This window comes from Acomys minous (genome assembly GCF_964271855.1).
Source record: "Acomys minous genome assembly, chromosome: 7".
Taxonomy (NCBI): domain Eukaryota; kingdom Metazoa; phylum Chordata; class Mammalia; order Rodentia; family Muridae; genus Acomys; species Acomys minous.
Genome location: NC_140488.1, coordinates 23,148,925 through 23,293,103, shown reverse-complemented (window position 1 = coordinate 23,293,103; position 144,179 = coordinate 23,148,925). Strand labels below are relative to the sequence as shown.

At 38.9% G+C, this 144,179-nt stretch overlaps 1 protein-coding gene across 19 annotated transcripts; it reads right to left on the bottom strand.

Annotated features, from left to right (window-relative positions):
- Window positions 1-43,391: 43,391 nt before the first annotated feature.
- Window positions 43,392-143,274, bottom strand: MBNL3 (muscleblind like splicing regulator 3). 19 transcript variants are annotated; one of them, XM_084790108.1, is made up of 11 exons: window positions 142,254-142,413; window positions 141,442-141,637; window positions 104,414-105,296; window positions 71,879-72,043; window positions 62,392-62,583; window positions 61,128-61,364; window positions 57,596-57,746; window positions 55,685-55,720; window positions 53,385-53,479; window positions 52,385-52,458; window positions 43,392-50,606 (listed from the first exon to the last, which is right to left on the bottom strand). In XM_084790108.1, the coding sequence occupies exons 3-10, from the start codon at window positions 104,588-104,590 to the stop codon at window positions 52,402-52,404; spliced, it is 1,110 nt and encodes a 369-aa protein (XP_084646234.1). In that variant the 5' UTR covers window positions 104,591-105,296; window positions 141,442-141,637; window positions 142,254-142,413; the 3' UTR covers window positions 43,392-50,606; window positions 52,385-52,401. The 19 variants fall into 19 exon arrangements, with proteins under 19 accessions (XP_084646234.1, XP_084646252.1, XP_084646247.1 ...); XM_084790126.1 differs by having other exon boundaries at window positions 104,414-104,583; XM_084790121.1 differs by lacking the exons at window positions 141,442-141,637; window positions 142,254-142,413 and adding an exon at window positions 142,540-142,669.
- Between the last annotated feature and the right edge of the window lie 905 nt (window positions 143,275-144,179).

Below are 144,179 nucleotides of genomic sequence, written 5' to 3'. Positions count from 1 at the left end.
TAAGGGCCTCCCAGAAGGTTTGGAGAGCTCTTGTGAGCTGAGAAACAGCCATAGGAAGTGAGTGCAACTTCATGCTGATGGAAGAGGCCTCCAGATAAAGAGGCTCTTTAAAAGCAGCCTGAGCAGGGGAGCAATGCAAGGGCCCTTCAACTTCTTAAAAGCATATCAGTACCCAAGCAGCGTGGCCAGCCACATTCAAGGCCAAGCAAACCCGCTCCTTCCTCACTTCTCATGCCGCAGACACATGTTCTCAGCGCTTTGACCTGTTGTGAGTCTTTGTGGTAACCAGCGTTTGTTATAGAAAGAAACTTCTCTGCCCAAGAACTGCATTAGCCTCTGAGTGTAGACATACAACTGTATTATGATTCACCTATAGGGCTCAGGAGCTCCAACAATATCCATATCACTGGCATTCCGAGCACCATTAGATCTGCTGGATCATAAGGCCCAAGGCGTATAGTAGCTTGCAGAATGGTGCGGGTGTTTTGTAGTTTCTTCCATTATTCGGGGCCCCCTAGTCAAAACTAGTACCTTCTTGGGTCACTCAGTAATGGCCCAGACAGTAAATATGAGCCATCAAAGTAAGAAATGTAGTGAACTTCCTAGAAGCTTCACCAGGTGTTGTGCTTTCTTTTTTGGCAACGAATGGGGCCAGAAGCAGCAGTTTATCACTCACTTTAGCAGAGAATTCTTGGCATACTCCATACCATGAAACGCCGTCTGTTTGATTGGCTGTCTCTGGAACTCACAAACCCTCCTGATCCAGCCTTCTGGGTCCTGGGATGACAGGCTTGCGTTACCACATCTGACATCTGGCTCCTGAATTTTTGTTGGGGTAATTTCCCAAATGCTGACCAACTATCTTTTTATTTGTATTCTCCTTTTATATATTTAGGCTGGATGTCTCAGCTGGTCTTCAGTAGATGCTGGAGTCCTAAAGAAGTAAGTCCCAGTGCCAGTGAAGGAATAGATGTGCTAGCTATAGAGAGCAAGCAGACAATGAGCAAGAGCTTCCTTCATCCCGGTCCATATAGAGCCTGTCAGCAGATGGCGTGGCCAGATTACAATGTGTCTTCTCACCTCAAGATTCACAGTAGAAGTGGATCATCTTACTTCAAATTATGCAAAACTCCCCTCACTGGTGGGCCCTCCATTATGTATTTTAGTTCATATCAAATGTGGTCACGCTCACAACCAAGAATAGCCCTCCCAGTTAGTGAACTGGAGGATTCTTTTCAGAGTCTGTCTCTGTCTCTTTTGTAACTCCGTTTTTTTGAACTTTGTCTTCATAACTGATTTTGGTCACTCAACTAACTATCTGACTTTGCTTCTCAAAATGTATAACTTTCCCACTATCCTAGCCTGCATCAGCCTTCACTCAGTGCTTCTGTAAACACCAGCCCCAGTTCTTGCTAAATACTGGCCAAATCACTAATCTGAATTATCTAGGTAGGTAGGACCAATGCAATCTAACATGCTTGTCTTAAACATTGCTCTTCTTTAAAAAAAATATGTGTACGTATGTTTTGCCTGCATGTGTATTTCTGCACTACCTTCATGCTTGGTGTTTGAGGAGGCAAGAAGTGTGGGTACTGGTAATTGAACCTGGATCCTCTGAAAGAGAAGGCAGTGCTCTTAGCTAGGCCACCTCTCTAGCCCCAATATGCTCTTATATTTTCTTTTTAAACTTTCTCTCCCTTTCTCTCCCTCCCTCCCTCCCTCTCTCTCTCTCTCTCTCTCTCTCTCTCTCTCTCTCTCTCTCTCTCTCTCTTCTCTCTCTCTCTCGTGTGTGTGTGTGTGTGTGTGTGTGTGTGTGTGTGTGTGTGTGTGTAAGTTCATGAGAGAGCACACATGTGGCAGTCAGAGGACACATGCTGGAATAAATTCTTATCTTCTACTATGTGGGTTCCAAGGACTTTTACCCAAGAAGCCATCACATGAGCTTAAGCATCGTTCTCGGTATTAGGCATTATTTTGCTGTGTGATTTTGAACAGTCCTTTTCTAATTCCCGAGTTTCAATTTCCCTTCTCTAAAATGATGAAATGGTCTTCAGATGTCAAATTGACAAAACTCAGCATTATCTCAGTCTCAGTTGGCAATTGGCCTGTGGGGCATTTTCTTTGTTAATTGAAGTAGTGGGTCCTGTGCCACTATGAGCAGTACCATCCCTAGGTTGAGGATCCTGAGATGGATAAGAAAACTAATTAAACAAAGCTTCTGTTTTCCAGGTCCTGTGTAATTTCCTGTTCTGACTTCCCTAGGTGATGGATTGTGAGTTGAATGTGTACGCCAAATAAACCCTTTCCTATCCAATTTGCTATTGGCCAGTGTTTTTAATCACAGCAACAGAAAGGAAACTAGGATAAATGATAGGCTTCATTAGTACGGGTCTTCAAAGATGTGGTATTCAAGTTTGGGGTTATCCATCCAGCTATGGATAACATATCATACGATACCACCTTCTCCAGTGCCAATAATCCTGTCTCTAATGATCAGCATTTTCCAAATCTAGTTAGAGTAATAAAATTTACAAACTGGCCCTTTTTGATAGAGCTTCCTTGGGCAGAGCATCTTGGACAGCATAGTTTTAAAGATGCTAAATGCTGTCTTGGACAGCATAGTTTTAAAGATGCTAAATGCTGTCTCCTTATGTGTTGATGATTGGGGCCTTTTCCAGGCAAGCTCTTGCTAGGTAACCCAGTATGACCTTAAATTCACCACCCTCCTGCAATTCACATCTATCTGGCACTGCCCATGCAGCACAGAGTGACAACTGATTTATGCCTGGGAGTAGAAAAGATGCCACCGTATAAATTTATCAGGGCACATTGAGACTATAGATGCAAACGGGAATATTTAGGTTTTGTCAGGAAAACCAAGCCCAAGAACTTACTGGCCACACCTCCCTCACTTGGACACTGGAAAGAGGTAGCCCTCTAACACAATGGTAACAATAGCCTCTTCAGCCTATCATCTAGGCACCTGGAGTGTATGCGTAATGGACTGATAGGGAGAGAAGGCTGGATTGTCCCCGGGGCTTCAATTCAGCTGGGTTGCCATTACTGACGTGGCCTATAATCATCTGTGGCCTGCCAGTTAATGTGTGTTTACCCCTCAGGAGCTGCTGACCACCTGTCTGCCCGTTCCTTTGTTTGGACCTGGCCCTGCTCTTTCGTCTCTTTGCAACCAAACCAATGATACAGCTGCCGCAGCTTCATCAACTTCTTCCCGGAATCCTATCTCATTAAAAGAGACTCTTATCGCAGCCAGGTGCCCTGGCCCTGGTGACTCAGGCCTCTTTGAGGCAACAGGCAGGCCTGCAGGCAGATAGATGAGTTCACTGTGTGTTGTGCAATGCAGGATCTAGAAGTTAATACTTTTAAGTAAAATGTGCTGCCATTGAGACTGCCATATTTTTAAGTATATTGTTATTCAATAAATTCTGACATTAAGGAAAGCTATAATATTTATATTTTTCTTTGAGAAACACACACACACACACACACACACACACACACACACACACACACACACACACTGGTTAAAAGGACATTTGAGGAAATGCATTCTGGGGAAAGGAGGTAACAAATGTAAAGGTCCAGAGGTAGAAATAAGTCTGCTTAGAAAACAAAAAGAAGTCCGAGTGACTGCAGAGCCATGAGCGAATATGACTCAACAGCCAAAACAGAGAAATTAAGCATGAACTAGGATAGCACCTTGGAGGCCAGGGCATCTGGATTTTTGTCTGTCATGAACATGCTATGTCAGAAACATAGATGAATGCACCAATCTCTCTAAAAATGTAGAATTTATTGAATTACAACTTGCCAGTTTGACTAGCGACACTTTTTAAAGCAATCCTGATTTCACTTGGCAGGTAACCACTGACCACCAGGTTCTTTCATTTCAATCTTCCCCAACAGGTCACCCTTCTCAAGTGTGTGTGTGTGTGTGTGTGTGTGTGTGTGTGTGTGTGTGTGTGTGTGTGCCTTCTTGCACGTGCACTCATGCATACCCGCAGAATGCCTAGGAAAATGTTGAAAAGGCTGCAGAGTTCAGAGGGGCTTGAAGTAGGGGGCAGAGATCTGACCCAGATGTGAGGAAACCGCCTCAGTAGATGAGTTAAGAAGCCTTATGAACTGTAAGCTGACACCTATTGAGACCCACATTGTTTAGTGTAGATCGGAAAAAATATTATGGCCTCCCTTAATGGCAGGCTACCCTGAGTATCACAGACAGAAAAAGCTGTACTCAAGCTAGAACCTAGAACAGACGCAGAAGTCCTTCACAGTAAGCATTTTCCTGGATAAGGCTCATGTCATGTCAAGTGACGAGTCAGTTTGTTCCTTCTGTTAAAGTCCCACTTTAAAGTAACGCTAAGTTGTACTTAGTGTTAATGATGAAGTCTTGTGTCTGGTGTTTCGGATGGGACTTAATGTATCGACAAGCAATGCTATGTATTGGCGCACAGTAAATGATTCGGCTTTGTCTGCTGGAGTGCTGGTAGGTGGGAGTTGTTTGCTTGTGTATCCAAGATGTAGCATTATTTCTTTGTGTTAAATTCCCTAAAAAAGGAACAGCTCAGGTTAAGGCAGTTGTTTCCAGAATGAATCATTTCATGGCTAAGTAAGCCTGAAAGCTGCTACTTCATACACTATAGTGTAACCTAGAGTGGGCCCCGACTTGTCTCTTCATACAGGCAAAAGTCAGAAATAACCCAAATGTCCAGTCACTTCTGAATGGATAGAGGAAAATATGCTTTATACATAGACTTGAGGCTATACAGCTGTAGAGAGGAATTCAGTATCAATAAGTGCCCCAACATGGCTGAACCTTTCAGTGTACTAAGTGAAAAAAAATTCCAAGCATGTCCCAGGAGGCTCATTTTCTTTTTTTAAAATTTTATTTTATTAATTTATTCTTGTTACATCTCAATGGTTATCCCATCCCTTGTACCCTCCCATTCCTCCCTCCCTCCCATTTTCCCCTTACTCCCCTCCCCTATGACTGTGACTGTGGGGGATTTCTTCCCCCTGTACATGCTCATAGGGTATCAAGTCTCTTCTTCGTAAGGCTCATTTTCTTAAATGTACAGTTTAATGGCTCTCATTTTTCATTTTTGTTTTCCTGAGGCAAGGTCTAAAAAAAGTAGCTCAGGGCAGTTTTAATTTTGCTACATAGTTGAGGCTGGCCTTCAACTCCTGATCTTTCTCCTCCTCCCTAGTACTGGGCAACTTGTGCTATACTATATTCACACAATTTTAAATCATCACCACAGTCAAGTTAGAACATTTTTATCACCTCAGAAAGAAATCCTGTGTATGGTATGTTTGATAGAAAAATTGTTACAATATGAACTGGGCTTAGTACGTATTTTACGTCTGAAGGTCAAATAGAAAGTTGGAGGAGGCAAATCAGAAAATTAAGAGGAGAGATCCAAGCTGGGTAAATAAATATTAGGAGTTTTTCTGGTGGCGGGGATTGTTACAAGTTTGCTTTTTCATTTGATTTCTAATGAGGAGTCATGTTTTACGGAATGCTGCATTAAAGACTTGTTTAAAAGGATTTAATAGTGCCAGGAAAAATGCCACCCATGTGGACTCCAAAGCCACTTTGGGGTAAGAAAGTCACTCTAACTCTACAAGCCTAATGACCCTTCATCCCTGACCTGTAGTGTTTGATTCTTAAGGCTCTGCTCATATATTCCACTCAAGTCCGTTGATGCCCATTGAATTTTCATCTTAGGGTTGCACTATGGTTTACTGTATGCACCTTTATCTTAGTTTATTTTCCTTTCACATAATACTTTGATTCACATACAAGAGCCTTCAACTATATGCGCATTTTCTCTCTTACCATGTACAGCATTATCAGCATAGACTTTACATTTGCATTTTATAAACTGCATAGTACATGGTTCCTATTTTGTATTAATGTTAATTGTCTTTTTTTAAAAAAAATTTTTTTAAATGAGCAAAACAGACTGGAGAGATGGCTCAGAGGTTAAGAGCACTGCCTGCTCTGCCAGAAGTCCTGAGTTCAATTCCCAGCAACCACATGGTGACTCACAACCATCTATAATGAGTTCAGGTGCCTTCTTCTGGCCTGCAGGTATATATGCAGGCAGAGCACTGTATACTTAATAAATAAATATATCTTTTAAAAAATGAGCAAACTTTAAATTTCTGCTCAAATATTTACCATTTATGGTTCTATTTCATTCTCTTGTTGGAGTTCCATTTCTATGTTACAGCCCTTCTTTAGGTGGAAGGGTTTCCTTTAATATATCTTTTATTTTGAGTCCTTCCATAAGAAAGAACCTCTTTAGAAATTATCATGAGTGAGTTCACCCAGAAGCAAAAAGAGACAAACGGTATATACTCACTTATATCAAGGCACTAGTCCAAGGGACACGTACCATGAAAAACTTTACTTACCAGGAAAGTGGGTCGGAGGAGAGGACATCCTATTGAAACTTTAGGTGAGAGTAGCATGGAAGAATGGGGAAATAGAAGGATCCACAGGGTCCTGGAAACCTATAAGAAGAACTTTATGACAGGCGGGTCTGGGTCCTAGGGTCCTTCTCAAACTAAGGCACCAGCCAAGGAGAATATAGGCAGTAAACTTCGAACCCCTACCAAGACCTAGCTGACGAACAGGATATTCTCCACCGGTGAGTGGAGAGTGAGATCTGACTCTCACACAAACTCTGGTGCTCCTTTTCTGACCACGTCCCCTGGATGGGGAGGCCTGACGGCACTCAGAGGAGGGACAGCAGGCTACCAAGAAGAGACTCGATACTCTAAGAGCACATATAGGGGGAGGATGTCTCCCTCAATCACAGACATAGGGGAGGGGAGAAGGGGGGAAGTGGGAGGGAGGGAGGGAGAAATAGGAGGAAACAAGGAAAGGGCTAACAATCAAGATGTAATATGAATAGATTAATAAAAATAAAAAATGAAAAAAAAAAGAACCCCTTATCTTTTGTTATGAAATAGTCTTCACTTTGCATTTCTTCTTGAAGCGTATATTCTTGAAGTATATTTTCAAATTTAAAGCTACTTTCCCCTCTGGCTTGTATTGTTTCTGTTGTGAAGTTTGTAGTCATTCTTATCTTTGATATTCTAGGTAATGTGTGTTCCACCCTTTATTCTGTCCCGAGATAATACTGAGATTTCCCCCTTCGTAACAGGCCCCTAGACCTAGACTGTTGCCACATTAGAGGCACCATTTGGACCTTAAAACCCAGCATGTAGGCCCCAATACCTGCCAAAATAGTTAGGAACTGACATGTGAATCCTAGCAACTGAACCCAGGTCATTTGCAAGAGCAGCAAGTGTTGACCCATCTCGCTGGACCTTATTTTACAGATCTTGAAGTTGCATTTTTAAAATTCTGTTTTCCATTTCTCCCTTCATTATGTTTATATAGTTTCTGAGTATATATAAAGTACCAATTCACTGTCTATTAACACATTTTTCCCCAGTTTTTCGATACAGGGTCTCTCTGTGTAGCCTTGGCTGTCCTGGACTTGCTTTGTAGAGCAGGCTGTCCTTGAACTCACAGCAATCTGCCTGCCTCTGCCTCCCAAGTGCTGAGATTAAAGACATGCACCACTACGCCCAACACACATTTCTTGTTCTATTTTCTTTTTCTGTTTGTTTGGGTTTTTTTTTTTTTTCAAGACAGAAGTGTGTTAACTACTGTAATTCCAGACCAGGTTGGCCTCAAACTCACAGAGATTCACTTGCCTCTGCCTCCCACATTCTGGGATTAAAGAAGTGTGCCGCCACCACCACCTGACTTTGTTCTGTTTTTATTGACTGACTTTTCTCTTAATTGTGAGACCCATCTTCCTATTGCTTTCCATGTTTAATCATTTTAAACTAGTTCATTCTTCCTTCAACAACACCAGGCTTTAACATGTAGGAGTTATAAGCTAGCTGCTCATTACAATCCATTGTCTGGCTTTTATGTTTTGTTAAAGCATACCTATTATAAAATTTCCCCCAGAGCTTCTTTTGCCACAATGCTATCCTCTTTCTTAGGTCTTTGTTGATTTTCCTTCAACAAATTCTGCCTCCTTTGTGTGAATGGGTTTCTTTTATTGCGATGTGACTTTTGGGGGGGGGTTCTGTTCACAGAACTCTTGTAGTTTCCTGTATCTGACCACATGGAATTTCCCCATATACATGTATATGTATGTCTTAGTATACAGAAAGAGATGAATGATGCCCTCACGTGCATTTTAAAATACATTTTTTCCACTTATTTGTTGTGTGTATATGCATACATGTGGGCACATCATAGTGTGTGTGTGTGTGTGTGTGTGTGTGTGTGTGTGTGTGTGTGTGTGTGGTGTTTGGGGTCGGGGGTCAGAAGACAACTTTCAAGACTTGATTCTGTCCTTCTACCACGTGTTTCTCAGAGACCAAACTCAGCTTGTCAGGCCTGATGTCATGTGTCTTTGCCCTCTGAGCCTTCTTACTTGCCTTAAATATCCTTTCTTACACCTTTCCCTCCTTTTTATGCTCTCCCCAATAGTTTACACTTAGCTTAGCCTCCCAGGCACAGTATTCTATATTCATTATGTTTACTATGTTTTGTTTAAAAGAGTTTTTTCTCTTTACTCAGAGGGAAGGAAGTAGGGTCCACTTCTCTCTCTCTCTCTCTCTCTCTCTCTCTCTCTCTCTCTCTCTCTCTCTCTCTCTCTCTCCCCCCTTCATTCAGGCAAAGTTGTACTACTTAATTCTAGCTGACCTAGAATCTGCTACGTAGGCCAATCTGGACTTTTAATCACAAAGATCTGTCTGCCTCGGTTTCCTGAGTGCTGGCACTAGACGTGTGCACAGCCACACCCCAGACAGGACCGACAATCAATGCTTTGGTTTCACATGCATCAAAAAACCTACGCTTCAAAGATATTTTTAAAGACATGTTTTATCCTAGTTTCTAAATGTGTATGAGGGGTCAACAAACTTATAATTACTCCATGACAGAAGCAGTAGCTCTTTCAAAGTATAGTTTTCAAGGTATTTTTGTTTGTTTGTTTGCTTGCAGTACTGGTAGTCATCCACAAGACCTCACATATCTGGTACTTTACCACTTAGGTGTGTCTCTACCCTCAAAGTGTCATTTTTTGAAAGCACATACTGACCATCATTTTCCTGGTTTCTGTGCCATTGCTGACGTCCAAATCACATCTATTTTTAAAGACTCGTTATGGGCTTTCAGTGCTGGATTCTTCTATTTATGATCTCCATGTCCCCTTGAAGCTGTGATCCTCCTGCTTGCACCTTCTGAGTCCTGAAACTCGAAGTGTGCACCACTGTACCTACCTACAATTCAGTCCATGCTGTCTCCCAGATGTGGGCTTTCGCAGAGCCCTCAGTTAGAGACAAACTGCCTTTCCTTTGTTCTCATGATATGACTGTGCTCTAAGCAGTCATATCATCAACAGTCTGTAGGTCCCAGGCATTGCAGTAGGCTTTGAAGACACAGCAAGAAGACATTTCTCCTTTTTAAAAATAAATGTTTTCTTGTGATGGAGACTAAATGCTATGATTATGCCTGCCAGGAGCATGTCAAGCAGGTCGTGTGAGCACAGTAGAGGGACGACACATAATGTTCGAGGGAATCTCAGTAAGGAATGTTCCCAGAAGATATGGTTATAGCTGGGAGATATGAGAAGAATAAGATGCATTCTTAGCACTTTCTACTTCATACCCCAAGTGGCCCCCACTGACTTGTATAAACTCCTGGAGCCTAGGGATTATGGTTTGTTTATACCCCCATTACTCTCAATATAAACTCTCCTGATCACAGGGTCTGGCACATAGTCACACTTAGCAAATATGTGAGGGCATAAAAAAGGGAATATCTTATCTTTTTCAGATGGATGTATCATCTAAAAAATAACTTAGAACTACCAAGTCGTCTCACCACTAAGGTTCAAAGCAAGCCTTTATGTGTTACTAAGCCTTGCTGATCTCTGACATTGAGTGCATCTGCTTTTTGAGCTTTATAGAAAACGTCTCCTATGCATCACAAGCAATACTATGCACATCGGGCTACAATAGACGGTTGCAGAACTTTCTACTGACATCTGCAAATCTCGTCTACAGGGAAAGTCTCAAGTTTATAAGGACAGTAATGCTAGCAAGAAGGGTAGAGCCAATCCCTTCCTAGGGGCCCTCACCATACAGTGCTGCCACATTGCAGATTAGCTTTCACCATGAATTTGGGAGGGACACAAACTTTCAAACCACAGAAGAAGCTTAATTTCCCCAATTGAAGCATGACCTTTGACCTGGGTCGGAGCTTCAATATTGATGTCAGCATTTTCGCCTGCAGATCATTACAAGGCAGAGAAGTTAAAATACATAGGACTTGGAGCTGGAGAGGTTCTTAGTGTTTTAGAGGACCTCAGTTCAATTCCCAGCACTTTTCGTGCCCTTCGTTTAGATGTGATAGAAGCAGTTGAGCGGACAACTGAGGAAACTGCAAAGTCAATACTGAGCCACTAAATAGAGGAAAAGATGCTGCGCCCAGTAGCCTGAATTTACTACTTCCTTATAAGCCAGGAGGAGATGATTTTGTCAAGTGGAAGGCTTTAGATTCAAAGAAACATGTCTCTAATTACAATTCTCTCACTTCCTCATTGAATCTCAGTTTTCCCAACTGTGTATATGTATATTTTATTTTTTATTTTATTTATTTATTTTGTTGGTTTTTGTTTTTGTTTTTGTTTTTTTGTTTGTTTGTTTGTTTTTCGAGACAGGGTTTCTCTGTTTAGCCCTGGCTGTCCTTCACTAACTTTGTAGACCAGGCTGGCCTCGAACTCACAGTGATCCGCCTGCCTCTGCTTCCCGAGTGCTGGGATTAAAGGTGTGCACCACCACCGCCCGGCTTTACTTTTTATTTTTTGAGACAGGAGTTTACTATTGTAACCCAGGCTGACCTGTCTTTGCTTCGGGAGTGTTGGGATTATAGCGCCATGTCTAGTTTAATTTTCGCATCTGTCTTGACAACTTCCTTCTAAAGAGGGTTCATCTTCTAAAATGGAATATTGGTTCATCTGCTAGAATATTGGAGGAGCTGGCTCAGCCAGTGAGGAGCTCAGACAGAGTTGAAAGAAAAGAGACAAGGAGAGTTTGGCGTTCCTAATGGCTCTGTACACGAAAAAGAAGCTAATAAAGGAAGGGGGAGAAAGACGCCAGTAAAGGGGTATATATGTCATATAGTCTAATCCCTACAACTACTAGGGTTACATTAAAGTGTGTGTGTGTGTGTGTGTGTGTGTGTGTGTGTATGTGCACACGCGCGCACGTGCGCGTGCGTGTGTGGTGTTAGCCGAACACAAGGATATGAGGAGCCCAAGAAGTAGAAGAATCACCCAGAATCACAGAAAATGCAGGTTGAACTTTCAAAGTCCTCTCTAGTGGGTTTTGCAGTGAATTTGATTTGGAGTCAGTCGATTTGGGGAAGCGGAGAGTGACATAGGGAGCAGACACGTTTAAATGGGCATGGAAACCCCTCCTCAGACTATGAGAAGATAAAACGATATAGATAAGGCAGATAGTTCTGAAGCTTACTTAGAACAGATGTAATTAAATTAAATAGTTGTGCTCAGTGCAGTAGTACATGTCTTTTAGTCTCAGCACTCAGGAGGTAGCTGCAAGTGGATGTCTGTGAGTTCAAAGCCAGCTTAGTTTATATAGCAATTTCCCAGGCCAGTCAAGGCTAAATTGTGAAACTGTCTCAAAAAAACATTTTGGGGAAAAAAAATGTTCAGTGAAGATCTCATCAGCCTCCCTGTGACTGGAGACATCCTGCAGACCCAGACTTTGCTCTCAATCCTGATCCTTTTGGCTCCCATGGCTTTTCCTTGATGTGCTTCTTCCTGTTTACTGTGTCTGTCAGGGATTATCACTTATGTCTTTGACCCTTTCCCAAGCACGCAGATTCCTAAAACTTAGTGGATGATCATCCGCTAAAGTCCGAATCCTTTGATCTGGCCTTTGAGCAGTTGATTAGATCTCATTTCTTGAAACTGCTGCCAACTGCATTTTGATTAACTTTTTCCCAGAGTTTTAGTCACAGCACTAAGATACCCCTAAAATTGTTTTAAAAAAATCTATTATCGATGTGTTTCGTACAGTTACCATAGAGGTAAAATTTGCTCTCAATAGCATTATTACAATTTTCCTGTACTTGGAGAATGTACTTGATTCATGTTTTAAGGCCAAACAAGGGGAGAAAGTAAATAAAATTACTGCCATCAACTCAACTTCAATTTTTTTTTCTCTCCTTAAAGCTCAGCTCCCAGCGACACACATTGCAGCAGATTGCTTGTAAACACATTAAATCTCTCCTCAGAAAAGGTGGGTCTTTTGTCTCCATCATAGTGAAATCTGGTCCTTTGAGAGGATGAATGATAGAGAAGCTCGGGAAAGGCAAGAAGTTCTTTCTGCACTCTAGCCCAGCACCCTATGGACTCATTTAGAATAAACGGTGGCCCGACTCATCTTGGCATCCCAGGAACAAATGACCCAGGTTATAATTTACAACCGATGGATGGAGCATGAGTGAGTGGATAAAGACTTTCCTTCCTCCGAATCTAGCACCATTGCATAAAGTGATCCTTGAGGCTGGAAGTTTAATGGAATGATGGAGAAACCCTATTGTCTTCATAGCATGTGTATTCTCTTGCTTGTGAATGGGAATCAGAAGAATCTAAGCTAGAAATGGGGAGAATGACATTAATGACAACGGAAGAGTCAAGAAGACCACAGACAAAATGAAAATTTCTATTTCTCCAAGATATAAAATAAGTAGCATATGGGTTTAGGTGTAGCTCCTCGGTAAAGAATTTGATTAGCCTGCATAGAACCCTGGGTCCAATTCCTAGTACTGGCAAAACAAAAACAAAAACAGAAAACCAGAATCAGATTGAGAGCCACAGCCACTGAGTGGATCATCATCAATGGTTCCTGTTGACTCTTTGCTCATATTCTCCCAGGCAGGTTAATGCATTGCAGATGGTTCTTAAGTCTCTAAATGTCTACAGCCTCAATTGCATGTACTTAGTTTAACACTAAGATTTTTTTTCCAGGAGCTTAAAAAGGGAGCTTGTTGCAAATCGAATCCTTCTTATTGCTTTCTTCCAGTACACTGTTCTAAAAGCCCCTGGTTCCTCTACTTCTCTTCAATATCACTCCAGCTCCAGTGGTCAAGGATAACTTTTGTTCTGTGAGACTCTGTTAGACTTAAGCACTTAAGACATTAAAGCAATTCTATTCATATTTTCTCCCAGCAAAAGTGGATCAAATACTCTGAGCATTCATAAAGCAAGGGAGACGGAAACCCTGCTTCCTTTCAGTCTCATTGCCATAGGGCTACTATATACTTTACTCTAAAGGAGCTTCTCATTAACATGACTCAGAAGTACTGCAACCCAAAGGAGATGGATACAATGATAAACAATTCCCAAGTGTCACAGACCAAATCCCCCCAAATCTACAGATGCATCTGAATGGGTTCTTTGATTTCTCATAACAAGAAAAAATAAATACAAGTAAATGGCCTGTAAAAATAGACTAAGGACAATTTACTTAGAGCTTGTAAGTAAAATATGTTTCCTCATTCATACCCTTTGAATATTCCTACTATCACCGAGTTTCTAAAATGGGTTTTCAAATTAGGTTCCTCAAATACTTTAATATGATTTTTCTCTCTTATGTTTTTATACTCCCCGTGAAGCTGTGCTATTATCCCAAGACTTCCTCTTGTTCTTAAAAAACCTTAAGTATTTTTACTTATTCTCTGTCTCTCTGTCTGTCTCTGTCTGTCTGTCTGTCTGTCTGTCTTTCTCTTCCCCCCTCTCTCTGTCTCTCTGTCTCTGTCTCTGTGTCTCTGTGTCTCTGTCTCTGTCTCTGTCTCTGCTTCTCTCTCTCTCTCTCTTTCTCTCTCTCTCTCTCTCTCTCTCTCTCTCTCTCTCTCTCCATGTGTGCCAGAGCACACATGTGGAAGTCAGAAGATAACTTTGTAGAGTCAGTTCTCTCTTTCTACCTTTAAGAGTGCTCTGTGAATCAAGTTTACTTCACCAGAAATGTGAAGTATGCCATCTTCCTGGCCCATGATTCTTATTTTTATATTTATTAATTTTATCTTATTGGTATTACATATTTTGCCTGCTTGTATGAAGTGTGTCACATTCATGCAGTACACATGGGGTCCAGAAGAGGGCAATGAACCACCTGGAAATAAAGTTACCAAAGGTTGAACCACCAGGTCAACCCAAGGAACCAATGGCAGGAAGTGCTCTTCACCACCAAGGCCTCTTTCCAGTCCCCATGTTCTTTTCTTTTAAACGATAATTCTGGGAACATTCCTCTAACCACAGTAGCTCCTCTTAATAGACCCCTGGATAGAGAGGATGATCTGATTACATGTGTGAGGAGTTTCACTGATGCAAGTCCCAGGAAACCCTCAATCAGTCGCAAGGTGATCTTAATGACCACAGACAGGAAGATGCAAAGAATCACCTAATAGTAACAGAGCATAATTTCTATATTCTAGATGAAAAAATGTTGAGGTTGTACATCAACCACTTATGATGAGTGTTTCTGGAGGGTCTGGCCTCCTTGTCTAATCACCATGGCAGCATTTCCCCTCACATTAAATTTCACAGGAATTATATTATTATAACTGCCTTCTGTGTCTATCTAGCATGTCATACCAATTTTAGAAAGCAAACTTTAGATTTTATGCATTTTGTGCTCCTTTTAAATGTCTTGTCTAACTTCTGGTTCTGTCACTCACGTGGCGGAGAGCTGCAAATGTGCTGATTATGGTTCTTTGTGGTTTTAGGCAAACTCTGATATCCTCACCTGGAATCTAGTCCTTCTGTCAAAGAATGAGAAGAGGACACTGATGGTTAGGACTACATAGGATGGGACCATGTAATTCATGTCCAATGCTTCATATTTTCTCTAGGAACTTTGGAGCCATATTGAATCCACTTAGGGATCATTGTTGATGTACACTTTTCAACTGTGTGTCAGCCTTCTGTCACCTCGGGAACTTTTCCCTTCCCTTCTTTTGACTGGAGATAGTCTATGTTAGGTGAGCCATCTAATGATGGTAGGGTGTTTGTGTGTGTGTGTGTGTGTGTGTGTGTGTGTGTGTGTGTGTGTGTGTGTGTGTGTGTGTTTGCTTTTTAAAGCTGAGGGCAAAACCAGAGGAAGGGGCCAAATATGAGAGCTGGTGTCTTGATCTGAATTTATAGCATGAGCCTCCTGATTCACTTAGCTTCTTCTTCTGCATGTATTGATTATTTGATGCTGGCCATTGAGAATAGGGAGTATGCAACATAGGCATAAAGGTTAGCTTTTTGTTTGTTTTTGAGACTATACTTTAGTTACAGCATCTTTCCCTTTCCTCCCTTCAAACCCTCCCATATACCTCACCCCTCTCCCTCAAATTTCAGTAACTTATTATATGCATGTATATTTCCATATACATATATTCCTAAATATAACCGGTTGACTCCATATAATGTTACTTGTACACATGTTTTTAGAGTAGACTGTTTGGCACTGGACAACTAATTGGTGAACACATGTTCTGTTCCCAACTTCCTTCAGTTGCTATTGGTGTAATGTTGAGGCTTTGGGAGTTTTCCTCAGTCTGGTTCTTCATGCTCACTGGTGTCATCCTTGTTCAGGTCACACGTGGGTGGCCATGTTGGTGATGTTACCAGGAGACACAATCCCTAGCAAAATAGTTTATCCTAAGGTTAAATTTTACCCAAAGAGAAGAATGTGAAGGCAGTAACTGTGATTCAGTGTGATCTTGATAGTAGCATGGATTTCAACAGCAAGGGTACATGACTTGTTTAGGGATGCCTAACCCACTTTGGAAGATCAACAGAGGACCTCCTAGGAAAGCAAAATTTACAACAGCATATAAACACTGAGCAAGCAAGAATGGATAAAGAAACTATGGTACATTCACACTATGGAATACTATTCAGCTATTAAAAACAAGGAATTCCCGAAATTTGTGGACAAATGGATTGAACTAGAAATGATCATAATGAGTGAGTTAACCCAGAAGCAGGAAGAGTCAAATGGTATATACTCACTTATATCTGGACACTAGCCCAAGGATATTTCCCATGAACGTCTTCACTTACCAGGAAAGTGGGACAGAGGGGAGGACATCCTTGGGAATCTAGGTGAGAGAAGCATGGGAGGATGGGGAAATAGAAAGATCCAGAGGGTCCTAGAAACCTACAAGAAGAACATTATGATGGGCAGATCTGGGCCCAGGGATCCTGCTCAAACTATGGCACCAGCCAAGGACAATACATGCAGTAAACTTAGAACCCCTACCCAGATCTACCCAATGGACAGGACATTCTCCACAGTTGGGTGGGAAGTGAGGTTTGACTTTCACACGAACTCTGTTGCCCCATTTTTGACCACATCCCCTGGATGGGGAGGCCTGGTGGCACTCAGAAGAAGGATAGCAGGCTACCAAGAAGAGACTTGATACCCTATGAGCATATACAGGGGAAAGAGGTCCCCCTCAGTCACAGTCATAGGGGAGGGGAGTAAGGGGAAAATGGGAGGGAGGGAGGAATGGGAGGATACAAGGGATGGGATAACCATTGAGATGTAATATGAATAAATTTAAAAAATATATTTAGAAAACACTGAGCAAGCCCAAGCTAAGCCTGAGAGAGATAAGGTAAGAAAACTATGGAACCCTTTAGGCATAACTTTCAGAAGAGTGCTGATTTCTAGAAGGTAAGGGAATCCCAGATAGTTCCAATGAAATTTGAATATAGACTAAGAACCAAAGTTGGAACTTGATTGTAACTGCTTGAACTAGAGCAGCTGTTCTTAACCTGTAGGTCATGACCCCTTTGTGGTATGAAACAACCATAGCAGATGTGGTGCCTTACATTATAATTCATAACAGTAGGCAAAACTAGTTATGAAATAGCATTGAAGACAATTTTATGGTCGGGGGTCACCATAGCATGAGGAGCTGTTTTAAGGGGTCACAGCATCAGGAAGGTTGAGCCACTGAAATAGAGTAAGGCTTACTGTAAATATAAGAGTTGGATATGGATGTATCAATGAAGAAATGAAGAAAGAGAAGGCTTCAGGTGTTCTGAATAAGCCAGTGGATTGGTGTTAATCATTTATTGAGACAGCAAAGATTAGGACAGAAGCATGCCTAGTGGGGAAGATCCAAATTCTGATAGAAACATCAAATTGCAAATGCTTGAGAGACATCCAAGTGGATCATAAAGTCTGAAGCGCTGACATGAACTGTCCGTGGACACTGTCCACAGAAATGGATAAAATCACTTTGGAGTAGAAGGCAAAGTACAGCCATCAATAAATAGAATAATAATTATAACAAATTAGCCTTAATCGAGCTTTAAAGATCCTCATTTTCTCTTTCAGCAGAGGAAAAAAAATCATTAAAGAAAGGAAAATAAATGCTATCATGAAAGCCAAATGAAAACTTTACTTATTTATGTTAATCAACATTTAACGCATTGATTTTTTTCACGTTTTGGAGTCTATATGTTTCTAACTGGCATAGTCACATAAACACCAGGACCATCATTAACTAGAAGAAGAGCTTCAGTCCATCCCAGACCCAGACCCTTTTTACTCAATCCCTCATTCAATCCCTGACTACTTCTGATCCTCCATAGTGGTTTGCTTTTCCAGGATGATATATTAAGAATCATGGGTATCCTTTTAAGTATGGCTTCTCTCAGTGAAAAAAAAATGCACCTGAGACTCATCCGTGTTTGCTAGGTCATCAATAATGTATTCCTGATCATTGATGGATGATACCATGCTTCATCCACTCTCCAACTGGGGGACTTTTGGGTAGTTTTCATTTTGTAGAGATTATCAACAATAGCACTACATATTCACATACAGAATTTGTTTAGACACAACCTTTAATTTCTCATTCCCAGGAGTGGAATGAGTAGATAGTAGTGTTATAAGGACCAGGCATAAACCTATTCAAAATGGCTATCTCTTTTTACATTCACACTACAATTTTATTAGACATTTATTTTTTTTCTTCCTTCCTTTCTTTCTCCTCTACTTTCTTATTTTACGTCCTCCTTTTCCTCTTCTCCACCTCCACCACCACTTCCTCCTTCTTCTTTTGAGACGAGATCATATTATGTAGCTCTGGCTGGTCTAGGACTCACTGTGTAGACCATTCTGGCCTTGAATTCCCAAAGCTCCATCTGCCTCTGCCTTGGGTTGGGATTAAAGGTGCGTGCCACCATGGCCAGCTATTATGTTTTCTTTAAGGCACTGTGATAAGTACCAATATTACCATAGCCAATTGGCTTGAAATACTGCTCTAAGGGTACTCTGTATCTGAAGGGAACAAGGACACCTACCCATATAAAGAAAGGACATGAAAGCAGCTTCTGTCCTTGTGCTGGCTCATTAGGAGACCCTGATCTTCAAGGTTCCATAAACGTAGAAAACTGGAGGTGCCACTGAGATTCTGAACATTCCTTCCCACATGATGTTGAACAATTTCTGCCCTTTGAATCCTTTGCTAAGTTGAGCAACCACTCACTGGAACACTCGTGCAGAAAAAATGACATGCTCCACAGAGGGGCAGTAGATCACCAAAGTTTAGATGCTAGCCTTGGAGCCAAATCATATGTTTGCATCCTGCCTTTGTCCCTGGTGGCCATGAGACCTTATGCCAGTGGCATAATATCTCCGTATCTGTTTCTCCATCTCTAAAAGAGACAATAATGATACCAGATGATGCCAGTGAGAAGCTGAAGGGAGTTAATACAGATCAGTGCTGTTAGAGCAGTGTCTGGCACATAACACTCCCCGAGAATGAAAAGCCCTTGATACTATCTCATCACGGAAGCAAGGGCAATTTGGGGGAGATACTGTGGTTGTTCTCCCTCTTCACTTTCCTGTATTCCATGAGTATTTCAGATTCTTTGTGCTGTGGGGGGTCGGAGAGTGAGTGGGACGTATTGCAGGGAACACATTCTATCTTCCCAGCATGTGACTTCCTGGAATCCTATAGAAGGGAAGAGAAGGGGTGTGTGGAGGATGTGGGGAGGGAGAGAGGAGGGGAAAGGAAGGGAAGGGAAGCAGGGGGAAGGGAAAGGAATGGGAATAGTTGCCTTTAGAGCACACAGAGGACCAGAGCTATTGAAAGCCTTAAGAAGGCTGCCAGATTGGGAAGAGAAAAATACTGGGGTAATCATTTGAGGGCAACCTTAGAAGGCTAGCTAGTTACTAGGCACTATGTCTGCCATCTAAAGGTGAGGAGAAGTTTAAAAGGAAGGTGTTTATTTAGTTCAAGAGCATAGCATGAATATTTTCTTGGCTTCTGGTGGGGTTCTCATCATTGTAAATGTCAGAGAAGTGGAAGAGGAAACAGGACCATGCAGATAGCTCAAAATGGCACATCCTTTTAAGAAAACAACCTCAGAATGTATTCATTCTCAGAGAATCGCTGCCTCTTAAATAGTTGCATTTAAAGACCTGCCACCCATTGTAAATTTTCATAGGGACAAACCCTATGCAAACAATACCACAATAGGTCACAAAATTTTATGGGTATGACTGTCAACCCAGAGTGAAAGCTATTATTGGGAAAGACTAACATCCTGCTTTTCCTTTGGCATTAAAGGGCAAAGAGCTGTGCATCAATGTTGGTTCCCAGAAGTGATAAATTATAGCTGTCCATGTCAGTTGGCTCCTTCCCAGTCCTATAGAACTGCATTCACTGACTCTTCATTCACTCACTGGTTGGAGTGTCTGAGAAATATATTTTTAAAATTAAAGTATTTTTTCCATAGCAGTTGTTTTAAATATTTATTTTACTATTATTTTATTATTGTATATGCATCAGTGTTTTGCTTACATCTATGTCTGCCCCCATGCATGCTTGGTGCCTAAGGAGGCCAGAAAAGGCATCAGGTCCTCTAGATATGAAGTTAAAGGTGCCTGTGACCCACCATGTGGATGCTGGGACTAGGACCCCAGTCCTCTGGAAGAGCACCAAGTACTTTTAATAGTTGATTCATATCATCAGTCCCTTGAGTTTTGATAGCGTCTCATGACATATCCCAGACTGAACTGAATTCATGATTTTCCAGCATCAACTTCCCAAATGTAGAGTACTGGGATTAAAGATATATACCCCCAAATTTTTCTGGAGGTTTTTTTTTTGTTTCTTTAAGTTGTGGTCCCACATAGCTGTGGGCTAGCCTCAAACTTACTAATTTGCCAAGGATGACTTTAAACATCTGATTCTCCTGTTGCTGCTTCCCAAGTATTAGGAGTACAAACATGCACCACCATGCCTGGGTTATGTGGTGCTGAGGGTGGAACTCGTGGCTTCATATAAGGTGTGGAAATGCTCTGCTAAGTGAGCTTCCCTAACCTGATTATTTTCATCATTGGCTTGCCATTCCCTCAATCTCTGCTCCATATTTATCCCTACATTTCTTGCAAGCAAGACAAATTTTGGGTTGAAGGCTTTATGGGTGGGTTGGTGTCCCCCTCCCTTCACTGAGATTCTACAGGAGGTGGTGAGTTCAGCCTCCTTAAACCCCTCTGCTAGAAGTCTCAGCTAAGGCCATCCCCATAGACCCTTGAGAGCCTCCCCCATCCCAGAGTTGGCCCCCAGTCCTTCACACCTCCTATCCCCATTCTCCCCACACCTTTTACATTTCCTTCTCTCTCCCCCACCAAGTTCCATGTACTTCAGATGTATATTTTATTTCCTCTTCCGAGTAAGACTCCCTTGGGTCCTCCTTGGTTTCTTTGGGTTTGTGGTTTGCAAGATGGTTATCCTGTACTTTATGGCCGATATCCACTTATGAGTACATACCAAGTATGTCTTTCTGGGTTTGAGTTACCTCACTCAGAATGAAATTTTCTGATTCCATCCATTTGAAATCCACCCCATAGGAGACAGCCAATACCTGACACTATTAATGATACTCTACTATGCTTGCACACAGGAGCCTAGCATAACTGTCTTCTGAAATGCTTCATCCAGTAGCTAATGGAAACATGTGCCAAACAATAGGCCCAGCTCAGGGATTTCTGTAGAAGAATGGGAGGAAGGATAGAGGGGGTTGGAGGGGTCAAGGACACCCCAAGAATATATACAGAGCCAACTAACTTGGGCCCACGTAAGCTCACAGAGACTGACCTACCAACTAAAAAGCATGCATGAGCAGGACCTGGATCCCCTACACATATGTACAGATGTGCAGTGTAGCCGTTATGTCGGTTCCCCAACAATGGGAGTAGTCTCTGGCTCTGTTGCTTGCTTTTGGGTCCCATTCCCCTAGCTGGACTTCCTTGTCAGGCCTCAGTGGGAAGGGATGCACTTAGTCTTGCCGCATCTTGAGGTGTCAGGGTGGGTTGATACTCCTTGGGTGCTTCCCCTTCTCTGAGAAGGAGAGAGGGGAATGGAGGGAGGAGGTGTGAGGGTGGGACTGGGAGGAAAGGAGGGAAGTTAGAATCAGGATGGGTGTAAAGTGATGAAAGAAAGAGAGAGAGAAAAATACAGAAAGGAACAAAGAACGAAATAAAGAATGAAGGAAAAGAACGAAGGAGAGTAAGAAAGCAGAGGTTGGTTTACTTTATTTTGTGTGTGTATGAGTGTTTCTGCCCGCATGTATGTATCTGCACAACATTTGTACCCAGTGCCTAAGGGAATCAGAGGGGTTGTCAGATCTGGAACACAGGACAATGTGAAGCATGTCTACCACACGCTTCTGGAAACTGAACCCAGGTCTTTTGCAAAAGCAGCATGTGCTCTTAACTATGGGGCCATTTCTCTAGCCCTGAGATTTTTGAAAGTGCCCATTGCAGCTGACTTATCTTGGAATCCTTTTCTTGCTTCATTCTTTCTGCCCAGGACATGCTCAGAATACCCAAAGGTACAGCTTGTGACTGTAAATGGAAGGACGAAGATCTAGCATGTCAAGACTAGCAGAGTTTTAGTTTACTTTAGGACAGGTAGGCCTGTTGTTATTCATTCCTTGCAGCTTTTATTAATCATGTACCACAACGGGGGTAGGGGGGAGCTATGGATGAAATGAGCAGATCTGAAAGCCAGGGGTAAGAAAATACACTTGGACTGAGTGACCTCTTATGCCTGCTATCAGCAATTTCAAATGAGTTAGAAGCATATTAGGAAGTTAACAGGGGAAGAAAATTTAATGGGGTTGAACATTTGCTTAGCATGCTTTAGGCCCTGGAACTAACTAACTAACTAACTAACTAACTAACTAACTAACTAACTATAAAGTAACATAATGGTTAATGAGAGTGTGGTGGTGAATGCCTGTAATCTCAGCATTCAAAAGGTTGAGTTGGAAGAACCCTGGGTTTAATGACTGTCTAGGCTACATCATAGGAAGACCTAGTGTTAACAACAAAAGAAAGCCTAAATGACTCGATACCAAAGAAGGGCCAATACTTCACACCATCTGTGTTTCCCTGCCAAAATGGAAGTTCATAATGACCAATATACAACAGCCAACAGAGTCATATAAATGAGAAACTAGGGTGTCTTTTCTAAGGCATGTTGCTTTTACATTAGGTGATGATCTAAGGATGTGACTTGACAGCACTTCCTTTGACTCTCACCCAAGAGAGTGGGGTATGAATCCATTGTGTATGTGTGTGTGTGTGTGTGTGTGTGTGTGTGTGTGTGAGAGAGAGAGAGAGAGAGAGAGAGAGAGAGAGAGAGAGAGAGAGAGGCGAGAGAGAAGTTATAGTTGCTTTTCCCATTAACTATGTTCACTTTTTTTGACTAACAGAAACCAGAATAGTGTTTACTCACGTCATTTGGAAGAAAAAAACTACACCACACCACCTTAAACTTGTTTAGTTTGAATCATGCTGACGCCTCTGTGTTCTGCTCCATAAAACATACGCAATAGTATTTGACAGAGCTTCTGTGAAATGTCCTTACAGGGAAGAAATATGCCTTTCCCCCTTTCCCCATTCTTCTGCCTGGAATGTAGACGTGATAGCTGGGTTTTTATCAACCATCTCAAGTCAGGAGGATAATGGTTATACCCTAGGGTTACCAGATCAGGGAGCAAGAAGGAAGCTGCTTTTTTAAAGTAGCTCTTTATGATACACGTATACATACTTTTATAAAAAGAAACTTTGGTGTCAGGAAAGCCGTTGTTCATATATTGTTTCTAAAGAACTAAAGTGAATGCTAAGACGTTACCTACAGAATGGAAGTTAACAAATTTGTACCGCATAAGGAACTCTGAGCATGGTTCCAGAGAAATGCCTGGTTTTTTCCAACCCTTAGGACAGTCCCCAAGCAACTAAGCTCATATCTGCAGGAAGGGAGTGGCTGAAATAGTGGTGTCCCAGAGGGGCAAACGTCTGCAACAATCCTTTTAGAAAAGGACACATAGGAAAATCTGTGGTGAGATACTCTCAGAGAGCAGACTACGAAATGAACAACTAATGGCGCAAGACTCCACCCCATCACTAGGTCAGAGTTCTTCCTAGTCACACATAATATATATGCATTGCTATGATAGTCGTTGCTAGGTTTTGCATGTTGACTCCATCTCTTGCACTTCCAAATGGATTTATTTCATCAATTTGCTTTTCTCACTGATCTTTAACACAAGACACTAGATGCTTTAAGTGGAGACTAAAAAAAAAATAAAATGTCATTCACCCATAGATGTGAGAACATGGACAGCTACCTCAAGACCTGTGTAAGATAACAGAAACACATGGGAAGATTTTGCTCTTAGAGTTAGATCCACTTGGGATACATGAAGGTGGGTACAGGAATATTTGCATCTCTATCAGACATGCATGGCTGTATAGTAGGCAAAACCCTCTTGTAAGTCAGCCAGACTATCACTTAGATGGCGCTCTTGTCTGCCCAAGATTTGTTGCCAGTTGTGGAACAGCACAGTGGGTTTTCCTTTGAGGAGCAAGTTCTGCGATGTCCTCCTCTTTCTCCTCTTCTTTTTCTCTTCCTTTCACTTGTCCACCCATCTGGTTCTTGATCCATTCAGGAAGTTTGAGGGGGAGAGGTCTCTGGTTCAAAGTCTCCAAATAAAAGTGAACTTAGCTAATTTAGATGTTCCATCTTAAAGCTTCACGTATGAGCATATGGTCCAAACAAGGCCAAAAAGGAAATCAGCCTTAGAAATTACACTGGAATTATTAGGAACAACGTGCTGTCTTTTAGATGGTTGATCAGCTAGGTGCAAAGATGGGCCTTCTTGAAGTTAAAGTTGAAAAAAATGAGTGGCAGATTCCTAACCTTGTTATAGTCTGACCAACAGCATACAGCTGAGCCTGAAGGCAAAACACCCATGGGTATTTCAACTCACTCACCTAACAGATGTGCTTTATATTTAGTGCTGGGCATACCACCAAGGGCATCCTACTTGCTAAGGAAGTGCCCTACCATGGAGTTACACCCTAATCTCTGCCTGCCATCCTTCTTTTCTTCCTTCCCTTCCTCCTCCTCTCCCTCCTCCTCCTCCTCTTCTTCTTTGTTTATCCACTTTACATCCTGGTCATAGCCCCATCCCTCCTCTCCCAGTTCCACCCTCCTTCTTTCTACCTCCTTCCTCCCTCCCCTATTCCTCAGAAAGGGGGAGACCCCTTCCCATTTTTGCCACTTATAACCACAACACTAACAAACACTCTGCTGTATTCTTTCAATGTGTCACATCATCCGACCCATTTTGCTCTTATCAGTCATTTACTGACAGTGTCTGTGTTCTGTTCCTCAGTGATGTAGGTATTCTTCTCCCTTCATGCCATGCAAATAAGCCAAGACTTTTCTCCTTTGTTTTTAATTATTTTATTCCAGACACAAGAAGCCAACTACCATGTGTGCTTTCCTGCTCTTGTTTGTGTTTGATTGGTTGCTTTTTCAAATATTGCTTTATTTAGGGAATTAATCTGGATAGTCCAAGAGTAGGAGGAAATAGAAGTGAAGGTTTGAGAAACACACACACAGAGGAAACAAATAAAAATATGGGAGGGTTTTGGAAAACCCCTTGAACAAGCAAGGAGATAAAACAGAAGGAAGAGTGCTCAGTTATTATGAAAGCCTATTGCTTCTATGTGAAATGTCATGTGTCTTTGATTTGCTCCAGGTGATATAGCTAAATCTCCAAAGGAGGGAGAAGAACTGTACCTCCTCTCCTTGAAAACGAGACTCTAATGTCCAAGTTTAGCATGTGTAGTTAACTGCTTTTATTCATCAGTCTTGGAAAGGAATACACATCACCTCTAACATTTCAAGCAGACACACAGGTGATATTGATCCATGTATCGTTCAGCCATTGCCTCCATCCACCTCTGTAGCTCTAGTCATTTTGCAAGGTTGAGACCCTGGCACAATCAAACACTTACTCCTAGTCCTCCTCTGCCAGGTCCTAGAACAATCATTCTACTTTCTGTCTCACTGAATTAGAATATTCCTGGCACCTCTCATAAATAGAAGCATACAGCAGTCTGTACTGTGACTTACAAGTGTCCTCAAGATTTACAATTATTATTGAGTGTTGTAGGAGTCCCCTCTCTTTATAGGTTAACAAATATTTATGCATATATAATGTTTAGATGTATTTCATCATGCAGTGCCTAATTTACTCATCAATAAATGGACACTTAGATCTCTGTCATACTTAGGCTGTGATGAATAATGCTAACATGGATGAAGATGTACACATGTATTTTTGAGACTCTACTTTTCAATCTTTTGTGTATTTAACCTAGAACTGGGCTTGGTGATTCTTATAGCAATCGTGTTTACTTTTCCCCATGACTATATATTATTTTAATTCTCCTCAGCAAAGTGCATGGATTTCTACATTTCCACCAAAGCTTTTATTTTCATTTGTTCCACTCTAGCCATCGTTGTGAGTTTCTAGGAATTTTGTTTTTGCGGCCTTTATTTCCCCACTGTCTAATGATTTTTCACTATTTTTTAACTGCCTATTGGCTGTTTATATCTTCTTTGAGAAAGCACTTGTTCAACTCTTTGTCCATTTTCTACTTGGTTTTGCCTTTGGTTATTATTGGTTAACTGCATGATCTCACCCTTAAATATTTTTATAGCCATTTTATCACCCTTAATATTTTATAACAATTTTAAAATTGTAATAAAATAAATCAATTTTGTATGTGTGTATGTGTGTGGGCACATGCGCAACATTCAGAGGACAACTTGTGAGAGTTGCTTCCCAGGGATCTGACTCACTCATGTCACCAGGCTTGCCAACAGGCAACCTTACCCACTGAGACTTAGTGAGTAAGCCATCTTTATGGCACCTGGCATTACTTTATAATCACTACTTTATATGATGGAAATATAGTTATGGACAAGCTAGAGATCATGCCTGCAAGAATCTCAGAGGTCAAAGGGAGAAATAAAAATAATTTAATATAGCATGGCAAGTCCAGTGGTAATTATACTTATAGTATTAAAAATTTCAAAGAAAATTGAACTGTTGGTGGTGGGGAGCAAATGAGGATCTATCCTGAGATTATAATATTTAAGCCAAGTCTCAAAGAATGCTATCTAGGTAAAAATGGCATCTAAGGAAGAAAGGAAACCTTGAGCAATTCTTGCTACGTATGAAGCAGCAGGGTGAACGCAGGAAAAATGCAAGCTTTGGCCTGCTGTTGAAGTAAGTCCACATCAGGCAATAACAAGTCCTATCAGCCATCACGGGCTAGTTTCAGAACAAGATTTTTTTCTTTCTTATTTTAAAATATATTTTATTAATTTATTCATATTACATCTCAATGGTTATCCCATCCCTTGTATCCTCCCATTCTTCCCTCCCTCCCATTTTCCCCTTACTCCCCCCCCCCATGACTGTGACTGAGGGAGACCTCCTCCCCCTGTATATGCTCATAGGGTATCAGGTCTCTTCTTGGTAGCCTGCTATCCTTCCTCTGAGTGCCACCAGGTCTCCCCATCCAGGGCATGTGGTCAAATACGGGGCACCAGAGTTCCTGTGAAAGTCAGACCCGACTCTCCACTCAACTGTGGAGAGTGTTCTGTCCATTGGCTAGATCTGGGTAGGGGTTTAAGGTTTACCGCCTGTATTGTCCTTGGCTGGTGCCTTAGTTTGAGCGGGACCCCTGGGCCCAAATCTGCCTATCATATTCTTCTTCTTCTTTTTTTTTTTTTTTTTGGATTTTTAAAATTAATTTATTCTTGTTACATCTCAATGGTTATCCCATCCCTTGTATCCTCCCCTTCTTCCCTCCCTCCCATTTTCCCCTTACTCCCCTCCCCTATGACTGTTCCTGAGGGGGATTACCTCCCCCTGTATATGCTCATAGGGTATCAAGTCTCTTCCTCTGAGTGCCACCAGGTCTCCCCCTCCAGGGGACATGGTCAAAGGTGAGGCACCAGAGTATGTGAGAAAGTCATATCCCACTCTCCACTCTACTGTGGAGAGTGTTCTGTCCATTGTCTAGATCTGGGTAGGGGTTTAAGGTTTACGGCCTGTATTGTCCTTGGCTGGTGCCTTAGTTTGAGTGTGACCCCTGGGCCCAAATCTGCCTACCATAATGTTCTACTTGTAGGTTTCTAGGACCCTCTTGTAGGTTTCTAGGACACTCTGGATTCTTCTATTTCCCCATTCTCCCATGCTTCTTTCACCTAGATTCCCAATAGAATGTCCTCCCCTCTGTCCCACTTTCCTGGTAAGTGAAGACGTTCATGGGAAATATCCTTGGGCTAGTGTCCAGATATAAGTGAGTATATGCCATTTGACTCTTCCTGCTTCTGGGTTAACTCACTCATTATGATCATTTCTAGTTCAATTCATTTGTCCACAAATTTTGAGAATTCTTTGTTTTTAATAGCTGAGTAGTATTCCATAGTGTGAATGTACCACAGTTCCTTTATCCATTCTTCTACTGAGGGACACTTAGGCTGTTTCCAGGTTCTGGCTATTATGAATAAGGCTGATATGAACGTGGTTGAGCAAATTTTCTTGTTGTGTGCTGGAGCATCTTCTGGGTATATTCCAAGGAGTGGAATAGCTGGGTGTTGAGGAAGTGCTTTTCCCAGTTTTCTGAGATAGCGCCAGATAGATTTCCAAAGTGGCTGTACTAGTTTGCCTTCCCACCAGCAATAAAGGAGTGTAGAACAAGATTTTTAAAAATTGAGACAGCATCTCCTGTTTCCAAGGCTGGTCTTGAATAGAAGACAACCTTGAATGCCTGACTGGCCTGTCTGTAGTACTTCTAGGTAAATAATCTACCAAGCAAGCTACATTCCCATCCCTCGATAAGTGAGTGTGTGTGTGTGTGTGTGTGTGTGTGTGTGTGTGTGTGTGTGTGTCACTATTACAGAAATAGACTTGGAGGTGCATTCTGCTGAAGGAGATGAACCCACATTTCCACTGCCCCAGGTGCAACACAGTGGACCGAGGAAACAAAGACTAGGAGGCTGTGTCAGGTTGAACAGATTGAAGGCAAATAGCACTCCTCAGGTGTCAGGTTAAACTAGCAAGCTAGAAAGACCAACCAACAGGATGACATAAACCGGCTGTAGGCAGTGGAAGAGGAGAAGCCTACATAGCGTCTGGCTTGGACAATTTGAGGAGGGGGGCACCATGAGTAGAAGGAGGAAGAATATGAATTTAGACATAGATATAAAACTTCAATTCACTTTAAGATTACTGGCTAGAGGTGCCTAATAAGTATATAGTTATTATATTCTCACAACTTGTATTGGTTATGAAGAGCTAAATCACGAAGACCAAGGATCTAATTCAGTGTGGAGGATTTTCACATCTTTAACAGAAGCCACAGTGGACATGGAGCTTCATATCCATAAACCCAATGCAGAGGCAGAAGAATCAGGAGTTTAAGGCCAGCTTCAGAGTCCAACCCTGGTCTGGGTCTGCATGAGATCCTGTCTCAAATGAAAGCAAACAAACAAATCAGCCAAGGCAGTAGCTGTCATAATGATCCACCTTCTTTAAAATGTTTCTCACATCACAGCCTCAAAGAAGCAACAGGTCCTATAAAACCGGCCGATTCCGTTCCCATGGGCATAACTGAATACAACAAGGATAAACATCTGCGTCAGATAGGTTTAACTGGATTCTTTCTCACGAGAATGGAGCAGTGGAGGCCAGGGACTACGTCAGTTTTCAATAGCATATCAAGCTTGAAAAGAGGTAAAGGCGGGCAGGGGGTGGGGGTTGAGGTGGGGGGTGGAGCACGGGCAGGAGAAAGAAGCTGCCTGATGGTCTTCTAGTATTTGGGGCTTAGTTGTTGTCGCTCTAAATAGAATCTGGGAAGGTTTCTTCTATCATTACACAAACTCATATTTTGTTTGTTTCTTTATATGCTAGGCTGGCCTCAAACTTGTTCTATAAATGAGAAAGACCTTGAACTTCTGACCTCCTACGTCGACTGACTTCCTGTGTACACTATCGTGCCTGGTTTGTGCAGTGTGCTAGGCATTGGAGCCAGGGCTTCCTGTATGCTTGGGAAGCACTGTTCCAACTGAGGTAGCTTCTCAAGCCCCAGATATTGTTGATTTTATTTGTAGGCAAGGTCTTACTGTATACCTCAGGCTGCTATCAAATGTGTGCTCTTGCAGCCTCAGCTTCCTCATTTGATGGGATTAAAAGCATGAGCCATTATTCCTGGCCTTAAAAGTATCTCTCTTTGTTTTGGATGGGTAGTTTCTTTTTTTCACAATAAAATATCTGAACTGGTTAGTCCTTTCTGCTACCATTTTCTGTTATGTGTTTATTGTGTGGCTACTACTCTAGATCTCATTAAGTTCAGCCAGACTTGTTTCTTGTCTGAGTAGCTATGGTTAATGACAGAGGAATTTAGAAAATGTTAGAGCCATTGTGCAGGGCACTGGTATTGACTTGGAGGTCACCTACCAGGCAGTAAGGAAATGTTAGTGGCACTTGCATGGTAGGTAAGATTTGTCTTTGTATGGTCTAGTTTTATCAGGAATCTAATCTTGCTAATTGCTTTAGCTAGGGTTCTCCCCTACTTCCCAGTTTCTCCTTAAATAGCTCTTCCTTCACCATCCCCCAGGAGGTGCTGATCCCTGGCCTGGCTTTAGCAAGAATCCTGTTAGGCCAGTTCAGTCAGAATGCTCCCTCATCCCTGAAGTTCCCTCTTAACAACTCGCAAAACTGTTTTAGAATCCTGCTTCTGGGCTATAAATCACCAACTTTCAAAAAAAAAAAGAACAAAACAACAACAACAACAAAATAAAAACAAAACCAAAAACAAACAAACAAACAAACAAAAACCAAACAATAATCCCACATTTCCATATAACATCTAGGATTTAGCCCATCTTACTGCCATGATTACTTTTCCAAAAGCTTTGCTTTCTTTGTCAGACTATAGTAGGTGAAAAAGAATGATGAAACCTAAGAAAAGCCTGAGGGCCAGCATGAAAGAATATGGTGTTACAGATGTTCTTGCTTCTGTAGTTAGTAGTCTACTCTTAAAGTGGTATAGTAGTTTGTGCCTGCATCCTGAGCATATGGGTTTAGATACTGAAGTACATTCCTACTCCAGTGGGGAGAAATTAAATCTCAATCCTATTATAGTCTAGTCTCACTTCAACATTGCAAATATCACGATGGAAAGAATATGACTGATAAAAACCCAATCAGTGAAGCACAAGTCCTGGCACACACATAAGAAATATGAAAAAACAAGGTATCAAGACTTCTTCAAAATGGATTCCAGTGACAGTGATGACATAGATGATGAACTTCCTGATAAATAATCAAAAGAATAATTATAAGGAAATCGAAATGAGTACAAATAAATTGAATGACTTCAAAGAGAAGTCAAACAGTTAAAATTAGGAAACCAATGATGATATGGAAGAGGAAGTAAGTAGAATTATTGAAAAAGTAATTTTGAAACTCGGCAAATGAAAGCCTCCGTAATCTGCTAGGCTCCTGTCTGCAAGCATAGCAGAGTACTGTTAATAGTTTCAGGGGTTGGCTCTCTCCCATAGGATGGTTCATGGGTTGGGCCAGTCATTGGTTGTATATTCTCTCAATCTCTGCTCTATCTGCTCTATCTTTATCCCTGCACATGTTGTAGGCAGGGTGAGTTTTGGGTTGAAGTTTTTGTGAGTGGGTTGGTGTTCCCCTCCCTCTACTAGGAAACATGTCTAGTTACAAGGTGTCCTCTTCAGCACTTTGAAACACACGCTGAGACTCACAGCCAAAATATTAGAAGATGTGTAGGGAGTCTTGTGAAAAAGTGGGGGTAAGGAGAAAAGGACCTGGAGGTGACAGGAACGTCACAAGAATCAAAACAGAGCCAACTAACCATGGCCAGAGGGGCTTGCTGAGACTGAAGCCCCAACCAAGGACCATGCATGGACTGGACCTAGGCCCCCTACAAAGATGTTGCCAATGGGCAGGCAGCTCAGGTTTCGTGTGTGCTCTATAGTAAGGGGAGAGGAGGCTGTCTCTGATATAGACTCTGTTGCCAGCTTTTTGATCACTTCTCCTTGGTGGGACTGCCTTGACAAGCCGCAGGGGAAAAGGACCTGCTCAGTCCTGATGTGACTTGATGAGCTGGAGAAGATTGAAAGTGGGGCTCCCCTTTTCTGAGGAATAGAGGAGGAGGATGGGGAGAAGGAGGAAGGGTGAGGAGGGATAGGGATATGACTGGGTTGTAAAGTGAATAAATACGTGAATTAATTTTTTAAAAGAAAGTAGGAAGTTAAAAAAAACACCCTTAATAATCAAATAAAAGTCACCAAGAGAATGGGTCAAATGCAGTTACAATACCAGGGTATGGAGACAGGGTAAACACATTAGACTATATCCAAGAAAACAATAAGATAGAATGATTAAAAAACCATGCACTGAAACCGTGAGATCCACTGGACACCATTTAAAGAATGAAGTTATGAATTGTAAGCATAGGAAAAAGGAAATCAGAGGGTTAAAAGCATATTTAATAGAATCCCAGCATGGATTCTCCAAATGTAAGCTGCAGCTACAAGAAGCAGTGAATATGGCAAACAGGCACAACTCGGAAAAAAAACCCTTTCCATATATATCATAGTACAGGAAAAACGTAAGTACACAGAACAAAGACTGTTGAAGCTGCAGCACACAATCAGCAAGAGACATATAAAAACAAACGCAGGAAGAAAGCAGACTCCTCAGGAAAAATAGTAAAAACCAGGGTGGGACGGAACAATGCCTTTCAAGCTCTGAAAAGCAATGACTGCTAATCTAGTTTACTGCATTCTACAAAACTCTCCTTCATACTGAAAGAGGAGGAACACTTTTCATGATAAACACAAGCTAACAGAATTCAAGACCACTAAGCCAGCAATACAAAAGGGATCCTATGTATGAAAGAGAAAGGTAAATATATTCAAGAAGCCACAGGATGAGCAAAACACAGTGGTGCCAGAGCTAAGAAGGTGAGGAATAGTAAAACAGCACAAAAGCAATAACATGACAGAAACTCATTTATACATTTCAATAACTGAATATTAGTGGCTTCTATTCTCTAATCAAAAGACATAGACCAGGAATTGTATTAAAAACCAAGATCCATCTATTTATTGCTTGCAAAGTAAGTACCTCCCTGGCAACGCCAAACACAACCTTGTGTGTATGGATGGAAACAGGTATTCTGAGTAAACGGAACTCGAAAGCAAAAGGATGTAGGCATATCCTAGTATCTAAAAATCTAGTCTTCAAGCCAAAATTGCTTAGAAGAGCTAAAAGGCCACTTCATATTGATTAAGGGAGCAATTTACCAAGATGATATAAAAGTTCTAAACACATATGCACCAATCACTGGCACACCTAATTTCATAAAAGAAACACTGCTAGATATAAGGGCATAAATTGACCTCCACACAATAGCTATGGGGGACTTAAATACTTTGTTCTTATCAATAGACAATCTGTTCAAAAACCTTTAACAAAGAAACAGAGTTAAAAGACAATATAGATCAAATGATTTTAACAGACATCTATAGAATATTCCCCCCAAGCAGTGGAGAAGACACAGTGTTCTCAGCAGCCTGCAGGCCTCTCTCCAAAGTAGACCATACTTTTGGAAACAAAGCACATTTTGTAAATGTTTTAAATTTTTAATTTTTTTTACATATATACTTATATTATTACACACATATAAAATGAACTACATACAGCAAGAAGAACCCTAGTGTTTTGGCTATTTGTATTTGGCAGCCTTGAAGAAAACATCTTTCCTATCTTGGTGCGTCTAAAATTCTGAATGTAAATCAGTATCTATCATGTCTCATCTCTATCAATGTAAAACATCTATTTAGACCTAAAACCATCTTAACCCCTAAGGAACTAAGCTTAATTGTAAAACTAAACTATCTAGTTTTAAAAAGCAAGTTTTAAAAAGACTTTGCCTATTGTTTGGCTGTGGGTCTCTGCATCTGTTTCCATCACTTGCTGGATGAAGCATCTCAGAAGACAGTTGTGCTAGGCTCCTGTCTGCAACCACAGCAGAGTATCATGAATAGTGACAGGGGTTGGCTCTCTCCCATGGAGTAGGTCTGAAGTTGGACCAGTCATTGGCTTGTCATTCCCTCAATCTCTGCTCCATATTTATCCCTACACTTCTTGTAGGCAAAGACAAATTTAAGATTAAAGGTTTTATGGGTAGGATGGTGTCCCTCTCCCTCCACTGGAAGTCCCACCTGGTTCCTTAATCCCCACTGCTAGAAGTCTCAGTTAGGGTCACTCCCATAAACTCCAAGGAGTGTCCCCTGTCCCTGAGATGACCATTCTCTCTCCCAGTTCTCCCTCCCACTCCTACCTCTACTGTCCCCCCACCACCACCTCTTTCCTACACAGCTCCCTCCCTTTATCAACTTCAGATGTCTTTTATTTCCTCTTCTGCCTGAGATTCAAGCATCCTTTCTTAGGCCTTCCTTGGCTTTTTTGGGTCTGTGGATTGTAGCATGGTTATCCTGTACTTTATGGCAAGCTCAGGGAGTCTTGTGGAAGAGTGGGCAAAAGGATAGAGGGAGTTGGAGGGGTCAAGGATGCCACAGGGAGACCTACAGAACAAACTAACCTGGACACATGGGGCTCACAGAGACTGACCCACCAACCAAAGAGCATGCACAGGCTAGACCTAGGCCCCCTACACATATGTAGCAAATATGCAGCTTGGTCATCATAGGGGTCCCCTAACAATGGGAGTAGGGGCTGTCTCTGACCCTGTTACCTGCCTTTGGATCCCTTTCCCTCTAGCTGGGATGCCCTGTCAAGCCCCAGTGAGCTTAGACCTGCTGTGGCTTGAGATGCCAGGTGGATTGGTACCCCTTGGGGGCCTCCCCTTCTTTTAAAAGAAGGAGAAGGGAAGAATGCAGAGAGGGAGCTTGAGAGTGCAGCTGGGAGGAGAAGAGGGAACGGGGAGAATCAGGCTGTAAAATGATTAAATAAATAAGTAAATGAATAAATAAAGGAAAAATACTTTACATTTGGAGGAGGGCACATACATGCAACTAACATATGAACTGAGCAGGTTATATTTAGGAATATATGTATACACATATATGGATGAAATAACAATTCATAGAAAGAGGACACTGACTTAAAGACAGCAAAGAGATGTATATGAGAGAGTTGGGAGGGAGGAAAGGGAAGGGAGAAATGTAATTATATTATAATCTCAAAACTGAAAATAGTAAAAACTTGTTGATTTCTACCTGACCACAATGGACTCAAACTAGAAATCCATAGCAAGAGATTACACAATGATTACACAAACTTATGGAGATTGACAGGGTCATTGAATAAATCAGAAGGGAAATAAAACTTCCTGAAATCACATGAGAGAGAGAGAGCGAGAGAGAGAGCGAGAGCGAGAGCGAGAGAGAGAGAGAGAGAGAGAGAGAGAGAGAGAGAGAGAGAGAGAGAGAGAGAGACTGACTTTGTGATATCAAAAGAGAAAAAAAATACCAGAGCTTTTGAGAGTCAAAGAAAGTATTGTTTTTATCCTTATTAAAAATAAATTCTTTTCTCGTACAATGTAATCTGAATACAGTTTCCCTTCCCCTACTCTTTTCAGTTCCTTCCCACCTCCTCTCCCCTTTGAATCTACTCCCATTCTGTCTCTTATTGGAAAAGAACAGACTTCAAGGAGATGACAGCAAAACAAAACAAAATATGATAAGATAAAAAGGACAACCATCATGGCGAGCTTGGACAAGCCAAGCCAACAGAAAAACAAAAGAGCCACAAGAGAAGGTACAAGTGTTAGAGACGCATTCACTCTCACACTTAGGAGTCCCAGAAAAACTACTAAACTATAACATATATGCAGGGGACCTCGTGCAGACCCGTGTCGGCCCTGTGCTTGCTGCTTCAGTCTCTGTGAGTTCATATGAGCCTTGCTCAGTTTATCTAGAGGGCCTTGTTCTAAATATAGGTGCCTATATTTTAAAGATGCAGTCACAAATAAACAACCTAGTGGTGTACTTCAAGGCCTTAAGGAAACAACATGAGAAATCCAAAGCAGTAGGCAGAAACAATGATAAAGGTCAGGGAACAAATTAGTTAAATAAAAACAGAAAGAACAATACAAACTGTTAGCGGGGGTGGGGGGTGGGGGGGTGGGGGTGGGGGTGGGGTGGGAGGGTGGGGGTGGGTAGAAAATAGCTGGTGTGTTTTAAAAAGATAAAGACTGAAAAACTCTTAGTCAAACTAACAAAACTAAACTAAAAACAGGGAGCCCACCCTTCCCATCCACCTAGCTCATCAAGTCACACCAGGACTGAGTGTGTCCTCTTCCCCTGTGGCCTGGCAAGGCAGTCCTGCCAGGGGGAAGTGATCAAAAAGCAGGCAACAAGAGGGTGGGTGGGATGGTGCTATGACCAGGAGGTAGACTGAATAAATAAATAAATAAATAAATAAATAAATAAATAAATAAATAAAATCTAATTAAATTAAAAACATGTTAAGGCATTATGTTTAAAAATTAATATACATGTGATTCATATATTCATACCTAGATATTTTCCAAAGAGACCTTAATACATCTCTCAAAACAAAACAAAACAACTCCCCCCAAACCAAACTAACTAACCAAAGGAAAGGGAAGACTCAAGGTTCTGATAAGAGATAAAAAGCAAATGCTGCTAGGGATGCTTTCTACTTATGAAAAAGAGGACAGGTCCAGATCTTGTACTGTTTTTATTAAGCTTTTATGGAAAAATATTATAAAAATGTTTATGCTAAAAAAAGAGAGATAAAAAGGGCAATATTACAAAAAAATACCAATTAAGTTCAGTGGATCATTAGGTCATGTGTTGAACACATGTATGACAAATAATTTGGACTATCTAAAATAAATGAATAGGGTCATCAAGATGGCTCAGCGGAGAAGGGCGCTGGCAGCCAAGCCTGAAAACCTGAATTCAGTCCCGGAAACCTACATGGTATAAAGTGAGAACCAACTTCTGTCAGGCTGTCCTCTGAATCCCACACACGCCATGGCACATATGATTGTGTACACACACACACACACACACACACACACCATATCACACCACAGAGTAAAATAGTAAAATGAAAAAATGTTAAATGGAAACTTTCTAGACACGTAAGAATCTATAAGTATTAGACCATGATGGGAAACAAATATAAAGCACAGCCAGGTGGTGGTGGTGCACGCCTTTAAGCCCAGCACTCAGGGAGGCAGAGGCAGGCGGATCTCTGTGAGTTCGAGGCCAGCCTGGTCTACAAAGTGAGTCCAGGATAGCCAGGGCTACACAGAGAGACCCTTTCTCAAATTCCAACATATCTGTACTGAGGTTGAAGGTAGGGAATGAGCAACTATACACAGCTAGCAGGATGGTAAATTAAATCGGTAAATGTACAGGCTACTAAAATAAATACAAATAGAACTAGCATATCATGCTGCTACACTACTCCTAAGAATATACCTAAACTACTCTAAGTCAACATTCAACAGAGATACTTGCATCTGCATTTATTGTTGCACTATTCACAATAGCCATATTATGAAATCAGCCTAGGTGTCCATCCACAGGTGACTGGTTAAAGAAAATGTAGTATAATAAATAATGGCCACTCAGATCTAGCAAAGGGACAGGACGTTATCCACAGTCATGTGGAAGGCAGGGACTGACTCTGACATGAACTCTCGTGTCCCTTATTTGACCACTTCCCCTTGGTGGGGAGGCCTGGTGGCACTCAGAGGAAGGATAAGCAGGCTACCAAGATGAGACTTGAGAGGCTGTGATCATACGGTGGGGGAGGAGGTCCCCTTCTGTCACAGACCTAGGGGAGGGGAATAGGGTGAAAGAGGGAGGGAGGGAGGAACAGGAGAATACAAGGGATGGGATAACAATTGAGTTGTCATCTGAATGAATTATTAAAATAAATAAATAAATAAATAAATAAATAAATAAATAAATTAATAAATGCCACAAGAAGAATAAAATTCTGTCTTTTGCAGGAAAATACAAAAAGAAGCTATACTTAGAAAAACACATATTTAAATTTCTCTCTTATGTGAGATTTTATACAGATACATAAAATAATTTACATACATAGCATATGAAAATAGAAGGGTGACTGAGTGATGGAAGGGAGCTATCATGAAAAGATGAGAGAAAGGAGAGGGTATGGGGACTTACTACGGTCAAGATAACTTATGCTTGAAAGATGTTGTCTTTATGAAACCCGTCACAATTTATAATGAATGCATGCCAATTTTAAAAGTTAAAATCATTATTCAACAGAAAGTTGCAATGTTAGGATGTATACTTTACTCCATAGGAATTGAGACTGTGGAACATTTTTTAAAGAAAACTTTATTTTGATGTATCACATTATTATTACCATCACAATTGTGATTTAATATTTAAAAACATAGTAGTAAATCCATTATGGTCATAATCCTCCAAATAAACTTACATTGCTCTATATTTTGTTATATTTAACATATATCCACACTTGAAAATGTAAATATTTTAATGAAAAACAATGTATTGTGTACACATGTATGTACATGCGCATGTTGTTTGTGTATCTACATGTGTGATTATGTATTTGTATGTTGTTTTTTCCTTTTATTTGATATAGATTATCATATAATATAGTGAAGGAAATAAATAAAAGTTTTTGACTTGGAAAAATGACTCTCACAGTTACATTAACAGCTTAGAAGACAGAATGGCTAGACAGGAGAGAAGCGCAGTGACATAGCACTAAGCCACACAATAATAATATAAAAATACAGCTGATGGAGTTTTAACCCATTATTACCCAAAAAGATTTTTACTATGCTTTGTCAACCATTCTCATAATATCCAGAGTGGTACATTAATTTTTAAAATTTGAACATTTTATTGAGGTGAAAGGAAGAGAGAAAGGACAGACAGGAGGATAGAGATTAGAAGCAAAATGGCAGCATCAAGGGCCAGAGAAGAGAAAGGATGGTGGAGAGGAGGAGGGAGAGAGGGAGGAACGGGGTGGGAGAGAGAGAGAGAGAGAGAGAGAGAGAGAGAGAGAGAGAGAGAGAGAGAGAGAGAGAGAGACAGACAGACAGACAGACAGACAGACAGACAGACAGACAGACTGACTATGAATGCATGCCATAGAGTGCATGTGGGCATCAGAGGACAACGTGCAGAAGCCATTTCAGTGCTACCACAATGCGAATCCTGAGGCTCAAACTGAAGTTATCAAGCTTGGTGGCCCTTACCACCTTGTTGTCCCCAAAATGGTGCATTTAAAAACCATAATGACAAAAAAAACCCCATAATGACATTTTCTCATGATTAGAAACACAAAAGAGAATAACGAGTGTCACTATATGTTGACCATGTTCTTTGGCCATTTTTCCTTAATGGTTTTGATGATTTTCTGAGCTCACACTCATATCCCGTGGGTTTTGACATGCCATGCATCATTAAGTTCTAGAATACTTCTTATTGTGTCCACGTGTTTATGGGGTCTGTATACTTGGCTACTGGCTCGGATCACAGTAAACACTGGCTTGATATTGCCATTGAAGGCTTCTGTATAAATTTCAAAAGTGAATAAACGTGCTTATTTACACAAATGCCTCACTTGCTGGCAGCGCCTAACTAGAGCTCAGGTCTTAACTGTTAATCACTAGGATTCATATGAGTTCAGGCTCTCCTGTTAAACAGTCCCCAAATGTATTTTAGTGTATACTTTATCAATAGGAATTTGAAAGAATCACAACACCATAAATGAAACACACACACACACACACACACACACACACACACACACACACACACATACACACACGCATACACACACACACAGAGTTTATTAGTTAACAAAGGTGCATCAATAACCAATTGCAATATACTTGTATAGTTAACATAATTACAGTTTTTAACTGCCAAGTTTTCTAATACAGAAATTTCAACATTTTAGGTCGTGACAGGTAAAGGTGAACTCTCCATCCCAGTTCCATTCTTGACCATCCCCTGCCTGAGAACTACACTGATCCTCATTGGGTGAGTTAGTATTTCCCATGGCCAGTCTCTGCACATACACTGAAGACCTTCTTCAGCTTCGCTGTGTTCTCTAGGTCCAGCTGCTCAGTAACAGCCCATCTACTTTAACAGGCTTTTGTTATTTATCTGCTGTTTCCCATTGTGTTTACCAAACTCCTGCTGCACTCGTCTAAGAAGCCAGTGCCTTACATCATATACAGGGAAACATAGCCATCTTATCACTTTTTCATGTGTGTCTGCTGTGCTTTGCACTGAGCACTCTGCCCTGCGCTGTTTCTATGCATAACACAAAACCCTGGGGTACTCTCGCCGGAATGTCATTTTTATACTGACTTCTGCATCTCCTTTACAATTCTGCTTTTTTGAGTGACAACCATTATTTGTATAGTTCTAACCCTGCTGGCTTCTATCAAAAGTATTCTTGGCTTCATTCCCCCACCATACTGCCTTCCTGCCTATGGTTAAATTGTGAGCTGGGTACACAAAAGGAAAAAAAAATCTCCAATGAGTCAGTTAAAGAAAGATTTCAAGTACAAAAAGAGCCCAGCTTTTGTATGAAGGTGCCACGGTATCAGATCATGGAGTTACAGACAGTTGTGAGCTGCCATATAGATGCTGGGAATTGAACCCAAGTCCATCTGGAAGAGTAGTCAGTACTTTCAACTGCTGAGCACTCTCCAGGCCACAAATATGTACCCTAGACTGGCCTCATGGTCATGATCCTCCTGCCTTTGCCTCCTCCAGCAAATCCTATTGGCATGTGCCACCACAACCCGCACGTTTTTCTTAAAAAGTGTAAGTATGTTTGCTCATCCTTTCAACATTAATTAACAAGTATAGGCATTAGATTATGATTGAATATAATCCTGTAAGAGGCTGATCAGTGGGTATACTCTTAAGATGCTAGTCTCATGAATAGGTTCTGCACTCTGGCATCTTCAAGTTTTCATTATCTAGTTATGATTTTAGGTTCATCATTACTTGAGAAGCTTGCAGACAATTACAAATATATAAGCATTTTCATCTTTTGGCACTCTTGAGGTAGCAAATGACTAACCCCAGGAGAGGCAGCACAATAAATATTTCCATTCTTTAGATTATGATTTCCCTCCTAAATTTCAGCTGTGAACAGCTTTTTGAAGCCTGGGGCCCCAACAGTAAGGTTCTATTAGAGAAGGTTCCAGATGTGCCTGAGGATGTAGACCTGGTAAGTTGCTGCTGTGGGCTTTTTAGAATGCTAGAAGCTATGAGGGATTAGTAAGGTGGGCCTCAGAAGGATGTTGTGGAATAAAGTGCAAAGTTCCCTAGACAACCTTGGTTGATATCTGGCTTTGGCTATGGGTCAACTTCTGACCAATAGAAATGCCAAGTCTCCATTTTGACAATAGTTGAGAATGTTTGCCATGAAGTTTTAGCTATAATCTGGCAGTTCTAAAGAGAAAGACACGGAATGAATTCAGAAGAGGCCTCAAATCTCTAAAAAAAAAAAGTCTATATACTGAACCAGTTTTAGTGTTGTGTGTGTCGCTCATAGAAACACGTGACACATTTAAGCGTTTAAAGATGGCTTATTATGAAATGCCAAAGTGAGGATCACATTACAAATAGTTAAAATAGAGCACAAAGGGTGATGGAATATGTTAATAGTTTATACCAAAAGATACTTAACTTCCTCTCTGGCTCTGGTCATTGTGATAGAACCGTGAACAATGCCTTACACTACTCCAGCTTTTCTTTGAATGGTGACAAATGCAGAGGCCTCCTGGACTAGATTTTTAGAGATCTGGCAGAATAAATTATTGCCATGTTACACTTTTTTCTTAAGGAAAATAATGAATATCCTTTCATTTCTCTGACATATGTTGGAGACGAATAATTTAAAATACTAGAAAACATTTTTTAAAGATTTATTTATTATTTAGACAGCATTCTGTCCCAGTGTGTGTCTGCCTACCAGAAGAAAGCACCAGATCTCATTAGATGGTTGGGAGTTACCATGTGGTTGCTGGGAATCGAACTCAGGGCCTTTGGAAGAACAGACAGTGCTCTTAACCCCTGAGCCATCTCTCTAGCCCCCTAGAAAATATTTTAATGGAATAAATTCATGCAACTCATTGTCATGAAGCCATTGATGCCCATCTTGAGAAGAATGAACTGAACACATTGGTTTCATATGTTATGCTGAAAGTGTGGCATAAAAATAGATAACTGCCATAGTCTTTATGTCTCTGAGGCTTTTGAAGATCTTTACCTTTATCTTTACCTTATCTTTCCATAGAATCATATCGACCTGTTGCACCTAAGATGTATATTGTTGTGATAAAATTAGACTAGTAATTGACATGACCATGATTTGATCAACTACCAATTAACTTGTATAACTTATTTATCCTAAACAGCCTGTAATAGGACTTTCAAGTTATTGGAAGTAAACCTTGTATTATAATTGAGTTATATGGGGTACAATAGCTCATATTAGTGTGTGTGTGTGTGTGTGTGTGTGTGTGTGTGTGTGTGTGTGTGTGTGTGTGTTTGTGAAGAATAGTCTTACATTTGAATTCTAAACCACTGTATCTAAAAGTAAACTTATTTTGCATCTATATACAAAATTCTATACCAGTGAATTAAAAATAACCTTGTGAGTGACAATTATTGCATTAAATTGAGTAGATTCACTAATCTACTTTTTTTTTCTACTTTTCATTCTATTTTAACTCCTGGCAGCACCCAGCCTACCTCAAAGAGGATGATGAGCATCAAAGAACCTTCTTATGGAGATGGGTTCAAATGTGGCAAACAAGCCACTGGGCAAAATGTCATTTCTACCACAGACAGAATTCTGCCTAAAAATGGGCAAGCTTGGAAGCAGGCAGAGTCAAAGGCCAAACTCTGCAAGTCCTCAATAGTTTGTGCTTCACAAATATGTCTGTCAGCTATATTGGACTAGAAGGCTGAAGATGATGCTCCAACATTATAGTGAGTTTTGGGTGACTGCTCAGATAGCAAACAGTCTCTGTAAACTTCAGATTTGGGAAGTACTAACCTGCACCCCCTGTATACTCAGGTAATTAATTTTATTCCTTCTCAAGTCTCTGATGAGGTTGAAGACCGGATAGTTTAGTTTTACAATTAAGCTTAGTTGTTTAGGGGTTAAGATGTTTTTAGGTCTAGATAGATGTTTTAAGTTGATAATGATGAGATATGATAGATATGGATTTACATTCAGAATTTTAGATGCACCAAGATAGGAAAGGTGTTTTCTTCAAAGCTGCCAAATACAAATAGCCAAAACACTATGATTCCTGATTGTTTCATGGTTCTTCTTTCTGGAGGTAGTTTATTGTACATACATGTACTAATATAAATGTATATGTAAAAATATTTAATAAAAAAGTTAAAAAAAAATAAGTGGTACACACAAATTTCTCATGAATTGTGGAATGTGCCGCAGGATTTCTGAAGGACAAAGAAACCCTGCTGTTAATTTTGTTGTTTTCTTTTACTAAAATGTAACTTTTTCTGTTACTAACTACAATCTTATGGGAAGATACATAAAAGTAAATGAACATATCATCTACCTATTCAAAATACTTAAGGCATTGGGAAATAAACTTATTGTGTGTATGGAATATAACACTGAGCCAAATCATAAAGAAATTTTATAGTAGAGTTATTAATGTCAAGTTTGGTATACTAGAACCTGAATAACCTTGACCAAATGTCCACGTAAACGTTGATTCATAAAAGAAGACATAACCAAGAAATTTGAAAACTTTATTAAATGAATAAAAAAACATAAAAGTAGCATACGAAAATGAGCTATATAATGCACAGTTCTAAAGACAAACAGGCAATACAACACTGTAACTTGAAAAAGTCCAAACATCTGCAGTTGAGGGATTGAATTACTACATTTGGGGACAAAATATTATGTGAACAGTTTTTATTTGTAAAATATTTTGGTCATTACTTCAGTTTTTAATTGTTGCACAGGGCTAAGACATTTCTTATTATAGCATTCTTAAATTTCCATTTTCTAGCCAAGACAAATACTTCCACTTTCTACAATCTAGATCATTGTTAGCTAAAACTATAAAATATCTATAGCTCATCATGTTAAAGCAAAATAATCCACCAAGGTGGCTGAGATGGGAGAATCAAATCATTTGAGGCCATGGAATTTGAACTAGTTTACACAATACAGTGCCTCACCTTTTTAATAACGGACTTCATTTTAAGTATTCTAATTTGGGAGCAAATGGCTCGTTTTCTAACTAAAGAAACAGGTATAATAATAAAAAGAAACTTATTTTGGAAAGGTTTTCCCCAGAATCCAATGAAATGATGGGCATATTATCATCCACTCAACTGCTATACACAGAAGACACAGCAACAATTTGGTTTCCATCATTAACAGATAGCATCTGTATACAGAAATAAAGCTTTGAAACCATGCAGTTCTATGACAGATAGTCTTAAGGTTGTGTGTGTTGGGTGGGTAGGGTGAGGGGAGAAAAAGGTCATTCAATTCTTCTAGGTCTTTCTACAGAGGTATTAAAAACATGATGTAAAAGAGGAATAGTGAGGATTCTTGCAGTATCTATAAAGAGTGGCAACTTATTTCAGACCAAAGAACTTTTCATTTTTTGGTACACTATAATTGAGGAAGGGTTCTATACAACATTTCTCAGGGATAATCCAGATTTTTAATGCCAGTGAGTAATTCACTTACAGTGAATTCTACAGGGGGTAGAAATTATGAATTAGTCAAACTTAATCTTGACTTGTCTTTTGGCTTGAGCTACATGCATTTGTTATGCTCAATTCTCTAGTTTGTTTTACTGATTTAAAAACCGCCACTATGTTTAATCTTCAGCACATGACCAAGTGGCTGTGGGCATGCACATGTTATAAATTCATTGGCTATCTTTTGTGATGCTTCAAGTCTCATCCCTACTAATTTATAGTTGATAGTTCTGGACTTAAAATCTTATCGTTGGCTAGACACACTGTTAGATTACATGTGTAGCACACAAAGCCCTAGGCTTTCATCTTTCTATTGTCCTTATGAAAAAATATTTTTATGATTTAGAGATTCACAGGGAAATGTCCATGTGAAGATACTGGTTAAATAGTGAAATTATGAGGGTAATAAGGCTGAAGTGGGTGTTCTTAACTATTAAATGAATGTATGCTTACATTTTCCATCAGCCAAAAAAACGGCTGCTCAGATTGTCAGGGGGTTTGTTGCATTGCTGACTCTCAAGCGATCAGGAGCTGAGAGGAAAATAAAAATAATTTCTAGCCAACTGGCCTTGAGCTATGGGATACATGTAAGGCGTGGGTTGCTTCTGGCTTTGGTGTGTTTTCCATCTTTCTCTCACTCTCTTCCCTTTTTTCCTTTTGCAGTGCTGGGGATGGAACCCAGGGCCTCATTCATCCAAGCAAGTGCTGTACCACTGAGTTATGATTGCAACTCTAGTTTTCTGTCTCTAAGAGAGTTAGCAGTATCAGGATAGTAACATTTCACCACAACTACCTTGAGCCTAAGATGAGGTCCTTCTCCAGTGTGAAAGACACCCGCCTGGGGATGGGAAGGACTCCAACTGCCAGAGAGGACCCATCTCTTAACCTTTCAAACTTCCAGCTTTGCTAAGCCTCAGTGGTTTCGGTGGGGGGTGGGGGTACAAGAATGTTCCTTGGCTATCAGCAAGTGTGGAGTGCAAACTGGTAAAGTGGGTTAAATTGACACCTTCCAACGTCCATATTGTGTGAAATTTGGTCGGGTTCTCTTCAGGTAAGTTAAAATGTGCACGGGCATGTGCGTGTGTGTTTACGGTGGGAATTACTACAAAAAGTAAATAATCTTTGCTGGTAGCCTTACTCAATGGAGTGCTTTGTACTCTCACTCAGTGCTGTTAGGGGGATCTGGCATCTGTTAGCAGTCTGAGCCTCTGGTGAGCTTTAGCAAGCTAGCAAGCCTCCACAACAGCATCTCAACACTAGACTTCTGCTAATTTTTAGGCCCTTAGAAACCAATCTCACTAACTCTCTGCTATTACCACAGACTTCTTATACCGTAAAAACTCCAAGGATTGCTTTCATGGACTATGTACATAAGTGCAAAAAAAAAAAAAGGTGTGTCTCACACATTCGCACCCTAACTGAGACAGTCAGGTCATTGCAGCATATGTCTCTTAAACACTGTTCAGGGGTCATTCTATATTTCTGTGTGGCTTCACAAACGTGAGTTAATTTCAAAATGTTTAGTTATGCTTTAATCCTCACACACACTTTTGTATACAATTCAAGGAAATAGAATATTTTTATAGCTACCAATACTACATGAGTAATTTTGAATAAAATTGTAAAAAAAAAAAAGGGCCAGGTAATATCTATGCCGTGCTTCTTCTGGTGTCAAAATACTGTAGAATAACTCTATCAACACAACCAATTCTATCAACTATAAAGCCTGACTCTAGAATCCATGTGTTATAAGCTTTTTCTGACAAAAAAGCTACATGAGGAAACAAATTTAGCTTTCACATGGAACAGAGGGCTTCAAAAACATCATCAGTTTTCTGGATTTTGAGGTGTATTTTCTATATGTTTGCACTGTCATGAACCACATATAGCTTACAAATAAAAGTTTTGCATGCATATATGTCTAAAGGTAGCCATGTTGTAGGTTTGTTGCCAAAGCAACAACTAAATATATTTACCTGACAGCTATTATTTGTGTACAAAGCCAAATTTGTTCGTAAACTGTGAATTGTAGAGTGTAATTATGGACTGTAATCTATACCGTGTTATGTTACTTTGTCAGTTTAGAGCCTACAGAGATGGTCTGAATATATGTAGTAAAACTTTAAACTTTATCTAACTCTCCTTCAAAATTTAATTCATTACTTACTTAGATATAAACATGTAGTACAATAAAAACCTTAAAAACTAACAATAAGAAAAATGAAAGCATGGCACCAATTAGTGACTTGGTACTCAGAGCCTGTATCTGTAATTATTGTACACTTTGATTAGACTGTCTACTAAACTTGCCAAAAAAGAGTAAAACTCTCTAACCTGCTATTTTATTCTACTACCTCTGACAGGCATGGGTAAAATTAGGCCTCTAGCTTATTAAATCTACAAATCAAAACTGGGAATCAAATCCATCATGTGTATCAAATCAAATCAGACACACACACCCAGTTTTAACTTATTTCCATTTCAGTGTAGGTGAAATGTAGAAGAGCTTTTTTAAAAGGGGGAAAGAGAACCACAGTTACTAATCACTCTGCATACTACAGCCTATCCCACAGACTGACGGATCTCAGCAGATGTGGGCTGCTCTCACCTAAGGGCATCCTCACCTATACTCACCAACCACAAGGAAAAAAACCAACTGGCATCCCAAGCATCACATGGGCTGCCTCACTCATTTCCTACAATGTAGTGTAGATGCTCTGCCTTCTTCACACATTGCTATCTCACTGGTCATGCTGTTCAAAGCTAATTCAAGTAGCAAACACTACTTCATTTTGTTCCTGCCAAGAGCCGAGAGCAGGTAACTGGTTTTTTTTTCCTGGACTGGAGATCAGGGGAGTTGAGGGCTCCCATTAGTGGAGCAAGCCTAGTGGGATAGGACCACACTTCTGGCAAGATTGAAGTGCTTTAGCATGCTCAGATATTGGATGAGCAAGGCTGATGGAGTAGGAAGAAGATTGCTTTCATAACTAGATGGAAATTAAAGACTAATCTAGAAAAGTGAAATCAAAAGCAACAGCTGGGTGTGGATTCATGCTCCAATTTCAAAAGTAAATACTGTATTTATGCAGCAACTTTATGAATCCAGTTTAATTTAAATTTCAGTCCCGATTTAAAAAATACTCATTGTGGTCTCATAGTGATTTTTATAAGAAATTAAACTAGTAAGCTCTTCTTAAAGGACAAGTTTAGATTGCTCACCTATACACTTGACACATGTTACCCATGTTTCAGCATTCTTGCAAATTTTGGCAAAAGGCTGAGAAGATGGACAAAATTGATAATTTTGGAGAAATAAAAACAGAGGCCATTGTAAAATACAAAGGCTACAAAATGCTAACTAAAAATCACAATTGATTGGAATTTGGTTTATTTACAAATAATTCAGCAAATTTTTGTTTAGAGTCACTGATTAGTGTGACTGGTCTTGTTAACTCAATTTATAGTCAAGTGACTTGTCTCTTCTTCAATAAGATCACCAGTCATTGCACAACTACAGAGTGCAATCTTAAAAGTTTCATTTCCCTCAAAACTCCCTTCCATTCGATCAAAATGTTTGAGTTTTGAGCTTGCTTCCTTAAGCCTCACATACATAGCAAGTTTTAAAATGCCAACAGTATGTTATAGAGACTCATCCCACCAAAACACATCTACCCTGAATGCTCCTCACTGAACCTCCTAAAAATAAGTCAACATTAATATTTTCCAGTGCTTAGAGCAACTCGAGAACAGCTCTACTCTGAAGTTATCATCTACATATATCTTTGTCAAGAGGTTAGCAAGTTAAATGAGATAGTATGTTGCATCAAAATGTCAAACTACAAAAAGTTCATTTTGCACTGAACATTCCCATATCCATGAAGAGCAACATCTAGGCTAGCTCAGGCACATTCTTTCCGGAATTATGATTTTGGAAAACACGAATTAAGTGATTCAAAGAGCCCACAGGTAAATGGACGGACAACTCTCAATTTCTAACTTCAGGCAATAGTTAACAAAGGGCAGCGGCCCAATATAAAAATGAGACTATTCAGAAATCACCGGTGACCAGGATTCACCTGTATAATTAAGATCAACAGGATACCAACCACCAGAGGTAATTTTGCTTTTTTGTATTCTGAGCCAATCTGATCTGTTTTGAGTCAGAGTCTCAAATGTTCTAAAGGAAGATGTAAAAAGGAGGAACAATTGGCTCCCATGACTAGGCTGCCTTAGGCAAGTCACATGGCCTGGCTCTCTGTTTTATCAGTCATGGAAAAGGCAATAAAGTCTTTACCAGCTCCACTGTTCTGCAAATCAATCCAATTACTTGTCTTATACTATCCCAAATGTTTTCTCTATGCTTATGATTTTCACGAAGAAAAACAACCTTTATACATATAAAAATGTGATGATTTTATAGTTTCCAGTGGGAGAATATGTATTGAGTACAAAGTATTAAATCTACTTAAGCTGTTGAAAATATGTCCTCCTTCTTATAATAATAGTAACGTTAGTAACTTTGCAGAGAAGAAGAGGTATACTATATGTCACAGAAATTGATGAACTACTATATTTGTAAGATTATTTATTAAGTATTAGTAAGAAGAATTCATACCCTCATGGGATATTGCTACTCTCTATTAGCCAAAGGATGCTAAAAGTGATTATAATTTTTAAACACACAAAGTAAGTTTATATATGACAAACAAACACAACTCCTCCCCCAAAAAACTTTGAAGTTAAAGTTTGGGCAGAAAAACACTTGCCAGTACAGAACTAATGCTTGCTACTTCACTGCTGTTTTTAGAAATATTGGAAACTCAGCTAAATTAACGTGAAAGACAATTGTGGAAACCTTTTCTAGTTCCTTTGCATATTCAAAATCATTTTCAGTGTCTTCTTCACCGCATCCCTGCCATTTCTCCAAACCTGTACTCAGCCTACTTTTGTGATCAATAAAAAAGACTGTCGGTTTGGGGAGGTAAGGCCTCATTTGGAAACAATTCTCTTTCCACCTGGACTGACTTTTGCCAGACTGCATCTTATTTATTATTTAAAGAGGAGTCTAAAGAGCACGAGCCATTTGCATTTGGAAAATAGCACTTGTGCAAAAGGTTTTACACACTTTCTGCCAGTACATTAGACACTCTCTCCATACTCACATTTCTCTGCTTGATTTATAACCTATGATTAGTATACCTTTAAACTATCTCAGGTGAAGATGACAAATGGCCCAATTTAAGACGCTCAAGCTGAGAGATAGGATTCCTGTGACACAATAAATGTAACAGCTACTCTACATGATTTTTATACATGCTAAGAAATTTATTAAAATGTGAATACTTAATTTTCAAGTTATTTAAGAGGAATGGTTTGAGTTTAACAGTTGAACTTTCTTATCATATGTAGGTAAATTTTTTCTCTTTTAAGAATTTAGTTTATTATTGATTGTACAAGGCCAGATCTACAGGTAAAATTTTATACATGCAGGTTTATGAACAGATTTTGTGCACACTCAAAAGTGAGGCTTTTTAATGTACGCCCCAAGAAGCTTACAAAATTGTTTAAGGAGTATTAACATGAATTTGTCATGTTTTTCAATCACATATACTTCTGTTCCCCACTTACAACATCCTAATTGAAAGCAAACACCACGAATAAACAACAAAACACTATAGCACAGAAAAGCAAAACAGAACCCAATTTAATACAATATACCAATGAAGGAAATGGTACTGGAACTATTAGTCACATTCTACATCAATCCAATAGACTATCCTGTAAACAGAACAGTAAGGTAACACTTCAAAAATTGAATTTATCCACCAAGAATGTACAGTAAGCCTACTGCACACTGTGGAAATTCATTCAGCATAAATCATTACTGAAAAAGACAAAAAATTTAATTCATATCAGATGGAAAATTCATGTAATATGGATCTGATAATTCATACACAAGACAAAGTTATACGGTTGTATTCTATAGGCGAATTCACATACAATTAATCCATAACATAACACACAGTGGTTAAGCTTCTGTTTGCTTTAACATCTCCACAGGTTTTTAAAATTTGGATTTGTCAACTGGTATCTGTGCTTTAATATATTGACTGCACCACGCTTATTGTTGTGTTGGTAGAAGACACACAAGAATATATATAGAAAGGCCATATGGAGTTTCCTGTTGAGAGATGCTGACATTCTGTAACTCTGCTGCTCAGAATTTCAACTGAAAATAGAAAACAAAACAAGAGAGTCAGTAAGAAATATTGGAGGGTTACTGAACAAGGTGTCAGGAGACAGTCATTATTCCACTTCTATCAGTGAGCTAAAGCAAGAGAGTTCTCACTCTTAATTTCAGACCCTGTTGTCTGTGACAGTGGGCTAACGCAAACAATCACTAAGCAGACAAATAGCAGGGACAGTCTATGGGAGGTTCCCATGATGGGCCCTATTTAAGATATTATCTAGACAGTGTCAAAATTTTTTGCTCGTCATCCAAATATCAGTTCACTTTATTCAACACACATGTAATCCTCCCAAAATATACTTAACACCAAATACTTTGAAAATGTCCAATACTAAACAAAACCTTATACTTTTATCTAACTATCTTACCCCTTTGCAGAAATATTCTGAGTAAGTCATATATTATTATTCAAAGAGACATTTTTGTTATTTAGAGACAATCTGAACTTCTATTACATGTGAAAGTGATTACATGCTGCCAAGCACCTCATTTTCTAAAGGAATCAAGTAGAAAAAAGTCTTGCCAAACATATTTTATGTAAACTATGTTTGAATAGCTTTACCTTGATGTGCAGTGGCCTATGAGACTGAGTAAGCATTGGACAAACCTCCATTGTCATATCTAGGGATTGCCCAAGTTGCTACTGTCCCAAATAACACCTGTGCAATAATTATAACTACCAGTTACTTCAGTTTTTCTATGTCTTTTTGAGAACATTCCTTATGACTGGGGGGACCTGCTTTTCTAGTGTTCAACAACTATGGGCTTCGCCTGAAACAGGATTAGGGACCCTATTGCTGGGAGACAGGGAACTAGGCCAGCAGCAGGCATATCTGCTACCTCCTTGAATCAAATGCCAGACTGCAGGTGGGAGACCTTCAAGCGTTCTACATTGACACTGTAATTCAAAACAGATTCGCTTGTTAAGTTTCTAGGATTCTTAAGTATCATCAACAGACAAGCTACATGAGAATGCCTGCTTAAATTTAGGTGTGTGCTACTTAAATTTATGTGTCCCTGAACCAGGCAAAGAAGAGGTCATGTGTTAAGGGGGGGAAGAAGAGTAAAAATAATCATTAGATAACTAAATTATTTTGTATGTCATTCAGACTTCAAAACAGCTAGAGCAATTCTGCTTGACTTACATATAAAGCAACATAATGCAACATAGAGAAAGAGCAGAGCTTTCTATACTGATTCAGGGAAGAACATAACACCTATTGTCTTTAATGTAATCATATCAGCAAAATTCGGACAAAATTACTTTGTTTTACTTTAACAAAAGTGAAGCTTAAAAGCTTAAAGAATTAAGTTGAGTATTATGCTGCATGCCTTTGATCCCAGTACTTGGAAGGCAGTTTTGAGGGCATCCTGGTCTACAGAGTGAGTTCTAGGGCAGCTAGGGCTGCACAGAGAACTCTTGTCTTAAAAAACAAACGAAGAAACAAAAATTTTAAAGAATTAAAGTTCAAATTTGATTTGTGGTTTTGGCTAAAAAAAAAATATTGCCCCTTTAGAGGAAAACATTGTTGAGTTTTATAAACTCTTTAGAAAAAAAAAATACAGTAAATAGCTGTCATCTCCACATCCAAAAATTCAAGTCTTCTCTCACACAGTTCAGTTTCAGTTTAGAAACTTTTGAATGCACAGTCAAACTCAAGCTTCAAGTGAAAATGTTTACCAAACCTTAGTAAATACAACTCAGTAAAAAAGATACAACCTATGAATATCATCTATTAATACTTAAAGAAACTTACTGTTCTACTGGTAACGTCTACATCTGTGAAACAAACATGCTCCTATTCAGTTCATCTACTGATAATTGGGGCATCTATAGCAGCAAAAAAGATTTTAGATTAAAATAGTTTCTTAGGAGAATCCCGTTTATTTTGTTCACTGCTTGAGGTCGGTACGCCAATAACGATGATCAGTTTTACCAAAAACTGTAAGCATATTTACTTTTTCCACCATGTCAACTTTGCAGACCACAGGTTGGAGTGTGGTTGATGCTTCCAATGAGTTCTGTGTGCTTCGTGGCTATCATGCTTGAAAAGTAAGCAGCAGCCTGGGGCAAGGCAGTACTTTAATGAGGCAGAACTGGCACTACAGTGTTTGGTAGCTACTGTACTAATTGCCTCACTCCTTCAACACTCCTTAAACATTGGTCATTTGCCTGTGACTCTGCATGAGAAAACCTAAACCAAATGAAAATCAAAACAACACAAGCACATCTAATGTCTACAGGAGAAAGAAATTCTGACATAATCACTGGGTGATAATAAAGATATGCATTCGTTGGAAAGAAATGTGATAGCATGCTTTCTTTCCAGTGGAACACAGAGTAAAGGTGATGTGTTTACTAAATCAAAGCTCAAAAACAAAAACAAAAAAAAAAGGAGAGGGGGTAGTAACATAAGTTTTCCTCTTGATCAGGATGAGTAAGCATTTTAAGACATATTCAGTACAGCATATACATTTGAGGATTGGTGTGGTAGCAATAATTTGATATGGAATAACACAAGTAACATCTGCTTACCAATTAACAATGAGTAAAATGCTGCCAATTAACTCTGAGATGAATAGAAAACAACATACAGTACTCTAATTATACAGAAAGATAAAAGTTCCAAATCTAACAACTGGTTAAGAAACAAATCATCATATGGACCAATAACTCTCACCAATCCAAAAGGCATATACTGTGTCCTTTCAACACATGATTATCTAGGTCAGAACGGATGAAATAAATGGCCAAACCTGATTGCCTGTAGTTGTTGGAACGAAGGGAACGCTGGTGGCAGGTGTTGCTGCTGCAGGCACAGTGGAAGGTGTAGCACCGTGCATCATGGGCACTTTCAGTAGGAAATCATGGAAGCAACACATGGAAGGGTGAAGAGTTTACACAACCATGACAGATACGATGGAATGGGACGTAGTAGATATTCCAGTAACAAGCCACGTAACAGTATCAGGATGGATATACACCAGGGTGCAGCATGCAATCAATCAGTGCAAGGCAGCACAACATGGAATGGAGGGAAATTTAAAAAGAGAAAAGGGGAAAGCCAATTATAGTTACCATTAAGAAAAATGGAGCCATTCTTAACATTTTGAGCAAAATAACATCATCGTGGATTCAAAAGGCTGGATTTTCAGGAAGTAATGAATGCATATGAAAAAAATCTGTTACTAGAGCTACCTATTAAAGCTAGTTGAGCAGACGAGTCACTGGGTTGCACAGTCAAAATTAATTAGGGAATTATCAACTGGTGTTTGGGTTCATTGACAAATGCTGTAACTAGATTTTCGGGTACAAACATCAGTTTTACATGTACTTACCTGATCTGCATATGCAAAGAATGGTGGTTCTGTTGATAAGTATGTGGTAAAGAGCAGGTATGACAAATAAATGGACTATGTATTCAGTTTGGTAAGTTCCTTGGAAATTTTAGATATTGTCAAATATACAAGTGCTTCACAGTACATCTTGTCTTCATAGCAAATATTAGAGCTACAATGGTTAGCAGCTGCAGAATCTCTCTTGGGCTGTTTTCCTTCGCTTTGCTACTTTTTATTTCATGTTCAAAGCTTTTGGATGCTTTTCTAATTTCCCGTTTATTTTGGGAAGCCAACCAGGGAGTTAATGTGTGAATGGCAATGTGTGAATGGGAGGCCCACACCTATGATAATTTGTCATGTCTACCTCAGTCAAATTCAGATTTTTCTGAAAGTCTACTGACAAAGTGAAGGCCCAAAATCAAGGCCAAAGTAAGCAAAACTGTCCCCTTTACCCATCTCTGATTACTTATTTCCTACAGCCACCTTTCATTGCCTCACGTGCTAATTCTAAAAACACTCATGTTTCTCTCATTCGAAGTGCAGCAACTGTGCAGTAAGCAACAGTGCCAAAGCATGCAATTGTATTCGTAAGCAGAGCTCTGAGAGGGAAAGGACAAGGAAGCAGCCCCAAGAAACAGGTCACAAAAGGTGAAAAAGGAGACACATTTCTTAAACTTGCAGAAGTCTGTTCTTCCACTTATATTCCTAGAATGTTCCTCTTACTATCAAGGTAATGCCTACAGGGACAGCTAAGTGTTCAATAATATGCCTCCTCCCTTGGCGAGAGCCCAGATCCTGCTTCATTTGTGTTGCTTCTGTGTGGTTATCATTTTGACCTCTCCTGATTTTGATAACTGCATAATCTGTAGTCCACCAGCTGGATGGAGGCCAAGCTGCTGCAAATTCTCTAACACGAGAGGAACTGGCTTGATAGGAGATGCTAATATGTGTTCCTTCGTTTTTCTTTAAACAAAACAAAATTTCTCATTATCTGTTCCTGGTTCCCATGAAGATTATAGGAACTGTGACCTCCCCAGGAGCTTTGTCATCTTCTTTTCTGTTAGTGAAATACAAAATGACTTAGGGATGGCTACCATATTGTGGTGGTGGCTAACTAAAGAATTTGTGTATAACTGGTTCTTCCACTTGATGTTAGCCAAAAGGCTGAGAGGATGTGACTGGTAGTTTAAAAATACACAATCACTCCAAGTTACTTTTGAAATGATTCTGTTGTGTCTAATTTCTATGCAGATAATGTTTCATCCTTGAATGCTCTAGAATCTACCACAGAAAAAGGCAGAATGTTCTAGCTTTGCTTAAGTCATTCTTTCTCAACATCTGCGTAATGACTGCATTACACTATAGGGATAATTTTGGGAGGAGATTGTTCTATTGTAGTTTATAAATTATACACTTGAAATATATTTTTAAATAACAGATACAAGGCCAAGAAAAATCATCCAGTTTCACTATGGAATGAAACATTTAAAAATAGTTCTACTTTTAGGATAGAAATGGAAATGGTAGGGTTAGAATTTGCCTACACTGGCAACCTACTAGGACCTGAGAAACAGGTCTATTTGACTCCAGAAAACACCACACTAAACCTTAAATATCCAGAAAATGTCCACTCACATCATTTGGTCATACATTTTATAGTCAGAGAAGAAAAACATTTTTAGGTTAGAGAAAGTCGAGAATTTTTGTACAAAACCTACCAAAAGTTGAAGCGGGTGCCATGCACATTATTGGCCCTGTACACCATGCAGAAAAGCGTGGAAAGTAAAGAAAAGAGATAATTCATTATTAAGGCCTTATAGATAGAAGTGAATTTTACCCAGAAAGATAATTTTTGCAATACCAATTAACCAGCACATGCAAACCAGTAATCACCCATGCTTATAATTACAGGTTAGATTTAAGACCACAGACCCAGGTAATAAAAGTAATTCATAGGTTAAAAAAAGAACTTTACTTTTTATTTAACGGAATAGCTTCACTTAAATTATATATTTATTCTAGGCAAATACACACTAAAATTTTATTCATAAAAGGAGTTTTTATTTATTACACACATCCTTTTTCCAGGATTCATGTCTGTTGTCGTTGTTTTGTATTTAAAGAATTAATCTATTAACAATGTGTCTTGTACCTCACTGAAACTGAGGTGTGGTCTATTTGGCAACTGGCTTTCCATCTAAGGGAAAGTCTCAGCTACACTTGCTATTAACTCAGGGGAGGGTATTTGGGAGATGTCTTGTGCATTTACATACTTTAATTTTGAGAAAGTGAACTTGAGGATGGCCTCACATCTACTCTTTAGCTAATCCATGCTGGCCTTGTACTCAAAAAATATTTTCTTGAGTCAGCTCCTTGAGTGTTGGTATTACAGGCATGCACCATCATGCCCAACTAAAACTGGGTTTTATATGTGCCAAATTTGGCAAAACAAATGTCTAACTTCTACATATAGTCTCTATAAAATTGAAAAGTAAACCTAGAATGAACAATTTAAATTTTTTCATGTTCAACCATCCCTGGCTGGACCTTGTGGGCCACCAAATTTATTCTTTATCTATGAGAAAAACTGAAAAGCAGCCAAGCTGGAGTGATCTGATGTATATGGAAACTGCCATGATGGCTGAAGAAAGAAAAAGCTACTTTAAACCATTTGGATTTTCTCTTTTACTTTGTGGCATTATACATTTTTTTCTTAGGTTTAGGAGAAAAGTCTACATCATTAGACATAAGTTGTCATTTTTTCTAAGTGACTGAAATTTGTCAAAGAACTCCATTTTTCCTCTCCAGAAACTATTCTATAATCGTGTAATGTCTGTGCCTTATAAATGGTGACCTGAGCAGTGATTGCAGCCGATAACCAAATGCTGTTATTTTCCATGGCATCCGTCAAAATCATCTAACTGATCAATTTTCCTTATGTCTGAATACACAACAGTATGTATCTAGGCATGTTTTTGTAATTTATAAGTCTTATAAAATTATTTTTAAAGAAAATCATACCTTATTGTTAAGGATCTTTTAAAACAAAAATTCTCACAGCTTTCTGGCTGTGAGATTAAATCCAGGCCTTTGCACATGATAGACAAGCAGTCTGTTGCTCCACACATCATCAATGCTTTACTTTCACTTAATAATAGTTTCCAAGAGGTAGAGGCTAAAACTACCTATTTTACATATACTGTAAAGTTACTATAAATTTAAAGGTTTAAAAATTACTGGACTTTGTTATATCGTAGTTATATGGACTGCAAAACTTTAACAGATTGAAGTTGGAAAATTCTTTTGACAAATAATTACTATCTGTGAAATAATAACTAAGAGTTAAGGAATTAGTTGGGATTAAGCCAAGTGAACCAACCTTCAGAAACAAAAATAATAAGAGATGCTAAAAAGGAAAATATTTATATCTTTCTTACTTTGATTTCAATTCATTCATTTCCCAAATCACATGTTTTACTCTAGATAATATCAAATAAAATGCAATTGTTTTATTTTATTTGTAGTCTAAACGCATGGAAACAGTCCTCCAACAAAAGCCCATTGGAAGACGCTAAGTAGTATGCATACTCAAACTGTTAAATTCAGGATTCCCCGAGCTGTGCTCTCACCTGTAGGAATAAATGCCGGCTGCGGAATCTGCATGTTAGCCAGAGCCTGTTGGCAGTGGAAAACACCAGGATTAAAGACTGGGGTGGCACCGTTGGCCTTTTCAAGGACTGATCTCTTTGGTATCATCTGAATTGCACCATGCGGCAGGGCCTATGGAGAAACGATGCATTAATTACTAATATCAGGGAAGAAGTAAAATGTCCACTCAAACCAAAAAAAAGTGCCAGGTTTCTAAGACACAGCCTGGAAAGCCACCACTGGGCAAGCCTTTCCATGAGTAGTGGCCACCCAGCAGGGCCCACAACTACAGAGATTAGCAGTTTCAGTGCAAAATAATTTAGTACAAAACAAAAGTATAAAGGGAAAGGGCTTGTTAATGTCTCTAATCCATGACACTTGTGGCAGGATGTGGCAGGAAACTCCTAACGGGAAACTGTCATACACATTTAATGTCTCAGATATGCTCACTTAGGAGATAGCAGAAATGAGATGAACAGAAGTGACAGGAAGAAGAGGAAAAAGATTTCTGCCCATTAAAGTCCTAACACGGATGTAGGAATAAATGGCAGGTGGCGATAAAAGAGATTTTGGCATTACATTATTGTATTCCCACAAAATAAAATCTAATTTAGTCCAAGGCCTAGGGTTCAAATCTTACAACTGTATCTAGAACCTCACCTGTAAGGAAACAACAGATGGGTCTTTCCTTCCCTACCACCAATCTCACACCTGTATCATATACATTTAAGTAAAATGTCAAATATATGCAGTGTTCATCTATAGAGGCTCTCTGCACAGTTTAATACATAACATTTGATTGATTAACTATCTCTAAGTTTTAACTTTAAGACTATCAGAACTTTAAGCCCCTCTTTTATGTTAAGAACTCTTTCAGATCTGTGCTTCTATTATTCAAAGCTGTCTCTACATCAGATTCATTGGAAAAGATTTTTGGGTTTTTGTTTTTTGTTTGTTTGTTTGGTTTTCAGGACAGGGTTTCTCCTTGTAGCCTTGGCTATCCTGGACTCGCTTTGTAGACCAGGCTGGCCTCAAAGTCACAGGGATCCTCCTGCCTCTGCCTCCCTGAGTACTGGGATTACAGGCATGTGCCATCACGCCCGGCCTCATTGGAAAAGTTTAACATTACTCTGCATTTTTCCTTCAACAAATTGTGTGTTATTTCAACAAGTGTTGGCAACACTGAGATATGCTCCAGATTCCTAAGGACACAGGAAGGCTTCTGTGGAGGGAGGAACCAGCCTTCCAAGCTTCAAAGAGTTATGTCATGACATTCTAATACCCACGGGTACTGAAAGCCTTAAGTGATCTACATTTTCTTTTGAGAACCCACCTCCCCCTTTCCTCCCCCCCCCCCCCGCCCACCAGAGGAGTATTGCAGCCTGACTGATTGGCAGTCAGGGTGCTTCTTTATTTATACAGAACTCAGTAGTCAGGGATAGATACATGTAGCTCTAAAACATAGGTCAGACCATTTTTGTCCCTGGACACATGCTTTAACTTCTGCTTGGGCACAAGTTTAGTCATCATTGAGAAACCATGACAGAACAGAATTATCTTTTTTCAATCATTTTCCCTCATCAACCCCACAACCCAACTTTTAGCAATCTTGAGAACTCATTCCTTGATGCACACATGATTTTGATCGTCCAAATAAGTCAGATGAAAATAAAGTAGCTTTAAAGATGTATAATTTTCAACTTTCTCTGAGAACAGAGACAAATCCTAATTTGTAAGACATAATTTATCATTCGAAATGTCCTTTTTTTTAAACAATTGAGGTGAAATAAATTCCGGAACATGCATGATAAGAGACTCCTTATTTGGCTACCTAAAAGATTTCTCTTTGGTATAAGTGGAGGCTGTCCCTTTTTCTAGAAAATAGAGAATATCAGAACCAAAGCTGTATTATCCAGCAAACTCAAAACTGAGCCAAGTTCTAGAACATTCAGTCTGTAGATCCTGGTAAGGTAGTACTCTCGGCTTACTACTGGGATCTCTTTTCACACATTTATGCCTAATTCTGATTCAGTAGTGCTTATACTATAATTAAATATTTCTCTTATCAATGCGTAGTGCCTTTACAGACTCATAAAAATCTTAGTAAGTTTCCAAAGAGGTAGAAAAGTGGAAGAATAAATAAATGCTATAAATCAGTGGTTCTCAAGCTTTAAGGGTAGAATGACCCTTTACAGGAGTGACCTAAGACCTTTGGGACACAAATATATTTACATTATTATTCATAACAGTAGCAAAATTACAGTTACATAGTAGTAATGAGAATATTTTCATGGTTGGGGGTCAGCACAACACGAGGAACTGTGTTAAAGGATCACAGCATTAGGACCGTTGGGAGCCACTGCTCTAAATATTTTTTTTTGTTTGTTTTTGTTTTTGTTTTTTTTGAGACAAGGTTTCTCTGTGTAGCCTTGATAAATATTTTTAATTCATCTTGTGGGGGGTGGTTTGAGTGTCTCACTCTTTAACTCAGACTCGCCTTAAGATCATGACGATCCTTCTGCTTGACCTCCCAAATGTTAGTATTATAGGCATGAGCTGCCATGGCCAGGTTTACAAAAAGTAAACTATGTTATTCTTTTTTTAGATGGGGAGGGAGCTCTCTCTTATGAAAACACAACGTTTCTCTCATGCCAATTTGAAGAGTGCATGTTTGTATAATCTGGTTCGTAGTGATTGTGGGCTTTGGGATTACCCAGGTAACCTGAAGTTTATTCTGCTTTGTCCCTCACTGGGGATATGAGTGAAGATACTTGGTAGCAAAAATCAAATGAGCAAAGAGTGTGGCAAGCAGCATCTCAAAATAGTTCATAGTTGTGAAGCACTTGAATATTTCTAACTTTTACTTCTCACACTACAGTGTCACTCAATTATTTTTTTCTACTTGCTACTTTTCAGTGATATCAATCAGAACTAACTTTTCTCCATAACTTGGGCCTTTTCTTTCAGTCAGGCCAAAATCTCGCTGAAGCTATGGCAAGCTTCTGCCTTGATCTTTCCCTCTGCCTACACCATGCCACCAGACAGGAACGGTAACTTTGACCTTTGCGAAATTAGAAGCTACTTAATACCCCATCTTTCAAGTGCTATGTTTTCAAAAGACATTAAGGATGCGAGGGGCAGAGTGCCCATGAAAGTGACTCATAAAATACAGAGGCAACATTGTCATTTTTGAATATTCAGGCAAGTCAGATTATAAGAGGCACTCCAAATAATTTACTGTTTAAATAATATAACTTACCGTTCTCTAAGATTGGGAGAAAGAGAATAGCCAATTGAAATCATTAATAAAGCTTTCAAATAATTATCTTTAGAAAGTCAGCATATAAAGTAGACTAAATTGGTTCTCTCTTTTCTAGTGTATAACTTTGGCTATTTGTATTAAGAAGCACTCATGAGTAGAGCCAGTCACTTATGCAGAATATTACACAAAGTAGGCTTACATGAATAATCTACCCTCAAGCAGAAAACCCCATAGTCCCAACCTACTCTTACCATGGCAGTGGCAGCCGAATGGTTCATCTGGTGATGAGCTGCCTTGAGTTTGGCTTGAAGATGTGGAGGGGGATGAAAGTACTTGCATTTCTCCCGGGCACATCGCCCTTTAATGTAATCCATGCAGATTGTCACAGTATTATCAGATGCTTCAATCATGGAAGCATCCGTAGGGTGAGCATAGCGGCACTCACTCTCCCCACGGGTACAATTTCCACGCTGAAATTCACGGCAAACCTTAAAAAGGATAAAACAAAAACACATACATTTCCCAGTGATGACTGGAAGATGACTGGCTTTTATTTACCTTCCTCAAAGATATGAGAGTCACATACACACTTTGTCTTTTATGTAGGAAATAACCTATAAACGATGAAGGGTCATACAAACCAATATCCACCTTAGGAATAAGAACACAATTTCTATTCCAAGGGGAGATAAACACACTTCCCACAAAGATACAAGTGTCTATTTGCCTCGTGCAAACATGAAAGGACTTTAAAGCCTTACTGAAAAGCATGTTTGAATCCCCTCAAGTATAAGTATTCCTTTAAGGCCTGGGGTGTTTATCACATGGCAATGCACCAGTAGATTTATACAGCCAACTTGGAAAGCACATTAAGTCACGTGCCCATTCAGATTCCATTATAATACATGAGCAGGTATTCACCTGGCTGCCAATGGATCCAACTTTTTAAGTAGTCAACCAGTTATTTATTTTAGTGCACAAAGAATATCAAAGGAAAACTAAAGAATGCCAGTAAACCAAAGGCTGTTTGAAATTTCCTTTAAATCCTTTAAATTCTTTAGGTTTCATGTGATATTTATTATAAAGAACATCATTTTTTAATATGGAGATGTGATATAATTCATTAATGACCTACATTCATATAACTTTATAGTTTATAATTGTAGAATGGTAGGTTCTTTTTTTTTTTTTTTCAGTTTACCATTCTAGAAAGCAGAGACTTATTAGTAAGTCCAGTACTCTCAGTCTTTAGAGCTCCAGCCCAGGTATAGAGAACTGTCTCACTCAGACTTCCTATACAACGGCTCATTTGGGAGTATACTGGAAACATTGTTTGACCTACTGCACAACAATTCATTCAATTCAGAACAAGGTCTAACTGAAGTTAAAAAATGGTTAACATTCTTTCTCAGATTCCTTATTTAAAACATTCAACAAATTAGACTCTGAAAATGGTAAATAATCCATAAAGTTAACATTCATTCTACAAGCATGTATATATGTCTTAATTTATACCTCCAGTCTATCTGTACGAACTGGTTTGGGGCCAGGCATTGGTGGCAGTGCAAGAGGTGGGTTTCCAGAAATCAGAACTGGAGCATTTGGTAGAAGCTCAGCAGGAACCAGGCCCATCCCAGGATGATGTACATAAGGATTGAAAGCCATGGCATGATTAGCTGCCATTGATGGATTCATAGGAAAAGATGCCTGTGTCAAGAGAGAGAAAATGAGGTATTAGGGCTAAACATACCATTCTTACTACTGATTACACTAGGCATTCTCAAAAGCATTGCAGCATTTTTGAAGCCATATCCCAATTTGCCACTATTTTTGTTTTTTATTTTTGAGATTATATAATTATATCATTTTATTATAAAGTTATATTATAACATATACGTTTATATTATATCATTATATAATTTTTCCCTTCTATTTCTTCTTTCTAAATCCTCCCATATACCCCCTTATTACTATCTTTAAAACTTATGGCCTCTTTGTAAATCAATTGTTATGTGAAATACACACACACACACACACACACACACACACATAGCCACTGTTTCTTGACATGTTTGTCTTTTACTAATTTCCATATAAGAAGGTCTTTTAAAACAACAACTCTCTATAGGCATAAACTTTACTGATAAGCTCATTTTTGAAAAAGCCATGATTTCACCAATGAATGACAGTACATACACACATAATTTATATTGGTTTCCTTACATAGCCATGCCTTTAAATGTGAACTTGGTGTACTCTTGAAAACCCCTTTCTTCCTGCCTCCTCCTTCCTCTTCTCAGCTACAATGCTTGTCTCTAAGGCTGCCAGTCCTGCCACATGTACCAATCACCCAATAGTGCCATGTCCTTTCTTTCTACAGCTATTTATGGAAGACTTGAGAAAGAAAAGAGTAATTTAGAAAAGACAAATGCGTTAACAATTTACTATCTACCTAAAATGAGGATAGCACTGGCATTTTATTTTACTATTTTCTTTTTAACTGCAGATTCTGTTTCATAAATGAATGTGATTTGCCCAACCTTGTCTTTATCTAGGAGCCAGATGACACTCATAGTTCAAATGGAGGCCCCAGAAATGCTACTAGGATCCTTGCTAGGGAAGAAGAAATAAGATGGCAGGATTATATGGTCCATAATTTAGAGCATAACTAGTGAAGAAAAACCGTAGAAATGTAAAGGGTTTTCCCAGTTTGTCTCTCTTTAAAATTCTTGTTTTCAAAGAGACTGGATATGTGTATTGCCTTTAGCATCAGGGATGGTACATTTTATCACTTTACTGTGGTGCTTTTCAGTTCATGGCACATGTGTGCATCTTTCCTTTTCAATGTGGTTATCATTTTCATTGATAATTCTCTTGCCCTCCCTAGAGCACTGAATACGTACAGAATGACTTGTAGATATACTTGAAGATACATTTAAAAAATAAAATTTAATGAATAAATAATATATGTTACTTATATACTTCTAATAGCAATTTAATAAATTAATATCTGGTGGTTATCTTGCTGTGTTTTACTAAGTGCATGTAGTCTTTCTTGCATTCTTTTTCTTTCTTTCACTGGAAAAATCAAGCTGCACTCACAGTTGCTAAATTGCAGTCAGAGGGCTATCTCCAAATGCATGGAGAATAGGAATCTGTTGCATCCAGCAGGGACAATTTGTAGAATCTGTACCTCACTCTGCATCCTTACTTCAAATTTGCACTAGCAAAGCTGCCTGAAGAAACCCCAAAGGCCCAGTTGGCCAAGATGGAAGTGCTCCAGCTTTAGCATTTCACCTTAGGTAAATGTATTAAATGAGCTGAGAACTCTATTAGGAAGAAAAGAAAAGAATCCAGCTAAAAGAAACTGGACCCATTGCGGGCAAGGGAGAAGGCACTTGAAGATGAAGGGACCACACTAGATGCCAAGAAAGATGATGGGGAAGTCTAGGGAAGGGCTCTCAGATTTGAGGACAGAGAGCCTTAGGCTGACCAAATCCAGCTAAGTCTTGTGATGGAACAGTTCGCAGGAACCTGTCAAAGTTCTCATCACCTTCAGGAACTAGACCTGACAACTCAGCTCTTACTAATTCAATGACTCATGCTCACGTCAACATCAGCAGGAATCTTTGAAAGTAAAAAAAGTCCACATTTGAACCACACAGTAGTCATGTTTGCATCTATTTGTGTTCCCTCAGATTTTTACGGAACTTTCTCACTGAAGTCACTTCCAATTCTAGCTGTTTTTTAAATTTGTGTTTTTTCTAAAACTGAAAAAAAAAAAGAAAACATTACAAGTAGAATCTATTGAACAAAGGTTGAGGGGTGGTTGGATTTCCAGACTAAAAAATATCTTATTTAATTAATCAAAAGCCAAGTCTAATGTTTACATAAGCAAGGCTTTCTTTTATGCCTCTAACCTCTCTCTATTTTTTTTTAACAACCACTTAAATCTACCTATGGTCTGTTACCTCTTGTAACAGTATAAAAAAATCTGTAAATAAGCAACCTTTCTAACAAGGTAAAACAATTCTTGGAGATGTTTAGTTCTTTTTAAATATTTAGCCACATCCAATTTTAAAATTAGTGTTGTACCTTTTATGACCATTTCCTCTTTGAGTATAAACTTTATTCTGTAACACTTTATTGAGAAGGGAGTTTTTCCCATTGCAAGCCTGGAGCAAAGGCAGGAACTCCTGAGCAGCTTATTTCTTTTCAAAGAAGCATTCCTTGTTTCTCAGCACCACCTCTGCCCCAGGCTAACTACTCCATTTTATGACTCGGAAGAGTCAATGGCTTAGCTGACTAACAGGCAAGGGTTAAGTCAAGCAGCCTTAGGTAAGCTTGTGAATTCAGTTACAATAAGCTAAGCGACTTAATCCTGCTTCTATGTGTATTACAGCCTTTCGTGTCAATAGAATTAACTTAAACCCATCTGTAAGTTATTGCTTATTTTAAAGAAAAAAGTTAGGGGGGATTGTATGTATGTATGCTGAGGAGAGATCCCATGGCTTTGTACATGCTAAGCATACTTTACCACTCAACCACATCCCCCAGCACTAAAGAAAAGGTTCTTAATACATGGAATCTGATTTCTCTGTAGAGCCTAGAGTAGTCTAGACATTTCAATTGCCTCTGATGTTTAAAGCTGAATGTAAATTATTTCCTAATATTTGAAAATATGAGAAGATGTTTTCTCTCAGAACCAGTGGTTTGTATTTTTATCCTTCTGACTCTGGCAAATCATGAATAGTGTCTGTAGCAGAGTTTAAGAAACAAATTACTGGACAATTATTTGTCCTCACTGTCTAGCAGTGTTTTCTCCTATCACACAAATTTCTAAGCTTCCTGGGGCACTTGCACAGTCTAGAAACTAGCCTGTACTCAGGAAATTCCCCCTAAAAGTTGGGAGAAAGTCTTCAAAAATGGTTCCTTATCTTTTTCTTTAAAAAAGTATTTATTATAATTTATTCATGCTATATCCCGATTTTTATCTCGTTGCTCTTATCTCTGCTTTCCCAGCCTGCCTTCCTCTTCTGCCCTATTCCCCTCCCCTAGACCGCTGACGGGGTCGGGGGAGGTGGGGGGTGCCCTACCAGGTCTCATCAGGATAGCCTGCATTCCCTCGCATAGCTTTAGTTTCTACCCAACTTTACTAACTGTTCACACAGAGCACTGCGGGATAACTTGTGTTTCATAGTTTTTACTTGGTCACCTACTGAGTGACATTCTCTAGGGACAGAGGAAGTCAAAGGGCAAGCTGCAGAAGGCCCAGGTAATCTCCAGACTAGTTAAATGGTACCTCAACAATTATGAGTTAAGTTTATAAACAAATGAAAACTGATAGTAGTGTTGATATACTCATCATAATTGCTAATAATAAGCCACCCTGACTCTTGGGAGACCTGAGAAAAAAGAGTTAAGGATTTAACAGTAAATAATTGTCCTTAACTACAGCTGACTTTTCTAACCTTAATAATTATAGATGTCTTTTGGTAAAAAGGAATGTTAAAGGTAGTCAAGTAGACAAATGATAGGTAGACTACTGCGACTATCACAAGAGGTGCACAAATGAGGGAACAAACCATAGTTCAGATCTACCCTTATCTGTTAGAAGGAGACGCTGCAATAAAGAGCTAGAAATCACAATGGAACCTAAACTCAGATCAGCACAGGAAAAGAGCAAATGCTTACTTCTGTAGGCAGGCAGCCCGAGACCTCACAAGCAAGACAATTTTGACTATTCTGAGGAAAGAGGAAGGATGTATCTAAAAATCATTTGTTGGTGATTACCCTATGATCATAATGACACTCAATTAAATTTAGTATTCCAGTAGGAAAATGAAAACTATTTTAAGGATACAGTTTGTGACATGAATTGTATACTGCATGTATATAATATGTACAAATGTTATGCCTTTCATCTAATAGTACACTTTTAACCAATGACTTATGTCTCTCATCTGTTCTTTTTACTATTCTTCCTTGTAACAACGATTCTATTCTCTACTTCTATGTGAATAGTTTCCAATGACTCTGTATATGAATGAGCTCATATGGTAAAATATACAATTTCTGACCACAAACTGTGTCTCTAGGAGATTAGTACATTATTAGTATAACTAGTACCCATTGGATATTAAATTACAAGAATACATGAAGGACTTAAATGAATTTTGAGTCACCCCTTAAACGCAAGCTAAGAACTTAGTGTTACAGATTTAAAATTACCAGGGCAACCACAGTTTTTTACACATGGTCTCCGGGCAGCCCTCTCAGCGGCAAACTTCTAAACTGTATTAAACTATGCAAGACATTATTTTGACAAAAAATAAAAATTATTTATAGATGATACTGTCCAGTTGCTTTGTTTAATTTCAATTAAGGAATAAAAGATTTTATAGTACCCTCCGAAATCCTACATTTCATTTTAAAATTTATTGTACATCCCAACTGCAGTTTTCCCTCCCTTCACCCCTCCCAGCTCCCCCCCCACCTCCCCTCTCCCCTAGACTCACTGCCTTTCATTTTACTTGGGATCAACAACAGACAAGTTGGAGGTAGCTGGTTCATAACTTAAATTATGAGCAGAGTAGTGAATCTAGGATGTCACGTGGTCTCATTAATATCAAGCTGGAACAAACTAAGCTAACCAGCCTCAGAGGATGAGGCAGAACAGGTCACGGCCAGATTACCTCTAATGTGTCCCATGAGGATACTGAAGGTGGAGAAAGGAAGGATGCCAAGATTTGTCACTATCGAAGAAACTAGATACTGCAAACCATACAGTGTACAAGCACCTGCACTTGCTGACAAAAGGGTAACATTTCTATTTAATTCGTTAAAGGAACGTATTGCACTTACACTGGCTACTTACCAACAGCTGAGGGCCAGCAGCAAACCTACTGTTGTTAGACAGAAATTTCACTTTAATATAAAGGAGTTTTAAGGTGCATAACATAAACAAGTGATGAAGAAACATCTAAACAAATATGTTGGATCGATTAATTGCTAGCAGGAGTGAATCTAGGCTCTGTGAAGCCTGTATCTGAGACTATGTAGTGGGAAAGGTGGGCTCTCAAGACAAAGAACACATAAACTCCTCTTGTAGCTTTCCCAACATCTTTCAAGATGGAAAACTAATTACAAAAACTGCGGAACCTTTGTTAAAATATATTAACTCTTTTTATCTAATGATGTATTAGTTCACTTTTAATTAGTGCACAAAATGTAGGGTTTCATTACGATGTTATATATCATTATATGCAAGTTTTATACTTTGCTGATATTTCCCCTATTACATTACATCATTATTCCTACAAACTCTAGTTATATATGTGATATGATGTGGTGTGATGTAATATGGTGTGTGTGTGTGTGTGTGTGTGTGTGTGTGTGTGTGTGTGTGTGTGTGTGTGCATTCAAAACTGAGTTCTGTTGGATGTTTGGGTTCAGCTCAACATGACATGACCAAAGCTAGTTTGACTCAGGACCATCATAATCTCCTTAGGGTCATCATTAGATGTGTGTGTGTGTGTGTGTGTGTGTGTGTGTGTGTGTGTGTGTGTGTAGTTTCCTAGCAAAATATAACTAGGTCAGACTATTAGAAAGCTATGTGTTACTTTACATGTTGAAACTGACAGTGGGAATATGCTAGAACTCTTGGTACTGGTTTACTAGAGTAAAATCATTTTTCACTTAGCCAATATACACTCTGTTCTCTCTGACACAAATCTCAGAGTTCTAACTGGTCTGGCCGCCATTCATTACTACACATCTGTCATTAAGTCCCACAGTAAACTACAGTATCCAATTGTGGATCTGGTTAGCTATGTTTTCAGTATTACAGCTATTTGGGGCAGGGCCTAATTGGCTCTAGTTTAGTACCAGTTTGTTCTGGTACTAAATGGACATAGTTTCCTTTTCCATTTAATCCAGAAAATATCTGGCCCATCTTGTCATGGTGAATTTTATAAAAAGCACCATGACAATAACTGCTCTTTATAGCATCAACATATCAGTAAAGAGAGTTTATGTCAAGTGCAAAGTTGTAACTCTAATATAAAATTTCAAAATGGGGATATAACTTGTGAGAGATTTTCTTATGTTTAAATTGCAAGTTATTTAACTACTGATTTTCAAAAATTGAAAAGTAAGTAAGTATTTCCAAATTTTATTTTCACTTACTCAAAACTATTCTCATCCAAACATTAAATAAGGAAGATAAACACGGAAGACACTGGGGTCCACAATTATAAGCACATAGCTGATTAGTACACCCCCTTTACCCTTCAACCTTCAATTTTTGTTTGTTTCTGAGGGGCTACAATACCTACTTCATTCCTTACTACATTAAGACAGACTACTGTTTTAGAGAAATATATTTATTAACTATAACTATGATTTAAAATGATGAGCATCAGTCCTAAGAGACATTGGATGAGTGAATCTGAGATACTCAAGATGAAGGTAAACCATGGAGTGGTTATAGCACTTGTGGTTTGGTCTCCTTAACTTAGTCACAATGAAAGCCATGGAAAGCATATGGAAGAGCCAGAAGGCTTGCCACATTGCAATGGGACCTCAAATGTGCTGAGCCAACACACTGTACATAAATCATCAGATGACTGTACTCCACTAGGTCAAGGTCACCTGCATGTCAAGAAGAAATAAAGGAATTTCCTGATACAGGTACAGGTTTACAGCATGTCTAAGGAAAAATATGTAAATCTTAAATAACATTACATTTGCTTTATATGTATATGCATCATCTGTAGTAGTGAGAATCCTTTTCTATCACTAAAATTCTTCATTGTGAAGCTGAGTTTTTTTTAAACTGCTTTGTTTGAGAGTTTTCTGGTATGTCTACTTCTACTATCTTCTACAGTGTTCTTTTCCCTTCCGACAATGCAAATGGAGCCTGAGCACATCAGAAACAGTGGCTTTTTAAATGCATTGGAAAATGCTAGGGAGCCATGTTGTTTCCTCTACCGGCTAAACTTTCTTAATAAATCCAACAAAAAGCTCTCAAAAGTACATCTTTATAGTAGCAAATGTCAGCGAAGACCTGTTAAATGCAGTGAACAAACTCGCCTGCTGTAGCAAGCATTCCACCTAAATTGACTAGGTGGGGTTTTTATTCATTGTTCAGTTACAGTGAACAGAATCTGTTCTCTCGTTCTTTTTCTTTGCAGGTTGACATTCCCTTTATCTAGGGGCTTATAATAAGCAAGCTATATTCAGTTTTCCAAAGGCAGACGAGCTCTTTTGGTATCCTAGAAACAAACCAAAGTATGCTTTGTGGAAAGACCTGAAGTTCAAGCCAGTGATACAAATGGTTACTAATGTGCTATCACACAAACACAAGACTGGAATTTTTAAACACAATTTGTTCTAAGGATAAGTATCAAATTATTAGTAAGGGGGTGATTAAAAGAGATAAAGAGAACTATTTATAGGCAGAGTCGGTGCCACAGAAATTAAGCAAAATTATACATTACCTTTGTAATATCAAGATCGGGATTCATATTAAAGAGTTTTCTTCCAGTTGAGACTGATACATTTCACTTAACATTACACACATTAGCTCAATCACAACAGCTCTACAAAGCACACTTCCTAGACCGTAGAGGAGGAGTACACCAGCTATCTCAGGATGAGATTTTTGTGCAAATAGCTGCAGAAATTAATCTACATCAACTTATTATATCATGGCAGCTTCATTAAATAATATGAGGTAGAAAACCAATTTCTAATTGTTCCTTTGCGTCTTCTATGTAATACTTATATATTGTAGCATGCAATAAAGTAAATTGTACTCTGGTGAGTCATATGAGTTATCTTAAGCCTGAGATCTGAAATTCCCCCCACTGAAGAAAAAAAGGGAAATATAGCCTATTATGAAACTTATAGAGAATCCAATTAGAAAGCACAATTGAAGAACATTCAAAACTCAATGAATGTCTTAGTCATTTCTTTTAAAGCATCACTCTTTATTTGGTAAGTATGAGCCACTCTAAGCATCACTACATGGAGGAAGGGCAGGCAGAACAGAGAGGGACTCACAGGCTGAATAGGAAGAACATAGTTGTCTTTCTTTCTTCCCTCTAATTTACCCTATGGCCGGCTTTCAGGTTCCGTGAAACAAGGCATTGGACTGGTGCTCTGAGGCTGTACCTCAGCCTCTCAAATGCTGGGGTTTACAGACATGTGCCACAATGCCGATTTTGTGATTGCTCTTAAATAATCTTCTAAAGTAATTTTAAATTTAGAAAATTTCAAAAATATAAGAAAGACACTTGTTTTTTTTTTTCTTACTCAGACTTTTTTCTTTCTCATTTTTGTGAGATGCCAGGGATTTGAACATAGTAGGCAGGAACTCTACTACTGGGCTGCACAAATAACCTTAAATTTTGATTTTTAACAGTGGGGGTAATGAAATCTAAGGTCTTGTGGATGCTATGCAAGTATAATACTACTGGGTTGTATTCTCCTTACATACAGTTAATATCTTACATTACCATGATAGATGTATCAGAACCAAGAAGCTGGTATTCACATATTTTTATTGTATACACCCTAAGTTTTATTCAGATTTCATTAACTTGTTGCTTATTTCACTTGTCCAATCTAGGGTACACAGAGAAATCCTGTCTTGGAAAAGAAGAAGAAGGAGGAGGAGGAGGAAGAGGAGGAAGAGGAGGAGGAGGAGGAGGAGGAGGAGGAGGAGGAGGAGAAGAAGAAGAAGAAGAAGAAGAAGAAGAAGAAGAAGAAGAAGAAGAAGAAGAAGAAGAAGAAGAAGAAGAGCAACCAGTCTTTCAATCGAACACATGTGATTGCTTCCTTCATAGGAACAGCTCTGGACCAGCAATTAGCCCAAAGCATTGCCATTTCACAAAGCAGCTCGCACTAGGAGAATAGTCATACAGCAACCAGGATAGCATACATGTACTGGCAGATGCCACACATGCATTGGCAATTTTCAAAGACTGCCATAACTTACAAGGGATGACATCTGAGCATTTTGGAGCATAAGCTGCATCTGCTGGGCGAACATGGCTGCGGCAGTCTTCTGTTGAATCAGATTGTTTCTCCCATTAACTTCCAGCTGCGACTTTAGGTGGGGCGGAGGGTGTAGGTACTTGCAGTTCTCTCGAGTGCAGCGATCCTAATAAATAGCAAAAGTTTAGACGGTTTTTTTGTTTAATATTTCTATAATTCTGATATGGCTAAAGAAATTATAGAAAATTTCTGAACTCTTAGGAGCCAACAGTCATAAGCACTAGCCATAAAGTGAAGTCACTCATTTTCTTTTCCTAACAGCCCTGTATAATTGATAGTTTTATTACCCTCATCTCCCAGCTAAAGAAGCTAAGACTAGAGGACACAGAGGAACCTGCCCATGGGGATGGAGCCACTAAAACATGAGCTGCTATGAAAATCTAGCTGGTCTTATTCCAGAACGTTCTTAATTATTCTGTTTTACTCCACTTCGATTATGCCTCATACTGTATTTGGAACATAAAATATTAGGAAGGGTATGTCACAGAATATAAGTAGAAGTTACAAAATTAAATCAAATTATTTCAACAAGAGATGTAAAATCAATCTATTTAAGACTTGGATCTGGAGCCACATATACAAGTAATTAAGAAAATCCAGGGAGGTTATTTAACACTCACACACAAATATATAAATTCTGGACTCTACTACCCGGGACATTCTATACCCCAAAGCTTTCTTTTTCCTCAAAGCCTTATGACATGAAAAAATATCCTAGACTCCAGTGAGGTTTTGATAATCTGAGAATAAATCTGTATGCCTGGCAGTGATGATACTCTTGTGGTTCTGGCAGCAATGTCCTTAGGTCATTAGATACTAAAGTATGTCTTGGATTCTCATCATTTTTTTTATTCATAGTTTAAGCACTTTCAAGAGATGATAATATTTAATTAAATTCCATTGAACCACGCATAGTGGCTCATGTCTGAAATCCCTGTACCGTGGAGGCACTGGCAGGAGGACCGCCATGAGTTTAAGGCTAACTTAGGTTACAGAGTGGGGCCTGTTTAGAAAAAAATCAAAATCAAAACTCTACATGCCTTTGATGTCACCCAAAAGCTGACTCAGCTGTGGTAGCAAAGAGTGTCACCGGACAAGCTGTTTATGGCAATGTCTTAGTATGACCTACCACTGTATTTAACTATGACCTTTACACGAAGCAACTAATGACCATCCTGTTTGGATTACTAAATCCACCATAATCCTTTTAAGATAAGCACAACTGCAAGTAAAACCTTTTCCCGCAGATGTTGATTCTTTTCAGTGCATGAAGATATTGGAGAAGGAAGATGAAGAAGGAAAAAAAATGCAAGCTTTTTTTTAATGCAGAATGCAAGTTGCTAGGCCACCTGAATTCCCAGGAGAAAAGTGAGTTAGTTGAACAAGACTGTTCATTCAACACATCCATGCATGCTTTACATATGTGCAATACCCAGATGATAAAAATGTCCATCTATCCATAGTTCAGTAACTTTCGCTGAAGTCATTCCTACAATTACACTAAGAAACATGCTGTGTACCTTAAAATGTTTACTGAGCTACATATAATACAAACTTGAATGCATTATAATTGCTTTTTTCTTGTAAAGTCTTCAGTAATTCCAATATATATGTATATAAAATTTACTTGTATGATCAGTGCATATATTCATAAGGTAGAGTATAACCTACAACATAGCACGAAAAATTGAAAGTACACTTATTGTTTTCTACCATTTGCCCTTTTGTTTCTTCCACTGGCAAAGTTATTTTTAAACTAAAATAATTTATAAAATCTAATGATAGCCTCACTTCAAATATATATTTAAACTTTGTTCTTAAACCAGGCATGGTGGTGCACATCTGTAATCCCAGTACTTGGAGAGGCAGAGACAGATGGATCTCAGTGAGTTCGAGGCCAGCCTGGTCTATAAAGGAAGTTCAGGACAGCCAGGGCTACACAGAGAAACCCTGTCTTGGAGGAAAAAGCGAAAAAGCTTTGTTATTAAATTCTGGATAAAGAATAAATTGTACATAAGACTTAGAAATGTTATTAAGCTGATTCTCCTGAATTCACACAAACAGCTTAGGAAAATCTATACAATTTCAACACATATAAGGACTGTAAGAAAATTTCACCCATACTAAAATCACATCTCAGGGGTCTTTTTCCTCAAACCCCTAAAAATAATTTTAGATCTACTGTATCTCCCTTAAAGGCTAAGACATTCAGGAGGATTACCCTCTGGCAACATAACTAAGGTTATTTGACTCAAAATTCCAGTCTAGAAGCATCTGGTGACTTCCACCACAGCATGGCAGTTTCTGCGTCTACTTCGACTCTTTCCATACCCCCAAAGCACACATTTCCCAAGGCTTGAGCCTAAACCCTGCTCTCTTCTCTCATCTCATTTGCCCGGAGAAGTGGAATTTTCCAAAGTTGCAGGCAACCCTGTAATTGTCCAAATCTTAAATCTCGATCAATCTCTGACCTCTCTTCTAGATTGCAGTCCTTTTCAGCAGCAGCTGCAGCTGCATTTGGGGCTCTTCCCTCTAACCAGGTGGAAATACCTTTCTCCTGACTCTTGCCTATCTTCCATCTTGCTGCAGACTCACATTCGGGGACATTGCATCAAGCCCTATGATTTGGGGCAGTTACAAAGCAGCAGTGAGGAAAAGAAACCAGGCAGCTGCTGAGAAGGACTGCCTTGGGTTGCAAAGGCTAGATAGCTGAAGTCAGTTAGTATTACAGAGCTATGGAATACAGTCTGTAGCGCCTCTGCAAAAGAGAAAAACATATTAATACATCTTTTATACATTTTTTATATTCAAAACAGAGTGTCTTTTAAGGGGAAAGAAAAGAGACTGATTGGGATTTTAGCAATTGCTAAGAATTATAGTACTTTAACAACATTTACATTACTTATAAAATACAAAAATCTACATTTTTATAAAACAACAGATGAGGAGACCATGTAATTTAATATTTACGTTATCTTTGGAATACACTGGTACAAAGGAAAACCAACACTCTCATGTATTTTTTTAAAAAATTCACATCAGAACTCAGGGTAATGTATTTGCATGTAGAACATTTGGTAGTAATAAACTTCTAGATAAGATTCGTTCTTCAAGAAACCCAAATTTAGTTACAGGCGTGAATATTTTAATTGGCATGATAGGGGATATAAATTTGGTAACTCCTGTTTTCTTTCTTAATGGTAAAATGACTTGAATATATATGGATATATATATATCCAAAATATATATGGCTAGATTAGGATATGGAGGGGAGGGGACTGCCCCAAAGACTGATGCTGTCCTTTAGGGGAAAAAATCGCTACAGATTAGAAAGGTTCCCATGTGTGTGCCTGGACCCACTACCCAGTCTGAGTGGGCCACAAGACACCCTTTACCAACCTTTGAGCAGCCCCTCATTTTCCACAGCTAAGTCTATGGTGTCACAAGGCCTGTATATTCTTATCCAGATGGAGAGCGTCAGAGTTGCCATGCATTAGGTAAGTATTAGACCTGGTCCTGAAGGACTTGGTAAATGTTAGGAGCCAACGTCTTTTGGCTTAAGAGACTTTATCTTAAAAACAGCAGCTGAGGCTTGCCAACATGTAAATAAATGTCCCTCAGCCCTTAGCCATTCACAGACTTTTATAAATAAGGGGATTAGAAAGCAAGCTCATTTATGCTTGCCTCAACTTCCCTCTTTCCTACTTTTCTTTGGCCTTAAAAACATGTCATTATCACCTGGCCGTCATTATATCATTAAGTTAAACAACTAGCACAATGATTCTAGAAGGAAAGTAGTTCTCTGCTGAAATGAATGCTCCCACACTGATGAATCCTCCAACTCCCTTTCCCCCTCTTCTGTGACGGAAAATGTAACCAAAAAGCAGCAGGGCGAGGGAACGGCTGATGACATCTGTGAACCACATCTGCATCAAAAAGTTGATAACAGGCAAAGGAGAAACTTGAAGAGCATTTATAAAACCTCCAAAACTCAATCTATTGCCTTTCCTGTACCTTTAGGCTTTTCAAGAGTGAATAGAAAGCCTTTAACCGAGAAAGAAAAGCAGCATTGTAATGATTCAAATCCTACCGAAGTCTTGGGAGTTATGAGAAAGTCTGTCAACTAACAGAATACTATGCACTTGGTAGAAAAAAACCTCTGCGAAGTACTTTTTATGTTCATGAGAAAGCCCTGCCATCTATCAAAATATGAAAAGGACCCTAGGAAGCTAAAACCTACCTTCTGTCAGTCACTGTATCTTTAACAAAAACAGCTGTTTCCAGAATAATTTGCTTCTTCATATACTTGGAGTTTTGGGGTGTGGCAGATAAAAATAGCCTTTCTTAAATAAAATTATACCTAAATTAACCTTTCAAAGATATACTCTTATTGACTATCAGCAACCAAAAATTAAATGTTAAACACACCACATAGATGATTTGTTCAAGAAAAAAAAAACAGTTATTCTGTTTTAGTGATCATGTGGTAAGTGAAGGAAAAGATCCTGATCTGTGATGTCCCACTACAACATCTGTGGTCTCCTAGACCCGGCTTCTCAGAGGATGCAGAGGTGAATAGAGAATTTACATTTCACAGGCACTAGGATGTCTGGTTCCTGCAACCATCACGGACCTATTGATATGTAGGAAATATTTCAAAGGGCAAAAGGTGAGTCAGTATCAACCCAAAGTGAGTTTTTGCCAGCTATCAGCAATTACAAATAAATCTCTGCTTTCTTTCTCTTGGAGTTTTGTCTTTCTGCTAATAGGGATAATTTGCATAATTTTCTCTTCCAAATAGTTTATCATCATCCAGTATTAATGTGTCAGACCAAGAGTATCCTTAACACACTATATACCATCTTTTTTATAAATTTGAGATGCTGGTAAGAAATCTGGAAAAGAAAATTTTAACAAACTCTAGCCAAAAAAATATGTTGAAGGCAAAATTAATGGGGGCTAAACACAAACAACCAAGGAACGGGCCAGCTAAGTGCTCCTCAGAATTACAATCAACATCCCTTTCTTCATACTATTAGAATGCTTTTTTTTTTTTTTGAGGCACATTTCTTAGGGCAACCATGGCCTCCTTGCAAACAGCTATCATGTCTGAATTAGGGTAAGACTCTAGGAAGAGAGTAAAATTTTCTTGTCTATATTCTTCAAGAGAGGTTTGTAGCCGTGACCTCCAAAGCACAAAGGGAGGATTAGGCTCAATAATTGTCTGTTGTTCTAGGAGAGTCCACTAAGATAATTTGATTCTGAGAACTGAAACATTTTAGGGCTGAGCCAGATTTGAAGAAACATCTTGGGCACCCCTATCTGACAGAGAATGAAAGCAAAGGTCAAACGGGTGAAAAGATTTGTCCTAATTCATAAGCAGCTTAGTAAGCACAAAAGCTAAATTTCCACATTCTCACTGGCCAATATGGAGTCTGTTCAAATGACTACGTGTGGGCAAATACTGTTCCTAAAGTCTTCTCCCCACTCCTAGAACCCTTTATTTCTCCTACCTTTGTGCCTCCATCTGTATACTCAGCACCACCCTAGCACTTATGCTAAATACATCAATACATTGTCCACATGCCTCTCTCTCCTACCAGACTTCGAGTTTATCTCAGGGAAGAACTCTATCATTCTCGTCTTTGAATCCCCAGGTTTGTGTGGCCTGGTGAACAGTGGCCACACAGGTTTGCTAAGCTTTGGGAGGCTAATTTTGTATAGCGCCACACTTAAAACTCCTCCCTGCTCCTCTTTTCTTCCGTTTCATGAGATCCTTCTTTCTCCAAGAAATAATAGTCAACACATAACTGAGACAACTCCTAATTGAATTTTCTAAACACTCTATTAATCCACTTAGGTCTTTAAAAAAAAATAGTCTTTAAGTTCTCTGCTGTGATTGTGAACCCTGAGGAATATATGACCATCATGGCTGAAACATTCTGGTAATCTACGACGAGGAAACTAGAAGTCACATGAATCCATTACGCACACAGGCAGGACCCCTAGTTCTAATCCCAGGGTCTCAAGATCCCCCAGAATATACGCCTGCACTGTATGAACCACCACAGCAAAATCCAGGCACTGATCCGTATCTAATCAGCGCCTGGGCCCGCCCAACAGGAGCTCTGGATCCCTAGGGTCAGTTTACAGGGAAGAGCTTCTCTACCTGCCCCACCCCTACCCAGAATTTCTCAGAGTGTGCTGTAGGTCAAATTCCCCTAAGCTATGTAGACAAAGGTGGACTACGTGGCGTTAGGAAAATCACAGCATGCGGACCTTCTTGTGGCTCTCTACTGTAGATAACAACTTTAAAAAAGTATATTCTGCCAAAGTTTTACTTAGTCTACACTAAAGCTTTTACTTTTGAATAATTATTGGCTTGACTTTTTTCACTAAGTTTGAAATAGTAACTACAGTAAAAAACAAAACAAAAAAAAAAACCCAAAACCCCACCTACTTGTTGTCCACAGGCAAGCAAGCTGACCTCACCAATTGCCAGAATCTGCTTCTGCTGCCCCTCCCTTCAAGTAAACGTACAGTTTTTTTTTAACCCCTGCTCTAATCAAATACCTTCAATCCTAGTAGATAAACTACTAACTGGATACTTAGTCAATAACAAACTCTTTGCGAATGAATCATCTCTATTTTAAAAATAGCCAGAATCTAACTAAACTACCAAGATAAAGAAACACATTGGTGCCACACTATCCTCAAATTCAGAAGCACTTCTGATGGTAAGTATTCACAGAAGCTGGCTTTCAGCATCTGGTGGCAGCGAACATAAAATGCCATTAAATACGGAAAACTTAGTGTATTGCCCGCAAGGAACAAAATACACTTCAAGCCATGCAATCTAACTGCTACTTACTTCATAGACTTTGTCATGAAACAATATAAACGGCTCCGTGTCTCTTTCCAGTTCCTTTACTTTCTTTGTCCTGACACCCCCTTCAGCATCTACCACAGCAATTAGGAAGCCAGGACAAAAAGAACATCGGCTGCTTGTATCCTTTCCTCTCCGCTAAGGCTTACGCTTTGAAGCCTACCTAGGGCTGTTAAATTTATCAAATAAAAATACAATACTCCTAATTTAGTTTGAATTTTAGATAAACAATCGGAGTATACGTATGCTCCGTTCAATATTTTATCTGGTAACTTGCTCCGCATTGTTCTATGCTGCGAACTGAGCTAAATAAAGTCAAACCCACTTAAACCCATTTTACTCCCTTTCCCAAAAGGGAGAAGCTCCGTCTTATGGGACCCACCAGGCCAGTATCAGTATACCAGTCACCCAGAAGGAATGCTAGGCTCCAGCTTACCTGACCAGCTGCGGGAACTGAAGGAAGTTGACTGCTGGAGAAGGCAATTTGTTCACTCCATAGCTCCTCCCACCAGAAGCTTCACACCAATCACTTACTCTGTCAGTCACTCCACCTTCCCAGCCACAGAGGCAAACTGTGCACTTACTTAATTGTATATTGAAGTGACCACAATGCCTGTTGGAGCTCCCTCTTTAGTTTAAGATGGGAAGGAGCATGGTAAGCGACAGGCTATTTGTGGAGCTGGGGGTGGGGGGGTGGAATCTGGGCTTCCTGCAGAGCGCTCTACCTTTGAGCTATACTCCTTAGCAGTCTCAAAAGTTATTCAACAGATTTTTTGAGCATACAAAATGAGCTAGGGAGAAGTTAAACTTTTTCTTTCTAAATCCTGTCTGCGGAACACTCAAATTCAAGCAGAAGCCATCCATTAACGTCCAGGGAAATGAGCGATTTGTGTCGTGTAACTACATATACTCACATAAAATGTATGCATGTGCATACTCGAAACGCAAATCAATGCTTGATTGCTCTTATTAAAGCAAAGGAAAGGCCTGGAGAGATGGTTCAGAGGTTAAGAGCACTGACTGCTCTGTCAGAAAACTAAGGTTCAATTCCCAGCACCCACATGGCAGCTCACAACTGTCTGTAACTCCAGTTTCGGGGCATCTGATGCCCTCACACAAACATACACCCAAGCAGGACACTAATAAACATATAAAAATAAGAAGGATTCGTTAAAAATAATAGGGCTAATGAGATGGCTTCCTGGTTAAGAGCCCTGGCGCTTTTCTAGCGCGCCAGGCTTCACTTCCTGCATCCCTTCCACATGGTGACTCACAGCTATCTGGGAGTCACAGCTATCCTGGGGATCTGACGCCCTCTTCTGGCCTCCGCAGACATTGCATGTATTTAGTGCACAAACAAATATAACCAACAGAACAAAAAACCAAACCAAATCAAAACAAAAAACCTCATACACATAAAATAAAAATACAATGAAAACAAGGAAAATCAAGGCCATGACTAATTCTAATGAAAAAATGATATATTCCATAAAACAATAGGCTCATATTATTGAATATAAATATATACCACAGAAGTAACTATTTAAGAATCAATTTGTAGTCACAGAATTTATTTTTATTCTTTAGTAATGTAGACTTCTTGAGTGGAATTATCAAAGATTCAGAATTAGTACATCCTAAACGAATGAAATTATACTATGTTGGAGAACGTTATATATAGATGGACATACAACAGAGGCATTAATTGACAAAACTGGAAAGACCCTTGAAAATCAGTCTCTCATTTGCCAGGATGTGTACTACAGACCACTAGTTCCATAACAGGATTATCAAAAACAAGGTGTCTTAATCAAATAGGTGAAAGAAATGGAATAAAAAATATGCTTTTCTTGGGAAATGAAAATATACAAGAGTCCCATTTGGCCTACAGTAAAGATATCTGTTCACTCTTGCTCACTCAGCACTTTACACCATTGTTTAATTAGTAAAAACTGCCACCTTACATCAACTGGCCGCTGTCCTCCCTCTTTCAGTGTGCCTCATGAAAACATCAATCAAACTCATCTTCCTAAAGACACAGATAAACAACCTGAGGATCTAACTAGAATCCAAGACACCGTGTGGACCAAGGCTGCTTTGTTCTTCTTTTGTTTTGTTTTAGTTTTCATTTTTATTTCTGTCCTAAATTGAAAACGTAATTTTCCATTGCAGTGGTCCTTTGCTTGCTTGTTTGTTTGTTTGTTTGGTTTTTATTTTTTATGTTTTATTTGTGTGTGTGTGTGTGTGTGTGTGTGTGTGTGTGTGTGTGTGTGTGTGATTTGGTTTGGTTTGGTGTTTTGCCTAGACTAAGTCTCCTCAAAGCTAACAAGATGTAATTTTTTTCCCCTATGATTCTACAAAACATCATCCCACTATCATCTTCTCAAGCCTCCCAGAGCCTTATCAGGAATTCTGCCATGCCTGCTGTGCTTTCTTTTGTGTGAAGGCTTCCTCAGGCAACTTTTCAAATCAGAATTGTAAGTCACTTCTGTCAAACAGGCTTTCCTACACTGTGACTTCTTTCCCCTGGAACCAAGCCAGTTACTCCAGGTTTTCCATGACTTAAAGGTCTCAAGTGAGTTTTAACTGTACTAAAACTCAGGAAGTAGGAAGGTATTTGGCAATTCTCTCGATTCCTATGAGGTTTAGTTATATGCTATGCTTAAACTTTAGGGTTTCCATTTAGCAAAATTAAATTTCCTGTCTCTATGTGAAATGCACGTTTCAAACAAGGATTTAATTTAGATCAATATCTTGCAAACATGTAAGAAGAACATAAGATGAGAAAATGCTAATTATTGTTCAGATTTAAACAAGTTACCTTTGGAAGACTCAATGTGATGCTAATAAGTTTGATAATTATGCCTCAAAATCCAGCCAACAAAAGGTGTATAATGGGCACATACAATTACAGGCTTGCTACTGTATTTTAAAATTAAGGACATAAAGACAAAAATCAGCTGCTCTTATGCTAAAGGTAAGCATTCCTTCACGTAAGGAATTTTAAGAGCATGGTGTCAAAGTTTTTACAGGTTGTTGTTTTTTAAATATATTTTATTAATTTATTCATATTACATCTAAATTGTTATCCCATCCCTTCTATCCTCTCATTCCTCCCTCCCTCCCATTTTCCTCTTACTCTCCTTCCCTATGACTGTGACTGAGGGGGACCTCCTCCCCCTGTATATGCTCATAGGGTATCAAGTCTCTTCTTGGTAGCCTGCTATCCTTCCTCTGAGTGCCACCAGGCCTCCCCATCCAGGGGACGTGGTCAAATATGGGGCACCAGAGTTTGTGTGAATGTCAGTCCCCGCTCTCCACTCAGCGGTGGAGAATGTCCTGTCCCTTGGCTAGATCTGGGTAGGGGTTCGTAGTTTACTGCACGTATTGTCCTTGGCTGGTGCCATAGTTTGTGCAGGATCCCTGGGCCCAGATCTACCCGTCATAATGTTCTTCTTGTAGGGTTCTAGGGCCCTCTGGATCCTTCTATTTCCCCATTCTCCCATGCTTCTTTCACCTAGAGTCCCAATAGGATATCCTCTCCTCTGTCCCACTTTCCTGGTAAGTGAAGACTGTTAAGTTTTTAAGTGTGAGATCATGTTGCAAGCTTCGAAAAGAGACAAATAATATTCACACTAAAAGGAGCATTTTGCTTGTCCTCCTATCATTTATCCAACTAATAACAAAATGTAATTTTCAAGCAGGAAGCTTTACTTGGTGACATCGACCACCTCTAAAATACTTGGCAGCATGCACTGTGGCACATTTTGATAGTAATTTCATATATATCTATATCTATAACAGTCTAAGTGCATTATTTAAGATTTATTTAAAACGGTAAGATCTAACACCAAGGCAGTTTAGAGTACCATACAAATTCCAAAATAAAACTCCACTTTCCACGTGTATAATATTTAAATTATGTGGTATTTTCAGCAAATATGTATCTGAAACTCATCTAAAATTTAGGTCAGTTACCTACTATGTTCTGTAGACATGAAAACAACTGATTGTGCCTTGAGTTAGCATCCACTAACTCTCCTCCATTTCATCCAAATCCAGAGATACATGTCTCAGAGATATAAACTGAATCAACAAAAAGTCCAAAATGAAACCAACCACTGCCATAATTTTAAAAAATGTGTTTTCAAATGATCCTCAAGTCTAGCTCTGAAAGTGCAGCAATCTCATTCAAGTCACCTTCTGCTTTTGGTAAGCTGTTAATATCTGACAATGATAAGTCTGTTTCTACTAGTCAAATACCTAAACAATGTAACCAGACCATGGATTAGTTTAAGTAAGATAAAGACATTAAGGAAGGTTTTATGCTTTAAAATAAATCAATCCTTGGCTGAGAGATGACTCAGAGGATAAGAGCACTGACTGCTCTTCCAGAGGTCCTGAATTCAAGTCCCAGCAACCATATATTGGCTCATACCATCTATAATGTGATCTGATGCCCTCTTCTGGCCTGCAGGGATATATGCAGGCAGATCATTGCATATATAATAATCAATCAATCAATAAATCCTTCAACCATAAATGTCTCATGCCCTTACTGAGAAGATGTTGAAATGTGATCATTTCAAAAAGATTCTGATCTCCAAATCCAAAACAGGAAAAAAAAGGGGGTGGGCAAAGAACAGAGAGAATTAATTAGCGTGTCTAAAAACTATCAGTTTTATTCCCTGAGTCAACTTGAAGAGCTGGAAAAAAAACTTACAGGGAGACTGGCATACTTGGAAGTAGGCAGTGCTTTTCACAACGTGAAAACTTTATATTCTGCACGGAAAGGTGTCACCATGCAACAGTGCACTCTAATCTGTGCTTTACTGAGTGGAGTCCTCTAATTGGTAAGTAACAATAAAACAAAACCTATCTACCCTAGCTATACTGTGCTCTCCTTGTCCATCACGATAAAATTGAAAAAAAAATGTGTCTTTGAAAAAAATTAAATGAGCTTGCTTGTGCATGCTATATAAGGCACATCAAATTACATTCTAGAAAATATTATATAAATCCAATAAAGTAAAATAAGCTAGGTAGTGTAAAAATGTCAGTATGCTGGTCTCTCACATGGGTATTTCTCCTAAAGGTAATAGGAGCATGATTTTTTTGGTCTTATATCATTTCATGTTTTTGCAGTGAGCTTATTACACACTAGCTTCTATAAGGACATATACAAATGAGTGCTGAAGTATTAAGTAATTCATATTATTTATAAGTAGGCTGGAGGAAAGCTATACATACCTTTTAGCTTAGATTATTTGCCATGCATTATGGTTAACACACATTTAGGTTTTCCACTAATCCCATCACAACAAAAAGTCATTTGAAGGACTCATAAGATGATGTGAACTAGTTTAATTTTGGGGAGTTGAATCAGTGTCTTACCATGTAGCCCAGTCTGGCTTAAGAATATATATATATATATATATATATATATATATATATATATATATATATATATATATATGCTTCAAACTCAACTTTCCTGCTTTAGGTTAGGAATATTGAGGTTACAAATGTGTGTGCCCTACCTAGTTGGCTTGCATTTTTCACAGTGTGTCCATTTTAATATAGGTGGCTGCCTTGATTGGGTACTTACCAGGCACTGGTAAAAGTGTTATAAATGCATTACTTCGTTGACTCTTCCTAACAGAGAGAACTATAAAAGGAAGAAAGTGCCCAGGCTGACAGAGATTTTTTAAAAAAGGAATACAGTGTGGACTTTTACTTAGGTAATTTATCCTAGTCGCAGGTCACATTCTGAAGAACAAGACACCTTCTTGCCTTGTAATACTTTGGTAGAGCTAAACTGAGCATAATGTAATAGATACTTTCCAATAGTTTTACTGAATCTCAACACTCCCTCTAGCAAGGACTGAACATTAATTGGTATTAGGAATAGCCAGAAACTATTTAATATGCAAATAGATGTAGAGTAAGATGCTTTAGTAAGTACATAGGTATCTGGGGATAATTAGAAAATAGACAAAGCAATCTGCACATTTTGGAAGCTGCTACCCCGAACTGCTGGTTCACTCAGGAATTTAAGTTTTATTCCTTCTCAAGTCTCTGAGGGGCATTGAAGGCCAGATAGTTTAGTTTTACAATCAAGTTTAGTTGGTTAGGGGATAAGATTTTTTAGGTCAAGATAAAGAAGTTAAGTTATTAGAGTTGAGATAGGATAGATATTGAATGCTATTCAGAAATTTAGACCCAACAAGACAGGAAAAACATTTACTTCAAGCTGGACAAATACAAATAGCCAAACCACTATGAATGTAACATTTATAGAACTCATGATTGTCACATGGTTCTCCCCGCTGTATGTAGTGGATGGATAAGGAGGGTCTCCAGAGATCCTGTCAGAAAATTAAGGTGGAAAATGGTACAGAAAGACACTGGGCATCAACTTCTGGCCTCCACATGCACATGAATCTATCTATGTCTGTCTGTCTGTCTGTCTGTCTGTCTGTCTGTCTGTCTGTCTGTCTGTCTCTCTCTCTCTCTCTCTCTCTCTCTCTCTCTCTCTCTCTCTCTCTCTGTGTGTGTGTGTGTGTGTGTGTGTGTCTTACACACACACACACACACACACACGCGCGCGCGCGTTTAAAATGGAGGGGGACACAAAAACATGCAGCAACCAGTCAGTCACTGAAACAAAAAATAAAGTCTTCATCTGTTCACAAGTGGAATGACAGCTGTGTTTCAACAAAAGTTTCAGGCCTTTGCAAATTTATTTGGTAGAAACAATGTTACATTTTCAAGAGCTAGGTCAAGGGAGCTGACTAACAAGCCACTATGACCCAACAAAAAGAACAGTCCAGCAAAACCCTACTGAGAGACAGAACCAATGGAGAAAGTCTAGCACTCTGTGACCCTTATAACCACCCTAAGAAAGAACTTTAAAAATGCAGTATTTTCATTCTGGAGCCGACTTTCTGATCACAGGTATTTGAGTGCTGTATGTGCAACATTATCCCCAAGTGGAGAAAAACTCCAAAGAGTACAAAAAGTCAACCTTGTTTTGAAAAGAACAGTACAGATTGTTCTTCTGAAGTATTCCATTCCTGTAAGAACAGGACAATTCAAATAAAGTACACTCACACCATCTCCACCTTCCCCCACCAAAGATTTCCCTACCAAAAGCTCACTTCTGTGAACTTTGTGATTTTCAGATATAAATAGTAGGTGTCTACGTCATTGTAAATACATCAGGAATGTATAAGCATCAACTCTTCAATTTCTCATTTGGTTCTTTTCCACAACTTTTAAGACATAAAGTGCTATATACATTTGCTGATGACAAGAATCTGGCTCATGTGATAAATGGCGAACAACTGAACACACAGAATGAAAAACATACTTTTAAAGAATATTACTGAAAAAAATAACAATCATACATCCATTGTTATGAGAATCAGCCATCTAGAAGTAATTATTTTGGCTTAAATCTGCAATATTAATGAAAGGGTCATGTGTGAAATCTCACTACCCAGATGGTAACTCTACCGGGAGTTGACATAACTTTGGGATGTTAGGTCCAACTCTGATCATTTGGACTGTTTACTAGACATCAATTTTGAGACCTCAGCCAATCATCAATCAATCAATCTCCTTTTTCTCTTTCTAGCTTTCTATCTCTCTCCCCATACCTATCTATTTCTATTTTCTTCTTGGCTGCCATGAGATGGGCAGCTTCCCTTTGCCACAAGCTTTTCCATCATAGGACTTACCAGATCCAAGGACAGACCTGAGACAAAAACCTCTGAAACTGTAAGACAACATCCATGTTTTCTTCTTTTAAGGTATCTTGTATTTTTGCATAGCAACAGAAGACTAACACAGACTACTCATACTCCAAACATATTTTTCCTAAATTAAGAAGGAATGCATTTTAATATGAATGCACTTTCTATTTTAAAGGACACTAAAGTGGAATCCAAGTGCACTAGATTGTATTTCAAATTCCGTTAATTAAACATTTTCACAAATAATTCCTAACCCCATATACTTTATAGGTTCATTGAATGACTATAGGAACTGGGTAAAATTTAGTATATTTTGGAAATAAAATAATATCATATGCAAAAATGTATTTTATTATTACTTTTCAATAAAACTGACACACTTACAATTAACTCAGTCTAACAAATGCAGAGATTTCTATCATTTTAGCTCTCCACTGGAAGGAATGCATTATACTCTATATAATTCTTGATTATATAATATAAATTATAGTCCTAGACAAAGAATTTAACATGTTAAAAATGAGATCTCTCTTATGAGAACTGGATAGCACAATTAAGCAATTGCTGCTACCACATCTTAGCATTTTCATAGGTAGAGGAGCAGAAAATAAAGATGCAGAGCTATAGATGACTCTCATGCTCCTAAATCACTTCAAATAATCTCTTCAACTGTCAAAAAATTAGCACTTAAGAGAGTAATAAATCTCTTAGTATTACAAGCAGCCTACAATATGATTTGTAAGTAACAAAGGCCAGAATGCATTTCAGTGGTATAGCACTTGCCAGCATGCCAAAAGGCTCCAGGTTCTAGAGCCAACACTCGGCAAATAAAATAAAATTTCTGAAAATTGCCACGACAGAAATTCATATTAGAATCCTAATGAGTATGCAAGAATTAGGGGATGGAAGGAGGGGGTGGTGGTGCCCGACGCTCCACAGAGAGACCGTCAAGGCCGGTGGATCTGGACACAGAGTGGCCTTCACAAACTGATGCACCAGTCAAGGACAATGCATGTAGAGAACCTAGACATTGGTTCAAATGTAGCCAATAGAGAGCTCATTCTCCATGTGTGTGTGTGTGTGTGTGTGTGTGTGTGTGTGTGTGTGTGTGTGCGCGCGCGTTCGTGCATGCGTGTGTGTGTGTGTGCATGTGCGTGTGCATGTGTGTGTGTTGGCTGCCTCTGACATGAACTCATGATTTGATTATTTCTCCTTGGCAGGGTGACCTTGTGGGTACATAGGGGAAGGGGATGCAGGCTATCTAGATGAGACCTGATAGGCTGTGGTCAGACAGTGGGGGAGGAGGTCCCCCCAGCAGTCAAGGGGAGGGGAATAGGGCTGAAGAGGGAGGGAGGGTGCGAACGGGAAGATAAGAATGAGTGGATAACAATCGGGATGCAATGTGAATAATTTAAAATAAATAAAACGTTAAAAAAAGAATCCTAATAAAATATTTCAGAAATCATCTTCACTATAAACAAAACCATAGGACATCACAGTTCCTGTTTTTCTAACATTACTGTGATCAGTATTATATTTTATGTATCACATTTTTTACAAAAGATACCAAAATCAGGCAGGTCATAGTGTTTTCTGGTTACTGAAAAGGGTAAAGCAGCGAACAGATTGTATGACAACAGTTAAGTAAAAAGAACAAATGAAATTGGGAGGGAATCGTGGTGGAGGCATAGAGAAGGGACCGGAGCGGAGGGCATGGGGGTAGATTGATCGAGATATGTTAGATAACGTGTGAAATTCTCAATTAAAAACCTTTGAGTCCTCCAAATAGATTGTAAAAGAAGATGTGAATTGTTAAAATAGCAATGATTATGTACAAAAAAGAGATTTTAAATAGTATAAAAAGAGGTTAAATAATAAAAAATTGAACTTCATTTAAATCTGACTATAAAAGAGGCAGTTCATTTTCCATTTTTCCTAACGAGCCAACCATTAAGATGCTAAGATTGACTCATATAAATGTAAAAATGCAAAAAAATACTTAAATACATGTAAGTGATATTTTCATACATGTGTATGTTTCATAAGCAAACACACACAAATATACACACCAATTTTGTCCTGACATTTGCTGCTTATAAAATTTTATAGTTTCGCAATGGAGCTTTGGAGGTATAGAAACTCACTAACCTTTCTAAAAGGTTATAAACCCCTCTAAAACATTATAACAGATACATGGTTACAGTAATTTCATTTCATTTCAGTTTCACACATTTATCCAACAATATGCCTCTTGGATAATCACCTACACAGTATTCCATGAGAAGATTCTATAGGATCCACAACAGTAAAGTTCTATGGTGAAAGGATTTTAAGAAATGCCAGGCTATGAGGCAGTAAACTACTGTCTTAGATGAAGAACTCTCAGAGCCTTCCCACACACAATAAGCATTGTGATGCTTTTGTCAGGAGAAATATAACAGGCTTTCAAGGGTATATGAATCCTGTGAACCAGCCACCACTTTCTCCCACGTTTGAACAAGCAGGGAGGAACAAAAGCACTGGGGAGAACAACACACAGTTGTAAAGATTCTGCAGCATTGAAACATCCTCTTCAATTGGTACGTTTTCTCTAAGATAAAGCCTTTCAAATATTGGAGTTCATCAGAACCACTAGGAGGGTTTCTTGAAAGCAGCAGGCCAAGCCTAGCCCTTGTTGTCTTCTTCAGCAGGTGTGGGGTAAGGCAAGAGAACAGACATGACCAGCAAGTGGCCACATCAAGGCTGTCTGCCACCATACTTCCCTGAACCTTTGCTCTCAGGGGATACTGTTCTATTTATCACACAATAGATTTAGCTCTTTCTCAAGCACTTTCCTGTTACGGATAATTCTACTTCTAAAAGGCCACAGTGAAGAGCTGCACATTTTTACTCCATGACTCTGACATTGGTAACGGTGCTACCCGTGATGTACAAGGAAGCCGACGTAGATCACTAAATGAAAGATTGGGCTCCTCAGAGTTACTAGGAAATAAATTCATTTTCTGCTTACAAAAATAGGGCTATTAGTTATAATGGCAAGTAAGTACGTGAGAGCTCTGGTTCCATGGTGAGTATATTTGTTCTACAAGCACTGGCAGAGTGTTTTTCTGAATGTTTGCTAAGGACCCAAATGGAAGTGAAAAAACTCCCCCAGTTCTCCTTAAATTCATACCTTCACTGACTGCAGAAGCCCTAGTCATTTGTAAACATTAATCCTTTTTTTTTAACCCCCCAGAGACATATATCTGGAAAATATGAGGTAAAAGCAAAACTATGCTTTTACCTCAAGACAAACAGCCCAATGCTGACTACAGTGTCTCAATATGGATAATCAAAAGCTGAGGATCAGCACATTCCTAACCCTCAAAGCAAGCACTAGATACAAAATTCGTCTGTAACCTTGGCGACACAAGGATCCTGAGGGCTCCCTGGCTGGCCAGCCTAGCTGAAACCATCAGCTTCTGGTTCAAGAAGAGGCCCTGTCTCCAGGCAATAAGGCAAAGAGAACCAGAGGAAGGCATCCAAAGTCCTGCTCTGCGTGTGCATATATGGACATATTTAGATGCATGCTCTACACACACGTAACACACACACACACAGAGACACACACGCACGCACATGCAACGTCCTCTCCCCGCACAGTGCTGGGTAAAGAACAAAGAGCCTTAAACACACTACCCCTGAGCCACACTCTCAGTCACTCTCTTGCACAAAATGAAGAAAATATCCACGCCCCTTTTGTCAAGTTCCATGTAGTTTTTTATTTCTTTTTCCATTTTATACTAAAATTCATTGCAGCTGCACTTAGCTCATTTCTTCTTTACTTTTACTTTAGACTGAAAAATAACTGTGCCGAAGGTATGGGATACAATATGACGTGCTTTGTGTATAAATGACAATTGTGAGGATCGGTGGAATCTGATTTTAAACTGAGAACTCCGGTTCTCAGTACTGGAATGCTCACAATACAATAACGTCTAAATGAAAACCATTTAGGAGCTTAACAAACCGAAGGAAAAAAGACAGAAAAAAAGAAAAGCAACTGAGACAGAATGAGATTCTTCCCATGCTGATCTGCTCTATTTCTATTTATTCAGTTACATTCCTTGAAAAAATTTTGGAAATGACTTACACGAAAGATATTTTTCCAATAAGATCATTCCATTAGGCCGGAAGAGCAAGTCTGACATAGTCACGATGACAAGATGATCTTTTAAAATTTGATAACTATATCAAAGTATTCCAAATCTAAAATGAAGCTCATCACTGGGCCCCAAAAGTAATACAGAGCTTTCAGGCAACCGTGAGCAAATAAGAAAATGTATTGAATTACATTGCTTTCTCCCTGATCAAAGAAATAATTCAACACTTAATCCCCTGTCCTGTGAAAAGGTCTGGGCCAAGATACTGAAGAAGAAACGAAGCGGACCTAGCTTAGCTCCAAAGGCCTCATGCAGCTCACCCATGAAGGTCAGCCTCCCCTCTCCTGAAGTTGCAGAGCCCAAGGAAAGGCTTCAGGCTTTCTGTTCTAGGATTTTAAACTCATTGAGCAGCTGGGAAAAGAAGAGAGGAAGATAAGGTAACCAGGATGTTGATGGGTAGCTGAGAAGGAGGAAGAGCAAGTTTGCTGGGAGACCTGGGATTTCCCTGAGGAATTACTCAGAGCAGTTGAAAATGAAAAGGATGAAAAAAATGGCATAAGAAATTCTCTTTAGGCACAAGGGCCTTCTTTTATTGCCCTCCCCCTACACAATGTAGTAGTGACTTATTCACTACCTTTTCATTATAGTTTGGTTTCAAACACAATAATATTAGAGTCAAATTATTTAAAAATGAAAGTCTGACTTAAAGGAAGATCGTTTGCTCCTTACCTGTTTCTCTTGTGGGAAAATAGGAAATTGGGGGAGAAATAAGGAAAGTGTGTTTTGTTATTTCCAACACTGAATAGATGTCACGTGCCATCAAAGCAAGGCGTCAAAATTTTGAAGAAAAGAGCCTTGATTCTCTTGACAGGTCAGTTGTCCATTAACACATTCAAATCGCAGTTATGGAAGTCATTGTCAAAGCTGACTTCAGCTGAAGGTTACTAGGTACTTAAAACACAGCACTCATTTTCTTCTTTGTTGAAAAACTTTAAAAAAGATTCCAGGAACTTGCCTCTGTCTGTCTCTCTGGTTGTTGTTATTTGTATGTTTCATGACAGGGTCTCATGTAGCCCAGGCTGGGCAGGAACTCATTATATAGCCAAAGATGATCCTGAGCTTCATTTACTCTTTTTAATGCATCTGCCTCTAACTCCCAAGTTCAAGAATTACAGGAACCTGCCACCATGCCCAGCTTATCTTTCTTGTTTTTGAAAGAAAGCAGTCAGCTGCCTAAAATGGCTCATATCTTGGATACCGAGGATTTCACAGGGCCTCCAGATACTCTGTTTTGAATACCGGACATTGCTATCCAGGAATGGTCATAAAGATGGGGAAAGTGCAAGAGCATGTACTGACTTAAAAACCTCAAAAATGTATCTCATAAGCCTGCCTAGATATCCTCTTTAAGACTATATCTTCAGACTACGCTCTTAGTATCTCCCTATTTCTTTTCAAAGGAGATTCTACTAAATTGCAGTTCTTGAGGATTTTTTTAAAGTGTCAATGCACGGATTTTCTTTATTAGAATTTTTTTTTGTCTTTCTATGTTCTGACTCCAAGAAGTCAAGATATCATGGAGTATTTAGAACAAGTTATTAACTGAACTATATATAAAAGTGTGTGTGTGTGTGTGTGTGTGTGTGTTAGTAGTAGTAGTAGTAGTAGTAGTAGTAGTAGTAGTAGTAGTAGTAGTAGTAGTAATCGTTGTCGTCGTCAGTCATGTTTTTCATAAAATCCTTTGAATAAGGATGACCTCATTATCAAAAATCCCGCTTCTAATGATAGCAAGATTGGTGAGCTACCTGTGTACTATCAAACTCAATTTCCAACATTTTAATATGAACTTATGTTTAAATTTTACTAAATTATCACACAAATTATTTAAAAATAATATTTGATTGTAGCTAGACAGAAAAACATTGGCGGTCCCAATACAAGATAAAAGTACACAAAATCCAACATTTTTAGAATATCCAACAATATTTGAACAAAGAACAGGTCTATGATTCTGAGAGATAGAATTCTATTTGCACAAACCTGATTTAGTGAAGAAAGTTGTCATATAACTGTATAAAAGTTTCATGCATAAGGCATTTGTCTTTCACTTAACTAATACTTTTAAAGGCCCTATTATGTACTAGACATGAAAAGATATGATAGTAAGACAGTGCCTTTGCCAAAAAAATAAAATAACAGAAAGAAGGGGAGACCTTTACTAAAACTTTACTTTTTTTTTTTGAGACTGGGTATCAGTAAAGATAGCTTAGGTTGGTCTCAAACTCATGATCCTTCTGTTTCAAACTCTCTGCTGGGACCTGTAGGTATGTGCAACCTCAGCCAGGATAAAGTGTGTGTGTGTGTGTGTGTGTGTGTGTGTGTGTGTGTGTGTGTGTTTGTAGTATATGTGTGTGGTACATGTGTTCAGAGGTTTGGAGGGATGCATATGTGTATGCAATTATGTAGAGGGCAGAAGTTGATGTCAATTGTCTTCCTGTTCATTTTTTTTTCTTTTAAGAAAGGGTCTCTCTCACTGATTTTGGAATCCACCAACTATGCTGGGTTAGCTGGGCAGCAGGCCCCAGAGAGCATCCTTTCTTTGCCTCCCAGCACTAGGATTACAAGCGTGAGCTACTACACTTGTCTTTTTATGTGGATGCTGGGGATCCCAAACTCATGTCTTCATGCTTGCACAGTAAGCACCTTGACAACTCAGCCATCCTTCCTGCCCCACCCCAATTTTCTTTAATTAAAAATTGTTTTCTTATTTTTTGTATATGGGAGTTTTGTCTGCATTTCTGTCTGTGAAGCACATTCATGCCTAGTGTTTACAGAAGACAGAAGCGGGTGTCAGATCCCTAGAACTGGAGTTTATAGATGTTTGTGGATACTGGAAATTGAACCTGGGTCATTTGCAAGAGTAGCCAGTGATTGTATCCACAATGAAATCCTACTAGAGCCCCAGTCTGAAAGCTTTCCTAAATGGTCACCATTGAATATGATTTTGAAAGATGTATTACTGTGATAATCCAATGATAAAGGGGAACACTCCTTCATTGCTGGCAGGAGTGTAAACTTGTACAACCACTTTGGAAATCATTCTGGCGCTTTTTCAGAAAACTGGGAATAGGGCTTCCTCAAGACGCAGCTATTCCACTCTTTGGAATATACCTAGAAGATGCTCCACCACACAACAAGGTCATATGCTCAACCATGTTCATAGTAGCCTTATTCATAATAGCCAGAACCTGGAAACAGCCTAAGTGTCCCTCAACAGAAGAATGGATAAAGAAACTGTGGTACATTTACACTACAGAATACTACTCAGCTTTTAAAAACATTTTTTAATTGTCCGAAATTTGCAGACAAATGGATGGAACTAGAAAGGATCATATTGAGTGAGTTAAGCCAAACCCAGAAAGACTCAAATGGTATATATGCACTCATAACTGGACACTAGCCCAAAAAGGATGTCCCATGAAAGTCTTCACTTACCAGGAGATTGGGATAGATGTGAGGACTTCCTATTGGGGCTCTAGGCAAGAGAAGTATGGGAGAATAGGGAAATAGAAAGATCCAGAGGGTCCAAGAAACCCACAAGAAGAACATCAAGATGGGTCAATCTGGACCCAGGGGAGTTTGCTCAAACTACTGCACCAACCAAGGACAATGCATACAGTAAACATTGAATCCCTATCCAGATCTAGCCAATGGACAGGCCATTCTCCAAAGTTGTGTGGAGAGCGGTGACTAACTCTGACATAAACTCTGGTGCCCCATATTTGACCACTTCCCCTTGGTGTGGAGACCTGGTGGCACTTAGAGAAAGGATAAGCAGGCTACCAAGATGAGACCTGATAGGCTGTGACCATATGGTGGGGGAGGCGGTCCCCTTCTGTCACAGACCTAGGGGAGGGGAATAGGGTGAAAGAGGGAGGGATGGAGGAACGGAAGGATACAAGTGAGGGGATAACAATTGAGATGTAATCTGAATAAACTAATTAAAATAAAAAAGAAAGTAAAAAAATTATGTCTTAAAATTCTTTGAAATAAAGTGTTTTAAAAGACTCAGTAACTGTAAATTAGTCCAAGCAATCTAATTTCAAGTTGAAGAGATGATTCATGGGCTACAACAGATTGATAAATATGCACACACATACCTTCATCTGCATTTCCAACACCCTTGAGGGCACTCTCCTACCGATGCCATAACCTGGTTCACACACACACACACACACACACACACCATTCAAAAAATACCCTAGATTCTCATAGCTACAGAATAAAGCCTAGAGTCCTAACTCTGTACTGTCTCTGTGTATGCTGAAGACAGAACTCAGGACCTTGTACTTGCTAGGCATCACTCTACCAAAGAGTCACATTCTACCTCCTTCACTGAATTTTAAGCCCACTTCTTTCTAATTTAAGCTCTATTCTCCAGCCTGTAGCCTGTCCAAATTTAACAGTCAACTTCTCAGACACACTGGCTTCCCCATTCTCACTTTGCTTCGCTTATCCCTTCTGCCTGGAATATCTGCCTATCCCTTCTTCAAAGACTATTTCAGACACCACTTCTTCCAAGTCTGTGTCTTTAACTTCTACATCTAAATATAATCCAAGTCCTGTCTTTCCTGTGGATTCTTTTAACTGTGAGATAATACATGGCTTACAGCACACAACAGAGTAGCCTATACTAAGAGGTCAATCTGAAGTCATATCTTCCATGATTTTGTACTCTGCACAGTACTGTCTTCCATGACTTTGTACTCTGCACAGTACTGTCTTCCATGACTTTGTACTCTGCACAGTACTGTCTTCCATGACTTTGTACTCTGCACAGTACTGTCTTCCATGACTTTGTACTCTGCACAGTACTGTCTTCCATGACTTTGTACTCTGCACAGTACTGTCTTCCATGACTTTGTACTCTGCACAGTACTGTCTTCCATGACTTTGTACTCTGCACAGTACTATCTTCCATGACTTTGTACTCTGCACAGTACTGTCTTCCATGATTTTGTACTCTGTACAGTACTGACCACAATCAGTGTCTAACAAGTTCAGTAAGTGTTTCAGTAAATGTTTGTTAAACCAATCATGTCTTTGGGAATTGAATTCATATAGAACTTCTAATGCCTATAATATGACTTTCAGCATTAAATAACCTCTGACATTTATAAAAATTCTGGTAAGCAACCACAAATAGTCCTCCAAAGTATCTGCCACCAAAGACTGTTGTTTGAAGAGAAACATGGGTGATAGGAGTCTCATGATTTACTTGAGGCCACACAATGCAAAGCTGCTAGTCTAAGGTAACATTGTCTCTAAGTATTGTCACTTACTGATATCGTGTCACATTTTAAGTAGTTTAATGGCTACCTATGTAATTCACCAAAGAAAGAAGCGTTCATGAAGACTGATTCTCAAGCTACCTTCAAAAAATAACAGTATCCCAAGGTGAAATCTTCTCTTCAGTGGTATGTACTGGCAGAATGAAAATGTCTGTAGACTTCATGTTCTTCTCTTACATTTAAGACTGAATTTGTTTCCAAAACTTATTTTCTGTCTAGGGATAGAACTTGGAGTCTTGCATATGTGAAGCATGTGCCTTATCAACTAGTGGCAGTCCCGACCCTATGAGCTTCTTTCCAGATAAGGTACTTTCTTTGCTATTAAAAAAAAATGAAGAAACCAAGAAACTTCAAAAACTACAAACTATGCTATCAGTGAAGCAAGAAAAATTTAAGTTCACTTAAGTGATAAGCATAAGCATTAACAAAAGAAAAAACAACTTCTGCAGTTAGGTGTTTGTTAAATCTTCAAAACAAGTACACAGTGTTCTGGAGGCATTAAAAATCCTCAAATTGTTATGTTAGTGTCACTTATCTTTCACAAATAGGCTCCTGAACAAAGGTTTGAAGACAATGTGACAATGTATTCTTAAAACAATCTAAACTCTGGGTAAAAGATTAGTGACAGCACAATGCTGTCTACACAAAGTATTTTGCTGCATAAAAAAAGCCAAATAAATAGTGTGAACTCACAGAAGAAAAAAATTTCCAAAGCCCAAATCAGGGATGGACACCTATATTCCCAGCCCTTGGAAAGGCTAAGGAAGGACTACAAGTTGGACGCCAATTGGGGTTACACAGTGAAACTCTGTCACCAAACAGAACAACAGAAAACACAGGTTATGAAAACAGCTCACTAGCAGAACTAGTGACTAGCAGGCATTCAGCCTTTGATTCTATTTCCAGCCATGAAAAAGGCAACAACACAATCTGTGCATTTTTGCATGTAGAAAATTTAAAATATCATCACTGTGTAGTTTGTTGGCAAACTGTGGCCCACAAACAAGATATGTCTTGGCTTAGGGAATTTGTTGTAATTAACACAGCTAGATTTCTATGGGCTTTACACTTTTAAATTTCAGGACAATTTCCAGAGTTTGGAAACTCCCCTCACTGTCTATTCTTTACTCCAAAGAAGAAGGTTAATTTTTATTCCCACTTCTAGTGTGTAAAGATGAATTTCAACAGAAAATGTCCGTTTATAATAGAAAACATCCAGTCGAAGGCATTTGTTTAATAAATGCCTCTGACAAAGTCATAGCTGAAAAATTATTTAATGTGGCAATATTTTTTTTAAATTCTGTTTATTTATTCACTTACATCCTGATTGCAGCCTCTTCCTCTCCTCCCACCCACTCTTATCCCTCTCGTCATCAGAGAAGGGGGAAGGCTGCCTTGCCTGGCCTCAGTGTGAGAGGAAAAACTGTTTCTAATGAATGGATCCTACAGCCGTATGTTCTGTAACCAAATAACATACTAGGCATAACAGTAAATAGTACTGCACAAAATGTATCATAAAGAAAATACCGAAATGATTCAGTCTATCTCTAGTCGCCATGTGGTTAAATCCACACAGGGGAGATCGGTGAGAAAATGAAACACTGACAAAAGTTGAGTCATTTACTGACTTTTTGTGTGGGGGGAGGGGGTGTCGGGATTTTTGCTTCATTTTCGAGACAGGGTTTCTCTCTGTAGCCTTTGCTGTCCTATATTCACTTTGTAGACCAGGCTGGCTTTGAACTCATAGCCATCTGCCTGACTCTGCCTTCCTGAGTGCTAGGGATTACAGGTGGTGTGCCACCCCCCACCCCCAGCTATTTACTAACTTTTTAAAGAGAGCAACATCAAGACAACAAAAACTTAACTTAAATGTCTAATTACATCTAGCAGGAACTTTACCTTGGGTAAAATAACTGTCAGTATAGGAATAAAAACATCGAAACATGCCAGGCGTGCTGGCCCACTCCTTTAATCCCAGCACTCAGAAGGCAAAGACAGTGGATCTATACTGTGAGTTCCAGAACCCAGAGAAAGATACATAGAAAGAACCTCTATAAAATTAGTTAAATAATAAAATAAAAGTAAAAGCAAACAGTGTTGAAACTTCAAACAGGATTAGAAATCCAGTTTATACAATAGTCACAAAAACAGATTTTTAAAAAACTCAAACATTGAATACACAGTTAAATAGACAGAGGAAAATGAAAAGATGACAGCAGATAGCTATGATTCCTCCGAAACACATAAACCTGTAAGCTGAAGATCAAATGACACAGGATTTAGATAAAGAGTTGCTTTAAGGATGGTACAGGCAGAAAGTTTAATTCTTCAGGGAAAATGAGCAGTAAGCAAATGATGTTCTGGGTACAAAGTCATGTTCCTAGGTTCCAAATGTGTATAAGTACCTGGTATGCACAGTGCACAAAAATACGGTTTAGAAAAGGACAGTATTTGCAGTGACTTCATATACTATGCTAACAGAGAGAAAATTATTTCTATATTGCCCTAACATGAAAAAGTTTCTTTATAACCAAGAAGCTGATATAAAAGAAACAGTTTCATTTCAGATTTTCAAGAGAATGATATAATCAAAACTGTAATTAGCAAATACATTCTTGACCCTATCTTGAGTTATATCATCAGGTGCACAATTACAACTTGGCTCCATGTAGGAGAGAAATGACCCTGACATGTAAAACAACATTTTAAGTAATGACGATTAGAGTTCAATTTTTTTTTTTAAAAAAATCATTTTGGGAGCTGCTAACTTGTATTCTGGGTTTACTCAAGTATTTAAGTTTTATCCCTTCTCAAGTCTCTGATGAGTTTGAAAACCAGATAGTTAGCTTTTCAATTAAGCTTAGTAGGTTAAGGGTTAAGATGTTTTTAGATCAAGATAGATGTTTTAAGTTAATAGAGATGAGATATGATAGATATTAATCTCCGTTCAGAAATTTAGACCCAACAAGATAGGAAAGATGTTTACTTCAAGCTGGACAAATACAAATAGCCAAATCCCTATGAATGTAACATTTATATAATTCCTGATTGTCTTGTGGTTCTTCCTGCTGTATGTAGTTTATTTTACCCATATGTAATAACATAAATGTATATGTTAAAAGGAAACATAATAAAAATATTAGATAAAAAATCCACACTGAGGCTAAACAACTACTCCAGTATTTCCAGGTGATTGGTGACAAATATCACCAGTTGGCCAGAGCACTTTACTAGTAAGTACATAACGGCATCAGAAGGCATTATGAAAAACCAGCCACCAATGTGGTTAGCTAGCCTAACAATGCAGTGCTTGGGGGAAAAGAATGGACAAGGGAACAGAGTCAACACAGTGTTCTGATGCTTGGGGATGGAGGAAGCTATTGTCATAATGTTAGACTACTTGGTAGCCAACAATATCTCCTTTCTGTTCTCCATTTTGTAATAAACAGTCTAAATGATTAACAATAAACTAAGTATGAGTCATACTTAGCATATGAGTCATGACTCACAGCAGTAATCTCAGCACTTGGGAGGACAAGTCAAGAGGATTGTTGAGAATTAGAGAATAGTCTGGGATGCTTTTAAGATCTTGTCTCAACACATAACCCCAACAAAAGAACGAGGCCTGAACCATAAACTTTAATTTAAAAGCCTTTTTCATATTTTTCCATCTTTTTTTCTCAGTTGTAATAAAGAATCAAATGATTGGAATCATCAGGCTCTTTAGATAACTTTGTAGTGATCTTGGGAAATTCTCTCTCTCTCTCTCACTAATTCTTAGGTTTCTTCATGTATAAATGGTAAACATTTTTAATTGAATAGTCTTTCAGCAGCTGAAGTTGATTTTCTAGTTTTGTTTTAAATGCTATGGACACAGAACTTCTTTAAATTAATTATCTGAATCACTGAGCCTCTGGGAACCAGTTGGGGAAATGCAAATAAATCTGTAATTCTGGAGCTTTGCTTGGTGTTAATTTTTGGATTTTGATAATTGTATTATGAGTGGAATGTAATACTAGAGGATTCTGGGTGAAGGGTATACAGGGACTGTTTCTTTCTTTCTTTCTTTTTTTTTTTTTTTTTTACAACTTTTTTCTAAGTCTAAATTTATTTCAAAGCAAACGGTTCAAATAAACTGAGGGTGTTTGGGTACTAATCATGAATGCATTCTTTATTAAAAAAAAGACTGTCATAAATGAAGGGCTATTCCTTCTTAAGGGCAATATTGAAGAAGATATTTCTTAAGAGAAACATTATTTCTATGACTCTCAGAAAGACAGGCTTTCCAATGCAGGTAAGCCTCTCTGCTGGAGTTCATAAATAGTTTTGTCTTGTGTAATCCTTGAGGTTACGCCGCTAAGAGTCTGATGTCTGGCAAATGATACCTAAGCACAAAAAGATGAGCAAATATTCAATCAAAATAGTCTTTTTTTTTGTATGAAGCTGGAAATTGAACCCGGGGCTTTGACCATGCTGGGCAAAGAACCACTGTGTAACAGCCTTAGCTCCAAAATACTTAAGTTTTCAGCCAGTGAAAATTGTTGTGACTAGTGGCTCTAAATATAGAATATATAGAATATAGAATATAGAATATATGGGCCAGTTATTACCTACAAGGTTAGAGCTACATTTATACGTCTACATATCAAGGTTTATTTGTCATAATATCATTGTACTTCTGATCACACATGAAGTTTGAAGACATGGGTTAGAGGCCTTTCTTGTACATTATTCTTCTAGGTCTCATCATTTAGGAATATATATGGATTGACATAATTACCTTCTGACTATCACTGTTCTTATGGCTTCACTACAAAGCGGTTGTTACAAATCTACCCAAAGTACTGATTATGACAGGTAGATATGATTGCTGTTGATCTATTATAATGAAATACTGGTTGCATTTACTTATTTCCTGTATAGCAGGTAGATGATCACATACTGCTTCAAGAATAGAAAGGAAGGTTCAAGATATATCTCATATTTTTGGTGCAGAGTAAGCTGGCTATGAAAACAACCACAAATAGACAATCTATTGTTAAATCGAAGAGGAATTCATTTGAAATGCCAATATAAATCAGTGACAGAATGTAATACCAAGGAAATCAGTACAGAATGGTTTAGACAATACCAAAGGGAAGGTTTGAAATAAATGTACCAAAAGATAAGACAACTGAGTGGAAAACAGCCTCATAGTAACACGCCACATGACTCTTCTGTGTAGCTGAGAATTAGTTTACAGGTTTCATAGGCAAGATTCCTATCTGAAAATGGTGCAACCTTCATCATTAAGCACGCAGAACTCATGTAGTTATGGGCACAGCCCTTCAACACAATGCATGACCATCCATTCAGCTCGCCCTTCCTATGAGCTTCATTACGAGGTGAAAATAGGACACAGTGCCTATTGTGCATATTATGTAGGTACAAAGAACCATCATCTGTTCAAGTAGCTAGTGCTAGTGGAATGCACACACACACACACACACACACACACACACACACACATGACTTTAAAAAAAAACCCATGGCTTACAAAACATCAAATTATTGTTTAATTTATTTAACCACTGATGAAAAAATGATACTTAGATGAATTCAATGGTGCTTCAATTATACAAATTCAAGAGGAACAACAAATATGTCAGCAATCACTAGGGTATCTTCTTTGTGTGTTGTGCATATGATAGGAGTACAATCAACGTAGGTCAATTACCCTCATCTTAGTATAGCTTTCTTGCATAGCTTGGATACACAACATAAAAAAGAGCCACAAAGCTCTTTTGTGTAGACTTGGAGCTCTGATGAATGTGCTATCTAGGTGGCAAATTAAATAATTATGTAAATGGCTTTGTATATTTGAAATATTGAGGTTTTTCATGAAAAGAAATCAAAATGGTAGGAATTATGCAAATCATTTTTATCTAGTGTGAATGGTCATCAAGTTATTAACATAATGCCTGAAATACTTCAAGGACAATGGATCCAGACGTGCATACAGCATATGAAAATAATTAAGTGATTTATTCTAATTTTTTCCTTTATAGTAAGCACTCTTATGCCTTTAATAGGAACACTGACCTGAAGAAGTATATCAAAGATTAGGGAGATGACACATCTTGATCATTATATGATGTCTAGAAAGACAGGATCTACAGTCCACGATGAATTCCCTATCACAGGGAATTGAGTAAAAAACAGAACAGTGATATATGTAAATTGTAGGACTAAAATCACTCTCCTAGCAATGGATTTTGGCACATGAGCTCACAGCACTAAGTAATAAAGTCTACTTAAATGGAACCTTCTCTAATAGCTCCTAAGACAAACACTTCATTAATAGTAAGAAGATAACCTTATACTTGATTCACTTTGTAGTTGTACTTTTTGTTTGTTGTTTCTATTGTCTCTTTGGAATCTCTGCAGACATTGTGAAAGTTAGGTAGTGAAGGGATTATGTATTTATTAAAGACAAAGTCACTCAATGTTTAAGAGAAAAGAGAGCTGAAGAATCGGGGATTAGTGGGGCTGGGATTTTATTCCAGATCTCCAGAAGCAAGATGAAAAAGGGCCTAGTGCAATACCTGGACTTGCATGTGCTCTGTGTGAAAGGTGCCTCTACTTAACTAGCTCTGTCCCTGTAGCGGTAGACTGAAACTAATACACAGCAGGAATAAGCAAAAAATGAAGACAGATGAGTTCCTTTTAAAAAGAGAACTCTGGTGCCCCCTATTTGGCCACTTCCCCTTGGTGGGGAGGCCTAGTGACACTCAGAGGATGGGTAAGCAGGTACCAGGAGAAGACTTGATAGCCAGTGACCATATGATGGGGGAGGAGGTCCCCTTCTGTCACAGGCCTAGGGGAAGGGAGTAGGGTAAAAGAGGGAGGGAGGAATGGGAAGATACAAGTGAGGGGATAACAATTGAGATGTAATCTGAATAAATTACTTAAATTAAAAAAAAACAGACAGGGTCTTACTATGTTGCCCTAGCTGGCCTGCAGCTTACTATGTAGATCAGGCAGGCTTTGAACTCAACAAAGATCCACCTGCCTCTGCCTCCTGAATTCTGGAATAAAAGGTGTGTGCCACCAAGCTTAGGTAAAAATATCCTTTTTAGTAATTAGTTTTGCTTTAATTAACAACAGTTCAGGGTTTTTCAATGTTAGAAATACACTTTGTTTTACCATAATGAGATTCCATTATTGAACTGGAATGGTTCGCAATAAAACCTACAAACAAAGAAATAAGTAAAACTACACAGGTTTGTGTTGAACATCCCTAACTTAAAAAACCCAAAACTCCAAAATCCAATGTTCTGAGCACCAATATAATGTCATAATTGGAAAATTCCATACATGATCTCATATTGCATTCAAAAACAGATGACCTAAAACACTACATTAAAGTTACCTATGGACCACACACACACACACACACACACACACACGAAGAGAGAGAGAGAGAGAGAGAGAGAGAGAGAGAGAGAGAGAGAGAGAGAGAGAGAGAGAGATCAAGGATATCTCATTATGTACATTAAAATAGCTCAAATCTGAAGAACTCTGAAGTCTGAAGCACTTTTGGTCCCAACCATAGCATCATTCATAGCGAAGCATTTGAAAATGTATTCTGAGTAAACTAGCACACAAAGGAATCTACCTCTCATAGACAGTGCAGGCAGCAACAGCAATGTTAGTAAGGTGAAGCTGATCACGATGACAGTCACATCTCAAGAAAATTTTTAAAATTCTTGCTTCAACCTGTTTCATTTGGCTGTAATCTCCAAAATCATTTCAAATGCAAGGTGGCAAATCTAGTAATTAAACTAAGAATCCATCCACACTTTTTGCCTCTCTGCTTTATTTTGGATATTCTTATCCTTACTTTAAGGTAACTATGAATAAAACATGAAAATAAATATATTCTCATGTTACACAGTCATTTATGTCCTGTATAAAGCACCTCACCTGCCCTCATATTTTGCTTTATTTGGGCTTAACAAACTTGGCAATAAGACTTTCTTGATACTTACAAATTAGAAGTTGTTCAATTGTGCGTTCAAGAAGAAAATGTAGTGAAGTTAGTTTCATCACAATATGCCTAATCTTCCCGAACAGTGAGGTTTTCATTTACATGCTCGGTCTGACATTATCCTCTGTGAGCTGACTGGTCCCAGACATTTATATCTTACTAATATGCATAATGAGCTATATCTTGTCTTAAACCAAGCAACACATAATTTGATGATGTTATTAATTTTACTCTTTTCTAGCACACCTTCTTTTCAAATGTCTAGAAATCAACAACATTGAAGTGATTATGTGCATACACATGGCACTCACCTTTAGTGAATCAAAACAGGCCATCACACGGCCATTTTCCACATGGCAAACTCTTGGCGGATGGGCAAACCTGCACTCTGTGTCAGCTCGAGAACAAGTTCCTCTCTGAAATTCTCTACAAACTTCTAAGGTCAGCCACTTGGTGTCACGAATTAGAGCAACATTGACAGCTGTCATATTGAAAGCAAAATGGTAATTAAGTGCACCCTCTTTTGGACAATATGACTGTGGATGGTTCAAGGAGTCTAAGTGAGTCTGAGCCAAATGTGAAGTGAGAGCAGGTTGCTTTTGGGGAGCGCGTTTGTTAGCACTTAGGTTCTCACTGAAGCCAAGTCTGATCTGGCGAAAGACAAAAGGCCACCTATTAAGTCAATGATATATCAGAAGAACCAAAAATCAAATCAGAGACCAAGTCCTAAGAAGGCGACTATAAAAGTTAAGATAGTGAATGCTATATTTTGTTCCTTTGCTGAATTTGCTTCAAATATCTGGCAGACATTCAAAAGAATTCTATGCTGACTAGTTGATGTCTTCAATTATTCTTACAAAAAGCATATGTTGCTGGCTGCCCTTCAATTTGTGGAAAGGTCTCAGATCAGGGAGAGAAAAGTCTATCTCCCGAATTCTTCGCTCTGAAGAATAAGCTTGGGAGGATGTTACAACCTAAAAAAAATCATTTTGCAAAATCAAGGGGAGGGAAAATGACTAAGAAAACTGAGAATGAGAGAAAAAAATAAATGGGCAAGTTGCCGACAGTGAACTACAAGCACAGCGGGTTTCGTAGGGGCAGGAGTGGGGAAGGGTGTGTGGGAGAGGGCTTGGAAAGAGAGCTCTAGAGTAGAATCCAAGCAGCAGAGTTTTCAGAAAAGGCACTTTTCAGAACCTGCAAGAAAAAAATAAATGAAATTAGCTAAAACACTCCAATGCTACCTTTCAAACTGTAGATTCGGGAAGAAAAGTAACTGTATCCCATGTAAAACAGGAGGCAGCTACTCACTGACACTGCAACATAGGCCAGGCAGCTATGGCCACTGAAAGGGCACTTCCCAGTGTAGAGTTTCTCAGAGTAAAAGCGAGCAACTGCTTAGATACTGCTGGAGTGCAAAACCGGGCAACATCCCAGTCTTTTACAAATGGTAGTATATTTTTGATATGTTCAGGGTAAAAATTAATTTTGGTGTGCACTGTGCAGAAAATGTCATGACAGCCCCTTACAGATCCAATTTTTTTTTGCATGTGTCTGTCATGTAGAGGCTCCTGAAATCTGCCTTCAGACTAAACTTATCACTGTCCAATTGCAGCCTCTTTTGTTTGCTCTCAAAGTTCCGAACACAGGAATTTCAGAGCAACGTAAATTGCTCTGAAAAGTAACACGTGTGCATGGGAGACATATGAAACGGTCATGATACAACTAGCTGGAGACTCACTTCGTATGAAGTAAAATGGAAGATGGAAATAAAATGTGCTTTGGATTTTAGAAAACCCCTTGAACAGATAGGACTGTTGTTTGGGGGAATGTATCTTTGGCCTTTATGAAAGGAAGATTTCAACACATACAATAGGCGAGATAGAAAGCACTGCTAAGCAGTATGCTAGATATTATGGCAGCTTGAAGATTTGCGGTTACCCCAGCGTCGACCAGCAACAGTGGCAAGCAACTCAGTGGAAAAGATACATGCAAAGTGAATCTGCCAATGCCATGCCATGCGTGCAACCGGAATAACAGTAAAGCAAGAGTGAGCTCTAAGTAGCCTATAAAGCAACTATCTTGGTAACATCATCAAAAGTGGACTTAAAACTCTTGGAAAAAAACTCTTTCACTTAATTTTTGAAATTGTTTGTCTTTTCCATAGGCCAGAGGAAAGCCAACATGACTGAACTTTTCAGTTATCATTGGAAAATTAAATGCCACAGTGGATTTTCTCGTCCCCATCTGGAAAACTTAAGGGGCAAATTGTGATTGTGAAGTTTACAGTTAGTCACTCGAGGATGGGCCTCGGAGGACAGTGTGGGCTTTCAACAGAAGCTCCAGGACTCCGCTCACTGCCCCCGAGGGCCCCTTCACATTCTGTCACTCATACAACCAACCATGTTCCAAAGGGTTAAAGATGTTGGGCAAATGAAAAACAGTATGGTGTAGAGGTTATGACAGACATATGATAGTTCCTCAACATGTTAGACACTGTTGTATAACCCAGCACTTCAGTGCCTCAAGTAGATATTTGAAATCATTTTAAAAAGCTTCCAATTCCAGCAACGTTTACAGAAACATTACTTACAAATCCAAAGTGTAGAATAAGTCTACTAAGAGATAAAAGGATGAACAAAATGTAGTATATATACATAACAGAATATTTATATTGCCTTTTAAAGGAATGAAGTGTTGACACATGCTGTAACATGGGTGAATCTTGAGAACAATATAGTAAGAAAACAAGCCCGTTACCATGACTCCTTTATGAGAGCTGATTACAGGAAAAGCCACAGAAATGCAGAACAGATGAGCATAGGGACCTCCTTTTGGGGTGATGAAATGCTGTGACTTAGGTGGTAGCTGTGTTTACACAGTTGTTAAACAGACTATAACCTATTTACTGAATTGTGCCCCTTATTATTATTTTCTGAGAAAAGGTTACTCTACATATCCCTGGCTGTCCTGCAACTCACTATGTCAACCAAGCTGGCCTTGAAATCACAAAGATCTGCCTGCCACTGCCTCCACACTTCTGGGAAAGAAGTGTGCTACCACACCTGACAAAATGTGCAGTTTTAAATGAATAAATTGGACAGTACATTAAATGTGGCCTAATAAGGATGTGCCTATTTTCAAGCCTAAAGAGACATAGCAGCAGCAGCAGCAGCAACAACAACAAATATATATAAAGGAAAAAAGCAACTCTACTGAGTAATGTGATTGGCTAGCCCACGCTTTATTTTCCTTACCTGAGACATTAAATCTCAGCACTGTTAGTTAATTAAGCGAATTTTCAAAAGTAAAGCCAGTTCCCATATTGTAAGTGGCTTAGTATATTATGGAAAACACACTGTAAGAGTGTGTTCCAGAGTGTATACGTTTACACTCACACTTATTCTTACAATTAAATTACACAGGCTGCTTGAACATGTGTTAAGGAAAAATAACCACAAAAAGGAATATTTTACAAGGGTGCAGGGTTTTCTTTGAACATAAACAGTGAAGAAATGGAGAAATATTTTTCCACAGAGGCCCATCACATAGAGACACAGATACGAATTATAAATTTTAATTTTGAACTTCCACAAATGAAAATTACAAACAGGAACTAGCCACTGTGCATTCTGTGTAACATCAGGAGTGGGAGAACAGGGATTTTTGTTGTTGTTGTTGTTGTTGTTGTTGTTGTTGTTGTTATTGTTGTTTTTCCTATATGACCTTGGTTGGGACTCTGGCCAATTTCTTCACATGGTGTAGCCAGTGAAAATATTTGGGGAGCTGGCTTAGAAGAAATGAGGTAGAACAACAAAAGGAATTGGTGAGAATGTGGAGTTCTCTCATGCCGCTGTACTTTTTTTTTTTTTTACACATTTTTATTGAAAATTAAAAATAATTCCTATTACATCTCATTTTCTATCCCATCCCATGCATCCTCCCATTCCTCCCTCCCTCCCACTTTCACCCCAATCCCCCTTCCCTATGACTGTGACTGAGGGGGACCTCCTCCCCCTGAATATGGTGCTAGGGTATCAAGTCTTTTCTTGGTAGTCCTCTATCCTTCTTCCGAGTGCCATTGGGCCTCCCCCACAAAGGGACATGCATGCCGCTGTACTTAAAAGACTGCATAAAATGTAGACTTTTATGTTTCTAGAACCCTCTAGATCCTTCTATTTCCCCATTCTCCAATGCTTCTCTCACCTAGAGTCCCAATTGGCTGTCCTCCCCTCTGTCCCACTTTCCTGGTAAGTGAGGACTTTCATGGGACATGCCCCTTGTGCTAGTGTCCAGTTATAAGTGAATATATACCATTTGACTCTTTCTGCTTCTGGGTGATCTCACTCATTATGATCATTTCTAGTTAAATCCATCTGACCACAAATTTTTGGAATTCCTCGTTTTTAATAGCTGAGTAGTATTCCATAGTGTCTCAAACTATGACACCAGCCAAGGACAATATGGGAAGTAAACTTCGAACCCCTACCCAGATCAGGCCAATGGACAGGACATTCTCCACAGTTGAGTGCAGAGTGGGGACTGACTTTCACACGAACTCTGGTGCCCCATATTTGACCACGTCCCTGGATGGGGAGACCTCGTGGCACTGAGAGGAAGGATATCAGGCTACCAAGAAGAGACTTGATACCCTATGAGTATATACAGGGGGAGGAAGTCCCCCCTCAGTCACAGTCATAGGGGAGGGGAGTAAGGGGAAAATGGGAGGGAGGGAGGAATGGAAGGATACAAGGGACGGGATAACAGTTGAGGTGTAATATGAATAAATTAATAAAATATTTAAAATGTAACAAAAATATATAAATATTTTTTCTGCTAGATTTTGAAAAAAAATAAAATTAGGCTTTCTTTATATTCCTAAAATCACCTAGTTTGGGAGACAGTAAAACTTTAGTCTCACTGCTTTATATCTGAGCAACAGGAATAGACTTTGGCCTTTTTTGATTTAGAGTTCTCTAATGCAGAGCATGAAATTAGTGCATTTGTTCTTTTTTCTGTATTGCAGTTTCCACATGTTTGGATTGCATTGATCTTTGGATCTCTCAAGAAGGCTGCAGTTTTTTGGTCATTGTTGGGATTTTTCTGACATGCTGAGAATGGAACCCTAAGACTTTCTCATGCTATCTCAAAATACTCCGAGGCATGAGTGATAGCTGAAATATTCTGATGAAAGAAAGGAAGTCCATAAAGTTAAAGCACTTGTTTGACATGACTAAGCTCGGAGTTGTTGAGCCATGACCCCAGGCAGACTCTAAGTCTTGTGCACAGCTCTCCGCAGAGGACATTTATCTCCCCTGAGAATTTCAAATGAGGAAAGCTAGTCATTTTGTGGTATACTTATGCTTCCTTCACAGCATTCCATTCCTGCCTGGTCTGTATCATCCCTTTCATAATATCCCCAAGTTGTGCTGAACCAACATATATCCAGGATCTGCTCCGTGCCAGGCACTGGTGAGGATGTTGATAAGATCTCTGGCTTTGTGGAATTTCCTATATTCGTTTAGATAAGGAACTAATCTAAGGCCCAGCGAACTGGAGAGATTATTTTAGAGAGTTAGTGAAGGGTTGGAAGTAGACACTAGGTCCTGTGAATTCGACACGAGCTTCCAACTCACCATAAACAGAACACCAGGCATCGTGGTTTAATTAATACTCTTAAATTCACCCTTAAACGCTCGCACAGAAGTGTGTCATGAAGAGAAATAGTGAGAAAGTATTGAGGCTAAGATTTCTTGCTGCCTAGATTCCTCCTGGAGAGGATTCTACTGCTCTCATCTTACAGATGGGGAACTGGAGGCTGGGACGTGCACAACCTCACGTAGCTGAGAGTAATTAATGTGCACAACCTCACGTAGCTAAGTAGGTGATAAAGCAGTAGTTCTAGCCCTATGACTCCGTAACCAACATTTTAAAGCATATCAAGATACCGGGTCTTTCTTATAACACAGATCACATTTTTCGTTATTCTAGCTGACGGCACAACTTTACTCTCTCTGTTAAGCTCTCTGATAGTAAAGAATGTGGCCTTTCAATTTTGCTGCCTTTTGTCCTGTTATCAGAATTTCAAGTATGCCTGTGCTTCTAAGGGTTTCCAGTTTGAAGGATACTAAGGTGGCACAGTAATTTAACAATAGCCTACAAGCTGTACCTTGCTGGAAAGGAATTTCATCACTCAGCACCTTCTAAGTATCAGAGCTCTGTCTATCTCTAGGTTTTGAATCCACTGGAACAGTACATTTGACTATTTCCTCAAAATTATAAACTTCAAAATAAAACCCATCTATAAGACCACTAACTAAAATATAAGGAAATATGCTGCATATACAAAAAGCTCTCCAGTAAGTGCATCTTTTGAAAAAAATGCACTATACTTTTAAAGGCTACCTTTTATTTTTCGTAAAAAATTATCACACGTACAAACAAGCAAACAAAAAGTAGGAAGAATCACTTTCTGTTGGGCTGAAAGAAGCAGGAATGTACTCCAGAAGGAGTGCAAGCTCACTATCATCAGCCGCTTCTGTCCCATTTGCCTACGTTCTCCTTATCTGCTCCTTTTCTCCACTCTGTCTCTCCAAGCCAGTAAGCACATAGAAACACGGCCAACGCCTACATAGATCCAAAGACCACAAAGATACAATGGCTAAGGAGGCGCTTTACATTATTTTCTAGGACTCCAGAATGAATAATGAATCCAGCGTTTTCCTTCTTTCCACTTTCAGTTTTCCTTAACATGTGTATAGCCTCTGAATTTCTTGTGGCCATGTATTTTGGCTTTACAAATACCCAACACACCTGCCACACAGTGCTTGAATTGGCAGGCTAACAAGAGTTAAAAGCCTTCAAGGACTCACATTTGCTTCAGGTCCTTGTTTTGTGGCCCAATACTGCACTCTTTAGGGCATATTGGAAATGTACAGTGCTGCAGATGGAGACCAGGCTTTCTCAAGCATCCTAGAGAACACTCAAGCCTTCTGTCCAGAGAAAGGAGACTATAAAATAAAAGATATTTCACCTATGTGCAGAACATTTTCAAAGATTTTTTTCAACCTTTGTTGCATTTTTCCACAGTAGCCCTAGGTTAACAAAAACTACATACCTTTTTCCAAGTAGTAGTTAAATTATTGTTTCACAAACCCATTAAATGACCTCCTTCAGTTAATATCTATGGTCATGGAAGAAAAAAAAAGATGCAATGCTTTCTCTTGACCATTACTGTTATAATAGATAATCCTCAGTCTGTCAAATGTTCTCATCTTTTTATGAAGTTATGTGTAATTCAAAATATTTATTTATATTCAGTGTGTGAACATATGCATGTAAATGTGCCATAGCCCACATGTGGAGTTCACAGGACAAGTTATGTTAGCTGATGCTCAATTTAAAAAAAATCTCAGTTGTTTTTAAATGCAGACAAATTTTCTACTGGCATTTTTCCTCTAACCCCCACATTCAAAATAATAATAAAAACTATCAGATAATGTTTATTTATCCTATGAATTTTATAAACAGCCCCAGTACTTCACTAATTATCTTGCTTTGCAGTACTGAGGACTATACTCAGGTCTTCTAAGATGCTGTTAGGTGTACTACCATGAACTGGAGTCTCTCTGGTTTAAATGGGAGTCTTGTAAGAATGGTACGTGTCAGCGAGTTACACTGAGGTAGCATATAGTGATTTGGCAGCATAAAGAGGTCTGTCACTACACTTAGAAAGCAGCCAGTGAGGGCCTCTCTCTGAACTCATCACAGCATTACAGCAAATGAATGGCATGTCTTAATCTCAATAGTTAGCATCCCTTCTTTATTAGGAGCACTTAAACAGAAAAGATACTGTGCTTGAAAATATCGGTAGGCAGCCAGACATGGTGGTGCACACCTGTAATCCCAGCTCTTGGGGAAGCGGAGGCAAGCTGATCATTGTGAGTTCGAGGCCAGCCTGGTCTGCAAAGTAAGTCCAGGACAGCCAGGGTTACACAGAGAAACCATGTCTCGAAAAAAAACAAAACAGAAAAGAAAGAGAAAATGTTGGTGGATTCTCATGTGTACCTTCATTTCAAAGAGCAGAGCTGAACTTTGTAGTAGGCATGAAGGGAGATCCTTATATCTGAAGCTACTATTTCTCAAGGCGCTATGTCACACATACAATGAAAAGATGTGCCTACAAATCAGTTGTTTAGAATTCATGTCGATGGGAATAATAGCTGCTTTAAGACAGAATCAAGAGTGGAATACCAGGAGGACAGAATATTACGCTCTCTATTTGTCTGTCTCCATACAAGCTTAAAGTTGTTCTCTCAAGGCTCCTAAAATAGGAATTTGATACGTTCTTCATGTTTTCTTTATGGAAAAATTTAGCTATTTAAACATTCTGGCTATTAAACACGGTTTAATCGAATGTTAGATAAGTAATCAAGAACTTGCTAATGCTAAAGAAAGCGGTGTGAGTGCAATACAACCAGAGTAAAATCGCTCAGCCTAGATGGGTACAAGGTACCTTCTGTCTCCCAAAGTCAACCTCAACAAGCCTCAAAGGAAAAATGTAAAGACCCCCTACAGTAGAAAGCTATACGTAAAACAGGCTTCAAAATGTTATTTTTTACTATGGGGCTGGGTGTGTACATGTGAGTGCAGTGCCCTCAGAAGACAGAAGAGGGAGTCAGAGGCCAGAAGAGGGACTTGGCTCCCCTGGAGCTAGAGTTTACTGCCTGGCTGTGGGAACTGAAGTCCCAGTCCAGCAGTATGTGCTCTTACCTGCTGAACCACCTCCCCTGTCCCCAAAATAGGTTTAATATTATGAGATTGGAAACCAACATCTGAATTCTGTAATTTAAGTTGTCTTTCAACAAAAGCAAGTTTTCTAGGTCTGGACACATGGCTCAGTGATAGAGTACTGGGCCTGGCATGTCTGAGGAACTAGGTTCATCTCCAGCACTAAAAGGAAAGGAGGGAGGGAAAATAACAGGTAAACAACAACAAAACAATTCTATGGCCTTTATCAGTTTCAGCTCACATTTACTCAGTAATTTGGGAAATAACTTTTGTGTCTACTTTTCTAAGGCATGTTAATTAAGTTCAGACTTCTGGTTTAAAGAAGGGATATAAGAAATTAAATATACGTTGAATATTTAAAACACTCCCAAGAACTTTAAATGGGCACCCAGTAACTATCAAAGCCAGCGAGAGACAAAGCAAGCCACTAAGTACTCTAACCTTGAACAAAAAGGTTCATTTCCTGTACTGAGATACCTGAAACTTTTCATTTTACAAATGAAGAGCTGACAATCTAATTTCATCACATATGCTACCTTGGCAGTCTCTGTTCCAAATGGGTGGTTGAATTCAATTGCCTTGGTTTATTTGGTTTCTTTCACTAGCAAATGAGATCTGTGTTGGAGCTTAATTCTTGGCTGTGGGGGAATTTTCACATAGTGCTGACAAGCAAAAATATCTCCTCAGCAGCTTTGAATTCCCACAGGAAAGGCAATCCCTTCCTTCTGAGGTCATAAGCACTTACTGGCACTATAGGTCTGTGTTTTCCACTAATGTTAGTACGATTTCATTGGTACCCTTCTTCCATTTCATACTATACTACACCCAAATTTTAAGATCTAGAAAATTGCCACTGTGCTCTCACTTGTAAGAGTTCACTTTTTTCTACTACATTCTGGGAAGGATAACCAGGTTCCATGTAAAATTTGCTCTATATGAATTTCTAATCAACTAGGGTACTGGGAATTGTATTAAGTAAAATCTTCAAGAGTAACTTTAGGGTTCTCAAAATAGTCAATAATACATACAGGCACCTTGCCAAGCTGAATCCATTCTACCATGCATATAAAAACTGGCATCTTACTTAAATAGTCTTCATTTATAGATGTTAATAAGAGTTAGCATTGAGGAGATGTCTCCATGGGGAACTGAGGCAACAAGAGGACCATAATTGTGACCCCTACCCACCCCATAGAAAACTGAAGAGGTAGCACAGATGTGGAGCCCCAGTACTAGGTAGAAAGGGGTCAGAGACAGAAGGCTATCTAGGGCTATCTGTCCAGCTAGCGTAGCCAACCAATGAGCTCCAGATTCAGTGAGAGGCTCTGTCACAAATAAATATGGTAAAAGGTGATCGGGAAAGATACAAAATCTAAATCTCTATCCCCTAAATGCATACATATACATGTACACATACACATACCCACACAAACACATCTGTTACATACATACACAATAAAATAAAAATAAGAATAGTTCACATTTATGAAACTCTTATTTTGTGCCAGAGAAGATGCTATTATTTTAGAGTCACTACCTCGATCAATTATCTCCAATGCTTTTTAAAGTGTGTACTGTTGAGAAACAGTGCTAAAGTTTAATTTATTAAAAGCACAGTCTCTCCGAAACTTAAATTCTAGACATGGCATTAAATAGTTTCATTGAGTTTTCCAGTTTCTCAGAAATCAGGAGAGTGTTATGGACACCAAAAATGTCCTCCAAGTTTTCAATTTTCTTCTCAGTTCATAGTATGAAAGTACATTATTCAGTGGAACCCACAAGGATTCTGAATGGCTTCTAGTTTGTAGGGCCTATCTTCTCATGCATATCTAGCGAATATGCTTGAAAGCGCATCACACAATGGGCTTAGAAATCACAATCAAGGGAACATGTGGTCTGCCAAGCTGGTATCCAGCTGGAGAGGGCAAGCATAATAGCCCTTGGGCCTAGTAAATCTCTTTCTTAGTAACAAAATTTATTGACCCCCCTAAATAGCTATCCAAACTAAACTGAACACTTTGAACCAAACTTTAGGAATTATGTGAAAAACTATAAGGTTATAATATTACAACAAGGTTGTCAGTACCTTCAAATGCTCATCTCTTTTGTTGCTAACCAGGCAAAGTTCTGTATTAACCTGGAATACGTAGATTGTTCAGAGAGGGCAAAATAAAAAAGATTCTGACACTTAAGGAGAAAAATCTAAGTAAGAACCTTCAAAGGGTGCAGGGACTTAAAAATAAAACTTAAGGTGCTGGAAGGGTATCTGTGGTTAACAGCATTGGCTGATTTCCAGAGGACCCAGAACCTACATGGCAGCTCAAAATCATCTGTAGGTCAGTCCCAGCAGATTCCATGCCAGCTCTGGACTCCACAGGTATTACACACATGTGCTCCACAGACGTTCTTGGAGACAGAACACCCATACACATTAAATAAATAAAAACTTACAATGCATACAAAGAAAATAAGGCACAAAGGAAATGTTGAAATTGAACCAGCTAGAGAGTCTGTACATCAAGTGTCAACAAGTAAGAACAGGCATTTAGATTACAAAGTATCTTTAAAAAAAAAAAAAAATATATATATATATATATATATATATATATATATATATATATGAAGACATAAATGTAGGAAAAGGCACTTATGTGGAGAAACTGGTTTGACAAGACTGGAAAGTGAGATTAATTTAAAAGTAGTTTTTATATGTATGAAAAAGTCAAAGAAAAGGTTTATTTTTTAAAAACTCACAAAATTCCGTAAATGAAATAAGAGTAAGTATGCAGGACATGAGTAAGAGGTGCTTAAAAATTACTAAATTAAGCAGTGTTTACCTTGATGTGGAGGTGAGAAGACTATTGAACAAAACAGATAAAAACCCATACTAAAGCTACCATACTGAATTCATGATTTTATAATAGTATATACAGCGTTATAGGAAATTAAAGTTGACATTACATAGCATTTCTATCACTAAGTAGTGAATGAGCTAAGTGATTGAATAAGTGATTAAATTTGACAGCTGTACAACTGGATATATACATGAAAGGAACAAGAAAAGCCTAGATTCTTTTTAATAGAACAGTATAATCCCACAAAAGATCAAAAGGGGCTGGGCATGATAGCAAATAGCTTTATTCTAGCATTCCGGAGGCAGAGGCAGGTGGATTCTGTGAGTTCTACATAAGAGACTTCCAGGCCAGCCAGCTAAGACTGCATAGCAAGACCTTGCCACAAAGGTTCTTGGCAAAACAAACTTCAATTTACACTGTAAAGAGTTGAGATTGACCACCCCAAAGTCCTAATGTGGATGGTATTATTATATTTACTAAAAAATGTCTGTACTGATAAAAGTAGTCAAGTTGGAATCAACAAAGGAGCTTTCACATTAGTAATGGCTGGACCATGACTCTCCATCATCAGTTTTTTTTTAAAAAAAACATCAGCAAGACATTTACTTGGGTAAATTAGGATATTTGTGGTGTTAGATGGGCTAGCAAAAGTCAACTTCCATTCAAGTTTGCAATGTCTTCTTTAATATACTTAAACCTGATCATATGCAACATAGCATGAATTTTTATTACATGACTATTATTTTAAAATCCTTCTCAATGAAACACAAATTCTATATGAAAACCATTCATCTTTAGTTGATTTTCTTGTGTGTGTGTGTGTGTGTGTGTGTGTGTGTGTGTGTGTGTGTGTGTGTACTAGCATTTTGTTGAAGTCAAATAAGACTCGTTAGGTAAGGGATGGAGATTTGAATAACTCTCGAGTTATTTGACCCACACATTGTCTCATTATCTCTTAAGCTGCAATTCTGTCTCTGCAGTAAGCATCCTTGGGACTTCCTTTTATGTCCGTATTGCCTCTCTCAAGGAATGCTCCCAAAGCTTTCATTGCTTGAATGCTATACCTTCCCCCTCAAATGCCCCCACATATACTACAGTGTGGCTTCCATAGTCACCATTTCATTCAAGCTGCACAGATTCAGGAATGGCAGCCAAGAATGACACTAATTTGATTTCAATTTTGCTAAGGTCAGAAATATATCTAACATTTTCAATTACTATAACACCCCCAGCATTGTATCTGACACAATCAAATTACTGGGAAATACTAAGTCAAATGGTTCATAAATAATAAAGATGCAATACGTATTACCTGTTGATCAAATATCAAAATAAGACTTCAAAATGCCAGTTGTGGCTACTAATAAAAACTATAAAGTTTCCTGTATTCGTTTTTCAAATACTAAGTACTATATACAAACTTATTTTATGGCCCAATAGAATTACAGAATTGACTTCCTAAGAAAGAGACATTGTACTCATTCCTCTAGAGTCAGACTTCACAATTCTAGCAAGCAAAATAAACCAAAAGATGCACAATACACTGTACCCTAAGTCATAATTGTAGATCTATTTCCATGAGCCCCTTCGGAGCAGGACGTAGTCTCTTCCCAGACACTAAGTAGTTTCTCAACATACCATTTCACTCCTTTCTAAGTGAGGAAACAAAAGCCCCCAAAGAGAAAATAGCCCATTATTGTGTATTGCATACAATAAGCTTTGGAATAACATGGCTTGGATTTGAACATTGCTCAATATGTTTGATAAGAATCTCAGCAAAAAGAAAATCATAATGACAGATTTGTAAATCCATGGCATAAGGAAGGTGCTCAATAAATTTGACATTCCAGTTAATGACATGAAACTGATATAGGTGAGTTGTTAGGAATTTAGAGGAAATGAAAACATGGTCAAATCATATTATTTATTTGGTATGTTAGACTTTCCTTTCACCAAACTCAGTCTGAGAGTGCAAAGGACCTAGATGGAAAAAAAGTAAACATCTACTCCTGGGACATAGCACAGTGCTGATGTAACAGCATCCTTTGAGACACAAGAAAGAACGTATCCAGATCTTAGCAATGTCAGTTCATTAAATCCGCTGGAGTTTTATATGTTCAAATAAATGTTTAGTCCTTCTAGGGGCATAAAGTGAATAGAAAGGCATAACCTTTTCCAGACTTTTAGAGTATATCTTTTACAGACTCTTAAAAAGAGGAAGATCAATTTTAAAATAAGTAAATAACATCTAAAAATGAAAACTTTAAGTATCAAAAAAGAAAATTTAAATGTCCCTGATTTTTTGAAACACAAGAGTTCTCAGCCTGGCATAATATTTACAAGTAGGCTTTAGGAAAAAGAAGCCTTGGTCATAATACCAACTCTTTCTTACTAATTGTAAGACTCAAGTTACAAAAACAATCTAAATTTAAATGTCCTTACCTATAATGTAGTATCCATAGTAGTACCTATCTCACAAAGTTGTTTAATAGATAGATGTGTGCTAACATTAGAATGCATTTACATCAGCGTCTCATGAAACATAAACATGAAATACTTTTTTAAAAGTTTATAAATTTTATTATAAAATACTTACAAATAAAAAAAATCACATACCAAAATTAACCAGACCCAAAGTCTATACATTTCAACACACTTCCTTCCATAAATGGTTTAAATAGCCATTCTGAAGCTGTGAAAGTTCACAGTGCCTTATATACTTTCGCACATATATTTTACACACTTATCTACCACCAGAACAAAAAAAAAAGAAAGAAAGAAAGAAAGAAAGAAAGAAAAGAAAAAAATCCACTACTGACCTAGAACTAGAGAAATGATTGGCTTTATGTCCTGTCATATACCTGGTGTCCATTTCCTACTGTTAGTCCTTCTCACCCCTAAATTTTTAGCCCTTTTTGTTCTCTTTTCTCCATGTTATATGAACTCACATGTATATAGCTGCAGGCTATGTTACACATACAAGACAGAACATGAAGTTTTTCTGAGAGTATATAACCTCACTTAATATTACACATCCTAAGTCCATCCATTTTCCTGAAAATTTTGTGATTACATTTTCCTTTGGAGCTGAGTAGTACACACACACACACACACACACACACACACACACACACACACACACACACCCCAAATTTTTATTATCCATTCATCTGTTGATGGACAATTTGATTGGTTCTAAATCTTTGTAATAATGAATAAAGCAGCAATAAATATGGAGTGCATGTATCTCTATGGTAGCTTATGTAATTTTATGGGTATATGCCCAAGAAGGAAATAGCTGGTTCTTTTGGTAGTTCTAATTATTTTAGAAGTCTCAAAACGTGATTTTACAATGGCTGTACAAATTTGCACCCCATCAACAGTGAATAAAAGCTCTTTCCCGCTACATTCACTCCAATATTTATTGTCCTATAGTGATGATAGCCATTCTGACCATAGTGAGGTGGTATCTCAAAGCTTCAACTTGCATTTCCCTGATGGATAAGAGATATTGGCTACCATTTAAAACAGTTTTTGGTCATTTGTGTTTCTTTTTATAAATACTCAATTATTTCATTCTCCCATTTATAGACTGGCAGTGGGATTTTCTTGAAATTTAGTTTCTGCAATTCTCTGTAAATTCTGGGTGCTGGCCCCTTCTTTGACATGTGGCTGATTTCCCCCCAATCTGTGGACTCTTGAACTATTTTGCTGGGTTGTGTACTCTCCAGCCCCACTGCTCACACACACACACACACACACACACACACACACACACACACACACACACACACACCTTGAGATTCTGCCACTTTAGGTGGGGAGCTTGACCACACACATCAAAACCAGCATGCAAAAGCAAGATTCCAGGAGTCACTGATATTAATTTTGTTCATTTATTTGGGCAACGCCTGGGGATGGACCATGGGGCCTTGCACATGCTACACAAGTTCTCTACTGCTAAACCACATATCCAGACCTGTACTTTTTATTAGAGTATCAGAAAGAACGTGCATTGCTAACTCATGTACTAAGCCAATAGTTTTGTTGTTTGATTCTTGCTTTAGGGTCACAAAAAAATACGAATAACCACACAAAACAGCCTCCTTCCTTATTGAATTATAATCTACCCAGGAGATTATAAACACTTAAAAATTTGTAGAGATGGCAGATAATTAAACTCTGAGTTTCACTGCTTTATAAACCACAAACTTCTAGAAGTATAAAATGACAAGCTCTATCTTATTTGAATATTTTTTTCTCCAAAGGTAGTATTCCTTGTAAATTGCAATGACTATATCTGTGCTAACTAAAGAAATAATCCCTACAGGGCTCTTGTTTACTTTAACATGAATGGGAAAGTTGTAGCTATGAAGATCTCCCAAATGCAAAGCATTACATTGAGAGCAGCAAGTACAGGAAAGGCATAAATGAAAAATAGAAAGAACAGACTGACACATTTCCACTGTGCACAAGAATCAAGGCTTTTTCTTGGCAGGTGATTTGGTCATGAGCACAAGACCTGAAGCAAAGATGCATTTCTGTACAGGTTCAATATGAAAGTTCCCGGCTCTGGCTCACAAAGACAACAGAACTACAGAGAACGCATGACTATGATAGTAATAAAAATCGAACGAGTGGCAGTCATCTCCAGAGCTCTATTCACACAATTCAAGTTGTATACTTCTTTATAACCTTGGAGAAAGTTTCAAATCCAACCACACCTCCTTTCCTAGTATGTTTCCCCCCCCCACACCCCTTTCTTCTATCTTTGTCTCACAAACTCAGTTTTCATGCCAGGACAATACATACAGTCTTAGAGCTAAAACCACTGTCTTCACTTAAAAATCATTGTAGTCATGCAATAGGATGCTGATACATATACTCTCAATTTGTCAGACTTAAGAGTAATGATCTACTTTTTCAAAGCAAACTACAATACAGGGAACCTGCTAAGGAATTCTACAAGTGATATTATTTGATGAAAATTACTTTTGATGCCCACCCAAGCATCTAAGTCCAAAAGAAAGCCAGAGATAGAACACGTGATGGAAGTTAGCAGGAAGCTAGTTAGGTATGGTTGGAATCTTAATGTCTGTTGGCAGAAAAGGAAGTAAGCCTACTGAGGCATTATACTAAATACATGCCATAGGTTTTTCCTATATAAAATGTGCCATAGACTAACATTTCCAGTCCCTTAGAAACTACAAAACTCTGATAAGTTCATATAAGTGTCTTATTACATTAACTTCGGATTTATTGAAAAACTGTCAGACAATGTGGAGGAGAATAAACTTTTAAAAAGCCAACCCCTCATACATTAATCAGTGTGGAGAGAAATCTTTCTGAAAACCTTGGTTAAACTTTTGTTTTGCTCTCTATCACTGGATAGTCATCGTTAGGAAGAAAGAGTTTGCCTTGAAGGGCATGTTGAACACACAGAGAGATCACCCCCCCCAAAGGCTCAGCACTCAGTCTTTACATCTACTTTTTACAATTACGTTTTCTTTACTCTCCATCTCTTTAAAAATATTACATTTTAGTGTGTATGCATGTGCGTGCCTGCACAGCATTATGTCATGGAATCCATGGGAAGCTCAGAGAACATTCAGGAGCCAGTTCTCTCATGTCACTATGTAAGTCCTGGGCCTGGAACTCAGGATGTCAGGCGTGACAGCAAGTAACTTTATCCACTGAACCATCTCTAAGGCCACACACTCACCATTTTATTGGCTGTAAGTTTACTGTGCACGTGTCTCCATCGTTTTACCCAAACACACTGATTAAAATTTCTATAGTTGCAAATCCAGATTCAATCAAATAAGATGTAGTAAGCAATTGCTCTGGTATTCAATAAAGTATTATTAGGTTTGTGCCATAAAACACTGATGACACAGGTTCATGACTGTTCCTGCAAGTGTCCCTGGGAGCTTTCCCCAGTATAGTTTTAAAGTTTTATGCTTTCATGAATGCTATGTTCCTGGTAGAAGTTGAGGTCTAGAAGTAACACTATCTCTTTATGGAATACAGCCATTCTCAGGGAATCTTAGCTGAATTTTAGAAACCAAACAAGAAAACAATCCAGTAAAAAAAATCTGCAAAGGTTCCAGAGATCCAATGGCATGGCTGTTTGGACAGACAATTGACTTCCCTACAGACTGTGAGCCAGGGATGCTATTCAAATTATTTAACATTTATAGCACAGGGATTAGCCAATCAAAATTGATGCCCTTCTATGAAGTCATTTTTTGCTATTTAATTGTGGGAATGCCCAGAAGGGGAACAAGAAAAAGTGTAGTTTAGTTTCTATTTTACCCATTAGCAAGTAGTCCAAAGCTTCTCCATAATACACAGTCATATGAAAGCATGCTACTGGAAAATAGAACTACACTTTGTGTTAAGTACTTGATAACGAATACCACACATCCAATCCCGTGACATACGTGCAATATGTGCGATGTGAAGGGATATACAAGAACTTAGTTGAATTCAAGTCAATGAGCAAAAGTGAAAATGAGATTGTTTTCCCAAAGACCAAATCAGGAAAACTATGAGGTGATGAAGATGAAAAGGGGAGGAGCAGAGACACACAGAGAAACAGTATCTCTCATGCTAAGCAAACATGCTACTACTGAGCTGCTGAGAATTTCTTAATTAAACACTATTACTAATGCTTAATTAACGCACATATGAAGTATAATTAATTCAGTTATGATATCTGCTGAGCATGTACAACATGAAAATACCTGCATTTAATGATAAACCCAACAATGTGATTTAAAGATGCTGAAGATGTTAACTAGTTCGTCCATAGTGGTTAAAAGCTCAAAGTAGATCTACTAGGGATCCTTAACTAAGCTCCATTTAATGCAACGCAATGTCCCAAGAGATTTCCACTGTTGGTGACAAAGTGCCTCCTTTATTCCTTCTTGCTTCACTGTCCTCACCTGTGCTTAATCCTAAATGACCATGTCATTATTGTTCTAGAAGTAACAACCATGAAACAATATACAAGCATGAAAGGTTAAAAGTGACCTACACCATGACAAAATCAGTAACTCAACATTAGTTCATTATTATTGTAAATAACTTAGTGCATGTCAATGTTAGGCCTAGTAAAACTAAATATTGAAAAAACAAACAAACAAACAAAAACAAAACACATTTTCTCACAAGCCTTACAAACAGAGTGGCTTAAATCCAGTTTGGAAGCATAAATAACATTGTGTGCTTTATTTCTTGCAGATTTTAAACTATGTACTGCTCCTTTGGCCCATTATAATATGTGAGTTACTTTAAAGATCTCACTGACAGGAGATGGACATGTGACTTCTAACTCTCTGGCCATGGAAAAATGAATAAATAGGAAGGAATGTCGAAGCTGCCCTCCCATTTCCAAGTACAGATACTTCAGAACCTAGGTGGCTTGGCTAGAGAAAACTACTCACCAATCTTCCATCATTTGTGTGTCATTTAAAGGTGAGTATGTAATCATTTTGCAGAATAGAGTAATAAAGCATGAAATTTCAATCAAACAACAACAACAGAAATAGCAGCAAATGTGCACACAATTTTTATTATGTTCTGGGCACTGCTTTAAGCACACTCACATATACTAATTTAGTCATTGCTCAAAACAACGTATTACAATCCTGTAATACAGGTTCCCTTACTATCATCGTTTTACAGATGAGGAAACTCACAACAGAGAGATTGAGTAAGTTGGTTCAAAGTTCTGCAGAGGAAAAGTTACTATCAAATTCAGACATGTTCTAGATTGTTTGCTGTCACTAATCTGTACTGCCTCCTGAGTTCAAAATGCTTATTATCAGGGACTAAGATGCATCAAGAATGCAAATATTTCTATAAATATATAGAAATTATTCAAAGTTCAATCAAGATATAAAATGAGGTCTAGAAGTGGCAAGCCATGTTAATAACAGCTCTGCTTAATTTGATTTAGTAATAAAACATAATTTCATTGTATCTTTGATGGTGAAATGCATGGGTCTTTGATATACTGGAAAAATGCAGCTTAATTTCACTATTATCTTAGTAAAATATGAGTGTCTTGTTACTGGATATGCTCAAATGTAGGAGAGAATACCCCAGACACAATGTACACATCAGCCATTTGAAGGGACCAGATTCAGACAGACCCACCCTCAAGGTTTCAGCTTCTCCAGCAAACAGGTCAATCCATGCCATCTCAGCACTCATCACCCTAAGAGAGATGATATTCAACTGTATGTCTGACCATGAATTCCTTGAAGGCACCATCTTCTTCATCTCAGTATCTAGCTCACTAATTTATGTAAGTAATTAGGTTCACAAGAAACTTGATAAAAATAATAAAAGTGATGAGGACATGCAGTAGGGAAAACACTGTGCTCCGTGGTGGGAATGTTGAAGTTTGGTGCTTGTATAAGGATACATAGCAAAAATACCCAGTACATGAAGAGTACTCATAAAAATAAAGGTTGTTAAATGAGGACTTCAGTTGAGAATTCAGCTTTCTCACAAAGGTCATTGAATAAGCAGGATCCCAAAGCTGTTCCAATTGAGCACTTTTATTTAAAAATACATCAGCTGTACTGGTTTAACTTATGTAATTCTCAAAATGAAAATGATATAGTTTTCAAAATAGGTTGTAGTAAAATGTGTAATAGTGGTTTTATTGAAATGTAATACATGTTACACACTATTTTTACAGATATGGGCAACTGTCAATGCCATCAGCTTTACAGTTTTATTCTCCCCGTACAACTCAGCTATGGCCCATCCCTCCATCCATACACAATTAATAGTGGGTTTCCTCTGTCTATGAATTTGCCTATTCTGGACATATGAATCAAATTACATAGTTTGTGGCTTTTTGAGATAAGGTGATGTTTTTATGGCTCACTCATGCTATGTAGCAGTATACTATTCGGGCTTTTAAATAAAATAGTTATTGTTTTTAAGATTATTTTATTTTATGTGCATTTGCCTTCAGTACCTGAAGAAGGCAGAAGAGGGCTTTAAATCTGCTGGGACTGGAGTTCCAGATGGCTGTGAGCTGTCATTTGGGTGCTGAGAACTGAATCCCAGTCCTCTGTGAGAGCAGCAACTGCTTTTAATCACTCAAGCATCTCTCTAGCTCCTGCTGCTTGCTCTTCTTTTTTAATGATGTGTGAGCATACTATATTTTTATACCTCCTTAGCAGTTGATTGGCACATCTACTTCTTTGCTATTCAAATCAGTAACTGTTTTCTTTTTTCTTATCACAATACAACTACATCATTTCACCCTTCCCTTTAATTCCTTCCAACCCTCCCATATACCCCTCTTTGCTCCATGTCAAATCCATGGACTTTTTAAATTAATTGTTGTTATATGCACATATGTATATATTTCCAAATACACAATTACAACCCACATACGACTTATATGAGGGCAAATTTTAAGTAATAAAATTAAGCCATTAAAAAACATCTAAGGTGATAAATATGGCAATACTTTGTGGTATTTGGCTTACAGAAAATAATCTAGGTTCCTTATCCTAACATTGACATTCAATACTTGCTCAGCTGTTAGGTCTTCTTCAGAACCTGGACAAATGGCTGATTTATAGCACATGCCTGGTAAAATATACTGATTGAAAAACAAATACAAGATCAACAACGAAAAGCAGATAGAGTGAAAGGAAAATTAAAATGAAAAAGATACCAGAAGGTAAAATATCAGGGAAAAACCTATAATTTATTTTTTATGGTTGTTGTTGTTATTTTGAGATAGAATCTCCTGTGTATCCCAGGCTGATTTTGAATTTGCTATGTAGCCTAGGCTGGACTCATGCCTCAGATATCTAAGTGCTGTAGATATAAGTGAAGCACCACAGCAGGCTAACTCATTATTTAAAATGTGCTGTGGATAAGCTCTATGCATTTACCACTTTACATTAAAATATTCTAAGTAATACAGACTCATGAAAATATTAGGAAAGGCCAGGTATGGCCTTTTATCCTTGCATTCAGCAGAATGTCCAGAACAGGCAAATTTTGAGATAGAGGGAGCCCACTAGTAATTGCATATGGTTGAGGATATGAGGAGACAGGAAAGTTCTTTAAAGCTTTTTCGGAAGCGCATAAAAAATGTAAAGCTGACAATACTTGGAGCAGGGGTTGGGGCGAGACAGAGACATGCCCATTTCTAATGAGTTCAAGGCCAGTGTGATCTGTTGTTCAACTAGTTCAAGGCCAGCCAGGGCTACACAGTGAAACCCCATCTCAAAACAAAATACCAATAACTGTGCCTTGAAAGATTCTCAGTGATGAAGATCACTGGTTACTCTTCCAGAAGACCCAGACTCAATTCCCAACATCCACCTATATCTCCAATTCCAGGGTATCTTATGCCTTCTTTTGGCCTCCAAGAGCACCTAGCACACATGTGGTACACATACATACATAACAAGAAAAAACACCCAAAACTCCAAAACATATAAAATAAAAAAACTAAAAACCTAAGCAAAAAGTTCAGGTACTTCCATAGCAAAGCTCTCATTGAAAAAGTCTGGAACATTTAGGGATGCTGTTATTAACACACTGTCCCAAGCCGACTTAGCCTCCACTATTGTATAGTTATTGTATGATACTTCTCTCCCTATCCCCTTCATAGCATATAATTCTATAACTTGGAAGCAAATTGTAAAATCTACATCATGTGCTGTTCCAGATGGTTCCTACTTTGATCCAGTTCCTTAGTCGTAGTTGGCCAACAGGTGAAAATACAGGTGGCATACTCTAGTTCTTCAAGCAGTTTTATACTTCTATAATGTAAATAAGGGGTCTAAATGCTTAGCTAACCTCTGGAGTTAGGGCATTAGGGTTAGATAGTGGTGCTTCTGTTTATTAGCAGAACGTTCCAGGCATGTTACTGCATCTCTCACAGCTCAGGAGTCCCCATCTGTAATAATATTCATGAGAACACCAAGCTCACAGAGTTGCTCTGAAGATCAGAGGAGATAGTATCTGTAAATTGCTTACCAAAGAGTTTTGCATAGAACAAGTGGCTGTTACCACAGGTTGAGGATCCCTAATCTGATATGTAAAAAGCAAAAAGCTTAGAGTGTGGTACTGAAAAAAAAATAGACTTTTTTAAAACACTGGTACGGTGCTCTAAGTAGAAAATTCCATATGATAAAACTTTGCTTCATGAGTAACTTCATATTTTAATACAGAAAATTTCTCACAAAGTATATATGAAACATAAATAAAGTTAAGGTTTAGGCTTGGATCTAATTCCAAAGAGACTTCACTGTTCATATTCAAAAAAAATCTAAAATTAAAAAAAAAACTTAAATCTGAAACACTTCTGGTCTCAAGCATTTCATATACACAATATTCAATATAAGAAACCAGTAACATAAACAATACTCCTTTTATTTTACTTTACTGCCTAGTGGATGATTCTGAAGTTAGGCCCACTCTGAAACTAAAAACTGGTTATCATCTAACATTATACTTAAGTAAATTCATGATTGCTTTATTTTAGGCCGATTATTGCATAGAGAGATAATCAACTCAAACAGATTAATAGCAGCAGCTCCTACTCCTACTATTACTACATACAGGCACACACATAAAATAAAGCAAGATACCCTAGAACTCTCGATGAAGTATAAGTTAAGAATTTTCCAATGTGTATTTGCATCTGTCCCTGTTTCAGGAGACAGGGGAAAGTATTTTGCACTTAGACTGTCATATTGCAAACTTGTAATAGATCTGTAAATGTTTTTTTTTTTAAACAAGACAACAGTGACTACCATACTTATTGCTGAGGAAAGTTATAGTGAGTTTCCCAGGCAAAGACTGTTTGGGTGGGATGCCAGGGTTGATGTGTTACAAAAAGTTGATGGCAAAAATAAAAATGTAAATGATGTGATTGCCTTTTGTTCCTGAATTTTGTAGAGTTACTTTTTTTTCACACGAAGTTGTATTGCATCTCGACTGAAGTCAAATAAATTACCATCTGTGTCATATGAACTACTCATATTACATACATAAGGAGCAGAACGTTCAATTTAGTTGGTGCAAGAATCCAATCTTTGGTTAAATAAAGAGGACATGCAGGAACATTGTCAACACCAATACTTAGGAATACTGGTGTGCTCCGAGTTGATGTTAAACAAACAAGCATAAGGTGAAGTCTGTAACTGGGGGGCAAGAAGGAGTTCTGATGGTGAACTAACACAAGAAAAAAAAATGAACTGAAATTGCTTAGAAGTGAATGGCCCTTACAACTCCAAAAAACCCAGACTTCCCCACTTTTGAAAAAGACAAGGCATTTGGCATTCTAAAGTAAATGTTCCTCTGAATGCAATGCAGATGGCCAGAGGTGGAGGCAATAGCTTTTACTGAAAGGCCATTTTAAGAGAGGTATGTTTGGAAATGCTCTCTCATCACTCACCTTTGTCTTCGTTGCTGGAATTTTTCCACCTTAAGCTCAACAAACAGGTCGTCATTTCTTTGGTATTTATTACAATATTAATCATACACACACACAAGCATGCATACACATGACCCTCAAAAGAAAATGCACTGAAACTTATTGCTGAAGACACCATGCACAAGAAACAGAGGACCCCAGTTGCATGTGATCTAAAATTCTGCTCTCTAAAGCTTTCACGGCACCAGGAAGTCTCATGCGAGCTTCCAAAGGAGGTAATCAATCAATCAATAATATTACCCATACATGATGCCTATGAACCACAACAATAACCAGCATGGCGTGATAGCCCTAAGGGTATACTAGTGGCGTGCGGACTTCAGCAGTAACCAACAGCTCTGTATTTGGAGGTAAGGCCTGCTCAACAGGGGGGAAATCATGCTTGTTCCTGGAAACAAGCTACCTACCTGAGGTTAGCGTAGTCATGGATATTAGAGAACAGCCTACAACCTCCATTTTACTAAGCCAACATAATTCCTCACTATATTTTAAATGTTTATCCTTATACCCACAACTAAGTACAGTTACCATGACTCATTAAAGGAACTTCACTTTGCAGCAGATAGAGATCATTATAGAAAACCACAACTGATCAAAATGCTGAGAACAAGTGATTGCATGTTACCCAGTTCCACTTGGTAAATGTACAACACAACTCCTACACCCAAGGCTCAGGGACTATCTTGGAAGAGGGGTGAAAAGATTGTAAGAACCAGAGAAATGGGAAGTCTGCTGCAAGACTGCATCTTCTAGAAATGACAGAGAAGTCACACCCAGGAAGTCTCAACAATATGACTGCCTAAACACGAGCTGAACAAAAACAACACCATTTGACACCATTTGACATGGGGAAAATCTCATGAGGGCCCAGACTCTAGATAAAGAACTACAGGTAACTAAGAAATGCTATGAGCAAGAGAAATAGCTTTCCTCGGGAATGGCCCCAAGACCAATTGGTTATTCATTAGCAAGTGGTCATCCTTGAAATTATACAATACAAGTACCATTATCTTTATATATATATATATATGTGTGTGTGTGTGTGTGTGTGTGTGTGTATGTATATATATGTATACATATGTATACATATGTATATATATATATATATGTATATATATATATATATATATATATATATATAGAGAGAGAGAGAGAGAGAGAGAGAGAGAGAGAGAGGGACTATACTGGTTGCACTTATATATTTAAGAAAGGGTGTTACATGGTAAGGGTTGGTGGGAGAATAGGGAAGGGGGGAAATGAACTAATTATATTTTAATTAAATTTTTTGAAGGAAACAAATTCCCTGGAGCATGTGGTAATATAAACTGAGTGAGAAATGCTGGTTTTGATCACCACAATAACCTCAAAGATGTACGAGTTTTTTATTGTTGTGGTGATTCACACTTACAATCCCAGCACCTGAAAGGTAAAAGCAGAAAGATAAGGAGCTAGTCCTCAAACCACTAAGAGAATATGAGATGAATAAGTGTATTGTTCCCATGGGAAGTATATGTAAAAGGTATGCAAAGACTTGAGGGTAAAGTTTTTAGCCTGGTGTGTATTAGACACCAAAGAGAATACCTGATTGGCTAGAACAAATGATATTTCATACTAAAAGAAAATTTTGTCAGAACAAATAAAGTACCTAACAGACCATCTGGCACACAGTAATTGTTCAATAAATGTCAGTTGACTCTGAATAAACACCTATTACAGGACATTTTTATTGGGTGTGAAAATGGGGGTTCAAATTTTATTCCTATATATAAACTGCTGCCTACAGATATTAAGATTGATTTAAAAGTCTAATACATTTCTGGAGGTGAAGGTGGCTGTAAACACTGGTTCTCTTGCCACCCAAGTGTTCCCAACATCACTGTGCCTGCTAGCCCAGAGAAGAGCTAGGAGAAGCCTCAGCCTCTAGCACCTCGATTCCACTGGTTAGATTCTCCCACAGTATCCATATTGAGCAAAGTCACACAGAAGCAATGACTGCTGATTTATTTTCTGACTTCCTATCCTAAGCTTGTTCTGCTCTAGATAGGGCAAGGAAATCTCTAAACTCTAAACACATGCTTCCCGAGAATTTCTATATAGGGCTCAGGGGAAAGCCAACTGGAAGAAGACCTGCCATTTTGGTTTGGTTTGGTTTTTCTTGTTTTGTTTATCTAAGATGAGAGATGACATGGGCAGAAGCATCCTACTAGGGGCTGAGACATCGGGCTTGGTTTTCCTCATGCCCTGTCACTGCTGGTTTCAATTCTTGGAACCAAAGGATGAACCTCCCACAACAACTCACAAAACGTCCACTGAAAGCCATAGCAACATCAGAACATTCATTTGGCCAGAACAGTTCAACAAAGATGAGGAATGTGATCTAAAGAATGACCCAAGCAAACTTAGAATCTCTGTCTCTGTCTCTCTGTCTCTGTCTCTCTCTTCTCTGTCTCTCTATCTGTGTGTCTCTGTCTCTGTCTCTGTCTCTGTCTCTCTCTCTCTCTCTCTCTCTCTCTCTCATACACACACACACACTTTCCTCCTTTCTTCTTCTTCCTCCATTCTAGAAGAAAATTAGTCTGACTGACTGCTAAGGTTAGCCACCACTCATAATAAACAAATTCACCTGCCAAAGGCTTTAAGTTCCATATACCAAAATTAAAGTTCCAAATGTAATTTGTAAGGAATGTTTCACAACAGATCACAATACCAATTTTAAACAGATTGAAGGAAGGAAAAAACTAGCCAGTTCTGGTGGCTCAGGCCAGTAGGATTTGCTGAAGGAGACAGAGACAGGAGGATCTGGAGTTTGAGGCCAGCCTGGGATACACATTAAAAAAAGAACTAGAAGGATACATTTACATGAATGATAGCTGCGATTTCAATGGCTTTTGGTACATCTTGTCAAAATTTTTGCTTCTCACTATTAATTTGCCAGGCAGTCTATTACATTACCCCCAGAAGCTAAAGAAAAACAATGTGGCCGACACTCAAAACATAACCAACAACATGCTTACTGGAACTGACTTATCCAACCTACTCTGCAAATGTTGCTGGTAGTAAAAGAGATACTATAGGCAAAGGTGGCCTCTTGCCCCAAACATATGGAATTTTGCTTTCTAAAAAGAACTTAAGCAAATATAATAAGAAAAATGTTACTGTTAGGGTGTGGAAATGCAAGCAAACTCACTCATCATCATATTTTGTTTGTTTTATCACTATGAATAAAGTAACATATACAATGCTTTGACGATTGTTATACTAGCTTGTCTGAGTGGTTAGTGTTTTTACATCTCATTTCATAAATGGATTGCAAATTACACAATGAGTGGGTGTGTATCTTTTCCTATTCTTAAGCTTTAAATGTAGCATTTTTGCGGAGGGAGTTACAAACTCACGGAGTTTAGGTGTGAAGTCATCAGTGCTGAGGTTTTATTTTTAGGACAGTAACTTGAGTTTAACAATTCAATGTGTATGATGAAAGGCCCAACTGCATTTCAAGTCCTTCGAGCTGAGAAAACAGTATTGCTTTAAGACGCTAAAGGATACCCACAGGAAGATGCCTTTGGGAATGAATTCAGTACTTCCAGGACAGAAAAGGGATTTGATAGCACTGGGAAAGATCATGCCCACAGACATAGGGAGGGTGAAGACAAGCTACAGTACCCTAGAAGACAACATTTTCCTCCCACCAATGATTTGATTTGATGGAATATAAACAGACTGTGAAAACTTATAAGGATGATTCAAATCTCCTGATGGATTGCATTCAGTGCTTAACATCATATCTGGTCAGGGGAGTAAATCTTTTTCATTTTCTGCTCCTGGTTTTAATTACTGGAAAGGCAATATGGTTATTATCTTCCTTTTTTGAGTAATCATTTCCATGAACATCTTAGATATTTGGAAACAGGCACATAGCTACCAAGGCACTTAAACAACATCACTAAGTATATAGGCACCAAAGGCCCCAGCATCCCTTGATCACCATTCTCTCAAAAATTCAGAAAGGAAAAAAATATATTCTGACCTAGTTTGAATTAACATATCCTGAAACATCAGCCTGTAAACGTTTGGTTGATAGTAACAGATAGTAATAAATACACTTTATATCCTAACTCAATACACATGTGCATGAATTTGAAGTAAATCCCACCCAAAATGCCTAACTTCATTATCATATGTTTTGATATGTTCTTGGCGCCCACTCTATGCACTTTTGTTCTGAAGAGATGCTAACTCCAGCTGACTACATGAATTTCCTTGTGTGTTGATCAGTCTTTTCCTGACACTCGAAAACTACAAGAACTGAATAAGCAAATAGAACAAGGAAATCTTATTACACCCCAAAAGAGCAGGGTAAACCTTCACATTTTGTCACCAGTAATTAAAACTAAAATACTTGAACCTTAAAATATACTTTTAGATTAACTCTACAGTAAGAGTTTGCTAAGCCAAATAAGAATGTCAGGAAAATGGAAAGGCATATTTCAACTTGCAGAACAAGTTACTTGTAAGGTTTGAGCATTATTGCTTAAATGCAGCCATGTTGTTTTATGCATGAATGTAATATTCGGGCCAATAAGATATCTGCTTGGGAAAACTTTGTTGGCTTTTAGCCCAAAACATTTTGTAAGTAAGAATACTGTCATTAATTCAATCCAGCAAAACTTTAGTGATTCATAACATTTGAATTCAAGTTTTTAAACAATAAAATCGTGTTTTGACACATCTTTTTATTTCATCATTCACTTTTTTGTTTAAAAAATCTGCTGAAAGAACCGTCTACTAGTAACAACTCTAATGGATATACAGTTTATTTGTAGAGCATTCAAAATTTCAAAACCCTTTTCATTTTTGTGAAGTGGTAATGACCACCAATCCCTGGATTACTGAATATTTTAAATGTATATAATGACATTTGCCAGACTCAAAACTGAAACTTAATATTTGGTTTGTTCTGCATGTGACAGATTACTTGTTCCCATGAAGAAATCCAGGTGTCTGGCTTTTGGTGATTGCCTGTGGCTTAGAACTCCAGCTCAGTCCTTCTACCCCCCACCAAGTTTGGAAGATATAAAAGAGCTTTCATTTCAAGTAAAGGAACAAGCCAAGTTCTGGGGTGGGGGAGTGTCACACAACTGTTTTCATGTGGATGTACCTACTAAAAGAACTCAGAACAGATGTTTATCTTTTATAAACATTGAACTAGTCGGCAAATTGGAGGCTTAACAAGCTAAGGGGAGTGAAGGACAGGCCAGGAAGTCAGGGATTCCTAGATATGAACTCAGCCTTGGTCTTAATTCTGTTTTTGCTCTAAATCAATGCCACGTTCTTCACACTTCAGCTGGTTTACAGCAGGCAAGCGTTACAGAAGAACAAACTGTTTCCTGGAGATGTTATGGGTTAAATGGTTACCATTACAGCTCCCCATCAAGGTACTTCCACAAATGATAAAGCAGGCTTCATGAATATTGTTTATCTTTAATAGATTACGAAGTAACATACAGTGTGTACACCTGCTGGTGTCTTTCAAAGGTGACCTTCAAAGACGCCATGCCTTCCATTCCTTTCTAAGTTCTTGTCTACTTTAGTCATCATCAGATATTCAACCAATTAAAAAATTCAATCATGTGATATTACATGGGTTTTAAAGTAGCTGTAACACCTTCTGGTTGAGCATTTTCAGTGGCCAGTTAGGTGCCCACGACTTTATTGGATCTCTGTCCACTGACAACATAAAGCTAACACCTTCTTGGCCCAAGACCCTGTTTGACAACCTAAGGGAAAGACTTAGCATGTTGCTATCAGGAAAACAGACCCCATTCCCCATGCCATGAGGCCCCACCCCCGCCTGCTTTCCATGTCCTGGGCAATTCAAAAGGTAAAATGCAGTTTCACTTTCTCCCTACCACTTCATGAAAAAGGAGGTCCGGCCCCTTCTTGGCATTTAATGAATGGTCCTCTCCCCCTGGATTTGGACTGTTGAGCCTTCCAACCAGTCATTAACTAGCAGGAAATGCCCTCCTCAGCAATCACTATTGTGTAAATAAAGTCATAAATTTTTGGAGGCCAGTGCAATCCCAGACCCCAAAGCTGCACATGTCAGGGTTAAAAAAAAATCTTGATTGTAAAAGCACTGCCTTCCAAATTAAACTCAAACCACATGATTCAGTCCATAAAATATACAAAATATGCAGTCCAGTGACAGATTTATTGTGGCCTTACAGAATAAAGAAAAAAAATCTCTATATGGAAAACACAGCTACTTTTGACCCAAGCAGCCCTCAAACAGGAAGTTTAAAGCCAGTCAGGCAGCTGGGGCCTCACTTAGTTATGAAGGAGACCAGGGCAACCAGCATTTCCTGTCATTGCTTGTCACCATTTTGAGCACTTTTATTTGAATTGTTTTCTTAGATAGCTAAAAATATTACTGAGATTTCTTTGGGGATAGACACAAGACAATAAAAAGGGCTATTGTATGGCCCATGACTGAAATGAGAAGTGTAAATTACAAAATACCAATGCACTTAGCAGAGGTCACATAGCTTGTCATTTGGACATTTTGCTGCATTTTAATGAATGCTAGAGTAGTAGATGAAATTAGTAAAAGTATTTAGTCTCAAATACTAAAACTACTGACACAGCCCACTCTATCATGTTAACTCAGGATCAACGTTATGCAGCATAGTTTTCACACACCTGATCAGTAGGTATTAGAACTTGCAGCCTTGCATCACAGGAAGAAGCTTCTTAGAGTTTCTCTCTCCTATCATCATCATCATCATCATCATCATCATCATCATCATCATCATTTTATCACTGTGATAATTTTACAAAATTACTTGTACACATTCAGTGATATATGCATATATGAGTTTTACCTATGTGAATCACTTTGTAGTTCCTTATTACTAACATTAGGAAAATCACACTCTTCACAAAATACAGAGATATGCTTTTCTTTTCAGCATAGGGAAATGCAAAGCACTATGGTACATTTCCCCAGTCAGTCAAGTTCTCAATCACAAGTATGGGGGGGCAGAGTTTAAGTAATAAAGGAAAAATATTTTGTCTTGCTATTTTTGTTACATAGAATTTCTCAGTATATACAAATGAGTTCCTCCACAGAACAAAGTTTATCTCTATAATAAAGCGGATTTATACACGATAAAGGGGCAGCCAGTGAACAAAATTCCTGCTAACCCAGGCAGTGATGGCACACACCTTTAATATCTGTGAGTTTGATGCCAGCCTGATGTACAGAGTTCTAGGACAGCCAAGGCTACACAGTGAAACCCTGTTTTGAAACATCAAAACGAACAATCCCGATAAAGTCTAGGGTTTTCTCCAAAATGTTTGCCCTTGTAGTCCATGTCAATCTGAATCCAGCCTCAAGCTTCCCTTCAAAACTTTTCTGACACAAGGTCTGTCTGCAGCTGAGGCCACTGCTGTAGGCCTCCATAGAACAGATCAAATAACATAGGCTCGGCACCCAAGCAGCTCCTCACGCGCCCCAATTTTTTGTATGTATCTGAAGCTTGTAGACATAAAGCATGGCTATTTACAGTACAGTCTTTCAGTTGATACTTCTGGATAACATTTAGGAGGCTGGTGGGATAGTGACATAAATGAGCCGGGAGTTAAGTTCTCAGAACCGCTGCTGAGAAGAAATAGTCCCCACCTTCTTTGGGATTCTCCTCAATTACAGACTGCAAGACTTTTCAGAAACAGTAATGTGCCCTCTGACAACAGTATCCACAAGCACATCATCAGCTGAGCAAGCACTTACAAAGGCAAACTCTTGACTCCAGTATTAAGGTGAACTATGAGGCCTTACCTGCATGCCTTGAGTCTTGTCGAGTATACCTCTACATAATGTAAACAGAATCCAGAAGGACTACTTTGTAAAGCACAAGTCTAACCTTTCTTTCTGTCTTTCTTTCTTTTAAAGAGTATTTCAGCAGGGCACGGTGGCACACTTCTGTAATCCCAGCACTCTGGAGGCACAGGCAAGTGGATCTCTGTGAGTTTGAGGACAGCCTGGCCTTCAGAGTGAGCTCCAGGACAGCCAAGGCTACACAGAGAAACCCTGTCTCAGAAAACCAAAAGTAAATAGTATTTCATTAGACCATATTAATTGTACAAAACAATAAATTTCATTATTACAGGTTTATACCTGTATAAAATGTACTTAGTGTATAGTCATCCCCTATTACCCTCCTCTTACTCATATTTCCCTTTCCTCAATTCCTTTCCTCTTTCCTAATTAGCCTCCCAAGTACTTTTATACTTTCTTCTAGACCAGAAACCTAATCTTTTGGAAAAGTTATTTTTATTATTTCTTGAATACATGAGTGTGTGTGTGTGTGTGTGTGTGTGTGTGTGTGTGTGTGTGTGTGCGCCTGAGGATGCCAGACACGGTTGTTAGCCACCTGATGTGGGTATGTGCTCTTTAACTAATTTTAATAAAGCAACAGATTCATTATCTGCATATGTAAAGGAAAATAGCTTAGGAATTCTGTTATTTTACACACACACACACATACACACACACACACACACACACACACACACACCACATGTGACACTTTTGTTCTGCTTTTCTTTGCTGTTGTTTTGTCCATAAAGTTAGAAGTGTAAAAACCAAAAGTGAAATTCGAGCTTTTCACTGTTTTCCAACAAGATATCCCTCCCACCCTGTTCTCCAATCCTAGTGTGTGTGTGTGTGTGTGTGTGTGTGTGTGTGTGTGTGTGTGTGTGTGTGTGTACTGATATTGCCACATAAGGAGAAACGGCAAGAGCTCTGCCTAAAAACCAATAGTCCTCTGAGCACAAAAGACAACTGTAGATATAATATCAGAAATGGCAGCTCCTGTCCTGTTTATAATGGCTTTGCTTTCTAGATATGGTACAAAGAGACACCATACGCTTCCATATATTGGTAAATAGAAACCCATGCAAATCCACACTGTAAACAGACACTGTGTGAAAAAGAGACAGTGTCCAGTAGTCTTTTCATATTTCACCAATTTCATATTTCACACATGTCAGGAGGCACCTGGGTAACAATTTTTCTTTTGTCTACTCTTTTTTAATCTCCCGAGCCTGTTAAAAAGAACTATATCTACATAACTGCATGGGGAAGATGATTTGCCTGGGATACAGAGGATGTACATTAAACGTAATTTCTGGTGACAGAAAAGTAACACTTAGCTTTCAGGTCATTCTTTAAGGTCTCATCCTAAAAGCTGCCATTAAATGCATAGCGCTGGCCTCATTTTGAGTCACCAGTATGGCTCTCAGCAAGCCATTCAACCCAATATAGATAATTGCTCTTTTTTTTTTTTACTTAATAATAATAGAAACAACATTACGTAAAATCGTACACGTAAAGTGCAAGAGCAAATGAGAAATACAGATCGAATCTTTAATTTTCTAAAATTTTTACCTAGACAAGAAAGCACTGAGGATATAAGGTAAAGAGATCCAGGAGCCTACCTGGCACGGATACGCTGGGACACCGACGACACCTGAATGACACTAAGGAAACCTTTCCGAAATTTCCACACAAGAAGCTCAGAACTCTCAGAATCAGACGGGTACACATTAGAACCAATTCGAAGAACCGGCAACAGAAAACCCAATCCAGCCAACCATCAGTCTCTAGGATGCTCCCATGGAGTGAGGAGATCAAAGAGCAAGGCAGAATTCTCCAGTGCTAGCCCCCTGCATTTCTACCTAGACTGCCCTTTCTCAATTGGAGGCATTCTTTCTGCTCACACACTTGTGAGCAGAACTGCTCACACACACTGCACTCCTTGTACAGGTACAAAACAAACTCCTGCCCCAAATCATAAACAAATCCTTTCTACTTGTCAGCCAACTTAATGCTGCTGAGAGAAGGACTTGAGAGTGGACGTAATATTTTAACAAGCGTGACTAATGGAGTCTTAAATTTCTAATCTGGCCCCTCTTCCCCCTAACTTTTCTTTTCATGGTTGTTATAAAGAGAAGCTGGGCATGGTAGTGCACGCCAATATTCCCAGCTACTCAGGAGGTTGAAGAAATAAGGCCACTTAAGCTGAAATTAGTCTTGGGGAAACAGTGCAGCCGTAGGACAACTACATTTTATAAAATGAATTCTGAAGTACAATTCTAGCACTAGCTACAAAGAAAAACAACACACACACACACACACACACACACACACACACACACACACACGCACACACACAAATCAAATCCCTTCATTGTTGCTTCCTCTTTAGTTCTAAGAAATGACCCTTTTTCTGAAAGTGTACTATGTAGAGTGAAACATTTCTTAGCAACAAAGGAATATCATTCGTATAAATATATTGTTACTGCTTATTAGAAACCTGTTTATTTACCCTTGGAAAGCACTGTAACCCCAGCTGAGCATTAAGAGCAGGAATTCAAGGCAAGCCTAAGCTACAGAGTGAGATCCTGTCTCAAAATAACAACAAAAATCAAGAATATGGAAGCATCTTTATGAAGTAAACGTGGTTGCAACCTGTACCTCTTTCAGACTCTTGAGCATCTTAACGTGGCAGTGGCCATTATTTTACTTTAACGACAGGACAGGATCAAGATATTTGTCTAAAATGCACTGCTATTTATTCTTTGCACTTCCTGAATCCCCATTTGTAATCCTAGTAGACAAAAGTTTTTATTAAAAAAAAAGTCTGCCACCTTCTTGACTTTATTTCACTAGAAGCAGAGTACAAGTATAATTTTATGAATGAATAGCTTCATCACTTTAAGGATTTCACTTCTTTTCTTCCCTCCCCCTTTCCTAGATGCAAAGACAGCTGAATGGAGAACAGAGCTGTACTTGAAGCTACATTGTCAACATCTGTACAACAGCCAAGTGCTTGTCACCGTTCCAGCAATGTGTAGTGCTGTGCGGCCACTCAAAAGACAAAACCTTTTTTTTTTTTTTAATTTCCAAGCTGCTTTTTACTTCTTCATTGTGTACAGCTGGACAGATAATGACACACCTACTGACTAAAAAAAATAATAACTTTCACAAGTTCCTGGAAGTACAATGAGGGGCAAGAAGAGAACCCATTTGAGTCAAGCAGAATGCAATTAAGAGAATGTACATCGTAATCTACTTTATAGTTTAGGTTCTTGCAAGTGTACAAAAAGGCCTTCCGTTTAGATGAAAAGCTGTGCACAAAATCTGTTCTTTTAAAATTTATAGACTGCCTATTTTTCTGTATAGCTCAACATCTAGTAAACAGTGATGTATGCAAAAGATTATTTAACTAAAAGATGGGTACAGCAGGCTGGTTTGTTGACCAGCGCATAGCCATAGATTTTATCCTCCTTAAAAAGAAGTTGTTATGTAATGCCTGAAGAAGACAGTTGAGGAAAAGCTATTTTATAACAGTCCGGGGAACCATTATGCATTCTTAAAGCAGCAATGGAAATCAGAGATGTGAAATGGTTCTTAAGAGTAGAGGAAAGCATACAGTCACAACCTCTAGCCCAGCACTGGACCAATTCTCTCTCACTTATATTTTCATATAAAGTCCCCAGTCTCATCCCTATTATAAGGCAGCAGAACAATAACTGGGAAATGCTCTCAAACCTATAATGTTCTGGCCCCAAGGTTTAATACTTTCACTTTTTATAATAATGTTTTGGGGGCAACATCATTCAGCCACAGAGCAGCACCCATAGAGGTGAATGAAGCTTATAGACCTGGGGACTTAGTATGGAATTATGAAAAATCAGAGTTGGTTTTTGTCATCTATTGAAAAAAAAGCCAGTATCTATTGTTATACCTGTAGCACCTCCTTTTTCAAGTGTGAATTGCTTTGCATGGGTCTCTGAGAACAGTGTGGAGTTACTGTACAGTAAATTCCACTGTAAGCAGCTTGGGTCTTTGTCTCTAGGTAGACTGTAGTACCTGGGCAGAAACACTGCACTAGACTTTATTAGGTGCAGGACCATATTTTCATCCCTTTCCAGCTTCTACAGCTTGGGAAAAGTAAAAAGCACACAGGAGTAGACTAGTATCAGCTGGGTTATAGACCAAAGTTTATTTGGATTATGTTTAGAGAAGGTTTTGTAAACGTGAAAGCATTTCTCCAAAACATTACAAATTCAAAAAATTAAATTGCTTTAGTATTTAATGTTTATTAAGGACTAAATTTGCATAGGCAAAGAGAAAATGTGCCTATAATCAGGAAAAGGCCAAAGTCTCTGGAAAGGCTAATTGTCAATATGCCTTTCTTCAGAAGGAGGAAATATTTGGATAAATTATATTAAGTGTTGATGTCCAGTCATTTGTCCAGGTATATCACCAGTCTGTTTTCCAACTGCTATAATCAGTAATCATCCAAAGACTTACTAATTAAGTCAAGAAGCCAGCACTATGATATATCAGCAATCGTTTTAAAATTAAGTCCGGTATCAATTTTATCTTAGTTGATGCTTTCCCATGAACTTTACATACACATATGGAGAGGTTGTGAGCATCAGGGGGCAGCTTATAAATAGCAATGAAGAATATTTAGAGGAAAAGAACTCCCTAAAACAAATTAGAACAAAATACACACACACACACACACATATATATACACACACGTGTGTGCATACTTTTCAATAAACAGCATTCTGAAAACACAAAGTACGTCCACCATAACCATTAGACAACAGCACAACTAATAGCCTAATGTTAAACTTCAATAGCACCCCAGTTTTAATTTTATTTTCTTGTCAAAGAAACATTCTGTCTGAGTGCAAAAAACTAAAGCTACCGTTTTTAATACCTACAATGTACAACCCTCTTGCCCTCTGGCCCCAGGTGCCAAAAGCAAGCTGCTACATGGTACTGACACCGGGCAGGGAGATGTGGCCCTTCTAAGGCATCCCATAGAAATGGGAAAGTCAGTTATGGAAAGCTTTTGTTAGTGGCATGCCATGCAAGAAATTTCTTTAAGTTAGAAAAGAAAAGCGGGAGGGGTAAGGAGAAAAAGAGAAAAAAGAAAGGCAAAACTTAAAAAAAGAATAAAGATTAAAAAAAAACCCAAACCAAAACATGCAACAAGTTGTAGTCCGTATTAATTTTCCTATTTGCCATTTCGCGGGAGTGGATAAAGTTTAAAAAGCAGTGCATTTCATCTCCGTCCTAGCAAGGCAGCCAGTCTCAGAAACCCAAACTCATTTCCAGCCTTACCTTCCGTTGCTAGCGCAAACCCAGAGGCTAAGGGGCCCTGCTCTCAGTGGCAGCGGTAGGGGCAGAGGCAGCAACAGCAGCACATGCCATCTGTTAGCGGGATAAGCAAAAAGCAGCGCTGTGCGAGGTGGCCCCTGTGCCGGGAGCGCCTTTAGCAGGGGTGTATAGTGGATGCCGCCATTTTAAAGCGAGGTTCCTAAAATCATTAGATATAAGCAAATTAAAGCCCGGCCCACCTCCATAACTTCAGGGCTGGGACGCGCTACTGGGTTCCAAGTCAGCAGCAGCGGGGGTTTACAATGTCAAGTCTAGCTACGCGCACTGGGAACTCCAGAAACCAAGACCACAAACCCAGGAGGTGCCATCTCTTCCCTCACCCCCCGCCCCCCGCCCACGGACCCCCACATTTTTGACTCCTCACTTAAGAAGACTGCTAGTTAGCGGCGTGCTATCAGCGCCCCCATTCCCCCCTCCCCTGTCCCCGGCCCGGCTAGCCCGCTGGCTGGGGGAGGGGCCGGGAGCCTGCGCTCCCTCCCCCCGCGCTCTTTTCTGCTTGGTTCAGTCCACTTGGAGCACACCTCAGAGCGCCCCAGTTCCCTCGCGGCCGGCGCGCGCGGGCGAGTGAGCTGGCGGGCTGGCCGGCGGGCGGGCTAGGGCAGACAGGCACGGGGCTCCCGCCGTGGCTCGTGGTTGCCGTGGCAACCGCCCCCCCCACTCCTCACCCCCAGCCAGGCCCCTAGGCAAAGGCGTGTCCTGGGTTCCGACCCGCACCCCTCCACAACGCACCCCCCAAACACAAAAGTACACCATACCCGGGGTGCCCAGACTCTGGGCTTCTCCGCCAGACACCTCAGGGTCTCACTTAGAACTCGGCCACTCCAGAGAGAGAATTTTTTTTAGGCGCCAAAAAGGCAAGTCGCGCCAAACTCCGTGAAGCGGTGGAGTCGCGAGCTGACTAGGCAAAGGGCCATCCCCCGCCACCCGTCGCCTGGGGCCGGCCCCGCCCCGCCCGGCCAGGTAGCAAGACTCACCCCCGCGTCGCAGTCGCTGTCGCCTTCGCCTCTGCCACCTCTGCCACCTCCGCCCCTCCAACCTCACCTTGCAGAACAATCAAGCGACTCCAGCCCGGTCTCGCTGTGAAGGCGACAAGCTCAGGAACTCAGGCGCCTGTTGCCCCGATTCCCGCGCCTGGCCCGGGACTGTCTTCCGCCTCCTCGCGGCTCGCTCTCAAAGAGCGCCAAAAAGTCGCGCTCCTGATCACGCTCCGAGTGGGGGCACTTTCTTCCTGTAGGGCTCAGTTCCGTCGTGAAATATAGTCTTTGTGTGATTCGTCCGTTCGTGCTTGCTTTTCGGAGAGGGCCAGCGTGGGCTTTATTCTCAGGGGGTGTGGTGCTCCCCCCCCCCAAAAAAAACCAGCCTGCCCAAGCCTTCGTTGAGAGTGGCTTTTGTCATTTCATTATTAAGTGTGTGTTAGGGTGTGGGAAGGAGAGTAAATCATAACGCTTAGCATATACAAAAGCAAAGCCGGAGGGGAAGCATGTACACCCCACAGTGTGGAGCAGGAGCCGGCTCTAAAGTTTCTAGAGTTTTGGTGACTGAAGTGCCAATGAGAAAGGCAATGTAGCACGCGAAGCTATCGGATTCTAGACGCTTCTGAGACAGGTCGGGTGAAGTAGAAAAATTCCAAAATGACCTTGATCAATACATGTATTAATTCGCGAATGGTTAAATACTCACCGTTTGCCTTCCTGGATCTTCTGCCTTTCAAAAAAGCCCAGACCGTTTATATCCCTCTAAGAACTTGCATGAGGAAAAACGTTGATCAGAGGAAATGCTTCCTCTACTGCAAGAGAGTTTACAGGGTAGGAGGAGCCCTGAGGTAAGAGTACCAGATACTTTTGAATGGAAAACGGACAAAGCAAATGCAGTTTTATACTTTGATTTAAAAGTGCATCTGGACATGTAAATTACAAGTTTCAATTTAATGCAAGTGTAATAAGAGTACCAGCTGTCTCTTAATTGGAACCCCGCGATAATAAACACGTGCTTTTATTTAATTTTATGAGGACAATTGTAGATGATAACGCACGCATATGCAGGAACCTCAACTAGATGCTCATACCAATTCATGGCTGCTTTCCTGCATGCAATCAGCTACTTCAGCCTAGAACTGAACTCTATAAGCGCTACAGAAAGTGCAAAAGCATTGCAGGACATAGTTAAGTGGCAGTTAGGTTGTGGAGTGGAGTGAATTCTCTGGCTAATTATACTTTTTAATTCTGCTGAACGGATCCAAATAGAATTCAGCTAATTTTAGGCAAGAAATCAATCTCTGTATGTTAAATGCAAAATTATCAGAGTAGGACAGCAATGGTTAGGAAAAGACTGGGCACATGTGCAATGGCATTTGGCAAGAACCGTGAACATTACCAGGCCAGTGTGCAGGGACAGTGTCTGATACTTCAGAGTTATGGCTAGGATCCTAGCATAAGTCAAAATAAGGATTTCCTAGTTACCTCATGAATTCCTTACCACTTCTCCCACGCCTTCTTTCATACTTGCCAAGTTCCCTGCTCTACTGTAAAAATTCAAACTCATCTGGTATACAGGAAGTGGCTTTGTCAGTCCAGGAGTCACCATAGAACACTGCAGAGGTACTGGTTACCTCGAAAGACTGGAAGAAGGGCAAGGCTGAACTATATAACTTTATACCCAATGACCTAACAAATGAAGAAGTA

Excerpts from the sequence above, each read along its gene's own strand:
- MBNL3 (XM_084790121.1), bottom strand. The coding sequence starts at position 104,590 with ATGACAGCTGTCAATGTTGCTCTAATTCGTGACACCAAGTGGCTGACC. Across the intron at positions 62,584-71,878 it reads ATGCTCAGATGTCATCCCTT|GCATCTTTTCCTATGAATCC; the intron begins GTAAGTTATGGC and ends CTCTTGACACAG. Across the intron at positions 55,721-57,595 it reads GCCGGCATTTATTCCTACAG|GGCCAATAATGTGCATGGCA; the intron begins GTGAGAGCACAG and ends CATGGTGTACAG.